Source organism: Rhea pennata, chromosome 4, assembly GCF_028389875.1.
Source record: "Rhea pennata isolate bPtePen1 chromosome 4, bPtePen1.pri, whole genome shotgun sequence".
Lineage (NCBI taxonomy): Eukaryota > Metazoa > Chordata > Aves > Rheiformes > Rheidae > Rhea > Rhea pennata.
In genome coordinates, this window is record NC_084666.1 from 62,279,318 (window position 1) to 62,423,496 (window position 144,179).

At 40.7% G+C, this 144,179-nt stretch overlaps 5 protein-coding genes across 12 annotated transcripts; 2 read left to right on the plus strand and 3 right to left on the minus strand.

Moving 5' to 3' along the window:
* Nucleotides 1-785: 785 nt before the first annotated feature.
* Nucleotides 786-51,738, minus strand: ALPK1 (alpha kinase 1). 3 transcript variants are annotated; one of them, XM_062574113.1, is made up of 14 exons: nt 51,622-51,738; nt 31,813-32,048; nt 26,613-26,767; nt 14,870-15,068; nt 12,841-12,900; nt 11,146-11,232; nt 10,336-10,412; nt 8,644-8,739; nt 7,963-8,067; nt 5,449-7,516; nt 4,516-4,669; nt 2,812-2,974; nt 1,827-2,013; nt 786-1,214 (listed from the first exon to the last, which is right to left on the minus strand). In XM_062574113.1, exons 2-14 carry the CDS (start codon nt 31,931-31,933, stop codon nt 1,018-1,020), a joined length of 3,669 nt encoding a protein of 1,222 aa, XP_062430097.1. In that variant the 5' UTR covers nt 31,934-32,048; nt 51,622-51,738; the 3' UTR covers nt 786-1,017. The 3 variants fall into 3 exon arrangements, with proteins under 3 accessions (XP_062430097.1, XP_062430096.1, XP_062430098.1); XM_062574112.1 differs by lacking the exon at nt 51,622-51,738 and adding an exon at nt 49,174-49,253; XM_062574114.1 differs by lacking the exon at nt 51,622-51,738 and adding an exon at nt 49,174-49,214 and having other exon boundaries at nt 31,813-32,045.
* TIFA (TRAF interacting protein with forkhead associated domain) lies at nt 51,495-76,934 on the plus strand. Of its 2 annotated transcripts, XR_009958206.1 has the most exons (3): nt 51,517-51,599; nt 55,563-56,493; nt 76,772-76,934. XR_009958206.1 is itself a non-coding variant. In XM_062574118.1 (2 exons), exon 2 carries the CDS (start codon nt 55,583-55,585, stop codon nt 56,144-56,146), a length of 564 nt encoding a protein of 187 aa, XP_062430102.1. In that variant the 5' UTR covers nt 51,495-51,599; nt 55,563-55,582; the 3' UTR covers nt 56,147-56,631. The 2 variants fall into 2 exon arrangements, 1 of the variants encoding a protein (XP_062430102.1); XM_062574118.1 differs by lacking the exon at nt 76,772-76,934 and having other exon boundaries at nt 51,495-51,599; nt 55,563-56,631.
* AP1AR (adaptor related protein complex 1 associated regulatory protein) lies at nt 61,802-80,121 on the minus strand. 2 transcript variants are annotated; one of them, XM_062574116.1, is made up of 10 exons: nt 79,981-80,121; nt 75,179-75,227; nt 74,704-74,730; nt 73,831-73,856; nt 72,838-72,934; nt 71,949-72,047; nt 68,757-68,815; nt 68,099-68,172; nt 67,036-67,164; nt 61,802-64,167 (listed from the first exon to the last, which is right to left on the minus strand). In XM_062574116.1, exons 1-10 carry the CDS (start codon nt 80,055-80,057, stop codon nt 63,902-63,904), a joined length of 903 nt encoding a protein of 300 aa, XP_062430100.1. In that variant the 5' UTR covers nt 80,058-80,121; the 3' UTR covers nt 61,802-63,901. The 2 variants fall into 2 exon arrangements, with proteins under 2 accessions (XP_062430100.1, XP_062430099.1); XM_062574115.1 differs by having other exon boundaries at nt 68,757-68,818; nt 79,981-80,120.
* A 168-nt stretch (nt 80,122-80,289) lies between these two features.
* Nucleotides 80,290-98,572, plus strand: LOC134139557 (uncharacterized). Of its 4 annotated transcripts, XR_009958204.1 has the most exons (3): nt 80,290-80,566; nt 90,101-90,276; nt 97,131-98,572. XR_009958204.1 is itself a non-coding variant. In XM_062574117.1 (2 exons), the coding sequence occupies exons 1-2, from the start codon at nt 80,319-80,321 to the stop codon at nt 97,258-97,260; spliced, it is 606 nt and encodes a 201-aa protein (XP_062430101.1). In that variant the 5' UTR covers nt 80,290-80,318; the 3' UTR covers nt 97,261-98,572. The 4 variants fall into 4 exon arrangements, 1 of the variants encoding a protein (XP_062430101.1); XR_009958203.1 differs by lacking the exons at nt 90,101-90,276; nt 97,131-98,572 and adding an exon at nt 83,168-85,488; XR_009958205.1 differs by lacking the exons at nt 90,101-90,276; nt 97,131-98,572 and adding an exon at nt 82,157-82,305.
* Nucleotides 98,573-100,115: 1,543 nt separating this feature from the next.
* Nucleotides 100,116-118,293, minus strand: FAM241A (family with sequence similarity 241 member A). The gene is made up of 2 exons (XM_062574952.1): nt 118,195-118,293; nt 100,116-103,860 (listed from the first exon to the last, which is right to left on the minus strand). Exons 1-2 carry the CDS (start codon nt 118,291-118,293, stop codon nt 103,615-103,617), a joined length of 345 nt encoding a protein of 114 aa, XP_062430936.1. The 3' UTR covers nt 100,116-103,614.
* Nucleotides 118,294-144,179: the final 25,886 nt, after the last annotated feature.

Here is a 144,179-nt window from a genome sequence, read left to right on the forward strand (position 1 = left end):
GAGCTGCATTACAAAGGCTCGAATTAAGTTGCTCTAGGTTAGACCAAAGGTGAATACTTTGCCCATCCGGTTGGAATTAAAAGCGGCACCAAGGCTCTGCTCCGTAACAGCTCTAACGTCCACTGGACACAGCCCTCTTCCACAAACTGCTCCTTTGTGCAAGTGGCTACATTTATTCCCCATCAGGTTAGCTGCAGGAATCAGAGTCACCAAATCTATTGCACTCACTTTCATTAGGGCAGAAGAGATATGCTGCCTGTAGTCTACTCCCAGAGAAGTCTTCAGAGAGTTTGTTAAACCCAGTGATTCTTGATCATCCTTGTAAAGCATCTCTTGGTTCAAGAACAGTACTTTTTTCTCTAAGGCAGTAGTTTTCTTGGCTGTTACAGTTAATACCATATTTCCTTCTGTTCAGACATTGCGTCGTTCACATATGTACCTATAAACACACACACACACACATCCCTCTGGAAGAAACTATGTTTTACTATTTTTTTTTGGTAAACCAGTACACTACCTTTTGTTCCATGAAGCACTTACACAAGTTGCTAAGAATTTTACAAGTACAGTTAAACCAAAATGGTTGAAATACAGCTCTCTGCTTCTGTCTCATTCCATTTCATATTCCATTTCCAAAGAGCAGATGGTGCCTACTGCCCTTACTGAATCTGCGATGGATTAGCAGCGTATATAATCCTGCAGTACACCCCTTACTAAGCTCTGAATTTTGGAGGCTGTGGTCTTACCCCTCTTACACTCTTTAATTCTTATAGATGGCTGTAACAACACACAGCTTGGATGGTACACAAGATGGTAACATGGCATGACAAGCCTGGATGCAAAGATCAGAACTTTTCCAAAACTTTTCCAAACTTTTTTGGGTAACAACTGACTGGACTCACATGGGTTTTGCCTCAGTGGCTCTGTTCCAACAGAGTCAATGCATTCCTGAATGCGTGCAGTATAAAATCCTGTCCATCTTATGGGTCATTTTCTGTCAGACCATCTTGCGTGAGTCTACACTGGTGGCTCTATTGAGGGCCTTGTTAAAGAAAGGCGACGACAGATTTCATTGCACTCCACGTGTTGATTATTGAAGAAGTAATAAATTCCCCTCTTCCCGAAGTTGGTGTGTGAAACATCTTTGCGATTAAGTGAATGAATCTGGGGGTCTGTGAGGTAAATGAGGCCTTTTCCATTACCTGTCACCCAACCTGCAGAAGAAAGGATACATGCTGATATCAAAAACAGCAGAGTCTTTGTATTATTGTACCCCATGCTCTGCTAATGCCAGTTCAGTGACTCCCAGGTTACAGCTATGTCTGCAAGAGCAGGATAAATCCCTAAAAGGTACATGATGAATATATAAGGTGTGTGTATCACATCGCAACAAAACCATGTGACAAAGGATGAATTTGTATGGTTATATCCTTGTTTCTTAACTAAAGAGAGCTCAGGTCTCCGCTAGCTGAATAGGGTACTTTGTTCAGGCCTGAACAATTTTAGGAAGGTGTGAGGGTGACAGAAACTGCTGTCTCTTTTAATGGGTCTCCTTTAGATGGCTATACAGGAAGCATCTTTGTAGACTGGCTTTGTTCTAAATGTGTGCAGATTACTCCACGGCATGAAGGCGTGATACCGTAGGGAGCACACGGCTCGTGCGCTACTGCTGTATTATAGTGGAGAGCAAGAGCACTGCACAAGCCGAGAGCATACCTGCACGCATCTCCTTCACTTTGTGTCATTTGGAGAGGATATTCCCTTTATATAGCATATTCTGGAATGTGAGAGGCTATGCAATACATGAAACTCCCTGTAATACAAACCTTGCAGATCGACAACAACTTCTGTCCCACTGGAGAATTCGTAGCAGAAATGGCCGTAGGCCAGCCCGTACTGTGTGGCTTTGTACTCGTTCTTTACTACCTTTGTGTTATTAGACAGCTTCACAAACTCCCCAAGGATGTAGGGCTCCACACTCACACATCCTTTTATAGTTCTGTCTTCCAGTATCTGAAAAGAGTTTTAATGCTAGTCATCCAGAGACGGGAAAACAAGGCTGCTAAATCCCAACTAACCGAATTTTTGTTTTTTCCTCCTAGAGCTTTCCTTCAAAAATGGATGGAAAAAGTGTACATATTCTACCGCCAACTCAAAAAACATGTTGGTTCTTCAGCAAACAGGAAACACATTTCAAGGAACTATGTCTAAAGACCAAGGTAGAAAGCTGAAAAGATTACCCTTGGGTAAACTTGCACCTGTTCCATCTTAAGTGTGCAAATAAACAGTAGTTGAAAGATCTGAGTACTGATGCCAAGCTCTCATTAGGTCTTCTTAGCCAGTAGCGTAAGTCAGATCTAGTGCCAGACTGCCCAGTAGATACAGTAATATGCACACCATGCTACTGTGTATACACCAATGTTGAAACAGTTAATTCTGCCCTGTACCATGTAGGGAGAGAGGAACTGCTTAGCTCTCTGTATTTGAAAAACATAAAAAATTAAATGTGAAATATAAGCTTAAAAGGTATATAATGAATATTTTAAGTAAGCTGTGTATGAGTATTGGATCCAATTTTTCCATGCTGGGAAGTGCATCCTGTCTACCTATGTCTGCTTTAGCTGGAGAAGACACAGCTCTGCATGCAGATGTCTTACATCCTGAAATGAGCCAATGCATTTACCCGGTAAGATCACGTGAATTATAATGTGCCAGCTAGAGGTGGCCTAAGTATTGGTATTTTAAATCAAATTTGATTTTACAACCCTTTTTACATCAATTCCTTTGTACTGTTCAGAAGAGAGCTCCTACCAGGAGTACTGCCGAAGGGATATAAAAGATTTGTGTGGGTATTTTTTGCTCATACAGCCTTTTGTTGAACTCCGTCACGTAGTACTGGGCAGTCATTTGTCGTTCCACGTCACTGAAATGATGAAGCAGCCCCTTTTCTTCCTTATATTCTTTGCCAACATACCTGAACAAACAGACAAATGTTTGGTGCAGCTAGATGTGCATCAGACTGCGATTGCGAAGCCCTGCTGGTGATGCAGAAACATCGCTATGAGGCACAGCTTGGTTGCTCATAGGCAAAGCCGGCTGTTGGCAGTGCCATTTAAAGTGTCAGTGATTAAAACTGTGTTTTTTTCTTTCGTATCTCTTATAGGCATAAAATGCTGTAAAGATTAACTAAATGCTAGGATGGGGTTTCATAACACTGGGAATGTTTAAAGATGACAACTCTTCCTGATTCTGAAGGGAGACTTGATTCAGAAGTGCTTAAAATACTGTTCTTAATCCATACTAATTCATAAGTTACCTCCTGTAACAATCCAAAATTTGTGATAAGCAAGAAGCAGGGCTTCCCTGGTGCAGGGGCCTAAATGAAACAAATAGATGATGGTCTTAAACCTGCTTGACAACAAATGCATCCATTTCATAAATCCACTGCTAAAAATTAAAGGAACGCACTTGAAGTGCCTATTCTTCATATAGGTAGCGTTGCTCCTTCGCTGTGTTATGAACAAGCTCGTTGCCAGTGGAGCAATCCTAGCGGGGAAGCCAGACACTTGGCACAGTTGTGCTCTCTGCTAGCTAGGGCGGTGTGCTTCTCACGATCCTCTTCCTAACTCAGACCACCAGGCTAACCTACTCTCAGACTGGAGCTGGTGTGGAGCTGCCATTGTGCGACTATGACCAGAGCTAACTGCGGTGTCTACACGGGAAGACAAAGGTAAGCAAGAAGTTTGTTCGGACTGTGAGATACCCTGTGCTTGTGCTCTCCTGAGTAAGGCATTTGCTAAATAGGGCTAACTGCTATATCTCCTATCTGTGAGTAGGATTAGAGGGGTTTGTTTTATGAAGAAGCCTACTCTGAAATCTCTGTCAGGTTAATTGCTGTTAATTTGGGCAATATTCTCTTAAAGAACAAGTTTAAAATAAACTAAGGATGCCTTGTTTGAATGTGTGGCAATATCAGAAACAGGAATTCTCTAATACAAAGCCAGAGGTCAAATAAACGGAGGTTTCACTTAAGCTCCCATGCAATTTTCCCAGCATGGATGAAAGTGAAGTCAGGCCTAAAAGATGTAATGAGAAAATGGACACTAACACAGCTGTCAGAAGAAAATAATGAAGTAGCTCGTTGTTCTGAAAAAAACAAAAGTAGAGAGATAAATAGGGTGATGGGAAGAACTAGCATAGTTAAGATCGACAAAACATCTGAGAGGTTTGGAAAAGCCATAAAACATTCTTGCTTCAGAATATCAGTCAAAATCTAACCTAGCGCAAGCTAAAGTAAAGGAAAAATCTTCTCCCAAGGTGACTGCATTTTCTGTAGCTCTCTTAGTACAAACTTGTACTATCTTCTGAAAGCACTTGACAAAGGCTACTGCGCAACAAGGCACTGGATTACCTAAACTGCAGCTACCAGTCAAATTTTACAGGTAGTTTTCGTTCATACTTGCACAGAATTAGCATGGATAAACATTTTGTATCAGAAACTGGTTTGAAAAATACCTTCCCAGGCTTTCCTCTTGATGCAGGAAGTGTATCCAAAACGCAGTCCTCTGTTTGCCTTCCTTTGCCACGTTCAGGTAGTCCCCGATAAATACAGCTGTTTCCTGCCCTGTCCAGAGGCCTGATTTCTTTGAATATTTCAAAAGAAGTGCAGCTACAACAAGAAAAATATCACAGGTAGAATGCACAAGGTCTTTTGCAGGACTGTTCTGTACCTGCGCAGAGGGATGAAACATGAGTGCCTAGGAGCTAAGATATCCAGGCTCCTCTGAAAGCAAAGTGCTGGGCTATAAAATACATACTAAGAGATACTGAGGTGCCGAATAGGATATTATATAATCAAGGGCAGAAAAAAATCTAAAACGGCTAAAACATGCAAGATGAGATGAAGTTCCAAGGGAGGTTATACTTAATGAACCCACTGAGGCATCCTATAGTGCTCCTGAATTGTGTATTTCTTAGCATATTGATCACGTCTGTATATTATTGAACATATGCCTGTATATGGCAAATAAGATGTTATTAATGATTAGCATAATAACCATTATCTCAGATGTATAACTTACAGTGGTGAAATGTGGACTCCATATGGGTGCAAAACTAGAGACTCAGATAAAAAGGCAGAGAAAGGCTTGATGGACTGGCACAGGGAAGCAAGCAGCCTGAGTTACCTATTACGGGGTGGGATGCTGCAGGAGGGCCCAAGGAGGCAGCGAGATGGCTCAAGGGAAGATGTGACTGACAGGTAAATGGGTAAGGAGTAGGAGAAAATGGCTGAGGGGAATGTTCTTCTATTATTGCTAAAATACTCGTGTAAAAACAACAAAAATATTTGAAGAGTCCTAATAAATGATGATTAAAAAATTACATTAAAAAGCATGAGTCAAGACTGTTCTGCTATGTGGAAATGCCTGTTGCTGCGCGAAAACTTACAGTACGCTTTGTGGAACTGTTTGGCCTTAAAAATTCCTGTAGGCAACAGTCTCTGGACAAGCCAGCTATGCTGTACGCCTGACAGAAGCCTTGAGTAATCATCATCCTTCAGAAATCGAGCATCAAGGACTTCTTCCTTGATTCTCCCAGGCACGAAGACAAATCCACTTCCCCTCGGGTTCAGAAATGGATGCACGCTTTCAGGGGAACTCTTGGACATCTGGGCTGCTTCATGACACGGACTTAGAGGTGAGCCAGACTGTTGCATCCTGCTCACCATATTCTGAGACTTTTCTTCATCTTCCTCAGTAGTGGCACAGTCAAAGTGGTCAGTTATGGACATGCTTCCCGCTGAGGGCAAAGCTGTTGGCGTGGTGGGAGCGAGCCGACGCTCTGGAACGGCTTCAGTAGGATAACGGTAGGTGAAGTTACCAGTAGTTACGAAATCAGAGTCAGTGTCATCTACTGTTTCTGCTTGGGGGTCAACCTCGAGCATTTTGAGAGACCCGCTCCCCACCCCTGGCGCACATCTTCTCAGCCGCTCTCGCACGGAGGAGTCCCGGGCGCCTGCCGCCGAGGCAGCCCATCGTGCGTGGCGCCGCGCTCCGGCTGGCGGCTCCTCGGCGCTCTCTGCCCCGGGGCCGGCCCAGGCGCCCCCCGGGCCCCCGGCGCCCCCCGGGCCCCCCGGCCTGGCCCAGGCGCCCCCACCGCGGCCGCTGTCCGCGGTGCTGCAGCCGGGCCCGGCCCGCCCCGGCCCGCCCCGCGGCTCCAGCTCCTCCCAGGAGGAGGAGGAGGAGGAGGCGGCGGCCGCCTCACTCCCCGGCCCGGCAGGCCTGGGGAGGGAAGGAGCCGCCTTACTCGCCAAGCCCTTATTGCCCACCTCCCTCGCGGTCCTCCCAGGGTGTCCCTCCAGCAGCTGCTCCCCGCCAGCTGCCGGCTTCTCCCCGAGCTTCCCGCCGAGGGGCGCGCCTGCCTCCAGGGAAGGCTGAGGAGACCCCGAACAGCTCTGCGGAGGCTCTCGAGGAGAAGGATGCAGAGCTCTGGGAAACGGTGGGCGCAAGCTACCGGCTGGAGCATTTTGCTCGGATTCGGTTGTGCCGCACTGCTCCCCGGCTGAGCCCTTTCCCTGCTGCTGCCCTTCCCTGGGTGGCTCTGTGCTGCTAGTGTAGTTTAGTTCCTCCCAGCTGGAAGAGGAACGTGATTTTGAAAGGTTGCACCAAGAGGTCTCCGAAGAAGTACTTGGACTCCTGTTTTCCCATCTGCTGAAAACACTGTTTTTGTCATTCATCACTCTTTCTAACGGTTTGATCTTCTCAAAGGAGCTTTTTGTCAGGTCAGAACTGATCTGTTTATTTCTTGTTTGGCCATTGAGTCTCTCTGAGCTACTTCTGGCCTCTGATGCAATACATCTTTTGGCAGTGTCTTTCCCCTTACAGGCCGTTTCTTCAGTGGTACACACAGTGTCTACGTTTTCTGTTTCTGTTTTTAAGGTTGTGACACAAGCTCCCATTTTGGTTTCTCCTAGTGTGGTTCTATGAATCCTGCAAGTATTTTCAAATACTTCACACACTGACTGATGATGCTGTGAATGCACTGCAAGGATTTTCTCAAAGTTTGCTTCTCCTTGAAGGACAGTTTTTTCCATTGCACCTTTATAACTCTCTGGAACGTAAGACCTGGCATCAGAATTAGGGAAGCTTTCCACTTGCAAGTCCTTCTTAATGGATGTGATCAGAGACATGATTTCTTTGGCAAGTGTTCCCTTGTCTTCATCTTCTATAACTGAAGTGCTGTAAGCATACAGTTTTCCCATGGCTTCTTTACACAGTTGACTCACCTCAGAGAGCTTCTCGCTCTCCCCATAGAGCCATCGATGCACTGTTGTGAGGCAGAAAGCAGCTTTAATAAAACTATGGAGCTCCTGCTTGCTAGTGACAGGACTGCTTTCATTTTTGGTGAGGAGGCCAATCTCAAAGGATTCCTTTGCTTCAGACAGGTAGAACCTTCTCCTCTCTGGGGGACAGTCCTTGGAGTGACTGTAGGACAGCAAACATGTTCCACGGATGTTCTGGCAGGGAGGAAAGACTTAAGATCAGGGAATGATAAACCTGGACCTCTGTTGCAAATAAAAAAAAAGAAGAAAAAAATCTATTTCTTTCCTTCATACAGTCTGAGGCAAATGGTGGCTTGGGCTGCCTGCTGCTGCATTTCCAGCAGGAAATAATCTTACTTGTTTTCCTGTTAAATGTATTTAGAGTTACAGTAGAAGTGGCACTACTTAGTGGGCTTGAAAGCTAGTCCTCACTCTGTAGACATATGCTGCTTTCTACCCATCTTTCTCTGTTTAGCTTCAGATTGGAGTTTACTATTTATGTGTAGCATGATATGCACAACACAGATAAGAACATTCTGAACAATGCAATGTCTGAAAGCTGGATCTAGATCCAAGTTTAATAACCTGGACTCTTCTCTTATGCAGATGACACTTTCAGAATGAGGAGGAATCAAACTTACCACCGCTGTGAGCACAAAGAGTGGGGTATATTGGCTGTAGGCTGCTGCTAGCTTGCAGGCCTCCGCAGCTGATAATAAGCGATGCCTGAACTCTCCAAGAAGGTGCTGGTAAAAATAAAAAAGAGCAAGAGGGGAAATCTCAGCTTAAAGGCTCTCTTTTCAAATTAGAGACTCTACCAGGTAAGCAACCCTATTAGACTGGAGGGAGACAGACCGGTATTTGGTCACCTGAGTCCGGTGGGATTTTAGGTTCTCTAAGCTCTCTGAGGCCTACAAATCTTTTGAGATGTCAAATCTTACACAACAACAACCAGGTCTGTGTGATTTTTCTGTTCTGCATGAATATTTTTACTCAGCTGCACTACACACGTGTCACATTTTGGCTCTATAAAAATGCTATAATTTTTCTATTAAATAATAAATATATTTGTATTACATTTTATGCTAATGCAAGCATGCACACACATGCACACATACTCTACAAATATTCTTAATATTTCTTTATTCTGAAGCAAAGTTTTTCCCATGTATTTGCTAACGAACTTTTCCCAATGGAGCAATGGACCTTTCTTCAGTCTCTCAGCACAGGAGAAGAGCTGGAGAACAGACCAAGTGTGCATAAAATTGGGACAACTACAGACAACTCAGCTGAAGAATCTTTGGACAAATGCCAAATCTTACAAGGTCTATCTCAGCGTTGGTTTTAAAACGGATATAATCTTTCTCATTCATGGAAGCAAAGATGTCTGCCAAAATACCCAAGGAAGTAGCAATTCCCTGAAAAAGAAAAGGAAGAGTAAGGTAGGACTTTTCCTCTGTATTTTGATTTTTAGTGCTCATAATATGTTAGATGATGTGTAGGACTCATCATAAATAAATAAATAAATAAAAGATTCAATGAAGAGAAGTACTGCTAAGAAATTCAGAGGGGTCATCTTGGTTGGCTTTTATTAATTTAGCTTGCAGAAAATAGCTTGGTGAAATATGTGAGACTTCATGAATGGCAGCTATCCAGACTAACAATACCTCTAGGTTTGAACAGAAACTTGAACAGCATGGCATTTTCCTTAGCTGTTTTTCCAATGTGTTGTTTGTGATGAAGTGCACTGTTGTGGGATTACTGAAAGTTGCATTAAGCCCTGGATAGTCACATTGGAAAACAGACTCGAATTTGTTTCTACTGTTTTGCAGAAAGGACTGTAGAAAGCCAAAAGTAGTGTTTAAAAACTCACTAATACGTCCCAATCTTTCTAAAAAGTCCAAGGTGAAGATGTGTAGACAAATAGTAAAAGTAATAAAGCTGATCACATGTAGCCTTGGAAAACAAGCCACTTTTGTTGACAAAACACCTTCCTAGCTTATTATTCTATTTCAAAACAAATAAACAAAATTTGGCAAAAGTTAAGAGTTCCCAATGTTAACAATTTAAAACTTTGATTTATAATTTTTTTTGTAATCTGTAATTGCAATTGATTTTACAGAATCAATTAAAAAATAAGACACGAATATGTAAGATGTAGATCCATGAACTAGCAAATTCTCTCTTTCCAGAGCATCTGATTTATACATGATAGCTAAGGGCTTGCCCTGCTGAACAGTTAAGCAAGCTAGGAAGTATCTGTATGCTCTCTATAAAATTCATTTCACATCTTTGCTCTCACAGAAGTATTCTGAGATTAAAGTCAAGTTTTAAAGTAGGGGAGAGCTGACAAGACTGTTTTTGTGGTATATCCTATACTAGGGTACAGTTACAAAACTTCCTAAAGCATGACCTTGGAGCTTGGCAGACATAGGTTCACTTTCCCACTTAGAGACACGCTGTGCGACTGTTGCTTCATCTGCAATGAGAAAATTAGTGAGACCTTGCCTCACGGGGGTGCTCAAGATAGAGGCATTAGACGTTGTAAGGTGTTCATGTACTACAGTGCTAGGGAATATCCATCACCCACCAAAGACAGCATAGTACAGCTTGTGGATACTCCAACAGTCAGAGGTGTGACTACCAGGAAAAAATTAGCCTTAGTCCTGAAAAATAACCATGGCTGCATTCTGGGACTAATTTGTTCTTGTCAGAGGGACCTTCGACGTCCCAGGTGACTGTTCACTTTGGTATGTTCTGCTTAATGAAAACTATCACTTTTGCTCCTCTGCTGGAAGGAAGGTACCCATAAGTGTCTGTATGCATGCAGAAATAGTGTATGATACAGAATTCAGCTGGAATATTCATCCTGAATGTTAACATTGTCTGAGAGGCTTAACAGTTGAAACAATATTTCTAAAAGATATGACTGAGGCAAAAAAAAGGTAATCTGGAATGATTTTTAGGCTAGCAAGGATACCTAGAATGAAAAGGACATCCTACCTGTCACCTACCTTTTTATCTGGTTGAGGAAGTTTGAAATATCCCACATCTGAAGCCCAGATCAATTCTGCTGCCTCATACCACATCCCTGAAATAAAGCAGAAAATAGTCACTAAACAGATAACTGCTACAGATAGCTTTCAGTAAGCTAAGTTTATTTTATACCTCCTTGAATTAGGAGCCCTCAGAACAGTATAAAACCATATCATGGCACTTTTTGCTTTAGTGAGAGAGAACATTTATTAGTTTACTTCAGCTTTTGGCTGTCCATAAACACACATTTTATGTTCATAAAAGACCTCAGCTCAACAGTCACTGAAAATGAAATGTTACGCTAAAAGAACAGCATAAAATTAAGGTTGCAGGTCACAAGTACCAAGCCCTGAATACATAAGTCCGGCATGCTCAAAGTTAGAGAATTTCTTGTATTGACAGAAGAAACAATTGCAGCGTACCTATGGTGAGCCCAAAGGCAAGTGCCTTTGGGAACAGAAATTTGGGAGAAGTATTAGCAAATACAGAATAGCACAGAAAAATATGGTATAACATTTGAAAACATTCTCTGACTGGTCTGATTGGTTAAAAAAAAAAAAAGAATTGATGATTTCTAAAATGTGGTTTCTTGGTAAATGGCACTAGGTCCTTGTTTCCTCAAACAGATGTGTACAACTCGTCTTCTGCAGCTGTGTTACGGACATCAGGCAGAAGTTTTACGTAAGCTAAAACTTTGACATGTGACATGCATATCATTTTCAGTGTTGACTACAAAGAAAGAAAAATAGCAAAAATCTTCAACAGTCCTTTGCAGAAAAGAGCCTTACCCAGCTTTTGAAGAATCTGTCCTCTGATTTGTAAACAGACTGACTGAACAAGAGTCCTATCACTTTCCTTAGCATATCGCCATGTACCTGAAAAGCACTAAAAATTTAGTGGAGTACGAGAAGTGTTTTGTCATCTGAGACCTCCAAGGGTCTAAACACCAATAAATCAGTAGGAATTTTTTCACTGAATTCAGCAGGTTTGACACAGGTGTTAGAGTCAGACAGATGACAACAGTAAGATTACATTAAGACAACATGACAATTACAGAAGCAAGCAGCTTGAATCACAGCTATACAAAACATAGAACAACACAAAAATAAAAGATGCCTCTCTTCTGTATGGTAACAAAAAGTCATTTCATATAAACATTATACAGAGATATATTAAAAATCAGTCAAAAGAATTAATGTGGGAATATCTTTGTTATCATCAGTAGACACTGAGAGCACAATAAAATAATTTTTAACCATTAGTACAATGTACTTTCTTTTCAGATATCAGCATATTATATATATTAAAATAAGAGTTTTCATTCTAACAGAAAATAATTAGTTATACAAATCAAGTCATATGGTGTCAAACCTGTACTTGAACATCTCAATGTAGTATGAAATAAAGCCACTAAGTTTTCCTAATACAAATATTTCACTGCAATTCTCAGTATGAAGCATCTGTTCAATAATGCATGTTCAATGTTAAATAAACAAGTGTTATCACTGAATATTATGCAAATAACCTTAAAAGAACAGTATAACCCCATGAGAAATGAAATGTAGCATTCCTCACAGCCAGTATTACTTTAACATTGATATCCGGTATTTTGTTTAAAGCCATCTTACATAAATGTAAGAGAATCTCACTTTCAAATTAAAAACAAATCAAGATAAACCAGAACAGTTTTCCTAAATCTCCTAATTGTCACGGCTGCAGAGAAACCTGAATGTACTGGCTAAATAATTCCTGAAGGCTAATAAAAGACACACAACAGAGATAAAAACCTAAAATATATATTGTCTGAAGGATCGTAATTAAATAATGATTTTGGATGTCTGACACAATTAATGAATTGATGAGGGAAAATGAAGGTGGATTAGTGAAGCAAAATATATAGTTTCTAAAAATATCATCAAGCAATCAGGAATGTTGCTCCTTGTGCAGTTTTGCATGTCTATCTAGCACTAGAAGAAAGTGCTGTAAGAGGCAGGACTCGCTCTCTTTTTTTCTTTACCTCTAAAAGATACTAAATAATTACATTGTAGTCTGTGTACAGGCTTAGAATAAAGTATCTGTTTAGCTCACAAGGACAGTGTGATTTTGGAGGATACGCATCACATTAACAGTGTTTGGGTTTTGGGTTTCTTTTTTGGTCTTTGTTTTCAATATTTGTCAACTTCTTGAAATTGGTTTACATTTTAAAACTCTTAAGGTAGAGAAATTGGTAGGGAGACCATTAATGCAAAATATGTTTCCACTCAAGCAAAGACATACAAGCATGAATTATGGAAGTCTTAAAACAGAAAGTTTCAGTTTCCACAATTTAGCAAAGAAAGGCGATGATAAAGAGAAGCATGATGTAATGGGTCATTACTGAGGTCTGACCAGCCCTATTTGAAATTTGTGTGACTGTTACAGTTAGCACAAAAAAAATCCCACCAAAATAAGAGTTATGAAATTGGAAAAGAAGAAATACATACCTGTTGCTCCATTGTCATTAATAAGGCTGCTTAAGATATATTCAGCTTTTAAAAGTTTACCTCATAAAAAAGTAAAGATAGAAATGAATGTAAAAATACATCATGCAGCATGAATTGAACAAAAACACTCATCTATAAAAGCCTCCTGCAAATTTTATTCATCTTCCCATCACTGTCACTGTGTTCACATTTAGTCTAAACTTTCCATTCAAATACGCACTGCTAGATTTTATCTCACGGTCAGGAATCTATTTGCTATTGGCAATTTTGAATATACAAAAAATATTGCATTAAAAACAGCTGAGGAGGTAGCTGTTTCTAGCTAGACACTTGCTTTAGAAAATCCCACAAAGAAGCCACATTTTTTAATTTACTACATCCTGAAATCACTTGCACATAGATTTGTTACTGTTGATAGCTGTATTTGTTCATCTGCTGTATTCTGTAACACACGGTTGCGCAGTAAAATAAAATTACGTATATATATATTTTTTTTTCCTTAACACACTATATATTCATGGAAGAGTGCTCAACCTTAAAAAGGGGGAAAGGCTTCCTCAAGTCAGGCTCTAGTATCTCTGTTGAATTGTGTATCTCTGTGCGTATTGTCCATATTCTACAGCAAGGCTTCGGTAAAGTGAATATAAGGAGAAACCAGAAGACACTTTTCCTCTATGAGAGAGGTAAAGGCTGTGCAATGATTTTGGAACAAATCCAGCTGCTCCTACAAGCTCGTTGCTGTCAGCACGTGACTCAAGGCACTCGCTTCTCACTCTGCTCACTCGCATTCAGTGGGCTGCTGCTGGATTCAGAGCACTGGGGGTAGCAACAAGCTTGGAGCAGGCACTGAGCTGTGGCTCTCCCCTTCGGCTGGGGATCCCTCACTTTTCTCTCTTGCAGAAGAAAGCAGTCCAGTCTGCTTCCTTTGGCAGCAGAGCTGCCTGTTTCTGTCCCAGGAAAACCTGGGACCATGGGAGATATGCTGCCTCCCCATCACTTGCTACCCAGCTTTTAAGAAACACCCTAAACACAGAATTTATAACCAAATAAACATCATAAAGAGAATGCAACAGAAGATGGGCATTCTGCATTTCAGCTGCTTGTCATATGGGTGTTGTGTTTTTGTTGTGTGTTTCAGTGGCCTGAGACATCCATAGCAGGCTTGATAACCTGCAGGAGATACCTAAGGAATAATTTGATCAGTTTTATTCATGTTCAACACTGCTTTTTATCATGATTGTCCAACTGAATTCCACAAGGCTGCTCCAGTCAGTGGAGAACTGTAAGTGCTGGCTGAACTCGCCCATAAATTGAATGTGTCAGTAGCTTAAAACCATGGTAATGGCACATTACAAGTCCATAGTCACAAATAAAAATGGTTATGAAGGGAACTTACAGTTCTCACTAATTTATGCAAATAAAATATTACTAAACTGCGTTTTTCAAGCCAACCTTGTTTGACTTTACTTTCTTCTCCCCCAAGGCAAAGGCAAAGGAGAAGATACACTAAAATTCCTTCAGGTGCTGTCCAAGTTGTAGGAATGACGGATATCATTTTTTATTTTTAATCAAATTCTATCAATTTGTAAGCTGCATTGTTTGTATAGTCAAGTGGGTCTACTGAAGAAAACAAAAAGCAGCTGGGACAGTACAGAGAAAATGCCACGATTCTAATTTACTTTTTAAAGGCTCTTGGTCAGAAGTATAGCAATTCAGATACCCCTGTTTGAAACCAGCAGGGAAGATTTGTTAAGGAACAAAAGCTCCAATTAGTATTTTCCACACCCTTTCACAATTTTCTCTACTGCTTTTGGCTGTGAAACCCTTTATACCATCCCCTTTGTGCTAGTGAGAGGAGCTGGGAGGGCTTGAGGGGGCTGGGAGTGGGCTGTATGTTTGAAAAGATGGCACCAAGACCATAAGCATGTCATCTCCAGAAAGGGACAAGGTATCTTCTTGAAAGTCAAGTAGTTCCTAATTGGGACTGAGCTGAGAAAATGGAGGGATGAGCGCAGGGGAGTTTTGTCACCTGCATTCACAGAGAGGCGAGCCTGGCGAATGACCACCTGAGGGCCGATCGGCGTTGCTGGCTGCAACTTGTGCAGACCTTTGGCAATCTGAAGAAGTTTGCTCGAGGCATCAATCCAATATAGGAAGCGGTCAATCAGAAACACAATAGCAGCTGCTGTTACACAGTCCTTGACCATGATGGAGGCTTTCAAATAAACCTGAAAAGAACACCAAATCATGAGTCAGCCTTGAAGAAACTCAACTAGTGAAGGCTCAGTTAGCTGTTTATGGAAAATATTCAGGTTTAAGAATTCTCTGCTCAACAGTGCTGCTTACATATCATTTAAAAAATATTTGCTGCAAGGCAACTCTACGGTTCTATAGCAAGCAAAGTACTGATCACTGTAAGATCCAAACATTCACCAGCACTTAAAAGGCTGCCTCAGCACTCCTCACTCAGCTTATAATTTTCACATTCCTATGCATATATGTATAGGAGAAAATTTTGGGGACAGCAATCAGATAGGATTTATTACTATCTGTAATTATGGTTAATTTCAGGCATATTTTAATTTTCAAGATAGGAAGGTTCTAGCTGTGTATTTGTTAGTGCTGTAGACTTTTTTTTTGTCCATTTGCTGTGTAGTATCTAGAACCACATAATTTGCTGCTCCGTTAATAAATTTGAATTATGCCCAATAGATTAATAGCAGTAACAGCAATTAGTTCAAAGGGGATAAGAATCTGGAAAGACTGGGAATGGTCACTATAGCATATGGTCCTAGATGAAGCTCAAGTCATCCATACGGAGATGGGAAACGACCACTCATTCTATTTGGCATACAAAGCATGCTGAGGCATAGATAGCTCAAAAAGCGTATTTTCAAACCATTTTTGAAAATGAAACTTCTTTGAATATGCATGAAAATGTAAATGTCTACAAGGTCTGATTTATCACTGCAGATGATCAGCTGGTGCTCCCACTAACTTCAATGAGAATACTACATTTTAGTTCCAGCTTTCCTTTCCCCCTTTCCTTAGAGGTCCCACAGGAAACAAGGGACTCCCAGGGGACCTGCCACTCCCTGTGGGACCAGGCTCTAAATACTCTAAATATAAACAACCAGCATTAATGCAGCATTAAGACGGGAGGATCAAACGCTCCTTTGTACACCACAAAGGAACAAACAGGGCAGGAGTCCAATGTTTTTCCTTTGCAGGTCATCTTTAATGATTTCTAAATGTGCATTAACTCTCTCGGTACTCCCACAGTGGCTGAGCCGTCAGAGCGACACGAGGCACCAGCCAGAGCTGCCGAGGCAGTGTGCTGTCTAAGGGAAGGGGAAGCCGGCAGGGCAGCTGCATGGAGGCACCCGGCCTCTGCGGGTATCCGGGAATCCCTGCGGACATCTGTTAGGATGGGGCACCATCCCAACACTGCGCTTTCCGTAGAGAGCTGGGGCAGTCCTCCCGCTCATGGAGCAAGGGAGTGCTCCACACGCTAACATCCAGATTTGCTTTTCAAACATTTGGCTGGGGGGAGAGCAGGGGGCAGAGTCAAATCATCATTTCACTGAAACATCTCTCTGATGCAGCTGTTTTCAGCTGGGCACAATGAATGACTAACAACAGTGACCAGAGTCCTCTCCTTTGTATCCTGCGTCAAAATCTCTCCATAGCACAGAAGACACGATGAACAAAGAATATGAAATGAAACTCTTAAATAGATTCTTTCTTACACAATTGCTGCAAAGTATGACGAAAAACAGTGTGTGGAGGCGAGAAGCAAACAGCTTTGGAAATAGAGTAATCAACTGTAACAGCAGACAAATCTCTAGCTAGGGAGTCTCACGGGTACCAGGTGCAGCCCTAATCTAACCGGTCTTGTTGGTCACCTGCCTTTCAACAGCCTCACGCGGTCAGCAGAGAGTCCGGCCTTCTGCTGCCCAGCTTTGCTCTAACACCTCGGAGATGGCAGTACTAAAGTAGTGTTTTCGAGTATGTAAATCACAAGAGAAAAAACAAACAAAAAAGAAAAAAAAACAAAAAAACACCTTGAACCATATCAAGTTTCTTCGTGAAAAAGATGTGTTTCTTATCTCATCAGCATCAGTGAATAACTCTAGTAATGACAAACTTAAACACAGGGGAGGGAGAATCAGGCCCCATTGCACCACCAAAGAGCAAGAGACTGGCAACAAAACTTTCTACAATTCCACACTAAAACATCGGGTTAGGCAGCTATCTCCCATTTTTGTCTGCAGCATGTTTCCTTCACTTGCCTTCCTTGTGAAGCGTCAGCGGCCTGAGAGCACCGAGGCAGACAGACACCTAACTTCTGCTAACTACTTCGGACACCACTGAAGTTACTTGGGCACGTTCCTTGGTCCCTTCCCCAGCCTAATTTCTATTCTTTTTGCCTTTAGATCAGAACCCCCTCACTGACAACAAGATTCATCTTGATTTTTGGCAGCATAACCACCATCCAATCTAGAGGAGGAATGTTAGCAGCCTGATCATACAACACTTACTTGCTTCAAAAGCAGAGCCCTCTGAGGTGCAGGAGAAAGCCTATTTCAGATGGTTTGGAGAAGAGCCTACAATGTATGGCATGAATGCCGGATTGCAGTACTGATCTGCAGCAAGTGCTTGCTAACTTGTTTGCACTTCAGCGAGGCCGATTTGTACAAATTTCCTTTTTTCCTGAGCCCAAGTTGAGTTTTTTAAGAGGATGGCACTTGAAAAGGATTCCTGGAGCTCTGCACGCACGGCTCTGCTTGTGCCTCTCACAATGGAGGAATCCCCCTCTCCACGCACCTGTAAACTGACACTGCAAACTATCCATTCGAAATGCTCATGAACAGGCCATATATTAAAGCACAGAGCATCGCCTAATCTATTTTTTTTCCTCCCCTTCTTCCTTTAATAGATTGGAGCACAAAAGCCTGAGAGAGGGTGACCTACCAAACAAAAGGGCCTTTGAGTTCCTAGGAAAAGTAGACTTGGAGGAGGATGGAAGGAATCCAAGTGGCCCTATTATTTCCACTTGCACTAATTAGACATTTTTCTGTCAGCTATTGAGCACTGCTGAGAGGCCAAACTCACTGAATTCATTTCTAAAGTGTTTACAGAAGTTTGCATCTGTTTGTGTCTCTTCAGGAGGAAAATAAGCACTTCAATAGCATTGTGGAAAATCTAAACGAAGCATCCTATTCTGAAGGGCTTGGCAGTCTTGCAGCTGCATAATTTAACTCTCTGCTCAATGCTGAAACCTCTTGTGTCCCTCTCCAAAACCAAATGGACACAAAACGTAGAAAAGTCAAGCCAGGGAGAGAAACTACGCTGTTTTTTTTTCTTTCTTTTTCTTTTTTTTTAAGGCAGGGCTGCATGCTGTGTGGCACATAGAAACATGTTCGATGTCAGTCTTTGCAATTATATTCCCGTGTTCCAAGTAGTACACCGAGAAATTCATACCCACTTCTTTCATTCACTGCCAAATGGTGTGACTGTAAAATTCCTTAGCACCTACAGATAATGCACTGTCGTGCTGGGCACATGCACAAAACATGCACAAAGATACTCCCCTGGCCACTTCTAAATGAAATGCGAGAGAGGCCCTAATACAGTGCTCTGTAACCCAGTGCAGACCCAGGGAAACTCTATTGACTTCAAAGATGTAACAGCCTGGCTGAACACAATCAGAAATTCAGCTCTGCTCGCCACATATGGGCACTTTGTTCTTCATAGCGGGCTAGCACAGTAAACAGATTTACTCACTTTCTTTATCATTTTAAAGCTTATGTATACGCATCTACACACACAGAGAGAGAGAGAGAGAAAGAGAGAGAGGTACGGGCACACTTTGTTTTAACATCTGTGTCCATGATGTGAAATGCATATGTCTAATTGAGTTTACGACACAAAGGGAACCTCACGGCTGGGAAGTGGAATCAGGTGGTGACAGAATTAAATTTGCACGAGATTTCTATACATGGACCATTGGGGAAAATGCAAAACAGCCTTTAGTGAAGGGTTTTTCCTTAATGGCGATGAGTGGGAGGGTGTGCTGTTTGCATGGTTTCCTGCATTAGTGTTTTAGCTCCTCCTCACATCGCGCCTGAAGTTTGGGTCCCAGCTTTGGGTTCAAAGCCATGATGCCTCCTTTGCATTGACAATGGGGGCTGTTCCCAAGAGAGGGGAGAAGCTCAAACTGGAGCCATCTGGCACTAGAACTGGCAGGAAAGCGTCAAAGGGAAATTATTGGTGCATAGTAAATGAGGCTGAGGAGGAGGGGAAGAAAATAGGGGAAATCTTTATGTGGCAGCTGATGTAAGAGGAATTACAAGCACAAATAAATGAAATATTGATTTAATCCACTCTCTCTGCCCTCTTCATAAAGTGAGGATCCCATAGGCAAACCTCACAGGCAGTGTGCAGACGGGGGAGGGTCTCCTTTGGAAAAACGCTTCTGCAAGCAGTAGGGTTAGAAAGCAGGGGCAGGAATCATTTAGTTTTCAGAGTACGTCCACAGCTTTACAAACAGTCTGGATTACTGTGTTTGCTTATATTCATTCACCTTAGAACCATTTCAGTCCTTATTTCATTTGTAACTGTGGCTAAGGTTTAAAAATCTTTTAAAAAAATCAAGAACCATCAACACAAATTCTAACTGTGCATAGGGCAGGAGTTTCAATGGCACATACTTCCAAGTGCCTTAGTTCTCTCTCTCAGGATCTCTCCCCCTAGTTACCACATCACTGAAATACATGAACCCTAACAAATTGCTCACTTCTTTTTCCTACATTCGTCCCCTGTCAGATTAAATGCACAGTCAAAACACCAATGGATTTAGCTGAAGTCTCACCCTTTTACCCCACGCACTGTTAGCAAAGCGTGCATTTCCAAGAGACCAAATCTGCTGTCACTGCACGGGACTTCTCTATCAATCGCCGCCTTTCAGCTGGCAATCACTGCACACTCCACAAATAACAATGAATTAAGCCTCCTACCATCTCCGTGATGGGCAGAAGAAAGCATGTCCGCAACGCACAGATGGATAAGCTTGAAATGCTAGGCAGTCAAGTCCTATAGTAAACAGTAGTGGACTCAGTGGATTCTGGACACTCACCTCTCTGCTCAGATCAGGAGAGGACATAGTTTAAGGGCTTGAGCTTCTGAAGCTGTCAATTAGCTCAAATTATTCATTCTCAAAGCAATAGAGGGTTGGGTGTTTATTCAGTGAAAACAACATTAGGTCCATTATTAGCAGCTCAAAATACCATAGAATAGGTCAGTTTTTACAACCAATCAAATTTTCTTTCACCAAGTGAGAAAGCACTACATCAGTAATAATCCCAGTTTTTAATCGATAACTCTTTCTTTTTCCAGTTTTGCTTGCCAGTGATTTAGTTTTATTACTTCCAGTATGTTCCATTTGCTGTTCTAAGCTTGCTCTCTCCAATTCAATGATTCTCCCTTTCCTATTTGCACAGAGCATCGCTGCAGCAGATTATTGTCTGCAGAGTGCAGCTGGCAGGAGCTGCTCCCGTGACATGGTCCAAGCCTTGGCAGAGAGAGCCTCCCACACCCCTGCAAGAGAAGGAAGGTACCATCCCTGACCAGGTTGCTATTTTCATGTAGATCTCAGTGCTGTTTGCCGGTAGAAGCAGCAAGGGGAGTACAGCTACCTGTGAGCGCAAGTGGAAAGCTCAGGAACTTGAGCAGTGTCAGGAGGGAGAAAAGCAGCAGGCAGCTCAGGCTGCTGAACAGCAGCATTTTGGGGTAAGACAGAAGCAGAACTGTTTGACACACTGGGGAAACTCCTCAAGCGGAAGTTCCTGTGGGCCTTGTATACTTACCAAGGCAGCAGGGATTTAGGGGACTGTCATCCCAAGGAGTCCCTCACTTTTACTTGTTACTCAGGATAGGTACAACAAGCAATTTTTGGATCTAAGACTTGCCCTGCTGTGCTCTAGATTTAGATTATGTCTAAACTTTTGAGGTAATTCTCTGTGGTATGTTAAAATATACATTAAAGGGGATATTTTAATACTTAAAAATAGCTAAATGCCAATGATAACTCTCTCTGACGGGGTAGGATCAAGCCCATTATACTCAGAGCTAAAGACCCAAAAGTCCTTTTTTCCTAAATCTGTGTGTCCTCAAAATACGAATTCATCAGAGAAGTAGTTAAACTTGCAAGAAAAAATACAGCATAGCAATCTCAGTAATACAATTCAAAGTACCTTCTAGGGAGGAAATACTCCAATAAGTAACATCTGAGAAAAGAAAATCCTCGCTATGAACAAGGTGAACCAACACCCCTCTAGCTACCCAATGTCAGACTTCACATTTTTCATTTGCTGCTCCTTATACAAACTTTGCTGTATTTTTTCCACATAGGTGAGCCACTGTGGAAGACAGTGTTTTTCAGCATTGCATGCTGGCAACATCAGGAAAGTCATCCTGTACCCAAGCAGTAAAGCTGCCCTTGGATCCAGTAGGACAAATAACTTCCAGCTTCACTTGGGCGCAGTGTCCAAAGCACTGTCCATCGTGACTCACAAAGGAGGCAGCTGCTGTTTTCCTGCACTTAGAGAATCTAGTCTCTGATATTTCTAATTTCAGAAGGCCTGAAGTGTCAGGGATCAGCCCAATATAAAGGATGCTGTGAGGCCATGGATTCCCTCTTGTGCTGAATTTGGCCCACAGCTACAGTTCTGTCATGTCACTCTCCACTTCACCAGGATCACCCAAGAAGAGCTCTTATGAGGCAGGTAGCAAAAGGTCAGCCTGAATGACTAAGATCCCAGGGCTAAGATTTAGGGCTTTAATTCTTCTATTACCACACCAACAGGTACAAGGCAGAGAAAACTAAATCCTCAGCCCCTTCTTTCTAACTTTTTCAAAGGCTCCCAGCTCTCAAGTGCCCCCCCCCCCCAACACTAGTTAGGGTACTTCCCTCAGAATGGTTTCCCTAATGATAATCCATAAGTACGTAATTAGCCAAAGTCCCTGCAGCCCTTGCTTGGGCCTGTTTTTTATTCTCTTCAACACTCCCATTAACTTCAATGGGATTCTGCACAAACAGGTCCAAAATATCCATGTTCCCCCTGCCTATGGCAGGAAGCTGGGGATCAGCTTGCATAGCTCCTATGGTGGGTGCAGAGGCACCTCAATGAGATCCGCTCTTGGGGAGCTGCTGAGGCGCAGGCCAGGGCCCATCCAGCAGCCCCTCCACCACTGCGAAGCTGAGGGCTCCCTGCGTCCCCCTGCATGCAAGACTTCACTGAGACACCTTCAATCCAGAGGCCAGTGTCGCCCACAGATTTAAAGTCATTTAACAAGTCCACTTAAACATGAATTGCAATTTGTTTTCCTCAGTGTCTTTGCATGGGCAAGGCCTTAGATGATGAAGTGAATTGAAAGTCTGACTTTGCTTCTGTATTTGCACTGTTCCTATCCCAGCACAGCCTGGTCTATGGCTGAATACCTGCGTCAGCCTCGGTAGATATTGATACCTAAGATAACAACAAAGCGAAGTCCGACATCATTAGGGTAGGTCTGAGCATGGGCTCTGATCTCGCAAAAAAAAAAAAAAAAAAAAAAAAAAAAAAAGGCCCAAACCCACATAGCATGAATAATCCCACAAGAGAGCTGCTTGCACGCACACAGCAGTCTTTGGGCGAAACCCCGCGACAGAGTTTGCCAGATCAAAGCCTATGTGTACATGGGCATGTTGCCCTCTGTTGGCTGCTCACAGAGCAGAAGGATATTTCTATCACTTCCGATACCGGAGATCGGCAGGAAGGGGAACCGCTAGAAGCCTCTGTTTTGGAAGTGCAGCTCCAGTCCTAACCCTGCAGAACACGTGGGTTTTAAAAGAGAGGAAAAGTAATCCCTTTATATTTACATTTGGCAGGAAGGTCCTGTGACAATTCTGATTTTGCTTTGACTTGTTAATAAAACAACAAAAATCATTGTGTTTCCAAGTTTTTGCTTTGGTAGCAAATACTAGTTATTATCCTTTGGACCTCAGTGCAAATTCCCACCACATGGGAGATGTGGCCGAGAAGGGGGCTGCATGAGGGGGCCATGTTTGCTAGCTGATAGTAGGTAACAGTGAGATTCTCTTAAAATCTGCTAGAAGAACAGGGAAAACATTATGCTGAGCTTGTTGAACTGTGTTGGGGTTTTTTTTTGGCTGGTGAATCCCCAGCAGGGAAAATAAATAATAAATAAAAGTCTTCCAAAGATGCAAAGATCTTGTAAAACCAGAAGTGCTGGTTTGCACTAAGTGCTACTACAAATCTACTGCCTTCAAATCCCTTGGGAGGTTCGGTAATTTCATATGTTGGAGAGATAAGGAAGAAAAAAAAATTGCTTATATTTTCAAACTGCACTGAGCTCTACTCTACGAGGCAGCGTGACTCCCATTGAACTCAGGCTGCAGCCAGAGTGCTGAGGAAGCTCTGGTTCAACTGTCCCCTCCCTTCACTTCTCTCCCTCCATTCCCCCAATCTGTTTTTGCCATGCTTTCCTCCTGCTTTAGCCAGCATGCAGAAGTAATGATCTCCCAGCAAAGGCAAAGAAGAGCACTTTAAAAGGGTGCAGGTGGCTTTGCCTTCCTGATGCATCAAACTAGCATGCAGCCGCCAGCAATGGGTATCCCACTTTCTAAAGTGCAACACTAAGGCAAACCCTTGAAGCCAAAGCCTAATCCGCTTACTCCCTGTGCTGGTCTCATGGAGCTTTTCAGCCTACTCACCGAGTAAAACATCCTCATCTTGAGCATGGGTAGCCAGATCTGGCCCCTCATAACAGCGCCAGTGTGTTATGGTAATGAAGTGCTTTTCATTCATGGATCTCAAAGCACTTTTTAAATGTAATGAATTACGGTTTATGAGCTTATTCTAAGCATGGCAAATTAAAATAAACAGATGAAAAATTTTAAAGGTTTTTCTGAACAATAAGTTGACAAAGACTTATTTTTCCTTTAGGGAATTAAATTATCCCTCTGTCCTTCATGCCAAAACAAAAAAGAAGAAAAAAGTTGTTCAGACTTTTATCTTTCCTCATCACACTGTAATCACTTCTCTTCAGCCTCATTTCCCCCCCAGCTTTTTATTCAAAGCACTGAAGCAGCCTTTGCTCTGCCTTGATATTTTATTAAAAAAAAGGGGGGGGGGAAATGGATGAAGGGGGAAAAAATCCCTTTTCCTGACTAATACTAATAATACAGGTCAAAATGTCAGTCTATCTACACTTAAATGGGGAAAAAAAAAAGGTTTTCCCTTTTTTCCCATGGTACAATAGCACTGGAATATAAATTACCAATGAAGATGAAATAATACTTCAAAGCACATGGGGAAAGGCAGCACAATGTTTACAAAGTATTTTCAGCCGCATGATGAAACACTGAAGACAACGGTAACCAATGGACTTCAGGGGGTGTTGGTGAATAGTCTAAAGCTAGCATGCGGTAGGATTTTAGGTCCCTATAGTCTATGACCCCATGATATGCTTTGTTTAACAAGGGCAGCTGCAGTTATCAACAGATGTTTCAGCAATAAATAATTGGTATCATCTCAGAAAAGATCCATCTACCTGGGGAGAGGGCATAATGCCGAAAACACTGCTCCACTATTACAGCCACATTAATCTCCCATCTATCCAGGTCTCTCAGGGAGTTTACTGCAGGTGTTTATCCTGGGAGAAAGCAGACAAACGCTCGAAAGTTAGAGCGCTGTGTGGGGATTGTAAAGGAGGTCAACCACTGCCATAAATTTCTGTCTAAGGCCACACACACCAAAGAGAAGAAAATAAATACCCAAGAAGAGTTTTTCTCCACCTCTCCCCACCCCCAATCACCGACTCCGGGATTGGGATGATGCTGGGAGGAGATGCTTGGGCTGAAATATCTGCTTTGCGGCAATCACAACCTTGTTGTTGGCTTTTTTTGGCCTTCTGACTGCTTCTGCGTTAGAAATAATCAGTGTCCTCAAAGAAAAAACTTGCTGATCTTATTTGGGCAGGGCTCTCACTGAAACGGGCAAAATCTCCTGCTCCTCCTTGTAGTTAATGGCAGTTTTGCAGCCTGATTTCCATGGGGCCAGCTCCCACCCAGGCGCTCAGCTTTTCAGGTCAGATTGCCCCTTCCCACGAGGAACATAACTGTTTTGGCTTGGCATGTGCACCACAGTAAGTGCAAGAAAATCAAACCCCTCATCTTTAGTTTATGTCTGTCCTGCTAAAGAGACACTGGTTAGGCTAGAGATCACATTTGCTACCAAACAGGGAGTCCTCTATCTGCTGCAAGGCATGTCTAACGTCTGAGAAAATTAGAAAAACAAAAAGCAATCCAACATTTCTTTCTGCTTTCTAATCTTAAACTCCTCAACTTTCATGATAGGATCCCCGAGCACAATTTGGATCCTGCAACTCCTTACTCAGACAATCATCCTTTACCCACATGAGAGGCTGCACAAGTAAATTCTTGGCTTCCCTGCCCTTGGCCAAGTTAGGTCCCCAAAGGGATCCTGCCAAGTCATTTTCTTGAAAAAGCAGTTGTCTAATTATGCAACCCCCCCTAAGACAAATAACCCTTCCTTCGTCATAGCAGTCTTGAATTAAAAACTGCATATAATTCTGTTCAAAAATCTTAACTTTCTGTAAACATTTCTCACCTTAGCTTTATTTCAACACCAGATTTCCAGGAAAGAGGTAAACGTTAATCTCTGGATGTTACTGGAAACAGAACTACACCGCGGACCCAGATGAACTGACAGGGCAAGTGCCCAGCCTACTGTCGGCAGTGCACATAGGGAGTAGAAACCGCATGAAAAAGTCATCACTGCGCGTTTCAGTGAGCAAAGCCCTGCTCCTGCAAAGTGCTCTGTGCATGAAGATCCCTGCACATCACTTTTGGACAAGGCAGAGCCTGTTCGTGAGCTCTTCTAAGGCTCTGCCGCCTTTCCCCCTCCACCAGAGGCATTTTTCACAGCCTCCCCTTCCCAGGGCAGCAGTCTGGTGCTAGTGTTTTTGACTTGGGGATTGCCATGTGCGCGAGAGGCTAAGCACTGGCCTTGCTAACAACGTACACATGTTCTTTTCCTTAACATCTAGGCACTTTTTTCTCAGCATAGTGGCAGTCAACTACCTGGATATAGGGAAAACTCTCCCCCCTCAATCCATTTTCTCTTCCCCGGCCGAGGAGAGCACACAAGACCGCAGCTACCAGCCGGACCCCAAACCCGAGCGCCGGCTGTCCTGTCTCGCGCGGTGCCGCGCTCACGCTCTCCCAGAGCCGAGGGGCCCAAAATCCAACCCCGAGGCAGAGCGCCGACTGGTTTTACGTGCTCGGCGTCAGGCAGCGGTTGGAAGCAGCGCTTTGCCTCCTCCTCCTGCCCCCGGAGCACGCCCGAGCGAGGCAGAGATGAGCTGCCTCACAGGGAGCAACTCACACACGTTGCTTCCTACCAACTTCAACAAAAAGCTCTGAAATGATTTGTAGCTCCTGGGTCCCTCTCTTGCCCAAGCACAAATGAAAGCCCCATCTCTCGCGTTGGCCCTTTGGCCCCCGGGAGCAGCCCCTTCCCAAAAGGGACGCGCTCGCCCCGGCTTGCCAATCAGCGTGTCACTGCTACGGCGGCAGCGCGGGAAAAGAAAGGGCCCTGAAATCCCGGGATTACCTACTAGGGCTTTGCGCCCTCTCACGCGCCGCAGCCCTAGGTGTTACAGAGCAGGTGTGGTGAGCTCCCTACCAGCAGCTCAGGGAGCCTCGCGCTGATCGCATCTTGCAGGTTCGTTTTGTCTTCCGGGCCGACGTCGTGTTTGTACTGCCACTTCTCCGGCACAAAGGGCCACTTCATCTCCTTGGCCTCCTCCAGGAGGGTCCTCAGCTCGTCGGGAAGCGAGGCTGCAAAGGCCAGAGCACAGGTAAAAGGCCTTGCGGTGCATTCAACCCTAAGCGTTAGGGTAAGGCACCCACCCCGCAAAAAGCACACCTGCCCTCCCCAGCCTTTTCACAGCTGCCACGAACTGTTCGCTCTTGCCACAGGCTCTATCGCGAGGGCAGGAAGGGCTGCCTGTCACCGGTTACCCTAGTCTGCTCTGCCCTCGGCTACACAGGAGCCATCAGGCACTGAAGCTGCCATTTTAGCAGAAGTAACGCAGCCCCCCGCTCTGCCCCCCACCCCCGGGCAGCTACGCGAGAGGAGCTGCTCTCAGACAGACGCGGGGATGTATTCTCCCCTCCTGAGAAGGGCTTTCCTGGCAGGACAAACGAAGGTAACAGCGCAGGAGTCCGACCCCCCTGCGTTAAGGGCTGTATTTAAGATTTTGCTCATAACAATCATGAAGCCCTGTTACAAGCTTTAAAGGCCGCATCCAAACTGGGAGGTAAACCTGGGCTGCACACAGCGATTAGACAAAGAGCTAACGGGGTACAACAAGTAATGACAGTACGTTCTTGGGAATAATTATCCGACTGACAATTTAGTCAAAAAGATGTGGTTGGGGTCTGAGTTACTCAATGTGCTCTGAAAAAAGCTCACTTCTATAGCAGGAAGAGATTGCTTAGGCCACGTGTCTGGGAATGGAGACCGACACTGCATTTTCTACAAACACGTGGCTGGCCCCACTTGAGGACTACATGGCCCCTGTGTGACATTCACACACCAGCTCCGCCACTGTGTGATACATCTTCTCTGAAGCCAAGGTAACTAAGTAATTTGCATTAGCTGAGGATGCAACCTGAGTTTCTGCGTTTTCCTTGCGGTTTGCAGGAGAAATAAAAAAGAAGCCACAAGGAGCACAGGGCAGCTTTGGCCTGAGCACGCTCCTGCTGCTGGGGCGCCTGACCGACAGCCAACGCAGAGCCAAGCTTCTGACAACCCCAGTCCTCATGCCTTCACCTGAGGGTTTCAAAACATTACATAAAGCATCACTTACCTTCCAACTGGGAAAGCAAAGCACAAAGTAGTTAAATGCTAGATTTTGCTAAGTGCAAAGTGCTCCCAGCTCCCATGCACTTCACATGGGATACCTGGTGGTCAATCCTCCAGAGAGGTGCTGGAGCTTACCACACAGAAGCAGTTTTGCATTTAGCTTACGCTGCTCTGTGGCTGCTGCCAAACCCCTTGTCTTGCTCACTCTCTGGGGCTGGTTCTTTGCTTCTGCCAGCACTAACCATCACCTGGCTCCAGCAGCAACCAAGTCCAGCTGGAAACTAACTTTACAAAACAAAATGATTAGCTTCAGCTGGATCTCCAAGCAGACCCAACTACAGATGCAATTGCTAGTAGGAACACACAGCTGGAGATCTGGGCCTGGACTGGTCCTTTCAGCTGTAGCTCACATTTCGTTTTCCTTAAAATAGCGGAGAAGCTGCAGACTTAGTGTGCTGTGCTAACCACTAGGCCAAGCAGACTCTCTGGCCAATAAAAGTGGATTAACAAGGATTATTGACCAGATGGGGTTAATGGCGATCATCAGCTGCAGATCTAGCCCCTTCTGGCCATTAATCCCTAGAAAACCCCTGCTCAGAGACCATTATTACTCTAACGAGGTAATGTAATAAATGTATTATTATGTATTTTGAATGAATCTTTTATGGACAATTGTAGAAAACATGCTACATACAAATTTTATGTGTTTTTTCCTAGGAAAAACTGGAAACTCTGACACCTAAAGTCAGATCTTCAAAAAGCTGCCTTAAAAACATTACATCACATTTTCAAACTTCAGTTTTCTCACTTGTTGCTGTAGTTCTGGACATGCTCCCTTTTATATATCACTACAGTTTCACCCACAACCATGTTTCCTGGCTTTCTGAAGTTGTGCCTGGAGAAGCTCCTCGCTGCACGGAGAGCAAGCATATGGGAAGGTGGCCAGGTGAAAGAGCTAGTGGGTGGACAGAAGGCTGAGACAAACTCCCAGCCTCACCATCGCAGCGATTCCTGCAGTACGGCAGCCTTGCAAAAATCAGCACAGGAGCAGGGATGCTCACCTGATTACAAGGAACACAAAATGATAGTAAAAAGCCCTATGTGGAGTGGTCATAAGGATGTTAATATTTGAAGACTGAGTTTCCCTAAATCTTTCGCAGTGAAAGATGAGAGATGCCTGGAGGCAATCACAGCAGGCACCTCTATAATATTTCCCCGTATGATCCCACAGGATTGACGTGTATGAGGTAATCCAGAGAAACAGAAATGGGATGTTTACGCAGAAAGCCTTTCTATCTCCTTTTCTGCCTTATTCTTTTGTCTTTCTCAACAAAACTTGTTTACTTCAATAAAACTAAAATAGGAAAAAGTGTCAATAAAACAAAGATCCATGGGATGATGTCAATATTTGTATTTTCTCTAGTGCATAAATATATTACTGCTATCCTCCTGTTCCTATTTTCTATGTTATATTTAATTAAACCGTAATCTTACCTGATGCACAAGAACAAAGAATATGGCCAAATTCTTTAATATTGAACTTTAATTTTTAGAGTCATCCTTAGTAGTCACTATTGCTGAGCTGCTTCGAAAAGGAATCTACAGTAATATTTCTGGAACAGTTTAGTGAGCTGGAAGCCTTCAGTCGTCTTTGGGACGAGACCTTTGTATGAACCTAGCAAACCGCAACTTCAAACCTTGCTGTGGTGTCTAGTTGTCACCACATGGAAATAAATGCAATTAGCATGTTAGTTATAATAATATGACACTGTAATATAAGGATGTCCACTAGACCCCCACAAAACAGCCAGCAAGATAGCTACTAAGGTTTTCAGCTAAAATCCAACTCCTAGAACAAGACATTATATCTGATAGCTGTTATCTGTGTAAGCAACATAAATTCACTAATTAATAGGGGGTTGAAAAGGAGATGAACCCACACAGGGGTTAGCCTGAAAGATTTGTTAAAAAAAAAAAAAAATCTATGCCAATCTAATACCCGTTCTGTCTCCTAAAATAAAGCAAGATGGAGATTCGCTCCTCCTCTCCCCTCTCACCCCTATTTATATGTATTTGCCTTTCAGTTCTTCCTGTGCTTGGTCTGAAGAAAGCCAAGCTAACAAAGACCATGTCTGGGGGAGGGGAGGAGGAGAAACCCCCTCCGCGTTTCTGTTCAGAGAATCCCCTTGGCTCAAACTGCTGCCAGAAGTGACCCTGCAATAATGCCGTTCTGCGGGAGGCACATGTGGGCCCGATGAAGCCGTTAGAGCGCAAGCCGCTTGTTACTGCTGCTTAAAAACCACCTGCCAGCGGCCAGGGGCTTGCAAAGCCGACAGCAGCCAACCTGCAAGTCTATGTCCTCCGCGCGTGCGTGCGCCCGCTCGCACGCAGAAACTGCGAGCAGGTATCGATATTGCTGGCGCTGCCCTACTGCAAAGTATTTTTCTTTCTGCTTTCAGCCAGTCAGAAAAGCCTGCACCCCGCTTCACACGCTGATCACCCATTTCCTGAAGCAGTTTACCTGAAGGACCATGTCTAATTCAGTGATTATAAGGGCACTGATTTACCTTATCTGGAACTAAACTGATTATTTCTCATACTTTGTGGTAGTTAATAGGAGAAAAGGAAAAAGGAGGATGAAGGAAAAACGTGCTACCTGATTAGGAGTTCAAGAACCTATTCCAAAGGGTGATAATAAAGCTTGAAAGAATTTGTGGTGAGAAAACAAAGTATCTTTTGTTGGAAAAAAAAAGAGAGAGATAAAAATCATCCAGTATCCATAACAGAAACCTGTATGCCACCCTCTATCACAAACACACTCAGAAACAGACTTGGGTGCTTCAGAAAGCAACAGCTGACCTCCCAGCAAGAACAAGGATGCTCACAAAAACAAGGATGCTCGCAAAACCATATTCTAAACTGCTCTCCTCTCCAGGACAAAGGGTTTCAAAAACCAAATTAACGTTATGGCCAAATCATTCAAGCCAAGCAAACCCCAAAATTACTAACACCAAACTGGAAAAAAGACAGTATTGCAAATGCATAGTACTAAGCAAAACTAGCATGCAGAACTGAGTATTTGCAGATTTTTTTCTAATGCTTTTTCCCCCCCCCTCAGAAATTTCATCATCATCCCTTACTGTACCTCCTATACCTACTTAAGTTTTTTCTATTCTTCTGTGTTGCAGAATAGAGTTCATAACTTCCCCAGCTTGTATAGCAAAAGTGTAATCCAAGCAAGTTCAGCAATGCAAGCATGCCTTTTATTTTACCAGTAAAAAAACAGTGACGTCAGCTGTGTAGCCCTCTGAAAATCTGATTCTAGAGAAAACTGAACTGAGTGTTTTACACTTTTCACAATTAATGTGAATTGGAATTCACATTAATTTTTTGCATTTAATGCTAGCATTAAAATAATGAAGAATTCTTTTATTATAGCCCTCAATAAGTACTGCATCCTTTCCTGTATATTTATTCCGGCCATTAGCTGGCACGGATTTTCTTTTCAAGAAGGATTTTGCAAGTTTTTTCTCTGGACACCACTTACAGAGGTCACGCACATTTTACAAGATAAAGATTCAGGCAATGAGCTCTTTAATATATCAGGAGAAGCTGACAAACAGAAAACACCCTCCCCCCAGTTCCTATGAAAGGAGAGGAAATATGTGCCCTTATTCAGAAGTTGCATCCTTTTTTTTTTCCTTCTTTTTTTTTTAATAACTGAAATTTATGTGCATCAGCAAACTTTCGGGCATTGTTCTTCCCAAACTGAACTGTTCCTTATAGCCTCATGTTTACTGAAGCCTAAAATTAGAACTGACAGCAATTCACTGCAACAAAGTGGGCTTCTTTCCCTGCCTGCCTGTAGCCCACATCCCATTCATGGCCTACAAATCCAGCCATCTCTTGACACTCATCTGCCAGAAGAAGAAAAATAGGGCAGGACTGAGGACCGGTCACTGCAGCACACAGGAACCTGCTGGCTTGCTCCTGGTGCCTCTCCTTGGGACCTCACCTTCGCACCGCTGGTATTCTCGCTTGTCTTCCTCACGTGTGTCGGACTCTGCTGACAGGAGCACGTCCAGAGCTCGCTTGCACTCCTGCAGCAGCGTGGCCACAACATTTTGACTATTCATGAAGCTTGATCCTGCTCCACTGTGAATTGGGTGTCCCTGGGTGCACAGTGATCAATTACTTAGGAGAAGACACGGATGCAAAATGAAAAGGATCCCTTCAAGGCTGAGGTACCTGCTGAACAAAAGAGGGAGAAAATGATTAACTAAAGTATCATCAATTATCTGAAAGACTCAAGCAGGGAGAAATAATAGAAGAAATACATGAAAATACATGACAGCCTCAGAAGACTGTATTGGAGGAGTGTGTGAAATTACTGTGGGGTCTCTGTGATAAACTGTGTGAGGCACACATCTCTGAGGTGCCACAGAGAAAGGATTTGCTTTTCAGTGGAGCTGTGAAACCACAAGCAGTGAAGCGACTTGCTGGGGTGTGCTGGACCACTTTGCATTTTGGAGGCTTGTGCTGTCAAGTACTTTTAGTGTGGACCGAGTCACAGACCTTTACGTACTCCACACTTGCTGAGGATGCCGTGTAAGCTTATGAGGCTCTGGAGGAAACAAGGACACTACCTCTTACCTCAGGGCAGGGGAGCATGTCACTCTCTCCTCTTACCTCTGCTCATGCTATCCCCAGTCTTTCTACACAACACAAAGTACCACCAACGTTTGTTTGATGCAGCAAAGCAGAAATAGCCTTAATTTTAAAGAAGTCTGCCTGAATTAAGAGTCTTCTTGCTGCTGATGCTGCAAGAGTGAAGAGCTAAACTAGTACAAAGTCAAAAGCACACAGGACAAACACTAGAGTTTATTACAGCTTCACCAACTTTGTGACAGACAGAGACGACTGGGGCTTTTGTCTATCAAAAGCACAAGGTTTGCCTTTGACAAAGCTAGGCCTCCTCCATTGATGCAAGCTGCTGCTTCTCTTGCAGTAGCCTTTCCAAATCTGATCTTCAGCCCTGCTGCCTCCTTACCCTTTCTGTCACATGTTCTGTCCCCCAAACCGAGCCCTCAACACTTGCCAACCGCTCCTTTCCACCACCCATGCTGATCCCATACCTCTGCTTCCACGTCTCCACACCTTCCAACCTTGCACTTTCATCTGCAGGAAGCGCTCCCAGTGCTGGCACGGTGTTGCGTGCTGCTGAGCAGGTTTCGGTAGCACCCTCCAGGATCAATGGATATGGGGAGAGGAAATCAGCTGATAGCACCCATGCACAGGGTCCAGATACACCGCAGCTGCCATGGGGCAGCTTGTACATGATGGGCAGGAACTAGCTCCAAACCATACCCAGTTACTACAGTACCTTTTGGGGGATGTCCCTAGAAGCAGAGGTCCAGCAGCATCTACTTGGACTGCCTGTAGCAGAGGGCAAGCTCTCCATGCACACACACCATTACTAGGCTTGCCATAACTCCTCCACTGTAAGAAGCAGCAGCTGCTTCAGGGCTTATGACGTTGCCAATGGCAGTTCAGAAAAAGCGATTTCCATCTCAGGTATCTCTCAGTATCTGATAGAACAATTCAGCAGCTTTCAAAAATGAAGCATGGAGGAAATACTTGTGTTTTTTTCCCCATAGTAAAACAAATTTGATGACCTTTTCCCTCAGAAAAGCACTACTCCCATATTTTGAAGCAATATGTAACCTATGAAAACATGACTAAAATTGGCACAATTATAGGCCTCTGAAGGAGGAAGGGAAGGGCAGGAAAGTACACATAAAAACACTGTTTGCTCTGCTGACTAGAAAAAACTTTCTTAGCAGCTATATTTCTGGACAGTTTTTTCTCTTTTGCTGCAGCTCCAGGATCTCTGGATCATGGATTTGGTGGCAGAGAGCCTGTGTTCTCAATGGCACCAAGCAAGAGCAAGCTGCCAGATTGAAAAGCAGAGGGCAAAAGAGATGCACTCATGCGAAAAGAGAGAGGAACAGAGAGCCTGCCAGGGAAGGGCAGGTGGAACAGGGCAAAAGATGGGATTGATCAGCAAAGAGCCTGGAGGCAGGAGTCAGTCAACGGTACTGTGTACTGTAACTGCCTGGGCAAAATGAGCTAGGAACCCCCACAAGGGAGAAAAAAAGCCTCCTGACTCTTCAAATGAATGTCAGAGAAAGAAGAAACAGACAGAAGCCATAAAAGGGAGACTGAGGGCAGGAATACAGCCATGTAAGAGCAATTAGACAGCAGGATGGACAAGCAAGAGATCAGCTAGATACAGAGCTGGTTTAAAAACTCAGACAAAGCTAAGACTGCTGGTATGTTTAATTTCAACATTTCCTAGGCTCTACAGCTTGGCTTTGCGATCACATAGTGCTTTGTTGGTGCCGACTCTCTCTGTGCCACACATACAGCTGCAGGGCTTCATTCTACAGCAGCTCCACTCTGGAGCACAACACAAAAAGGTCCTGACACGCTATTCAACGAACTGTGAAAGTAGACTGTAGTCTTAATGTTTTGGAGAGTACAAAGCATCCACTAGGAAGAATTCAGGAGTTTCAAGGGTATACTATCAGACAGAGATACAGAGCAGCTAGGTTCAGTTCTTAGGTCTACTGTTGGCATTCTAGTGTTGTCAAGTCACATCCTCTGTGTCTCATTTCTCCCCTCTAGTATCACAGAAACAAAGAGGAACAGAGATCCCACTTGAGATCAGGCCCGTTTGCTGACTCTCTGAACAGACAGCCAGGTGCTGTGAAGTCAAACTTGCTCACATATGTGAGATGCCAACTGTATGAACAAACGCACACACTTTGAGGTCTTATCACTGTTTGTGACTGATCCAATGAAGCTTGTGCTTTGAAAGCTGTTAAAACAATGAACCCATCAGGAAAAACAACTGAATAAAATATACAGTTCAGGCCCCTCCACAAGGGGAGGGAGTTGAGCTGGGAGCTGACAGTGACCCCCATGCACAGCACAGCCCCACAGGGTCTGAGCAGGGCAGGCAGAGTCGGGTGCTGGTAATGGGGTGGGCCACAGCCCCCCACATGGTGAGGTCAGGGACCAGGACCAGGGTCTTGCATCAGTATATGGGTCAGGAGACAAGGCTGGAGACATGGCTGCAATGTGGGTCCAAAGTCCATCCAGGAGACAAGGCTGGAGACAGGTATCTCTGTGAGGTAGCTCAAGCCAGGACTGAAGGCTGAGCTCAAACAAGGTCCCTGGGCAAGGGTGTACCAGAGAGGCTGGTCAGGGCAACTAAGACCTCCAAGAGCCCTGACCCCTATGCTCTTCCACAGAGTCTAAGCAACAGTACCTTGTTTGGGTTGGTACAATGCAGAGAGAAATACGACAGAGAAGAGGTCCTCAGGCAGGATATTCATGTTGACCACAGAATAAGTAGCATTTTGCACTGTATGAGTTAGAGACTACTTTTTCCAGTGACAGCTTGCAAAAATAAGCAAATACTCCTAGGGTTGAACTATCTGTTACATCAAAGATCACTTAAAAAAACCAAACTCATGGGATTTGATCACAGCATGATGTTCTAATCCACATCCTAGTTCACAAAGCTTCCCTCTTCCTAAACAACTCTGGGACAGCAAAGACAGACATCTGAGCCTGGTGGCAACACCAAAAAAAGCACATCCTTGGGACAACCAGAGCCCTCTCCTCCCTACCCTGCCAGTTCTAGAAAAGCTGATCCAGTTGCTGTTTCTCCATCAAGAAAAGTAGCCTGCTCTACTATAATCACAGTAACACACCTATTCCAGTGTTGCTTGTTCTGTTAACTGCACTGACATCTGCTAATTGATTTATCTGATTAAACAACCCTGTGTGGATGAGTGTGTGGCTTTCCCATGAGTACCTCTCAGGTTGGGATGAAGCATCCCTGCCATCTGGCCCTGACTCCATTCCTTTGTATAATTGATTTCTCAAAAATCTTATTTTCTAGGAAGTCCTCTCTAGTAACAGACATGTACATGGACATATCAGCCCCATTACAAAATGTGAGACAGAGAGGATAAGACAGTTACACAAGCACACTGAAGTGTGTTGAAGAAAACCTGTGTTCAGCTGTCACCCTCTCATTCCTAGTAGACACATGTTCCTAAACAAAATTTTCTACGAAGATGCACTAAAGCAAACAACTGCTGGGACACCTACCTTTACAAAAAATAGCATAGTATCAAGTGACTCAAAAGGGAGCTTACAAACATGCCCCAACTTCTCTGTGTGTGCTGCCACCAGAGCCCAGAACTAGTCTAAAGCATAGCTCGTGGACAGGATGGAGGGCTGCAGGGCTGCAGCCTAGCACACCATGTTGGTCTCCACAGTAAGAACGAGGGCCTTGTGGCTTCATGAGCCACGATGACTGTGAGCCTCACAAAGAACTGATAGTGCTTAGCAGGGAAGCTTAAATTAATATAAAAGTACAGCACTTGGCTTCCCAGGATTGTAAGGATTTACCTCACTGGGAAACTGCCATACCAATGATGAGGATGTATAAATTTCAGCAAGTGATAAATTTTTCTTAAGGTATATTCTTCCAAAGAACTAAATAAACAGTGAGAACACTTAGAGTAATAAATAGTGATTTACAACAGCAATGACAACAAAGCAATGAAACCACATAGACCAGCGCAATAAACGGTACATTAGTACTTGGAGTGAAGATATCCTTTTGAGACCCATCACTAAGGGCAATGATTTGCATCATAAAATCAATTTAAAATGCACCAAAGAGCTTTAAACTATAGCAGCATCCTTTTCACAGATGCCATTTTAACTGTGTGTTTTGTAACAGCTGTAGAATTGAATGACAGCTAGGACATGAAAATAACCAAGCACACAGCTTATAATTTGTGGCAAATGCAGTACCTAAGAGTAAAGCCAAATGGCAGTACTTGCACAAACTTCTGGAAGCATTTGGGACTCTTCCAAGTAGCTTTCTTAAAGTACTATTAAATCTGAACAAAAGGTATTTAAAGGTGACTTGAGTTTTTGTGAAAACAACCTAAAAGAGGTTCAAAAATTGCTTGATATACTGCAAGACTATAGACAAAAATGCTTTCTAAGGACGCATCAGCAAATAATTTAGCTATTACTTTCAAAACACAGATCAAAACTCTAAGAAAACAATTTTACATCAGATTGAGTATTCAAGCATTTTCTGGAGACAGGAGAGCCGCTTGACTACAACCATGGGCACAGAGTATTCTTAAAAGACTGACAAAAGTGTGACACTTCAAAACACAAATGACGAAAAAAAGCTGTGCCATTTCTGGTTGGAGCCTGGAATAAAAAACATTCTTGCATCAAATATCATGAAAAAAAATTCAAAAAGGCCTCAGGGGGAGAGATAGTGTATTTCTATAGCTGCTGTCTAATCAGAGGTGGGATTGAGAACAGAGGGAGGGAGGAAGGAAGGAATTGGGTGGGCTATAGTGAGATGATCTCTTTAATAAGAAATAGGCCATACTGTGACATTTCAGAGCCCTTGGGCTAGAAGACCAAAAGATCTGTCGAGAGAAAGGAATTCTAAGTTATACTGTGAAGAGAAGGAAGCCTGGAAGTCAATCTAGTTAGCTTAAGACTACAATTAGCTTTGGAAGCTTTAAAAAGAATTAGAGGTAATTGACATATTCAAACTTCAAATACAGCAAGCATAACAAGCATTTGCTTCTCAGACAACATCATTTGAGAAACGCTCCACAGCATTATGATCCTGAAATACAAATTAGAGATTGCCAGACCTCTTCTCTCGGAAAATATATTATCCTAATTTTCATCTTATTCAGGCTACCCTTCAATTCCAGGGAGACTAATGAAGAGGAAGCAAAGACCTGATGAGTTCCATGTGGAGACTACATTTATGGATTAATCCCAACAGGGAGCAAATAAACCTTATTCCCAGAGCTCTCAGTTGGGACTCGGCACAATCAATTGAGGAATGGATAGTTATTTATGACTGTGGCTGTTTTGACTTTCAAATAAAAATTTTAATTATTTTAAGTGCTACATTGGAAGTTAGAATTTGAGCCCTGTTTTAATGCCAGCTATGCCTTGCTCTCCTCCCTCCTAACCCCAAACCACTCTGGTCATTATGATCCAGTTTAAACGATACTGATCTTCATGCCTATCACATTTGAAAGCACTTGCCCAAACAAAATCCACTGGCCAGACAATATAAGGAGAAGACTTGCTGTTTATCTGCAGCAAGGAGGTTTGGACCAGAGTTTCTGTATGCTTGTGTGCGGAAAGGTTAACTCCATTTAGGAAGAAGATTCCCCAAAGTGGAACCAATCTAAACGAAAAGAGCACCCTCAAACTACGCTGGGTCTAAAGAAGTGGAGTGCCCATCTCAGAAACTTCTTTACACACCCTGATCCATCTTTACCTGATGTGTTTCTTTGCCTGTTTTTACAACCAATTTTAATATCAAAGTACTTATTTTTAACAATTATTTTTCAGTTTAAGTGTCTGTACCACCTATACTTCTACCATTCCAGTGTACTGAACTAAACTGGTGGCAAAAGATTCTTCCCTTACCATACATTTTAGCTATGCCAACCCCACATGGCAGTATAGTATTTTCAAGAGGAACTGAGATAGGAACACTTGCCCATCCCTGTCTGTAAAAAACAGTTTTCTTATTCTATCCAAGTAATGCAGTGCTCAACAAGAAGACTGTATATAGCAGCTCTTGCTGTAATGTGGTACATCTGCAGGTAGCTTCCCTCAGGCCAATGAAGCTATACAAACTTTTGAGCAAGATTTTTAAGCTGGCATAGTGTCTTGATTAAATAAGAGGGACAGTGGTGAAATTGCATGAGAGGGACAGTGCTGATCTATTTTTGCTGCAGACCCCTCTCCCCTGAACTGACAGAATTATGGTCTCACCTTCACTCCAGAAGTGTGCATGATGATGTTTTGATTCATCTTGCTTTATATAGGTGAAGTACATGAAGAACATGTAAAAGATTGCCACTAGAAGAGCAATTGGACATTCAGGCCTATACTTTTCCTTCAGCAGGGATCAAGTGAGATGGCACTCAGTTGCTCCCTCTCATATGAATGTGAGTGTGGGCCCTTCAGAAACATTGCCATTACTTGTGCTAAAAAAACAGGCACAACTTTACTAGCAGATTTATCAACCATGGGGGGAAAAAGAGCAAAAAAACAGAACACATGCTAGAATTAGTTATTACCACAAGCAAGTACCACATTTCAAGCTGATGAGTCAAGAGCATCCTTTACAGAAAGTAAGTTCAGTTTCCTAACTATTTCAACAAACACGTGCTTGTGTTTTACTGCAGCATTTATCTTTCTTTCTAGTACCTGGAGGCTTTGCTATACAAAAGAGACAAGATGGTTAAGAAAAAAAAATCGATTTGCTGGGGGCTTTATTTATTTATTTTCCTTCTCTGGCTTAAAGATTAGATGTTTTCTCTTGGTAAAGCTGGATATACCAACTGGCATTGGCTGTATTAAAATAAGGAAGAACCTCAATCAAAAAGCCTCTCCTAAGGCAAGCTTTCTTGTTAATATGCACCAACATGAAAGGCTTTCTTTTCATCCTATACAACTACAGTGTGTGTAAATTGCAGGGGGCTCATTGGCATAAATCTTGGCTGTGACCTCTGAGGTAAACTGGATTTACATTACTTTCTGACAAGAATTAAATGAAGGCCTTGTGGATATATGAACAGCCTTCTAGACTGCAACAGATGGGCATGAATGTGCTCCCTAGGCAAACTATCAGTGACATCTGTGTCCTCCAAATTCTGGTGGTCTCAGCCAATTAGCAGGCAAAAGGGAATGGGAAAAAAAAAAAAAAAAAAAAAAAAAAAAAAAAAAAAAAAGCCAGCCTCTGCACAGCTACCCAAGCCAGAGCTGAAGCAGAAATGCTTCTGTTTAGAAATGGGATCAGAAACAGCCCCCAGCAGCAAGGAGATGGTTATCTGGCTGGGTAGACTACAGAAGCAGCATTACAGAAAAAGCTGAAGTAATTGGATGGAACTGATATTAATATTAATACAGAACAAATTCCAATCACAGGTAAGCCTGTGTAAGACTAGAGTAACATCACTACCATGATAGTCACACTGATGTAATGGAGAACAAAGTTTTGCCCAGTGTTAAAAAGCAGAAAAGGGTCCAAAGTGAAATGCAGTGCCTAACTTAGTTAGCCCAAACATTGCAGAAGCCTAGTTCTAGCTCCGTATTCAGACTAATGCCGCATTCTGCTTTCCTTCTGGAAGACTGAGCTAAGCGTCCAAATGTAAAGTCTACCACTACAAACCTGTGCTTAAAAACATTTCTCCTTTGGTGGGTAACGTCCAGGCAAATTCTACATTCACCAGTGCCTGTACCTGCCTGGTCCAAAGCTGAGCTTAGTGCCCTGTGAAAGAGCATCTAGAAGTTGCAAGCAGAACAGGAAAAGCATTTTCATATTTTTGTTTGTTAGAACGATGGTTGGGATTTTTTAGTGCAGCAAAAACCAAAACATTCGTTACAGTTATTTAAAAATAATGAATTCCAGAGCTTTATTTCAAAGCTAGCCTTAACCCAGGAATGTTGCTTGCATGAACTTTAAACACCAGCAAGGTTTTAAGTATGGGAATGGGAGACGAGGGGGTGATCATCCATGGAAAACTTTAAAACAAGAACACAGGGCTACACTGGCCACCTCATGGAGCTCATTAAATGAAACATTTGGGAGTCAAACTGATAATTGAACTAGGCCATTCGATCTCTTCATGAGCCAGCCCTCATGAAATACATTTTACAAGATATTTCTGTCTTCCCCAAAATTTTTAGCTAATACACCTAATTAAATATCCCTCCCATTATAAGAGCAGGCAGCATCTCTGGCAATAACCAGATCCATGATGGAGGCAGTGCTTAGTACTGAACAAAAGCACCTGTTGTTTTGCCCTAGTAATGACTTTTCAGAGTGGCAATTTGCACTCTTCTCCCTCATCATTGCTAGCTCATGCCCCACTAGGGAAGGCAGAAAAGGGAATAATTGAGGGGCAGATCAATAAATTAAAAAGTTAAAAAAAAAAAAGAAAGAAAAAAGGAAGACATAATGAATTTGGTACAGCACATATTTTTAGATCAAAGATGCCTTTGAAGTGACAAACTCTTAATCCATAAACTACTGAAGCACTTCCTTTCTCTCCAAAACTACTTGTTGTCAAATAAAATGGAAGTTAAGGAAATTATCTTTATCTGAAAATGGCGAAAAGAAGCCATCACCTAATGACAGCCTTGTCAAAATGACAATTGGGGAAATTGTTAGGAAGGCAAGGCCTAAGGACTGGAGGAATAAGCTTGCTGTTTGCTCTAATCTGGTCAGGCAGGCCCCACACAATTCCAGTCAGCTTGCTGTGTGAAACAGCTAAGTCTTTGTCAATGATAATAGGGGCTGGAAAGACTTCTCTTTCATGAATATGTATCACTCCCCCCCCCCCCCCATGTCTACAGAGAAAAACCCTTCAAAACTGCAAAATAAAAACCAACCCACCAACAAAAAAAATCCCCAAACAACAAAATCCTAAGCTCTGGGGCTGTGCAGAGCAAAAAACTACTAAGTAATGAAAGCTCACGTTTGGAAAATGGCGCCAGAAGGATCTTCTTCCCAAAGTCTTTCCTGGGACTTTTATTTCCCAGCACACTGGGATGAGGCACTTCAAGTCTTCACTTGTAAGTATGAAAAAGCAAAATGACCCATTGGGTGTATTATGTCCATCACTGTATTTTACATCAAGTATTTGTCTGAATGTGGCGCTTAGGTGTCAAAACCCTGGTCACACATGCACATCATTGGGCTGATATAACAGAGCCTCACATGAATGCCTGATGACTTGTGGGAGAAGATCATTTTTGGCAGGTCTAAATGTTTCCACGTGCAAAGGTTTTAAGCACAGGCACTGGATTGGTTTCATATCAGGATAACAATTTCCCTGTGAAGTTTACAAATAAGTGGCATTAAACATTATACCTGGAATCATCTTTATTAATTACATACATACGCTAATGCAATAAGAATGGGTTCCTTTACATGTAACAACACACTCAAGGCTTTAAGAAGGGGCCAGTGATTTCCCAGTGCTCATGTTAAAACAATTTTCTGAGAGGTGTTTATGACCTTCTGCAAATAAAATCTTTCACAGCTTCACAAGTCAAACTGTTTGAATCACTGATCCCTTCGAAGTTTTAGGGATATACACACATATATATACACGTGTGTGTGTGTGTGTGCGCACACACACATGCGCACACACAGTATTAATTCTCAAGAATTCAAAAGACTGGAATAAAACTGGAAAAGGAAAGCTAAATCCTGCCAACTGAGGCTGATATATAGACAGAAGATGCTTTAAAAGGTTGAAACGGCTCAAAAACGCATGTCAAATATTGTCTCTGCAGGACTGATCCAGAATCTCCTGTAAGCCCAAACCTGCCCTTTAAGTCAACGGAAGGACAGACAAGGAAACAATGAGGAATCGAACCAAGTCTATGCCCGTTATGGAAGACTTGAACATATTTTAAGGTATAGTGGATTTTTTATTTTAAGGTATAGTGGAAAGTTGTGATATTATTAAAGCATTTGATAGTGTTTAAAAATTTACCTTCAAATGTTTATTATCTTTTTAGCTTTGCTTGTAACACTGCAAAGTATATCTTAACTTACTAAGAGAAACTGTGGTAATATTACAAACTTCACTTTTTCTCCAAATAGCAAATAGAAAATAAAGTTTGACTTCCAGCAGAGATATTGAGATACAAAGCTCAATTTTGAGGGTTTTCAATATTATGCAATGTTTGCTGTAGACATTTCCATTTCATTAGCATATTCTACTTTACATGAAACCCAGCAATGAATGCTGTCCCTGATCTAAGGCTAATCCTCTTTAAAGAGCTACAGGCTATATTACATGTGGCCATAGCCACGGTTATGCCACGGCTGAATCACTTTGAAGCCTATTGAACAGTGTTCCCTTGTGAGACTGCATACAAACCCACAGACCAACGCTCCCTGCGTTGTGAAATCCTACTGTTTTTGTCACCAAGAATTTTAACGGATATAACCTCCTAGCCCCCTTATTTGGGGCTAGGAGGGAAGAAATACGGGGCTGCCCTCACTACCTTTCAGTGAGGATTTACAACTAAAGCATACACACCTAACATAGTACAAACACCTCACTGCTACACATTAGAGAGCAACTGCTCAAAGGGAGAGTAACTGGAACAAGAGAAGGTAAAGATGAACCAGGCATCAGCTTCCTTGGGTAAAAGCTCTGTCTCCAGTACAACTTTTTCAAGGCTTCTGAAATACAGCAGGTTACAATGGTTCAGTTTTAAAGGATGGCAGACACTATATCCCCAAATGGGAAAGAAACAGAAGATGCCAAAGCAGGAGTATTTGTTCCCTCCTTCCCCCCCCCCCCCCCATTCCACCTTAAAGCCTTTTTTGTAGAAAGGCTCACATTTATTTCTGCCATCTTTGGTTCAGGCCTATTTTTTGTTCATTTCGTTTTAGGATGCTGGCTAGAAAGTAAGAGTTGTACTATGATGATTCATGAGAAACTAAATTCACCAGAATTTAAAGCACACACCTGAGGAAAACTGACAGTATTGTATTGTGCCAGGTAGCTCCACAACATAATAGACATCACAGGTAAAGCTATTCTGGACAGCATCATATATATCTTTAAATAAAAACTGGGTTAGCTACCTTCAAGGCAGAGTGCATTTGTTGCATGCATGTACCATTTAACCCCTTAAGGGATGAAATAATGGAATTTGGTATTTATTGTCACACAGCACAGAATGTAGAATCCTTAATACCTATACAAATTCAAATGAAAAAAAAAAGAAGAAGAAGAAGAAAAACTCCCTTCACTGATGTATTGTTCCTGCTATATATCAGCAGAGGACAGTTTCTCCGTTTTAGGGCATATCTTTAACTCTTGAAAATAGCCCTCTTTGTTCAATCACTGCTTTTGAAGAGAGCTGTAAAGGTTGATTCTGTTCAGTCTGCACTTTTACACAGGAAGTTATCTCCATTTAAACAGTATAGAATCAGAGAGAGTGAGTAAACTCAGTCCCTATGGTAAAATCTCATCCCCTGTGAAGGCAATGTTTAAGTTGCTTGTTTTTTTAAAAAAGCACTGCATCCTAAATGTTGAATATCCTACAAAATTTAGAACTGCTACTATATACCTGAAAGACAAAACCATATCACTCCTCAGGTGGTACATGAAAGGACAAAATATTTTCTCTTTCTAATTTGCAAGAAGTCTCACAAAATAACAAGGGTAAGTCTCTATACTTCTAGCCAGCATATACTTCTCCCTAAAACTAAACAACCAAATCTTCCACTAGTAAATCACCTCCATATACAGCTGAAGAGAGAAGACTATCAAATAACTGAAAACTGGGCTCCCAGTTATTGGTAAACACAGACAACTCCAGTAGGACTAACCACCAAATAAATCCCTGCTTTTTAACTATTTTTTTAAATAGAGTTCCTTTGTTCTACAACTGTGAGGAATGAGCACAGTTGCAGTTAGCAACTGTGTACAGAATACTCATCCCCAGTGTGTTCCTCTAAGTTGCATGAATGATTTCTCATTTTCAGCTCCACTGAAATTCATTAGGACACTTCTCTGAGAAACATGCTCTGCACCAAAATGCTTAGACTTCAGTCTTCATTCCAAATTCAAGAACAGGGAAGAGCTGACGATTCTTATGGATCAGGGTTTAAAGATGATTTGTGTATAATTTTAAGCAAGGAGCAATTCCTGAGTACCTGTTCGATGGCAGTGGACCTCCCTTACTCCTCTTCCACTTCTTGTTCCCACTGCTCATGAAAGCTGGGATCATGCATAGCCTGTCTCCCACAGAACGAGCCTTCCTCCAAAATCACAACCATCGGGAAGAGGGGGCTCCATCTCACAAGGAATGTCTTCACTTCTTTCCACACTGTCCCTGCTGTCCTTTTTTCTTTCTTGCCCTGGCTCCCTACCAGTTATTTAAAGGAAGGACTGCCATCCCTCAGTCAGATTAAGGAAGAAGATGCTGAAGATTCCCTGTTGGGTCAGTTCAAGGTTCTTGCTGTGCAATGCTAACAGGCCAAAGGGGATCAGTCTGTTCCACCTCACAGCCTCTTGCTGGTATTTACCTTATTCCTTGACATCCCCTCACAGCGTGGTTTCACTGTCCTGTAGGTCATTCTACAGGCCTCAGTGACAAAGCAAACACAGGGAGGAGAGAATGACTGGGGGGGGGGCGGTTAGGAAACACAGCCAGGAGGATGGTGAGAAGAAAGAACACCAAACCAGAGGGGCAGGAAGATGGAGGAGAAATTGAGATAGTACAGAAAAGATAGAAACAGGGAAGAAGATAGAGGGAAAAGACAAAGACAAGTTAGAGTGGAAAACCAGAGGCAAACCATGATGTTGAAACAGAAAGAAAACACAAGAGTACCAGGAGAAAACATGAGAGTACTAGGAGAATGGCATAGACAGGGTTCACCTTGTAAGATACAGTTCTCCTCACCAGTCAAGAGATGTGGTATCATCAGGAGTTGATTCAGATCAGACGAGATTGAAAACAGAAGCACTCCTTTTCCTGAGTAAAGGAGAAGGATGGAAGCAGTAAAAAAAACATGGAGGGAATTGCATGCCCTTTTTCCTTTGGAATACCTCCTAACTGCTTCATGATGTAGAGCTATTTTTGGAAGCAGGATTCAAAATTTCAGTGAATGCAACTCCTTCTTGTACATATCTCCTCCCTCTCACACCGAGATCCAGCTGACTATCTTGCTATATATTTAGAGTGTATGTGCCCATAGTGGTTCTGTACAGATACACTACAGGTTGCTAAACACCATCTTTATGTGACTATCCTGGCATATTTCTTCTCTGTGTAAACGTGAGGCACTTCAGCAAGGTTAACAGCAATTAACTGCAGAACCTAGCCGCAGACAGTTGCTTCCTCTTTTATGTCTTTCCTAAACGAACTCATGGAAGCTACTATTGTCACTATTGCCATTTATTTAAATACCACAACAAGCTCATGCAATATCAGAATGATAACTCCCACTTAAAAACAAACTCCCAAATCTCTCTCTCTCTCTCTCTCACACACACACACACACGTCAGAGCCCTCCCACCTGCGGCAGAGGAGGTCGGTTCAGAGCAGCGCAGCGCCCGGGGCTGCCTCGGGACCCCCGGAGGAGGCTGCGCTCCCGCTGCCTGAGCGAAGGCTGCCACCGCGCGGCGAGGACCCGCAGGCGGGGAAGCGCGACCTGCGCCCGCTCCCACCATTTCCTGCACCCCAGACTGGGCCAGCTTGAACTGGACCAAGAAACGGGCAGCGACATAGCCTGAGAGGAAGAGCAGCCAGAGGCTGTAACTGCGGCATTTCAATCCAACACGCGTGATAGTTGCAGCTTTTGGCCCAGCACAGTCTATGCACAAGCAAACACACCTGCCGGCCCTGCACTTTACAGCTCTAAAGCACTAACGGGCTCTCAGGAACCACTCCTCCTCGGCTGTGTGTGTCCCTGAGGCACGGAGGACCACTTCCAGCCACCTCAGCGCTGCCCAGAGAGCCCGGCGGGAGCCCTGGGACAGCTCCGGTACAAGCTCAGCAAGCATCCTGCCACAGAGCACGCCTGGGCCCGTGCGACACGTGCCCACCGCTGCATGGCAAAGGCATGGCGTGTAATGCGGGGGAGAGCGAGCGGACAAGCTGCAAGGCTACTTGGAGGTGTGCCAGAGGGGCTGAACAAACGAGGGGGATAAGGACTGGGCTGGGGTGGTAACAGATTAACATTTTTCATAGCCTTTCCACTAAACCCACTACATAAGCTGCACTTGAGACGTTTAACCTACGTGGTAGACAACGCGTGAATGTTTTGCTTATGTCCCCTGCTGGTGAGAATTCAGCCTTGCAGAGTAACAGTATCTCTACGCACCTGCTTTCAAAACAAACAAACAATGCATTCAAATCCACCATGGGTATTTTCTAATGCAAAGTTTGACACAGAAGTCACAACTAGATCACAGCTTCTGCTTCTGTGTTCACGTGACGACACCATTAACAAATCCACTGTACTAGTGAGCGAGAAGCCCAGTAACCCCTGGAAAAGGGTTACCAGAAAAATACTAATTTTACCTACAGCTTCCATAAACACAGTTCCCCCTGTTACACCTAAAACCCTTGTGTCACACGGCTGGCAAACCTGTGGGCTACATCTGTGGTTTTGATAAGCACCTGTAAACGTTTGGCCCTGGGAATGAAGGAAAGAACCGCAGCGAGATCTCAACATCACTGAAATCAGGCCAGACTTGCTGTTCATCTAACAGGATGCAGAGTCTTTCATAATACTCGTTTAAATAGCTGAGAAAAGTAGAAAGTGTCAAACTACCTATTAACTAGCCTCATATCTTGTCTCCAAACACAGATCTGCAGAATGGCTTTTCACAGCAAAAGAAACCGAACTACCAAAGAACATGTTTCTTAAATACTCGAAAAACATTTTTCTATCTATCACAGAATTCCTAACTTGTAATAAACCAGGTGGATCATTAAAAGCCTTGCCAACAGCTCAACATGTTAGAACGTGCAGAAAACCATTATAGGGATGTTCTGTTAAAGCTTCATCTATTTTCTTGTCGACTTCAGTAAAGTCACTGGCCACTCCTGGAAAACACAACTTAGCAATCCACTAATCATCTGTAGCAAATAAAGGAAACGGGCTATACCTGCTGCTCCTCCTTTAGTTGCTCATCTTTACATGGGAAGTTTTATCACAGAAGGAGTAGGTTGGAATAGCTGAAATTCAATGCTGCAGCACAAACTGCCAGTCAAGTAACTACTAAATATTTTTTTATTGTTTTATATACATGTTAAAACAAATGTGCCTCCCAATCACCATAAAATGGGTATGCTTTTCATCAAAAGCAAATTTGTCAAATAATAACATTCTCCTGCATGCTTTAATATCTAAAGCCTGTAGATTTTACTGTAGTATTCACTAACAGAGCTTTGACCTATGATCATCACTGAAATCAAAAAGTAATAGTTCAATTTAATAACAAGATAAACACTCTTAAAAAGCACACATGCCTTAGAAGCAAACCTCATGCACAGTCTAGGCAAAGCAACAGGAATGACAAACAATCTCTGAAAGGAATCAAAACTCACTCAATTTCTTCCACAACAGGTAAAGGACGGCTACAGGGGAAGCCAGGGGTTGGAGAAGAGAAGTTTTGTGCTCAGCTAGCCCAAAAGAATTAGCTGTCTTGCAAATAAATAAATAAATGTTATTTACATATAGATACACAAAACCCCTATCCTTTCACTCACTAACCCAGAATACACTCCCTTATTATTTATTAATTTTTTAATAATCTTATTACCCAAGATGAACTTTCTGAAAAGAGAAAGAAATATATCTGTCTTCAACCACTCTCAGACTTTCAAAGCTGATCATGACTGAAAGTAGTTTAAGAGTTCCCAGATTTTTCCACTTTATAAATGTACATATTTGGGATGCGGAATTATCCAAAACCATAAGAAACTGGATCAAAGGTTTTGGCCTTAAGAATCAGTCCAAACTTGTTAAAACGCACTACCACAACAAAAGCACCCCCACCTCTATCCCTTAGCTTACCATAACCACCAATTACAAATATTTAATCAGCCCAAACAGCTAGCATCTCTAATGCAGCACTAGTATCTACAAAGAGAGGCCGTACTGGACATGATAAATAAGCACCACAGCACATTGGTATCAGAAGGAACACCCATTTAAAGTAACGGGCATTACTTTTCTTTCTTTCTTTTTTTTTTTTAATAGTACTTCCTCCTCTCTTACAATTTTTATTTTAGTACTTCCTCCTCTCTTACAATTGGTAAGGCAATGAATATACAAGACATTCAAGACAGCTTGAATGGAAAGCACGGCTCTGCTCCATCTTCATTTACTCACCCAACACTCCTTGTAATCGAAGGGAAAACTGTGTTGCTGGCTGTGCAATGTGGCTTGTACACGTTTCTATTCCCAAAGTGACTGAGATTTCAGATGTACCTCAATTATCAATTTCATAACTCCAGGGTTGCTAAAGTACAGGGAGGTGCTAGTAGAACTTCCAGGGAGTAAAGTGCTTTTTCTTCCCAGCACGTACAGTGGCTAAAACCAAACAGGTTTTGTAAAAAGGTGCAAGGGAGGAGCCAGTTCCTGCCTCTGACACCTTCCAGCCTCTGCACACTACACAAAACAGGACAGCAGCAAGAGCTGCTCCAGTAACTAGGTAAACGTTGACATCAGCTCACCTGGCTTGAGTCCCAGCGTCTTGTGCACAACACAATGCTGCCCAGCTCTACCAGCTCTGGGCATCTGTTTGCAGTTTCCCTTTTTGTCTAAAGGAACAACAATAATAATTAAAAAAATACAACACAGGAATGAACTCTAGTAAACTAAGTAACTATTACTGCAGGAAATCCTTAAGACTACACTCAAAAGTATGAATGCAAAGAGCCAAAGTCTTTTCTCATGCAACAGGAAACTTTGAGTCATTTTCCTGATGCTGGTGGCATTCCAACCAGTGTTAAACTTGCAGAAGAAAGCACTAAATCCATTTCCTGTCATCTCCTGTATGAAGTCATGCAGAGTATTTAATTCAAAAGATAGCAAGAAGTATGTAAGTTAATTTAAGGCTACATAATCCTAGAAAAAAAAAAAGAGTACTCACACAGCTCAATAGCTACTAGTATCAAAATAATTTGATCAAAAAAGAAAGATCTAGCTCTCACACAGCACGGAAGTCTTGTAAATATGCTCTGCTTCCGGAAATGAAAGGCGAGGACGAATTACAGCAATCAGCATGTGCAGTAAATGTAATGATTGCACAATTGTGGGTTTTCCAGAAGAAGGCAAAGCATTTTTGTGTGAACATATGTGCCCAGCCCAGATTGCTGCAAAAAAAAAAGGGGGGCTTTCCAGTAAGTCAATAACTTTAAAGAAATGTTTTCATTATCTGTTTTTCAAAATGATTTCTCTCCAAACAAAATTTAACCTCATTTTTCAGATGAAAAGGGAGAAAGATAGAAGAGAGCTTTTATCTGCACCCAGACTATATTGTATAAAACCAATTGCAGAAGAAAGAAATCAACAAAGAAAGAAATCAGCAAACTAGAACTAATTTCCTTGTCCATTGACCAAATAAAAGGAATCTGCAAAAGAAGTTCATTTTAACTGACATAAACATTTTATAACCTATGTCAAAGCAGTCAGATTTTCTGTACTTTATTAAGACACAACACCTTTGTCAGGGCCAACACTACACAAATACACACGCGGGGCACAGAGTAGTCTAGGATTAAGGTTGAGGTCAAGACTTGTATTCTACACCCTGCCTCTTGCATGGGAATCAACGTACTTATTAAGAAAAACTAAGCAGCCAAATGAGAGGTAACGGTACATTTTTCCTACTAGACATTATTTCCTATGCAGTAATGGTGCCCCAGGACTGCCAGTTTTCAGCTCAGCTTAGATAAACAGCCAAGAAGAGATTAGGTTTTTACCAAAGGCAGTTCAATGAAACTGAACCACTGTTGCTTCAAGCAGAACAAAATAACTGAATAGTTTATTTGTGATTATAAAACACTATGAAATAACTCTTATATTTAAAACGCTACTACTTCTATGTACTAACATTGGTTTCCGAAAGGGTTAAAGTTTTGGAGTTGGCAATTGAAATTATTTTGTCTGAGATCAGAATCTGTGAACTGGGCTCACACTCTTTGTGACAGCAGTGTGACTACTCATATAGTAAAATGCTCAGGAGCACAAGATTTTTACACATCTATATAAATTCCAGATAGAGCTGAGACTATTTTTTCCACTTACGCATAGTAAAGAACTCTGCATTTTCAGAGAAGTCGCATAAAAATTCCCTAGCACCTGCCGAGCAGAGATCGATTTTTTATTTTTTCTCTCAAATGCGAAACTGGGCTGAATACCCCATGCAGTTTTAAGAAGTGTGAGGAAGCACGCTCTAAGGAATACAGCAGGTGGGAATCAGGCATTGAAAATCCATGCCAGGGACATACACTGCTCCCCTGGACACCTCACATGCCAACACTCGCCTCAGGGCGAGACCCCGGCGCCTTTAGCGGGGCTCACTCCCGCACGCCCAGCAACGGGCGCTCCCCGCGGGGCGACGCCGTCACCCGGGGGCCACACGCCGTGCTCCCGGCCCTCCGACCCCTGCCCTGCTCCTGCCGCACGGAGCCTCCTCCACGCGCTCTGGCCCCTGCGCCCGCCGCTCCTAACGTAGGTGGTAAGAAAACAACCCACCCGCCGCCTCGCTTTGCCCTCCCCCGGCTCGCCCGAGCGGCTCGCGGCGCTGCCCGCTGCCGTTGAAATCCGCACGTGGCTACGCCGCCTGCGCAGCTCTGGGCTCGGCGCGCGCGCGGCTACGCCACCTGCGCAGCCCTCGGCCCGGCGCGCGGCCGCCCGCCCCAACCGCCGCGCGCGGCCGTTGAGGGCCGTCAGCGACCGTTGGCCGCGCCGCGCCGCCCCCGCCCGCCCCCTGCCGCGAGTCGCGCCGCGCCCGCGGGGCTCTGACGGGCCGTTTCGCAGCGGTAGCGCCAGGCAGAGAGGGCAGGGAGCACGAAGGACGCCGGGCGCACACTCTCCGCGCACGGCGGAAGGCGGCCGGAGGCGCCGCGGCGGACCCCGCACCCCCAGCGGACAGGTGAGAGCCCGGGGACAGTCACCGTGGGCGCAGGCCGAGCCCGTGAGGCGGGGAGCGCGGCGGCCGTGAAGGGATCCCCCGCCCTCGCGCTCAGCCGCGCCTCCTCGGGAGCGGGCGTGGGCTTGTCGCGACTGCGCGTCTCCTTGTCGGCTGTGGCGTCGCGACTGTGCCAGTTTGTCACTGTCAGTTCTCAGCGATCGGCTTCCAGCGCTGGGGAAGGATGTCCCGGTGGTCACTGCTCAGTTCTGGAAGATTTGAAGGCGTTCACAACTGTTTGCGCTCTGCACTTGTAACATCTTGTGGATGGCACTGGCTTTGAGGTCAGCTGGGACTTTTCAGAAATTACTGATTTAGGTCATGGTTTTGGCATCTGAGCTCTTGTGGAAGTTTCCATTGTAATCGGCAGCATGAGAAACTGATTTTTTGCAGCTGAAATACCTCAGAGTGGCATAAAGTCATGTTCAGGAAGTCTGATTTGTGCACACAGGGGACTGGGAATGAATGACACTTTAAGCATATATTCATGCAAAAATGGTACAATTACAACAAAGATTATTCTTTAAACAACACTAAGTTCACAGAATGCAAGCACTACAAAGTTAGGCAATGTCAGAAGTAGTTTGCCTAGAAAACACTTGTTTTCCACGTACAGCTGTGTAATGTACAGTGTATATTTAGGTGCGCATGCCTTACTGTCTGCATTAAACACCTGACTCAGTGCACAGGACGAACCTGCTTGGGGATGAACTGAGGCTTTAAAAAGAGGCTGTTGTCTGCTGGCCTCATACGTAATATCTTACAGGCAGCAGAAGATACTCTAGTGACTGCAGCATAGAATTTCAGGAAGACAAAAAGCATAGCTATGTGCTTTAAAGCAATTATGTAACATCCTTGAAAATCCACCCATGTTCATGGTCATTTAAAATTAAAAGTGGCCACAGAACAGATTTTCTTGGTATTCAGGTTGAAACCCCATGTTCTAATTTATGGAAACAGACAGAGCAGTCTGAACTGTAACTCGCATGTAGAAAGTTAAAATGCTTGAATAAATTGTTTGTTAGACACTTAAACAGGTTGGAGCCCTAAGGGTGTCAAGTTAGGTATCCTCATTCTTGTTTCTCCATGTCATTCATCTGTATCTAAAAAAGGGGGACAATGGTAATCCCATTCTGAACACTAATGCTTTGAAGAACTTAGATCCTCATAGTGAAAAGCACCATAGAGTGTGAGCAAAATTAGTAATTTCCATCTCTAGAGAGTATTCCAAGAACAACCAGTTAATAAAGCTTGCACAACAAATCCAGCTGATAGAATAAGGTTGAAGTCCGCTCACTAAAACAAACTAATCTCTTTTGCACACTGCAAGAGAGGATGTTGAGAGAAGACGAGGAGGTGAGGTCATGATCATTTGACTCAAGTGAAGATACAGGCAGTATGAGGACAATGGGCTGCAGGAGGAATGTTGATTTTTTTTTTCTTTTAACTCAAGGAAAGCTTCCTTCTCGAGATAGAATTCTTGAAGTCTTTCTCCTGTCCAGTACAATCCTTTTGTTCTCCCATACAATCTGGCAAATAGAAACTTCTTCAGGATTTAGGTGAAAGTCTGTTCAGTCCTACTTCTATAAACTTTTAAATCAGGCCTCAGCAACTGGGCTCGGAGTGCCTGAGACGGCATACGAGTAGATCTTGAATCAGTGGTCTAGGAGCTGCTGAGATTCAAGTTCAATGAGTGTTGCTGTATTTTGGAAGCAGTCTGTGAATCTTTGCCTCTCAGAAAGGCAGCATTTCCCACTGAACATGTCCTGATGTACCATTTTTGGAAAGGTTCCTACCCCTGCTCTAATTGATACATATTACCATTTGTAAAATTTAGAAAAAAATTGAAGGAAGACAGTATTTTACATTGATGTTATTATATACAGTTGTGCACTCTGCAAATTCCTCAGAATATATTTCTTTTATTCTTGTCTGTTTTTTGCCCAGCACTGATGCACTTCAGAAATAGATAAAGAAACTAGTGGGAGAAGAACATGTTTTTAAATCAGTATCAAATTCAGCCCAGGTCTTGAGACTGAAAACTCTTTCTGCAGACTGTTTTTGAAGTGAAATGAGCTGGTTTTCCCCTCTGAGAAAAGTTGATCTCATGTAACACATCTCAATTCCTGTAACTGGTGCAAAACAGGAAAGTGGAGAAGTAAACACAGGGTCAGGCTAAAGAGTCAATCTCTAGCTCATAAAGGTGCTACCAACTAATTGGAGTTGAGGAATGCTAGCAGAATGAGTAATGGAGACTTGTGCCACGGCAGCTTGTCTTGTAGATGATGGTTGTTCCTGAATAACCTGCAAGCAGGGAGTCTATTCATACTTTTGTCAAAAGCATAAAATTATATTTTCTAGTTTGGTTTAAAGTCAGCTCTTTAAAGTGAGAACCTGAAATTTGATGTTTCTCTAATCATCTAAGCTTGGTATAAGCCCTGTTGTAGGCTACTTAAGAAAGTAAACTAAGCTTTAGCCAAACTTGTGTCAGAAGTGTTGTTGTTAGTGTATTACAAGTCTAGAAGGAGGAGAATTCTAGGTTTCACCTAGGAAGAGGTGCACTGATACACCATTCACTGTTTACAAACACTGATACAATTTAGCCTTTAAAAGCAAGAAGTTACAAGTTACTTATTGCAGTGATGATTCACCTAGCCATAAAACAGAACAGATTGAATTATAAATTACTTCTTATAATGATTCACTGAACAGAGCTGGTGAGGAAGTTCAGAATCAGTGTGATGAACTCATGGAGAAGAACTCATGGGAACTCATGGAGATCTGAAAGAAAAACATTGCGAACATCTGCACTACAGGATTCTATTTAAATGGCTACTTGTTAATAATGCAGTTTAATAAGCTTTTTCTCTGGTGAGCAACTGACAACTCGTTCTTGGGTTCCTACTGTAATTACCCTGTCTTTTCTTTCTTTAGACTGTCAGTCCATTACCTTTAAATATTCAGCGTTCATGTACAGAGCACCAGACTGCAATGCTTTCTAGTGTGTCTAATATTTTACTGGGATGCACTGAAGTAAGTCAGACTTTGGAATAGAATTCAGTTCATAAGCAAGTACCTCCATGCTGCATTTGAGCAGCTCTTTAAAAGAAAACAATAATAACATTTTTTAGTCCTACTGCATTTCTGCACTAGATTGCTGGGGCTCAGATTTTCAGATAGGCAGTGAGCCAAAAGTGAAAAAACGAGAATTGGTGACAATTCCTGCTCTAAGTCCCTCTGAAATTAGAGCTTTTGGGTTCATTTTACACACTGTCACATCAGTTATTTCTAGACATTGTATTTTTTATTATACAAGAGGTAAAATCTGATTAAAGATCCAACATGTTGCTTTTTACAATGTTGAAATATTACTGCCTACAGTCAGACTGCACTTGTAAAAGTTACTTGTCTGATACCTTCTAGTCAAAGGAATACCCTATAAAACAGTGTGCACACTGTCACAGATACTACTACTTAATGGTCTATTACAGGTCCATAGAACATTCCTGCTAAGTGACATATTTCTTCCAAAGATAAATCTACTTGTGAGATCCTTATGAAGAACTAGGTGGTAGCAATTTGCAGTCATGTATTTTTTTCAGAGTTCTCAAGTGCTAAGTAATGATCACAATCCATACGAGATGGCTATCAACCTCACTTTATATAGCTGGCAAGAGTCACTGCCATTTAGCGGTAGTCACCATTGTGGAATCCTTGGCAAAGCGGTCGGAAAAGATGATGGTCATGGACTGGGTTTGTTCTACTTCCACATCTTTGTTCCAGTAGTTTCATTGTTTACTATCATTTCTTGTAAGTACACAGGCACTAAACAATAGCATGTAAAGTACTTTAGTGCCAGTCTGAAGTAGTACCATTTTTTTGGCATTACATTGATTCTGTGCTCTGAATTTTGCTGCTTTCCCGTAGTTCTGAGGACTTATGTCATCATGACCTCTTGTGAAGAAGCTGATACTGAAGAAACAGTAACATGTCTCCACATGACTTTTTACCATCCTTGCCAAGATGACAAGAGGATGTTTCGTTGCCTGAATTTCTATAAGCGAGAACAGCTCCGGGCAGATGAAATGGCTGTGTTCGGCCGCGATCCTAATATCTGCCGATATAACTTAATGGATTCTCGTGTTTCTCGGATTCAGTTTTCTTTGCAGTTTTACAGAAAACTGAACAGCTCAGAATTTTGTTTTGAGATAAAGAACATGAGCAAGAAAACAAAGCTGACTGTGGGCCACACCGAACTGGGTTACTTGAACAAAACTGACTTGCCATGGAAGTGCATCATTTGTTTTGGGGACTACCAGATCTTAACAGAGATACAAGAAGGAGAGTCTATGGATTATTTTGAAACTCACTTACATTTGGCTCAAATGCCACTCTTACAAGAAAAATGCCTGCCATCACTGCAACCCATACCTGAGACTGGCACTTTCCCTTCTTTGTTTCTTTCCCAAGACAAAAGCCCAACAGAGACTGATGAAAATGAGTCATACTAGTCAGGAAAAGGAGGCTGGATCAGATTTTAAACATTTGAAACCTGCATGACTTCTGGATCTGAAATCATGTAGTCCTTACTGCTGTTATGTCAATCCTCTTAGCCTTTGTGCTCAGGATGAGTGCACCAGAATTTCATTGCTTCAACAGAAGCAGGCTCCTGCCCCTGTCCTTTTTTGGGCATGTGTGCTGTCTGATCACCACTGTTTGCCACATCAGCATGTGGGAGACCCCAGTTTACACAGACACTTAAGTCCACAGAAGCAGATTCAATTCAAGAACCAGGCCTACATGCTCCAACTGAGCATGCCAAATGGTGTTTTAGCCCCAACATTGAGTAGCTGAGTAGGTATGTGGTATCTTGTTACATTTGTTATATTTTGTGCTATGCTTTTGACATTAAGTTCTGATCACTATTTTTAAATCTAGATCGTAACTTTCCAGGTTTTACATCTTAGAAACACTTTGTCAGCATCATCCTTTTTACTTACCGTTTGCATTAACTTTGCAGAATTTTCTTCTATTTTTTCAATGGATTAAAAATATTTTTGCAATTTAACTGCTTTTTTTTTTGTTAATGTAAATAACCATACAATGTCAGTGTTCGTCTTATGTGTATATCCAGCTGAACTTTTTAGTAAATGCATTTAGTTACTCAGTAAGGATTTGTCTTCCTCTACAAATGTAACTGGGAAGTACTTATGTAAGTAAAATAACTCCTAGGACAATTCAGATAAAAAATTTTTACTGGCAATATCCTGGGCTTTCTAAAAGCGGCACTGCTCCAAGATAAGAGTTAACTGAAACACTTTCAGCAAGTGTAAGCAAGTGTAAGCACCTTGCTTACAATTTTGTTTCCAGTTAACATTTTTGGTTAAATACCCAGTAGTACTCAAAAATTGTTTCAGTTATGTATGTCTTTGAGTGCCTAACATTTCACTAGAGCTTCCCTCCAATTTGGCAAGTTATTTTATGTTGTTTCAAAGACATACAGGAAAGAATAAGAACATACCTGTGAGTTACCCATCTTATCATCAAGTATTAGATCTGCTCAATAGCTTAATTATCCTAAACATGCAGTAGATCACTCTCCTTCCCTGTACACTAACTACTTCCATCTGCACAAATACACAGCATTGAGGAGGTGACAGAAGTTTACATCAACCATGCATCTCTAACGATCTAAAACCTACCTGTCAGGGGAATCCTGAGATAGAGTTTACATTTTAGGTGCCCTAAACATTTTATCCACCTAAATATTAGGAATGCATTTCAACAATAATCTTTACAAGTGCAAGAAAGCCAGAAGTATAACTGAAAGGAAAATTACATAGCATTATCTGAGATTAAGGCGAGCAACTACAAGAGAAAGCAAGTCACTAGAGAGACAATGAGAACTAAACATCGGCTTATATAGGATTTTGTTGTTCTGTTGGTTGCGCCCTTACCAAAAATGCCTTGTTTCCCAAATTTTCTACTCTTTGAGACAGCCTGGTTGGCTTTTAAACGCTTTTGACCCGAGTCTTTCTGCTCTTTAATTAGAGATGCAAGTAATGACAAATACAAGCTCTGTCTAGAAAAAGAAAGCAAGATGAAAGCACAATCTTACACAAGCTCATACATGTATCATCTTCTGTCTGCAATCAACCCCTCATAAAATGTGTAGTGTCCAAGAGAGGAGGGAATGTTTGTTTTGCACTGTTCCTATTAGTGCTATTAAGTTATTAGCGATGACATGCAAGTTCCTGTTTTGTAATGCTTTGGCTTTCAAAAACAGATTGCTAAAACTACCACTAAGTAGTAGTAGTAGTAAGCAATTTCTATTCACTGGCCCTGTCCCACACAAAATTAGTCTATGCCACTAGTCATATAAATTGCTTCCATATTTGGTGCTATTATCTGCAGAAAAAATGACATCAAGCTCGAGTTTTCAAGTGTGTTATAAAACCAAGTCTCTAAAAACAGTAGTTGCTTACCCGAGAAAACCTTCGTCGGCTCTGCAGAGTACACAGTGCTGCATCTTGTTGTACATTCTGCATTCACTCTGTCTAGAGGGACTCTGGACATCAACAGAACTGCGGTGGAACATTGAATAGACACATCTCCAGGAACTGGGGAAAAATATTTATCTTGGGAATAGAAAAAAAAAAACCAAAACCCAATGTTTTCCAAACCCTAATCATTTCTAAAACTATATGTAGCTGGGTGAGAATCAACCATAAAATACATACCAAAAAATGATTAATCTCTTAGGAGAATCCTATCACTCTGTTGACTTAAATAGCAGATGTATTAGTTTGACTCAAAGAGGAAAACAGTAACAGTATCAACTGACTTGAAAAGTGTTTAATTTAGAAGCTTACTCCTAGAAGATGTCCTGGCTAAAGAAGTCACTGAAGAGCATGGCAATACACTAAGGAGAAATGCAGCGTAAAGAGAAAATCCAGTTACTTTTGCCTGTGAAAATACAAGAGGTAAATACATTAAAATGCAGGTAAGGGCACATTACACAGATGTGTAACTGTTAGCTTATTAGCCATCTTTGTGCTGTCTCCTAAGCATTTGGCTACATTTCACTGGGAGCAGCTGATGGCCATGAGTGCACAGCCAGACATGCAGGTTGAGGTATAAACCTGAAGAAAGTTGCACTGCATAGAATTTTAGATAAATGAGAAGCTGGCACTGGTGGTATGAAAATTTTTGCAGAATCACAGAATGGTTGAGGTTAGAAGGGACTCTGGAGATCATGTAGTCCAACACTTCTGCTCAAGCAGGGTCACCTAGAGCATGTTGCACAGGATCACGTCCAGGTGGGTTTTGAATATCTCCAGAGAAGGAGACTCCACAACCTCTCTGGGCAACCTGTGCCAGTGTTTGCTCAACCCCCCCCCCCCCCCAAGCCTGTCCAGGTCTCTCCGAATGGCAGCACAGCCTTCTAGTGGATCAGCCACTCCTCCCAGTTTGGTATTGTCAGCAAACTTGCTGAGGAGGCACTCTGTCCCTTCATCCAGGTCACTGATGAATAAGTTGAACAGTTATTTTGAAGCAGTTCATCCAGGAGTCATTTTGATACATAGGACAAAACTAAATTGCTCCTAAGGGTTCCACTGTCTGCTTGCAGCTTTTAAAATTGTGAGTACTTGCTGTTTGGGAAGTCAGGGATCATATAACTACAGGACAGCATCAGATGCATTACTATGTACTAATTTTGTAGCACTTACTTTCCTATAGCTTGGTTGTCTCATGATAAGCTATGCTGCCTTCCTCACTTTGTCACTGCTAAAAGCACTCTGAGCCTGACTTAAAAGCTTGCTGAAAACATTCCCACAGATTTCAAAGGCTTTAGACTAGGCATCTAATGGAAATTGTGAAAATTTAAACAGTTGGCTTTAAGGTCCTCTCGTGTATGTCTTGAGGTGCCTTCACTGAGTTATTCTTAATTTATATCATCGAAAACAGCCTTGAGTCTAGTACTTACGTAACTGCAAAAATTGGAGACATTGTCATCAAAAAAAAATACACATTCTTGCTTGATTTAGCCTATTCATACAGGTGCCTTGAGCTACACCAAAAACCAGCACAGTCTCTCACAGCATTGATGATCATAAAAAAATAATAAAAAGACTTACTTTATTATGATTCCTTCCAAAGTCCTAAGAATGCTATCATTTTCTGCAAAACAAATATAAAAAAACCACCACAGTTGAGAAATTGTAGTCACCAGTTCTATAACATGTCAGTCCAGAAAACACTGGAAGGAAAACACACACCTGATGATTACCTCTAACAGTCATTAATTGCTAATGATTGCCTGCTAACATAAGAAAATATCAGTGACTCATTCTTAGTAAATCTGGGCAATCTTCATGAAATTTCAAGACGTTAAAGATACTGTTACATAGAGCTGTTCTTAAATGTATTTTAATATCTAGAACTAAAATCATTTATATCAAAGCAACTCCAAAACCAGGCAGCCATGATGAGAACAATTTTGATAGAACAGAATGAAAATATTTTTTTCATCACAAAGTACTTTTCTATCACAATATGTATTATAGAAGAGAATATTGGCACACTGTTTCTATGAACTTTCAAACTTTGTCATTAAATGTAGGGAAATGATTTCAAATTTACAAGTTTTGAAATTTACTCAACAGTTCATAGAAACAGGTCTTACCCCACAAAAAGGGAAGCAGGGAGAAATCAAGTTTACAAAGATTTTAATTCAATGTAGGCAGCCTCATGTTATACTTTATTATTTTTAGGTGGTTATTTTTAGTATTGTTCCAAGTTTAGACACATAGGAAATACAAGAAAATTAGGCACCTGGGAATACGATGCCAAGCCAGGAAAGTTAATAGGAAGCTATATAAGGTTGTCAGTTGAAATCACTTGAAAGTGCAATGCAACTGAAACCTTCTGTTTTCCAGAATTTAGCTTAGCTCCTGAAGGTACACATTTTGTATCTACCAGATGATCAGTGTGAATTCTCTTCTCTACCTCCTTGATCTTTTTCCTGGAGACTGCCATTAGTCATGTACTACAGACTTAATTCTAAGAAATATTACATGCAATAGGTAACACTTTTTATAATTTTTCACTTGGGTCAGGCTACCTATGGAATTTTACAATTTGTATTTACAATTATGGAATATTAAAACACAACACTGAAACATCAATTTTGCACTTAAGTAACTCTTAATAGACTGCCCTAATAATTGTGTCGAACGATTTTCTGTTCAACGATGGTATAGCCTCAATGATAATGAACTTTTGCTCAAAACTTCTTAGCGTAAAAAAAAAATTTAGCATAGAAGCCTTCTATATGTATAAGCAGCACATGAATAATTCAATAAAACTCTTTCCACAGAAGTAAGATAATTTCCTGTAAAAGCCACTATCTCCTACACACAGGTACAATCAGGTACGTCCACTAAAATGGTACACTAGCTAATGCAGTCATGAGGACCGGAAGCTGCTTCGTAACACAAAGGGCAGATAAACCTACTCTTGTAATGAGAGTACAGCTTCTTGTTTTTGGCAAGAGCAGGGTTCCGTACTCAAAGTTCCTTAAGTCCTCTATTACTGCATCTTGTTGGAGCTTCCTTGCCAAAGCAACATCTCTCAAGTTCAGTAATGATACAGCTAATCATTTATTAAAAGTTTCCTTAGCAATTCTCATGCACAGGTAATTCTGGATTACATTTTTAATAATTCATCTTCATATGCAGCTTTCACTGTATATGAAATGAGAGTCCCAAAAGAGATAAAATGCCAAAATTTAAGATTGACATGAGAGAAGATATTAAAACCCAAAACACTACTGACACTTAGTCATCCTCCTAACAGCAATTACAAGCTGTAATAGTGCCTTAGCTAGAAACTCCCCAAAATACTGTCCCTGCTGACAAAGCTGAAATACTGTACCTAGTTTTTCCAAGCTAAGTGGAATTTACTTTTGCAAAAGGCAAATTAAAGCTATAAAATTAAAGCCTTTCTCAAATGAAAGGGGTATCTCTTTTTAGAACAGCTGAAGTGTTTCTATTGATTATCAATTGTCTTCAGATTAGAAAAAATGATGGGGGAATGGAAGATGAGTACAATACAGATCCTGAATTAAACATTTTTTTCAAAATTACTTTAATTATAGCATTTTAAGTTTGTACAGATATATATAATTTACAGTACTGTTGCACTATTTTACAGAAGCAGTTTATATCATCCTTCAACTTTTAAACTGTTTTAGCAAATACTGACGAAAATTTCATAAATTCAGTGATTCACTGAATTCTGAGAAGTCGAATGCTATTAACTATGGCTTCAACACACATACATTACAGTAGAAACCTTCAGTTGAAGTTAAAACTTCCTTTTTGCTAAATGCTGTGCTCATTTTTCAAAGCAAGATTGTCAGCTAAGGTTACTTCCCCTCAAGCATGGTCAGGACAAGTTAACCTGAAGTTCACTGGCAAGGAAAAGTAGTGACCACTGCAAAATAAGTTACAGTTTCATCAAGTAAAAAAGTGTTTATTTACATGTTGAGAAAGCTGTCTTACTTTCAATAGGTTATCATATGAATACATGTTAGGAAAAGTTAGACAGGAATAGCTAATGCCAAACCAAAAATATACATTGGATGTGTACAATTTTTTTAAAAAGCGTATTACAAGCAATGCAAATGTAGATAACTACACTGAATATTTCCAATGACATAGCTACAGTTTAAATTAAAAAAAAGAATGTTATCAACAAAAGGATGTTTGTTAATGTCAATATATGTACATATTTAATCCAAATATCCAGTATTTTTATTTAAGCTAAAATAACATGAAGAGGACTGCATTATAGTGACCCTGACATTATATGGACTCAGATAATCTAAAACAGTTATGCAACTGTTACCAGCACATTCAATGCAGCTTTAAATAGTTAACTGTGCTGCTTTTATTCCACAATGGAGACATTATACCCCAAACCCTTTATTTAGGGAGAAGCAAGAGCGCAACACAAAATAGCAGTAGAATAGAATGGCTTTACTAAAACTTTGGGTAAAGCTTGAGATTTACAATTGTTTTGCACTTCTCTTCAGTTAGGATCTAGAACAAATTTTTAAAGCTTGAATTAAAATAAGGGGAAGGTCACACAATAAATTATACAAGATTTGCAGTAACTAAACATCCATTGAATTTCAGCCCATATTAGGAAAATTAACCATGCAATTAAGAGGCACAAGAAAGCTAGAGCACTTAAATATACTGTTTTGTAACCTGAAAAAAAGACATTCTTCCTTCTTCGTCTTATGCAGATACAGGAATCCCGTTTTTAGGTTCTTGTTGTTTCCAACCTAGTAGCAGAGCAGCTGTCCTTCTCTACAGTTTGCTTAGAGAACAACACTTTTCAGTAACTATCAACCTAAATTACAAGTCTTCCACAACTTAAGAATTTTAACTGCTATGTGATAACATCTTTAGGTCTGTTTCAGGCTTTGGAGGAAGTGGAGGGAAGTCAAAACTTTGGTCTTCCTAGTTCTCCATTAAATAATGCTGAAATGTTTCAGTTTTAAGCATAAAGAATGTGTATAGTTGTTTTCTGTTTAGCACACTCTCACTATGTCTGGCATATTATACAAGACAATTTCTTACCTAACCTGATGATTTATACTATGTTTATACGTTAATTGTGCTTAGTGTAAAACAAATATAAAGAGGAAAACAGAAGGTTAGGAAGAATATAAGTTAGAGAGGGAAAATAACCAATTGCAAAACAAATTTCACACATGGTAAATTGCCAGTTTCGCCCCCTAAATAGCTAAGAACAAATCACATAGCACGTATTGATAAAAAAAAATAAAAAAGTCCATATTCAAGTATTAGATAAATTATCTAAGACTACTTCCGAGATAAACATTAGGCCAATGATGAATTTTAAAAACAAATCAGTAGAAATAATCCAGAAGAAAAAAGCCTAGTTAAAATAGACATGTCAAGCAGCAAAGCTTAAATTAGTGCGAATAATTTAACATTAAACCAGACATCCAGAAATATACAGAATAGATTCATCCTAGTTTTCACAAAAATTTAGAAGGTAGATGATAAAATTGCACTTAATTCTGAATTAATTCAGATAGCAAGTCATTCACATTCCTTGCTGATTGATTTAAAACATTGTTCCCTTCTTTTTCTTATGTAAGAGCAGTATCTTTTGTGTGCTCTTTCGCTTTTAAGCATTTGGTCATAAACAGGAGCCACAAAGTTTCACTATCTGTCTTGTTGATCAGAGTCAGATATCCTTACATCTGATGCAGAGAAGTCTAAAACAGGATTTACAAATCCAGCATACTCTGAATTGCCATTATCATCCATTTCAGCACTAACAAAGTCATTCTCCCACTCCAAACCATTAGAATCATCAGAGGCTGAAGCTGGATTACTTCCAGTCTTCTTGTTGCTAAATTTTAGTGCTGCCCGGAGAATATCTTCTTCTGTTTTAGAGCGTTCTCTCATTGGAATCATTCTGTTCATGCCTACAATTTAAGACATAGTTGTGAGCAAAAAAAATTGAAGGAAGCGTCTTTGCATTTGCATCAGAACATTAGAAGAAACAACAACAATCCTTTAGATATCCAGATTCTATTAATTTCACTCTTCAGTATCACTTAATTTGAATAATACTAGAAAAAGTAAAGTCAGTAGTTTGCAGCCATATTTGGCCTGAAGAAATGTAATAGCTAGTAATGTTATTTTCAGACCTCTGAGGAAGACGCAGAATACTGTGAAACAACTCAGTTTCAGTATTTATTTCTCCTATGTATTCAACCTGCTGGGCTCCAACAGGAACATGCAAATATTAGATTTTCAGCATTGTACCATTTCTAGAAAAGCTAGGGTCTGGGGAATCCAGTAATACTCCTCTAACTCACAGAAAAATAGCTTAAACATCAAGTGAAACATTTTAAACAGCAGCTAAAATTTAGACAGTGGTGCATTTGTATAGGAAAGGTCTTCTATTTCTATGAAACGTATGTTTAAATTCATGCAAAATGCTGTTCAGGAAAATACACAAAGGCATTAGAGATACTATGTATGTTGTTAGACTTTCTTGTGCTGTATCGAACACCACCTCTACCACTGAAATAGAAAAATATGAACATGCTTTCTTTCTTAATTATTTTTCTCAACCCTCCTTGTACCTTCCTAAGTAAATTCCCCTTTTAAGTTTGGACTAACTTAGTGAAGTGATTAATTATAATTGAACTTACATATTGCATTTGAAACATTTATGTAAGTAAAACATTTATATAAGTAACTTCTGGTGGGAACCTTGGGGAAAAAAAAGTATCCAAGAGGTACCTTCTTCCCTTCCCCAGACTAAAGTGGTGGATTTTATGTTAATGTTTCATGAGTTTTCTGAAACACAGCAGCTTTTCAACTTGATTATTCCTTTAGTACCGATAGCTCACTGAAGCCGTTGTTCGTTTCTCTTGCTGACACCATATGAACTACACTGCCAAATATGTCAGTACAACATTAGTACTACAAATTCCCTGTATGCTATCGCTATGTGACACCAAAGAATGAAAAACAGAATTACTGTACCAAAACTCCATATTCAAGTCAGAACAGTTACTGTTTCTATTTTATCCACACTCCTTTCCAGTCTCTACAGTAGCTTTTTGACAGCAATCAATGCAGTAACTAAACCTCTTAACCCTAAGAGGCAGTCAACCCCTTCAGGGAGATGGTTGGGCCAGACCTACCAAGGATGTGTTAAAGGCTACTCTAAGTCCTTACAATAGGGATTGGTACTTGCTTCAAATGACCATACTGATTTCTTTGCAGCCATCAAAACAATTATGAGACTATATTCTCAAATATAAGCAGTCTTTCATGAATCCTCTCACTTGTCAAACTTTGAAGCTATTAGGGAAGAGAAATGTGCCACTGTCACACGACATGAACTATTAAATATTTATTTCCCCCTTACACAGCAAGGAGTAGTAGGAATCAGAAAGAAAACTCTGCAACAGTTTTGTTTTCTGTGTGTAGACGTTTTTGGGTGCTTCTCATTACTCACTATTCAAAACCTGATCTAAGCTTATGACTGAGCCATTACCTGATCAACATGGAAGTTATACAGTCAAGCAGAAAACAATGAATAGCAAACTCCAATGATTATTATTCTATACACAGAATTAAGTCTCCCATTGGCAAGGGTAATAAAAGCCCATGCTCAACAAAATCCTCAACCCATCAAACAAACATGATAATCTTGCATGCAGGTATGGCTAGTAAAGACTGAATATCATTCTTGTCTACTTTTCTGTAGTTACATAGAAAGATACTGCATTACACTAACACTTAGGAGTGGGAGGACAACTCAATCTGTAAAAAACAAAGAATGCAACTTGCCCATTTCTCAAGCATAGAGTACAATAAAGTGTTCCCAGAATGCTGTTTCTGCACTGGTGCTAATTCCTACCAAAGTAAAATCCAGTGTACTTCAGTATATATGGTATTGCTTGAATTTCAGTTCTTCTAGAATGCTAATAGCTCTTGCACACACTACCTAAAAAATAGGACTAGTATTTCTAGGAAAATCTGGCAAAAGATTGTATGTCAAAACTGGGTTTGTGAACTAGACATTTTACTTTTCTTGACAGTGCTAGATTTTTGAAATATACACAAGCTGTGAAAAAAACAAATTCTCTTAAGTAGAAATAATTTCTTTTACATATAGGTTAAAGAAAAAATCTTAGTTTATTTTTGGCAGCCTTGAAGGCATCAGTTTCAAAATTTCGGATGCACTTTGAAATACAGACAAGTTTTTAGTATACCTGCAAAGAGCACAGAAAACATCTGTAACAAAACAGCAGCAGCAGTTAGAATAGTTAGAGTACTCATCTGTAGGGTACTCATCTGGAATGCAGACTTTAGAAAAGTTTCCAGTGGAAGTTACAATAAAAGTAATTAGGGTTTAAAAGAATCAATGCTTCCTGAAACTTGTCAGTCAGAGACTCTTGACTGTACATAGTAAAACAAAGAACAAGCTGTTCCTGTTGCTTTTGACTCTTAAGAGGGCAGCACTTCTTTACAATTAGTTTTGTCATGGATTTACTACAAGTCATGGTGCCACAATGTGCAGGAAAACAGATTTACTGAAGAGTCCAAATAAATGAATTGATTTATTAGATAGAAAACTGTTTATTTTGATCTAACTAAAAATCATTTATGACTATTCAGTCAGTACATACTTGAAAAAAACGCCATGAATAGAAAGAAAGCATTAAGCCACCTTCACTTATAGAAGTGACAAATTTACAACCATCCTAGTTAAAACTGTCAGCATTTTTGATCTGTAAGTTCATAATGAAATTGAATGAGATAATAAATACCTTCTTCATCTTCCCACTCTAAATCTAGTGAAGTGCTGTCATCATTTCCACTTGTTGATTTTGTTTTAGTCATTAAGTCACAACTGCTCTCTGTATTTGGTGTCAGTACTGTAGCATCAGATGAAAGTCCTACATCAAAAATATTTTTTTTAATTGCAAGTATACTAGATTTGAGATTCAACATGTAAAACTACACTTTTGAAAAAGGTTTGTTGTGCTCTGTGACTTTAAACCTCAAGCATATCTGAAAAAAAACTTTGTCATTTCAAAGAGTACACAGTAGCTTTTTAATGGCATACATTATTAAAAGATTATAGGAGACACTTAACAACACTGAGTCTAATTAGAACTACAGAGGAATTTAGTATGATGGACTCGTACAAGGATTTGCAACAACAACAACAAAAAAAACTACAGGCAGTGTTTCCCCAAAACTACCATCAGCCCTCAACGTTTTGCTGACTAACAAGAACTCCCATCAAGCTTAGAGATAATTTACAAAATTGTTTTCCTGTAAGTTGTTATAGGAACCATAGTACTATGGAATTTTTAAATATAGGCAGCTAAATCCTCTTTTACTCTTCACTAGAAAAAAAGAATTAACAATTAGTGTATTTTGCTAAGAAATGGTTAAAAATAACTATATACATACACATTCACATCTTCAAAAACACCTAGGTTTTACAAGAAAAAAAAAAATCACTGCAGGTTATTGTCTCTACACAGATGGCTGGAAAGTCTTAGTAACATGAAATCCGTGCAAAGGACTTGTTTGCTTACAGAATTTGCCTTTGAAAACTGGAATAGCTGTGAGAAGTTGTATATGCTGTGCTTTTTGAGCCATGAGGCATCAGGAATTCAAGAGGGAAATGAATTCCTGCCTGATTTTATTATTACTTTTTCTAAAAAAACCCCACAGGGATAGGAACGTAAGAATGATTATTCTTATGGAAAAAAACAAGAAAAAAAAAACCCAAAAAACAAAACAAACAAACCAAAAAACACACTGTGCTCCTCAGAGTCACTTTACATTTAAAAACATATATAAAAAAGAAAGACTTACTACTACTTCGAAAAGCTTCATACTGGAATTTTGTATTTCTCAGGAAGGAATCAAGATCTTCCTCTGCAACAGAACTGTAAAAACAATGCACTTAAATCTATTGCTTTTAGCTTTATAAATTTCTAAGGACACTATTAAAAATCTTATCCAGGTATCCTACTGTTCAAAATTTTAAAGAAACTGTTCATAGCCTCTTCTAAGCTACAAAGTACATACAGCTTTAACTTCAATCTTTATTAAATAATCCACAGAATTCCTTTCCATTCCTACTTATCAATCCTCTTCCAATCTGAATATCTACTCAATTTTTAGGAGTAACTCCATTTAGAAATTAATTATCTTAACTTCTATCACAAAGCAACTCTTCCTGTGGCAGTAGCATCAATTTTGCATGCATCATTCTAATAACTCTCGTGAACACCAGAATGAATACAATCTACCTCAACATTTGCAGATTAATAGCATCAAGTATGCATAAGTAACTACTTGGTTCAAAGGAGAAAACTAAGCAGAACAAAAACAAAATTGTCTTAGAAATGCTGCATTTTTAAGTGTCCAAAAAAAAAAAAAAAAAAGTTTTTTTTGGGGTGGGGGATGAGGAACAGAAGTAAAGAAAGTTTTGGTTCTTGATTATCGTTATTAACATTTTGTATCTTACCTTTGATATTCTCCATTATTAACAGCATGCGTTCTCTGTGTTATCCTTTGCAGTCTATGCTGCTACCAAAAGAAATAAACTGTTGAAAACTGCTGATGACAATCACTTGGAAATATACTCAATAGCCTGAGCATTCTCTTAACTGTGATATCAGAAGGAACATTATTCTTCCTCAACTTGGAACAAAGTATAGCTTACGGAAAGACTGACTTTCACTCTAATAAAGATCAAATTTAGTAAGACTGAAGTGACTGTTACATACAAGTAGCATTGTTCTCAATCTTCGAAACTGCATCATAATCTTTATCTAAAAGAAGGTATTGTGAATAGAGTGTGCCTCTATTAACCTATTTTGTGCACAATCGAGAATCATCATTTTGTCTAGAAACATATGAACACCACTTATTTCTCATAACTTGCAAATATTTTCATCAAAGTTAATCCTTCAGTTTTGTTGGATTTGTTCTGTTCTATGCACAAGAACAAGTCAGTAACTCAATCTAGCATTAAAAAAAAAAAAAAAAAAAATCTTACAGGTCCCTCTACTGCTGCTCAAAGGAATATTGTCATCCCTTCTGGTTGCCTGCATCAGCACAAAGTGATTCATTTATAATAATAAAAGCTTTATAGCTTTGCTGGGACAAAACTAGGCAGAAACAGAGTGAAAAACGCAAGACAAACCAATATAAGCATTCATTTTGCACTCGTAAGAGGAACAACTGATGTCAAAGAAGTAGGGTGGTTCTATTTCTTGAAGTTTTTGGGTTTGAATTTGACTCAAGTTTCTTTTCCTTGTCTTGAAAAAAATAAGAATATAAGAACTGGGCACATTTGCCATGCAATGAAAAGTAAATTAGTTATGATACAGTAATTTTTCACTCTGATTATGGCAAAATTTAACATAAAAAATGAACAAGCTAGTTTCATAGGAAAATCTGACATATCTAGCTACCATGTTTTCTGAAAATCTACTCTCAGCATTAATGGATCTGTCCCTGAAAGAGAAAAAAAGGGACAAACAAACCAGACTCTTCAATTTCAAACCTTAGCTAAGAACTGCTCTTAGCTAGGTAAACAGTCTTGTTAAAAAAAATGCATTTGCATTTTATCAACTACTATTTTCAATCCCAAGATGACGATAGCTTCATTTCTTGGCAAAATTCCATTTTAAGTATTTAAACAAGCATCAGAACAAATAGATTAAATCTGGTGGGGAGTTGAGAAGTTGTAGAAAAAGTAGAAATATCACCTAATAGTAGTTACAGGCAAGAAGAGTTAAGTAAGCAGGGAGAAAGAGCCAGGAATTTGACACCAACATATAGTTAAACAAGCCAGGAAAATCAGTTTCTGATATATGCAGCAATTTCTTTTTTAAATTCACATACCTGCATCATACTGGATTTTAAGTTATCTACTCATTTTGTTAGGTCACATACAAATATCCAGCACTAGAAATTCCAGGATACACCTGTGTTAATATTCTCCACTGTTAAATTCCCTGACAACTATCTGAGCAACATAAGCAAGTCAAATTTGTTTTAAGAAGATGCCATCTTTCCAATGAAAAGGTTGTTTTCATTTGATGGATGTCTGCCCATAAACAGCAAATATATGTTTTTAAAAATGGCTTCTAGTTTATGTAGCATATCCATACAAAAATGCTTTCTTAGAAATCCTTATGGTTGTTTGGGGGAGATTATTTGTAAAGAACATAAATGGTACTAGTCCTATAAGGGGAGGAAATTAAAATCTCGTATTATAGTCTATATTAGGTCCTGACTAGAAAACAGGAAGACAGGGAAAAACAGCACTTGTCTCACAGGATTTCCACAAAACACCTAAAGACTTGAATATAAAACTAATTATTTTTGCTGATTTCAAATAGATGAAAAACTACTTTAAAAAACAGAAGCAAGCAAAAAGAAAAAGAATCAACCCCTCCACCCTAAATGCCAAGAAGATAGAAATCTGAAATAAGACATGAGCTATATTTAACAATATAATTATTAGATGAACACTGAGTCATGACCATTGGTCTGAAAGTAACAGTTTTCAATTCATTCACTTTTCAATACAGACAATACGGTAGGGTTAAAGATATTCCCCTATAGCTACTGCAGATTCCAGAAATCTTTTCTTTCAAGGACTGTAAATCTGAACTTAAAAAATTACTTGCAATCATATGTATACCACATGTCCCATAGACTGTTTCCTTGAACATGCTACAAATGTAGCCATATACATTATATATTACCAGACAGTGACAATTCTGAAAGTGTTCTTTTTAATTTGCATGTTTCTGGCAACCTGAAATTTGTGCAAGACTCTGTATTTTTCCATCTTATTAGTATAGTGTATGTATTGAATGCACTGATAACCAGAGGTTAAAAATAGGTAATTCTTTAAGCTTCAACAGAAAAAAAAAATCAGTCATAAGTACTTCCAGGAGACAGAGCAGCATGTTTTTGAATAAGCAGGAAAACATAACTTGGCTTTTGTTTTGCTTGACCAAGTTCCACAGACACTGGGCATCTAAAAGTAGGCACAGAGACATTCAAAACAAAACAAAAAAAAAATCCCCCCAAAACAACACACTGCTACTGTTAAGTACTTATTACTGGACTTTGGCTACTATGAATAAAATCACAGAATCACAGAACAATTCAGGTTGGAAGGGACCTTAGGAGGTCATCTAGTCCAACCTCTGGCCCATGAATACAGATGATTCAGAAACGCTTTCTCTTCATGTTAACACAAGTAATACAGAATGGGAAAAATTAAGCACATATAAATATATGAAGTGTATTCTATAAATGTGAGGATATCATCATGTGCACTTAATTTCAAGGTTTTCCATTAGAAGACAATCACAGAACACTTTATATGAAGAGCAGTTAATTTTATATGTCATAAGTCTGTTAAGCTAATTCTGTTTGTTTTTTTAGATCTCTCATTCAAGATCCGTACTCAGTGTCACAAGTTGTTTCAAACAATTTTGTTCATTTTTCAGTTATCCCAGTCAGTTGTACTTTTAAATCAGATATTTCTCTTTCTTTCTCCACTGGAATTTACAAGCCAAATCAAAGCAATTTCCTCATTACGTTTTCTTGGATGTAAAGGACATTAGGAAAGTCTGTATACACAAGAACAGAACAGAAGCTCTGATATATATTGGGGTCTTTTTCCCCTCACCTCCAAGAGCTTTTTCTGCTTTGCTGCCCTGGCTGCTTCACGTTGTGCAGCATATAAAGCCTCCTCTTCTATTCTTAACTTCTCCTCTTGTAAGGCTAACTGTATATGAACAAAATAGTAAGGGTTAACAAAAGTAGAACCTATCTAATCTTCCTATGAATAAAACTGTAACTCCAATAAATTAAAAAAAGAGCTACTAGAAAATAAAAATAAAATAAAATAGACTATAGCTAAACCATTTTTCTTCATTAAACAGAATTTGATAGCTCCCCCCACCAAAAATCCCACAAAATGTAGATAACTAAACATTATCCTATTAAACAAACATTATTACTAGGAGAATAGTGAATTGCTGTAAATGCATGGTCGCATTATATTATGAACTGCACAGTGAAAGGCTTAACACTTTTCAAACACATATTTCATTAGTACTTCATTCAAAATCATTCTTAATTTCTATATTGTATTCCACTTCATAGTCCACTAATTGCTGCAACATTGAAAAAGATGACAAATTAGGTTCCCTGCTTAAGAAAAAGCTCTAAACAAACTAAGCATAGGAAAAGCTGAATCAAGTATCCTGCCTGTTTTGCCTTTTATATGAAAAGAATTATGGTTTAACCATTATGAACAAATAACTAGCCTATTTATTCAATTTGTTGTCTGAGAGATTGATGGAAAAAATCTCTGATGCAAACTTAATTTCACAGCAGTCAATCTCCTTGGGTATCTTGTAGACTATAAAAACCCCAAGAGAGGAACCCAAACACATTGTTTTGTTCATGTGAATAAGATCTCACTGCATTCACGGTTAAGATTAAATACTTTAAAAGAAAAAAAACAAAACAAAACTACCCCCCACACCACACTAGTCATCATAACTGTTTACCTCTGACTGAAGTTTCATATCAACAGCTCTCTGCTTTTCAGCAATGGAGTCATACTGTCTGTCTTTCAAGTCAGCAATTTCTTCCTCAGTCAGAGGCCTAAAAGTGTGGCATGAACACAAAAAGACTGCAACTATTATTTGTTCACAGCAACTCTAACTTGCAAAAGTAATTTAAGTATATTCATATAGCCTTTCTTGACTGGTCCTTTAATCTAAATTCAACAAGCTGTGCATTTGTCTTACCTCTCCTAAGCCCAGAGTTCCAAAGTTCTAGTTTACTCAAGACCAGTCACTATCTCTCCTTCCCTCTGTAGAGCATTATCTCTATCTTTAAAGAAAGCATATTCCCAAAACATGTTTTGTTAAAAGGACTATGAGAGTAGAATAGTTAAACTGTCATTGTTATGCAAGTCTCACTATTTTCTTATTTGTTCTGGTCACCCAGATTTAATTGTTCCTCTTTCATCTGTTCTCTACTTTATGTATACTTAACAAACAAAATTACCAAAGTGATATAGTAATTACGAGGTCTGCTATATCCAACAGCTTTTCCAGAAGTGCTGGCTAGAGATCAACATTTTGGGAACTATTAAGCTGAAGTAATACAAAATATCTAGAATTAGGCAACCAAAGTGCACGCTTCAGTGTTCACATATGTTACCTATCTCAGTAACTATTGCTTACAGAAATATTAATATGCTTACAAAAAAAATCCACTGAATCTTCAGTCCTAACACCTGTGTAACTTTAAATACTGATACTGGGAACAATAAAAACTTTCTTTACAACATTCTATTTTGACCGTCATGTACAGTTTTTGCAAGATGCATTAAAATCTAAAATGCAAAACATTAAAGTTAGTAAGACATATATTCTTTCCACACAGCCGATAACTGAAAAGACAGAGAGGGCTTTTACGGGAAATCTCATGAATTTAACAATCACAATGGGAGAGCAGAGAGAAAAGAGAGGTCCTGAATCTCAAAGTCTTACCTGGGACTGCTTCCTGGGCTTTCCCCCTGTTAAAAACACACAAACAAACAAAAAGTCTAAGTTTTTAAGAATCCTGTTAATCAATCGATTTTAAGACAGGGAAAAAATTATATATTTTCCCCCATATACTGCTTTTACAATCGGAGGGAATATCTCCCCTTATTTATCATCTTTATTTGGAATTCCAAAGAATCTTGTTACATAACCAACTGAATTGGATGACTCTATAAGTAAAACAAATAAAGGGGCTTCCAAATGAAAATAAGCATTCTGTTGCTGTACTTGAGGAACCAAACTATTAGTCTTCATGTTTTTAAAATACACGACAGAATACTGAAAACACTTTTTGCCATTATCAAGCTAATGAAAGAAGTTAATGGTTTATTAAATTAGCAGTGAAGGTCTACTCTTCTTTTTTTCCTGAAACTCCGCTTCAGAGAGTTTACCCATAATTTTCAGGAGAGAGTGCTCCCAGCATTTTCCTTAGCAAAACAACTCATGTTCCTTTTGGCTCAGATACAAAGCATTTGATGAATCTTATACAAGAGTTATACCAAGAGCAAATTCTCTTTCAGGTCCCTGTTTTTCTGTTTATCTTTGATTTTTGTCTTCTAAAAGTCCTTTGGGGGAAGACAGCACTATAGACAATGTCCTGAGGCTGCCCTGCATTGGATTTCTCTTCTCTCAGGTCTTCCTCTCTTCCAAAGTGTTAAATTATTTATTTGTAGGGCAAGCAAAACTCAAAAGTAAATCCTCCTAGCAACTTAAGTCTAAGCAGGTTAACATACCATGAAGTAAGAGGAAGACTTTGGAATCATTTTTAAAGTGAATATACTGTCCTAGCAGATTTCACGTTATGATCCTAGTACCCACCTCATCACTTTCCACTAGGTTCTCAAACTGCAGAAAAAAAAAAGTAAACAATCTTTACAATTCAGTACAACACATCACGAAACATTCCTTTTCCTGAAATCCAAAACAGTGATTACTATTATTATTGCTATCCTCAGTAAAGGGATGTATCTGAAAGGTCTTGGACTTTTAGATCATAAGATATATCAGAGAAAGTAAATCAGGTTATTCTGAGAACCTCAGATTATACAAATTAACTTTACAGCAACCTTGGCAAAAAGATACTCAGTGGCCGAGAAAGGACACGTGTACCAAACAAAATGGATAACTATAAAGAAACTTCAGCTGACTAGCTTTTTGTAGATCAGATTCATGCAGTCAGGAACTAAATATCCTACACTTAAATTGCCAGGAAAAAGAAAAATAGACACCCCCCTCCCCCCACAGCAAACACATTGCAATATGCTTGCAATGTGCTATAAATGTGAGCACTCACCTCTATAGTAAAGTGTTCTCCCGTTGAACACGTTCTAAAATACTTTGATCTGGGAAAATAAGTCCTCAGTTACACTACAGAATGATATTCTTCATTTCAGATTCACAGAAGAAAAACGAGCCTGATACTTAATGTATTTCAAAAACTATTTAAAAAAATAATAAAACAAACATAAATTTTTCAGCACTTGTTAACCTGTGCTCTGCATTGCTGCCAGAACACAAACAGGCAATAACTTATAAACACGAGGTACAAGACTGGAGAAAAGACAAGCACTTCACATGAGGGAGACCACTTAGCAGGATGCTGGACTCTACCTCTGTGGCCATTTGGAATCAGTTCTGTGGCACCTTGAACACCATTTTCTTGAAAGAGACTACTCCAGGCAATTTCTGAAAATCCTACTGCTCGTCATGACATTTAACTCTTCATTAGCATAAAATCTTGTACAACATCAATTTCAAATTATAATACAGTCTACTTTGACAGCTTGACACATCTAGAAGATTGACCTTCCATTTCTCCCATACACCTAGAAACACTACTGATTACTAAAAAACAACTAAGCACCTCAAAGGAAAATACCTACAAAGAGGGCAAGGCTACACTTTCTGATGAGACAGTTATTCACAGACTGTATTTTTATATCAAGAATCAGTCTTCTCCTCAATTCTGTAATTATGTTAAGGTTGTTCTCCCCCCCCCCCCAAAAAAAAAATCAGTGCTGTACAGTACTAAATTATCTGAAAGTATTTAACCTAGTGAAAGAATTTTGTCTATCATCCCCAAGTAAAATCAAATGTATTCAAAAAACCATCCGTTTCATACAGCTTTTTAAAACCAGAGAGTCTTCAGTTGCAAGTGCTCACTCATAGCAGGAAGAAATCCAGGGCCTCAACGTTTCTATGCGTGATTGTTCAGAATTTGCAATCAGCATCTACTTCTACTGTACTGAAAGCAACATACCAGCCAAAGCCTGAATCATTTTAATCACATCATATTTCATCCCCATATTTTTCCCTAGAAGACAGCTGGAGCATGTCTCCCCGGCAACCTGCTGTGGGGCCCAATTCACTGCAGATTACTGATCAACCTTTCCTTGTATACACCACTTTACCTTGTAATGTACAGCTGGTAGCACAGAAGAACTGCTTATAATTGATCTTCGGCTACAAAACCAGAGATGAAAGGCCAGTTCAATTCATGCACTATATCTTACATATAATTGGGAAGTGTGGCACAGCTACTTAGAATATATTCACTGCACCCCTGTATAGTATTTCAGTGTGCAGGAGCCAATACCATTAAGAATCTAATTCATTAGTCCCCAAACAATTTTGTTTCAAAAAAGGAAAGAAACTTGAGGTATGCTTTTACTGAAAGTATAGTTCTAGTTTACAGCATTGGGAGCTAATCAAAATACACTGAACTTAAAGTTAGATAAGCTGCAGTCAGATTACTTGTAAGAATTGAACAGTAAACCATCAAAAATTAGACAGTACAATATAAGCTTACTAAATGTAATTACATGCGTCAACACTGATATGATATTTAAAGGAAGACCTTCTACATTTTCTGCTACTTCCTGAACAGGGACTACATAATACAAGAGCTGATTCTGTGCAATAGCTGAAGCCCTGAAATCCCACAGCAGCTATGGAAGACTGAAGTCATGAAGGTCAGAAAGGGGAAATACTATCAACTCCATCCCTGTCTTGTCATCTGTACCAACTTTAACACACTTAAATGAGAATAATAAAAGCAGTAAATATTTTAACTGTACTGTTTCATTATTTTCTAAAATAGACTTGAGAAGCATACAGGTTTGATATGTACTAGAGAAAACAGTTCAGCTCATACACAGAAATTATAGAGACTGTCAAATCAATTTTAAAAGTTCTAAAGTTATTAAGGAAACTGGCTCTTCATCACTCAGAATACCTCTATATATATATATATGTGTGTATATATATATATGTACACACACACACACACATTTGTACTTTATTTGCTTTTTATGCATAGTCATGTTACTAACCTTTTTTAAAAAAATCTTATTCAGAATATATGTGCCATTAAAAATGCTACTAAAAATCTTTGGCAGATTTAATCTATTAAAACAAGAGTATGAATAAAAGCTAATTACTTTTTCCACATTAATGACAAAAGAGGTTTCACATTTTGGTTTCTACACAATAGAAAAAAAAAAAAGCTGGAGTCAAATTACATTTTTTTTTTAAACTCCTTTAGGAGTAAAGAGGAATTCTTAGGATTGAAGGTAGTGACAAACCAGATATGACCTACTTTCTAATTATGGCTGCAGCTTGTAGTACTCCAAGCAAAACTCTTGATCTATTTCAGCTGAAGAATAAGGACACTCCTTAAAAAAAAAATAGTTAAAGAAAAAGTTTGTATTTTTACAGAAAAGTGAACTTCTACTATACTGACGGTTTCGGTGATTCATTTCTCTTTACTCATGCACAGCATGAACATCATAACAATTCATACATACATCTCCAGATTTTTAAGAATTACAAGCAAACAGAGTTTAGAATCTCAGAGGACTCTGAAGCACTTTTATAAACTCTAGATTAAATGACTAAGTATACAATTTTTTTCTTACAGTTAAATCTTGGCACCTCTAAGAATGCTGAAGTAGTAGGTTTGGGGGGAAAAAGGAATCTGAGTTTGACTAACATAACTACAATTAAGTCAATGAACTACATTATGCTGTTCCAGAAGTAGTGAGATTTGCACAATTTTGTAACAATCTAACTTTCAAACTTTTGTAAGATGTGTCTTAGAAATTTCATTTTCCTTTTAACTTAGTTCTCTATCCCTTCCCATTGTACAATTAAGGAAAATACCTACATTGCTCAACACTTCAATTCTGTAAATTACCAGCTTACCCAGAAAATGAAGATCCACTGAGACATATACCAGCTATCTATAAGAAGTAGCACTGATAATCTTTTTCTCATAATCTCAAATGATCCCTGTATATGATATTCCAGGTTCAAGGTTCAAAAGGGAATCCAAATAGACTTTCCTAATTGAAAGAACTATGCCTATTTCCTGTACTATCATTTCAAGATACCTTAGAGCTTCCACTACAGGCTACGCAATCAAACACCTGGACAAATGTATATAATATTTTTAAGACCACAACAGTAAACAATAAGATTTATTTCACTGATAAAGACAGTTGGATGTTGGACTAACAGGAAGACTATATGCTCATGGGAGTAGCTAAGCTATAATGGCAAACATGAACTACTTCTTTGAGGTTATGCTCCTAAAACTTTCTTCCTGAATCTGGAACAGACTTACAGAATTCCCCACCATTTAAAAGAATGGCATTTTTTTCACAATTCTGTGTATTAGCATCCATATTTGCCACTCTATGAATTAAGCAAGTAGTAAATCAACAGTTACACAAAAGGCACTGAAACACATAATAAACTCTGGCAAGAAAGCCCTCAGACTTCAGTAACAGCTTGCTGAAAATATGAGAAGGTAGAGCATGGCAGAAAAGCTGCTGAATGATGTTTCAGGAGTCAAACATGAACCAAAAACAAATACTAGAACAGATGACGCTGCAAACACTGATAAGCAAAAAAAAAAGGGGGGGGGGCAACAACAGAGTGTGGCAAACAAAGAATGAAAATGAGAGACAAACAAAAAGATATATAGGTAATAGTCACTCAAAAGCTGAGGGAGAGATAAAAGGTAACAGCCTATCTAGAAATTGCTGTGATAACAAAAAGGTACAAGGTTGTCTTGGTTATCTCCCCCTATTAAAGACTCATAGGTAAATAAAAGATAAAAAAAAAAAAATCCTCTAAATATCTCCCCAAACTTAAAGTAGTAGTTGACAGGGTAAGAAGTACACTTTGCAGAAATCTTACTATCGCTGCCCTTGACTGTTAAAAAAGGGTATTATCCTGTAGAGTGTTAAGACAAGACTCAGCAAAAAACACATGGTAAAGCAAGTATCTTTCATATATTATGTTTTTCTTCATATCACAGTACAAGAAACCGATACTTCGACAGCTGTCCAGCTATTTCAGCTGTTTGCATGCTCACTGTCTATACCTATGTATCAAATACTGGTAACTATATGGAAAAAAGTCAAGGTCTAGGGAATGTATCCCTTTCTCTCCTCATATGCTGCTTTTTCATGACTGTAACCTACTGTTTATTGCAAATCGAGAAAAAAAAATGTAGGTTATGTGCATTTACAAGAAATACTGACAGAAAGGTCATCCCAACTATTTCTGCCCTTTTGTAATGCAATCAGCCTTTACTGCAACAGTGTCTCTGCCTCTAATACACAAGACCATACTCCTGAAAACGTGGCGTTTTTCCATCCTTTTACAAACACAGCACCCTGCACAGATTTCCGGAAGTGGTCTGAAAATCTTCGTAAGCTTTTTCTTTTCTTTTTTTTTTTTTTTTTTGGGGGGGGGGGGGGGGGAAGAAAGGGCCCAAGGAGTCAAAATTCCCCCAGTGAAAGAACCCAAGCCGCCCTTGGAAGCGTATTACGACCCGGTGAGCAAAGCAACCGTTTAACGGTGTTTCGTCAGCTCGGGCAGCCGGCGCAGCCGCGCACACGCCCGTCTCCTCCCTCTCCCCTGCCCGCAGCCGCGCCGCCGCCGGGCTGCAGCCCGCCCGCCGGGCCGGGCCCGCTCTGTCCGCTCCACCGCCGCTACCGGCCTCCCGCGGCGGAGGGAGGAGCCGGGCGGGCCCAGCACCTCTCCGCCCCGGGGAGGGGAAAAGGGGGAGCCGCGCTCTCTGCTCACCCGCCGCCTCGCTGCAGCCGTCCCGCTTCCCTCCGCAAGAAGAGCCCGCAGCACCCCTGCGCCCAGCAGTTCCCCATCGCATCCTGGGCGGCGGCGGCGGGGCGCAGCGCAGCTCCTCCCTCCTTCCCGCCCGCCCCGCGCGGCGGCCGTTGGCGCCGCGCGCGCGCCCGCAGCTCGGATTCGAACGGGCCCGGCGCCGCGCGAGCCGCCCAACGGCCGCGGCATCAACGGCCGCGAAGAGCCGTTGGAAGTGGGGGGCCGGGGAAGAAGAGAAGGGAAGGGAAGAGAGGCGGCCGCTGCCGGAGAGACGCCGAGGCCCCCGCCAGGCGCAACGCCGCATGCCCGGCGCTGGCGCCGCCCCGGCCCGCCCCTTCCCGGGCGCTGAGGGGGCGGTGGCCAAGCCCGGGCCGAGGGGGAGGTGTCCGGCCCGCCTACCTCCCCGGGCGCCCGGCCTGGGCTTGGCTGCTCCCTCTGCGAAAGAAGGAGCAATTTTTTATCGCGTTTGGCTGCAGCTGCACGACCGAGGGGGAAGGGGCTTTCCTCACCCGGCAATGGCTCCCCGCCCGGCTTCCCCTCGTTCACTCAGGTACTGTTTGCTCGGCCGCAGAGCCGTTCACGAAAGCTCCCTTAAGCAGTAGAGACCTGGGAATGAACAAAGGTGTTAGGGCTTGGTCTAACGCAGCTCGATTCCCTCTGGGTTTGTAACGTTTCCTGTGTTCTGCAGTAACCTCCGATCCTGCTTCCGCAGGCACTGGTGGGGCATACATGCATCCTAAAATTATCATGCCATATCACGGGACTCACTCTTGCTCCTGTTTAAGCCACCAGCTACTTACGAGACTGCACTGCTCTTGGCAGCTTGTTGGCATGTGGGCCGTTGCAGACTTGTTGGCTGACTTGTCTCTTGGCTGACCAAAGCAAGCAGATAAAGAATTGAACTAACACTACAATTCATCTCTCAGAACTGCAGTTACTGTAGGTGTTTTTCTGCCAGATGTTGTTTTTCAAGAAACTTGGAAGAACTTCCTGAAAACAGACTCTTTCAAATGTTAAAATTGCTCAGGGGTGCAAAAAAAAGAAAAAAGTCTGGCAAACTTACAAAAGGATCTTCTCGTTAAAAACTGTAAGCATGTCACTAAGGTATTTATTTCCTTCCAGGTTTAGGATAAAATGAAAAACATAGCTTTGGACAAGGTGAGGGAGACATGATTGCATTGTATTGTGCAAATGTAAACTAACAGTAGAAAAACCCTGCAAAAAACAAAGGTGAAATCTTTCAAAATGGAGAAGCAAATGTTGGTTAGGTTCTATCTGTGAAAACAGAATGGAAAAAAGTCTACTCACTGCAAAATGATACCCTTTGCCTTGGGCAGAAGGCAGAAACATCTCATGATCAGCTATCCCCACCACCACACACCACCAGGTGTGATTTTTTTCTCTTCTTTTTTGTGATGAAGAGAAGTATGATATATTGTAAAATTGTGGATCCTGGCATATAACTGTATGTTAACAAAAATTCCTTGCTAAAAAAGAAAAAAAAAAAAGGAAAACAAAAAAACCCAAGAGCTTTGTAATTCCAAAGAATGGAAAGATCATTCAGGACACCAAACTATTTCATTCCCAGCTCCTCTAAGTCATTGGATACTTCATTGCCAAGGATATTAAATGACTAGTGTGAGTAATCTAAAAAGTAAGATCTAAAGGACAGGTGCTATCCTTACCTTGCTTGAGGATTCATTTTAAAAATTATGATGGATGATTCTGTCTGATGCTATGATATCTGAAATTTTTGGCAAACAAAGTAGAAAAGCAAGATCAGAACTGTTACTGTGTTGACATTCTCTAAATGAACAGTTCTGAGAACTACTCTAAGACAAACAAGATGTGGAGGGTGCACAACACATGCACACTTTACTTAGTATAACAGGGTATATGATATATAAAATAAATGCAATTGCCCCAAATCCAAAGGATCCAAAATCTGCATTGACAGAAATCACATTAGTCTGATTCTGCTCAAAGTACTGAAAATGTCTAACTTACATTGTAGATACTTAGAAAATGAAACCTATCCAGTTAATATTTATTGATTTAGATACATGTTTTTTGTTACCACAAGACTACTGATTTAATTCACAGAAAAGCTCTTCTGACTAGTGACTTTAAAACTCCTCAGGTGTCCTCGGGGATACCTCATAGATGTCCCTTACTTTCACCATGGAAGATAGAAGAGTTCACAGTTAGCTGCATTTAAAAGAAGAAAAAGATGCCTGGTTCCAAAGGCCAATATCAAAATCAATTGCCAGTAATCACTCTTTGGGGAGAGGAATCCAACTCAAGGCTCTTGTTGGCCACAAGCGTCACATTATAAAGGAGAAAAAGGTTTCTGTCGATGTATCAAGATTGACCTCAGTAAATGTCATTCAGATACTAACAGACTGTCAGATACATCTGGAGCACTGGTACTATGTGATTTAGCAAGATGTCTCACTCACTCTTCACCACCTTCAGTATCTGTGCTTTAGCACCACACAGAAACACATCATCATAAATTAACAGTGAAGATACACACATGTACACATACAGATCACTGAAAAAACCCCACTATAATCAAAAGAAATTCTTGCCATTTTTTAGTTAGGGGCTGACAGTAAAAAAAAAAAAAACCACCACCACCACCACCAACAACAAAAACCCACTGTATTACTTCTGTGTACGCTCAAACAGCAGCAAAGAGGCTGGAATCATGGATAAATGAAGATACCACTGACAATGGACACTGCCCACAAGTGAGAAAGGCTAAGTCACCAGCAATCTGGTCTACAAGATCAGTCCACAACCATCAGCCTCAGCTCAGATAGGAAATGGACTAGATGATCTCCAGAGGTCCCTTCTAACCTTACCCATTCTGTGATTCTGTGAAAGGATCTTGATAAGTCAGCTAGACAAGACAGGCATATACTGGGGACACAGAAAAGTAGTGCTATGCCCTATGTCATCTCATTTATCTTCCATAAATTTAAATTTAACAGATTGGTGCCAGAGCACTCCATTCTTGGAAATTCTGTAATCACTCTTCAGCCAATTACGCTTACCCCTCTCCTATGTCTCCCTTGGTCTCTAGTTAGGCCACTCAAGTGCTGTTATGTCATCTCTTTTATAAGCTTCTTTCATCTTATTATTACAGCTGAAGGCACAAAGAAAAGAGAGAGATGTTCTTCCTGCAACATTTCCTGGTTATTGTACCTATCTTCTTCATAACAAGCAAAGGATATTTAATGTACAGTCACAACAAACAAACATGGCCTATGTGACTATGGAATGGCTGTGACTCTTCATGAGGAAAGACATACATTGTCAGAAGGTACCATATAGATGCTACCAACAAGGAGCATCCTTTTATAATAGGCAACAACTGTATGGAAGTTCTCCAGGTAGAATTACAGCTACAGATGAAGCTGTTGGGCAGACAGGTCAAGCAGAGGAAGCAGAATTATTTGCTGATATTTAAAAGAGAAAAACTGAAAAACTATCTGCACTGACAAAATGCCTTTTTGAGGTCTGCTGTGTGTTTAAAGTTGTGGTTAGCACCTTTCATTTAATGTGAGAGGTACTAGAAGTGGTATCTCAGCAGTGAAAAAGTTAATTGGTTGCCACGTTAGGTAGCTATTAGCAGTGGTGAACGGATGCTGGGACCTAGAGAAGGCAACTCCTACAATAATGATGAGCAGTAGAGGGTAGGAGGAATATAATAAAATAATGCTAAGTGATCTCTGATTTTTCTTCCTGGAAATATGAGGTCAGTTTTGAAAGGAGCATTACAGTGACAGCATACAGGAAGTGAGAACAAGTGTGAAGAAAAAAATAAAAACAATCAGACACGAATTATGGAAGATGATGCAGATCAACATGACTCAAGAGAAATATGATACAGGTTTCAGAAAGGATTATTGGAATATATGATGTTCATGATGCTATTTTCTGTGGAATTAACGCTTTGGTGAAATATATACAGCTCCTCTCCAAAGACAAATGTTGGAGTAGTCAAGCCTGACAGGCATTCATAAATTTCTTCAGAGCAATTGGAGACCTTTTCTTCCACACTACTCTAGACTGTGAAATATAGGCCACAGTTCACAGTACAATTCAAACTTATGTCTTGTACCATATCATTTATACTCTGCCAGCTGCATAGCTATTATACTGATACTGGACTGTGTAGAATTTGACAGAAACACCAGGATTATAACTAAACAAGCACAATTCCTGACTAGGTCCATTGTTTTTAGAACCTCTAGTTAAAAAGAAAAATGTTAAGGAAAACAGTAATAATAACCAAATCTTAGTTACTAACTATTTTGAACCAAAAGAGCTGTAGAAAGCCCCATGACAGTTAACTTGTCCGTCCATCCACCCAACACAGCAGCAACAAAAAGAACAGTCAGTTCATCAAAACAAAGTCAGTCTTCAGTGGTATGAAAGCCACAGAGGAGATAAGTTCTAACAAGATGAGGCCAAGGAAAAGTTCAAACAACCATGAAAAAAATCAATTATCTTCAAAAAAGAGAGGGTAACTTAAAGAAAGGTTCAAAAGCAACTTATAACCTTTGTGAAGTGCACACTGTAATACCTTGTCTTAACCTTAACTCTGAGAAAGGATGACTGTAGATTTTAACAAAATATTACTTACATAAAGACAGAGCAAGTGAAAAATCACCCTATCCAAACATGGTTCCTGAAATTAAAATGTCAAAGGTTTGCAGAATTTGTAGAATTCTAGATCTGTCAGTTATTCCAATGACAATGGAAAGCAAGGACTTTCACCACACATCGTTAGAAAACTTTTTATGAAAAATAATGGCAGTCCTGCATAAATTAGCCAGTTATGAGCAATGCCCTTGGGTCTTTCCCTCCTTTCAGAGTAGTAACATAGAACAGCTCCATTACCTTTCCTGAAAATGTTTGCTGAGGCTCTCACGACTGATGAAAGAGATGTCTAAGAATTGCTTGGAAAAACAGAAAAGTAGGGTGGCTAAGCCCTTGCATGATGACAGTGGGGTATGACATTTTCCCACTGAGTAAAGGGGTAGGAGTTACACAGCTTCACAGTCCTTTGAACAGGCATTCCTAGTCTGTAACTAAACTTTCGTTCATGTTGCTTTTCTCTCTTTTTCCCACAACTCATTTTAAACAGAATACCATTGTTTCTGGAATACCCTGATTAGAATAGCCACACAAATTTCTTTCTTCCCGTAGTTACAGTTTTTGAGTTTTATTAGATTGCTTTCTTTCACATGAACCTTGCTGTGCCACTCACATCCACAGCAAGATAAAATGTGCGTAAAGCAAAAAATCTCAGTTGCTCACCTTCATGGGTTGCTACATCAGTTGCCATCTCTTTCAGTGGTCCTACATCAGATGTAGGCCTCATTCTGTAAACAGATGTACATGTTTAAACTTTGCCATAAGTAGCCTTTATTGAAATAAATGGGTTACACACATGCCTAATGCTAACTTCTGTGCAATATATGCAGAAAGTTAAATACAATTAATTACTTAAATACTTAAAATACAATGCACAGCATAGGCACTAATACATACATCCATTTTAAAGCAAATTATTCCACCTTTAGCATTGCCACAGTCTTAGCAACACAAGCTGCCTCGCAACAGCACACAGCTGCTCAGATACAGAACATTCATTAAATGAATTCACTTTTTTTTTTTAATCTTGGCACTCTGCCCACTGCATATTTTCTTGCCAAAATAAGATTTCTTAGTGATTTGTTCTTTCTATGACTTAATGGCTTTAAGAAACCACAGCTTTAGAGAATCTTGAAAGAAAATGTCTTATAAGGCATTTTTACTCATTATAGCCAAAGTACAATTCCAACACGTCTTGGGTATTCTCATATGCAGGCTTTGTTAGAAAGGAAGCAGGCATCTCTTACACCATCAGCTCACAATTTATATTGTCGCTATCCCTGTCTTCCTGATACCTTGGCAACTATTCTAGAAAGCAAATGGGGAACAAAGGAAGTTTTAGGGACCAGAAAGAAAGAAAGACAAAAAAAGGTGGAGATCACATTCAATCAGCATTTTGGGTACAAAACTGAAGTAGGTCTGTTAATTTTTAGGGAACAGCTTTAAGCAGAATTTGGGCCTGTTTTTAAAAATACCCATTTCAAATTTCTCTTGCACATTTGCATCCCCAGTACAGGCTGTTTTTTTCTTGCAGATCAGAAGCCTTCTCACAAGTATTTTTCTTAACTATTTTTTTAATGATATAAAAGGTGAGCTCACTAGTTCTGAGATCTCTGGAATTTTCTCAAGACATTCAAAAATAGCCCTATCATCATCTTGAAAGCCAATCAGGGATATCATGAGGGTATAGCCAGTTAAACTATTCTAGCTGCCATAGGTCTGGGTTAAATTGTTATCATCTCCAGCAGTTCATTAATCTGGATCCTTTCACAGAATCAGCACAAAAAAAGTCACATGAACAGTTTAACAAGCAAAATTGAAGAAGCAAGAGAGAGGCATGGACAAGCAACTGAACCAACTTACCTGCAGTTTACTTTGGTCAGAACACGTTGTTTTATTGTGCCCTAATTGCAAACTACTTTTTCTCAAGGCACTGATACTCACTTTGGTTTTGTCTATAGGAAGTTATACTGAAGCCTTTTTGCTAATAGTATGAACTTGAAAGACCCTGGACACAGTGTTCTTGATTAAAATAGGAACATTTTTCCAGCTCTCACTTACAGGCAGTTAGAAACTGGCACTAAATGTTTTTAAGAGAATTAATTTTAAGGGTGGAGAGCAGCCTCGATGGAATGGAATTTCCCAGTATTTAAACTGTGCTGACAACAGCAAATGTAGGAGTTTTATATGTGGCATCTGGAAGACAAAGAGCAGAGCAAGAATGTGGAAAAGAACACAATTCTCAGTTCAGGTTACATAGATAGTGGGGAGCCCAGCAATTTAAATTTACTGTGGAATGTAAAACTGGATCTCTGCGTAGTGACTGGTTTGATGCTGGAATGGCACTCCTATTACGTATGGCCTGGGAAGAAGCATTTAATATAAAATGAATGTAAAATGTAATGCTTATTGCGTATTACATTTTTGACAATCATTTCTAGGATTCGTGCATTAGACCTTAGGATACTTCCTCATGCAGTCAAATTCCCCAAGGTAAAAATGGCAAGTGTAGTGTCACTTATAATTCATCACCTCCCTAATATAGAGCATGACAACATCCTCTGAGCTAACCTAAAGCAGTAATGATGCCTTTCTGAACCTGCTGTTGGAGCTGGATTGTGTAAAAATGGATGCTGCAATTTCCTTTTCACTGTGAGACAATGATCCCAGGATAGCTTTTTAAATAATGCTATTAATGACAACTCCTTTGAAGGTCATCGGGTCACACAACACACTGGCAACTGCTCCACATCTCCCTCAGTGTTGGCAGTGGGGTCTTATAGCAGCCAAGCTTTCAAAATTATAAGTTCACACTAACAATGTCACAACTTCCATAAAACAAGCAACCACTGTGAAGATCTCTAGTCTTTCAGGAGTGCCATTTGTTAGATAATAAGATAGGCTCTTCAAAGGCACCCAGTGGGTAGATTGAAGAAACCTGTACTGGACTAGAACACCTAGTTGTTTATTGCCACCGGCACTTTTGTAGTCTTCTACGTGATATTTTATAGCACATGAAGCAAAACAAAAACTACGTCTGAGGTCAGTCCTGTATTTTTATATCTGGACAGTGCAATAGGATCCTAGTCCAGTAGAGGGGCTCCTAGACACTTAAAAGTAATGAAAGAGAGATAAGTATGACAGATCAAATAGTTTGTGTGCTTTTTGGTATGTTCATTTTAAAACACCATTTTCGAGATAATAAATATATATGCATGTGCATATAGTACATATTTTAAATTGTAAACTTACATATATACTTACTATTTTAAATTGCAGGTTTGCTATTAGGGCACATTCAGATTTTTTCTCCCACAAGTAGGTAGCTGGGGACAGGCAAGACACACTTAAAAGATGTGATAAAAGTGTTTTTTGTGTTTTTCTCCTTTGTCTTACAACAGTTACCTGAGGGCTTTTGGTGGGCTTGATGATACCCCAGCATTTCTCTAGCAGTCATGGGCATGAATTGGTTCTCTTCTTACTCTTGAATATATTGTTTAAAGTAAGTCCTATGAAAGGAGGCAATATGCAGCTTCTGCTGATGTGTTTGCACTGCGCACCTGGCACCTTTATGGACCTTCTACAGAAAGTGAGCAACACACAAGATCCAATGGAAAAAGTAATGTTCTCCAAATATTTAAATATAAGTATGCTCCAGACTTGCATCATTTATATCATAGCAACAAAAGAGCTGAGAATTTTCACTGTCCAGTGGCAGTGAAAATGGCTTATTTTCTTTTTTACTGAGCAGCATAACTGTTCAGTAAAACTTGTGTCTGAGACAACTGGCACACACTGATTGGAATCAGTGAGGCAAACAGAGTGGAATGACTAATCATCAAAGAGCACCTCGTCTTGTTCTTTTTGCATGTTTTAGTCTGTTTTATTTTGACAAGGATATTAATTTATTGTTATTTTCAGTGCCACAGTCAGGCTGTATAGAGCACATGCACAAATATTTAATTTATGTGCATCTGATAATGTGTTATGCATGTCTTACACAATCATGGGGGCAAAAAAGACAGGACATAGTGTTTTACTGATAGCCCAAGAGTATCCAAGAGGATTATTAAACTGTTAATGAGAGCCACTGTCAGACGAGGGGATTAGCTGGACAACTTACTGAATGTGGTAATTCTGGGATTCTCTTGCACCGCTAGGGATCCTTTTCAATGTTCAGTGTTGGGTCCATTATGTATATGTATATGTCTGTGTCAGACAGATGTGGTCATCGGGCTCTGTGTTTTCTTTTGCTCCTTCACTTGCCTGTTGGATCAGAATTATAAATATTGGTTGTTTAGCACAAACACTAGCTGGTCACTGAGTTAAGTGCTCTATCACTGAAATTCTGTAACTTTAAACAATAGATCATCTCCTTCCCAGAACTGATTTATCAGGGGACAGATCACCTAGCAACAGAGTCCCTCTGGAAAAGAGTCTATGTTTAGTGTATTTCAAGAAAAAAAATCTCTTACAATAATCATCTTAGGACAAATACCTTGTTCTTTATGTCTAGGATTTTTATGAGTAACTTTTAAACAGTTAAAGATTTTCCAGTGGCACGAGAATTACTTTTTAGTAACATCCTTTCCAGTTAGTAAATGGGAAACAATAAAGAAAACAGGTGTTCTGTTAGAAATGGCGTGGCAACATGGCATTTTTCAGAGTGAAGAAAGTGTTATCAGTACGTATGTAGCAACCTACATAGAAACACCAAGCTTTCAGAATCTCATGTCAAAAAAAACACAGTAATGAAAATTAGAGAGCATGTTTGATTCTCCCATATCTGATTGATTTTGAAGACAAAAAAATTCTTCCAGCCATATATTCAGTATGTTCTATATCACTCATTTAGAGTCAGCGATGACTGCAGATATGGTTAGATTCACAAAGATGGTATAAATTAATTAAATAGATTCACAAAGATGGTATAAATTCATTAAATATTTATTTGATAATACAATCAGATTAGATGGGGACCTCAAGCTCTTGGGAAGTTATCTATGCCATTATGTATGCCATATCTGTGCCATCATACTCTCTGGACTCTCCTGAAAAAGATAATGCAGAACAACTCACTGACTGTGCCACAACCACGGTTGTGATGACTTTTCAGTGAAGCACTAAGCTGTGGAAAGCAAGCCCCTGTCGTATTCATCAGTTAGGAAAGGGTACCTATTTCTTCAGTTAGTTATGTCAGATTTCTTTTACTTTATACCATATCACAACCTCTGGCACCATTTCTTCATTTATTTGGGTCAAATCCCACTGGCTGATACTTTGAGGGGGTACAACTTTACCTAATACCAGATCTTGGGATTCAAGCCTGTTTATTGAGTAAGAACTGCATCTTTGAGTAAGACTCCCATGCACAAGATAATGATTTTTTCATTAGTGCATTAAAACTTGTTTCTAGGTATTTCCACTGGAAGATCTGAAACAGCCATCTGTACAGGACTAAGACTTCTCTTGGATGCTAGTGTGCTCCTTTCTGCAGTGGGCCCAGCATCCTTCCATGACTGACCAAGCAGGCAAAGTCCAGGCTGTACATGTCCAGCAAATTCAGCAGCTGAGCAAGTGTCTTCTAACCAGGTAATCCTGGAATATTCATGCTGTGCCAGTAGGAATATTTATTCCTCTTATTGGAACTGAGCCCAATAATTTGTTAATGGGCTGAGTTCAGAGTCACTGCAGACTCTTTGCAAATTCTGGTATTAACTCCTGAAGTTTGAGCCTCCCGAGGAATCCCAAGAGTGGGAAACCAGTACTACAAAGGATCATGGATCATTGAGCTGAGGTACTAAACCAGATCTCTGGAGATTGATGCTCAGTTCTCAGCTCTCCACAGACTCCTTTTCCATGATCACAGGTCAAACCTCCTTAAGAAGAACACTTTTTTTCTACCCTTTGACTTTTTTTCATTTCTTTAGAGATAAGCCTTTAGAAATAGATACTACTTTTTATAACACGGTTTTCAGCATCAAATACATAGAGATTTGTAGGTACTAATGGAAACTAAATAACAACATATCCTGCCATCATGAATAGGTCTCTGTGGTAGTGGACTTAGGGCCATATGGGAGCTTACTGATCATCCTGCATAATACTGCCTATGTTGACATAGTAGCACACTTCTAGTACATTATCTGGAACTAAATTTCTTAAATTATATCTTTTCAGTTTATTGTCTTTATCTATGAAAACAGGGATGTACATATTTTTAAAGTGAGCATACATACATGTTTTTAACCACACCTGACAACAAGCTTGGTGTACAGTTCTGCCTTTCTTTTTTATGTTTTCCAGAGAGATATGTGCTCTGAAAAGTACACCAGTGAGAAGGGGAAACTATTTGCAGGTAGAAGTAGTATAAGCTTGTTGGTCTTGGAATGTGATCCCACTTAGCTTTGAGATTCCCTTACTTAATCTATTTTATATAAACCTGTCTTCCTTCCCCCTTTACTGAAGGGGAAGTAGAGCCAAGCTTTCCTCCATCAGCAAAGGTAAAGAGGAGTTACTATCAGAGGTATTTGATACATATGTCTAAAAGTAAAGAATCTTTGGACTCTCTCTCCTTTTAAACGAGAACTCAGTAGCCGTGTTTTTCTAAAGCTTTTTTTTCTTGTGTGTGTGGGGGGAGGGGTGCTCATTAGATGATGAAGTACATCAAATAATGCCACCTGTGACAGCTGTTTTTTGAATTACACATTTACTGACTAGTAACTGTGTTTAGGTTATTTAGTCCAATTGCAGAAGCCTACAATAAGCCCTGAGGTAACAGCTGTGGTTTTCCTGGTGACTGAGGTTAGATTTGAACGGGTAAACAAGAGCTGAAAAGATCTTCATTACACCGTTACTTTCATGAAAGGCTGCTTCTACCCAGGCATCTATGGGTTGCTGAACTGTACATGAAAGGGGAGGAAAGTTCTGTAACTGTTAAGCAATTTCTGTTAAACTGAAAAGGGAAGTGTTATTCGCATCATTGGCCAAGAGATTATCAGCTTTTATGGTCACAAGTAATTGAATGCTCAACCCAGGATGCTGGGGACACATTGCTATAGTGTGCAGTTTATTGAGCAAACAAAAAGCTAGCAAGCAGAATTTAGCAATAACTGGACTTGAAGAGCCTCATGTTTTCAATGCCTTTTTTCCTTCTACTTCAATGATTCTGATACAGATCATATCAGTTTGTTTTTTCAATAGGAAGTAATACTTAATTTCCTTGGCTCCAAGCTGGAGAAATCAGATATTTGGAAACAGACAACAGTATTAAGCAAATTATAAACTGCGTTATCTTAAGAATGAATCTTTCAGTTAAACCAACCAAAGTCAGCACAAAGAATGAGGTTAGATAATCTCTTCACATGATATACAGTACTGCAGTGTGTTGACAACCAGAACAAGGGAAACAAGCAAAAAGGCAAACCTCTCTAGACTGCCACCCTAGATGCTGCCACCCTGCACTGCCCTCTCTGGAAGAGCACAAGATAAACGCAGACCAGTTTTCAGTTGTACGTGTAGCAGAGAACTGGAAGAAATTTGCTTGAGTCAAAGTCCAGGCTTCCCCTACTGCCGTCAGCCATCTCATGTAAACTCTTTTGGAAACAATCAAGCTTTATCCTATTTAGGATACAATCTTTAGGAAACAATCCACCTTTATCCTAAAGTTATTTACATTTCTTCTTGTAATCTTGTAATTCTTGATCCTGCTGCTTCAGTATCTTACTTAAATGAAGGTTTGAAATCTTTTACTAATACCCAGACGAAAGTTACTAATAGCCAGTTTTTACCTAATTAATCTTTAGTCAACATCACTCTTTCACTTAGTGTTTCTTTCCCCATGTGCTTTGTTCTCTGACTTCTTTTTACTGTGGTAAACAAGCCAGCTTCCATAACATTTTCATTTCCATTAACTTTCCCCTGTATCAGATCCAGTTTAAGCTGTTATTTTTCTTAAAAAATAAACAAAATGAACAAAATTCAGTGCAATGACATAATCTATTGTAAAAATATATCTTCCAGTACATCGTAGGATATTCTCTGAAAGCTTGTCTTGGTTCCTATTTATTCTGTATTCAGCTAAAACTACAGATGTCCTTCTTCCTATGTCATTTTTTCAGCAGCTGAGTTGTCAGAGTGCCTTCTTATGAACTCAGGAGTGTATGATCTTCAACATCATACAATGATATTCAATCTCCCCCCCCCCTTTTTTTTTAAACTCTAGCTTTAACTCCATGGTATTCTTGCATAACCTTCTGATACTCCCTCCTGTTGATTCGGTAACTTTATGAGATTCCTAACTCTTGTATCACTATCACTATTGAAACTATAAACAAGATAGGTATACAGACCAAGTTTGAGGAATTCTATAAAATTTCTTCCAGTCTGATAGTTTTCCTTTGTTTCTCTCATCTCCATTTGACTTATCACCATCTTATTCCCGTATTGTATAAATACCATACTAATTTACAGGTAGACTAGATCTGCTACATTTCTTCTGCCTAAAAAATCAGTTATTGAAAATACATTGGTTCTAACAAATAAATTCACATTGTATTTTTATCAAGTTTTATGAATAAGGATAGGTTTTCTATTACAGAAGTAATACATAAAGCAGATGTGTGGGAAGTCTGAAGTAAGCAATTTTAGAAAAGCACAACAGCCTTTTGCTAACTCTGAGGAGTCTAGTCTTCAAGTGATCAGTTCAACAGTTTCACTGTTCAAAAGGCAAAGTAGAAAACACAAGCAATAGATAAAAATGTGCTAGGTTTCCTAGAAAAGCCAAATACAGGAAAAAGTTTTAAGCTATTTTTGTTTCATTTTTTAAAGGAGACTCACACATATGAAAAGCCCCATTTTGATTAGCATCAGGCTCAAATAAGCTGTGCTTGCTGAAGATATGCTGAAAAGTGAGCCATGAGGCACATAAATAATTTAAACTGCTTTCATGATGCTCTCCACACTTAGCACAAGCTAACCCTATTGCAGAGCTTGGTTCCCACTCTGTACTCACAACAAACAAATAGGGAGCCCCTCTGAGGAATAGAGATGGCTTTTCTGAGACCACAGGAACATATTAAAAATCCCATAGTATTCACAAATGCTCTGAAGTTGTTCATTTTTGGAGAAAACAGTGATTAAGCTGAGGTAGAAAGGCACTAAAAGAGTTCTCTAGGTACTAGAAAAATTTTGCAGTTTGGCTTATACATGTCAAATCTGCATGTGTTGGTGCACTGATGAGAAGATCTAGAATGGGAGCCAGGAAAGTGCCATGCACAGTTCAGGGACTTTCCTATATGCACCTTCCAGGAGCGTATGACGGAGGATGTATGTTACAACTCACAGCCTATGTGAACTTTCTAAGGGATTGCAGTTAGTATCCTCTTTTAAACCCTCTGTGAAGGCATTTCAGACTACAGTGCCAACCTTCTAAATAATACAGTAGCTTCCATTTATCTGTATATTACTACTAGCAGAATAGGAAGAAGAGACTCCTAAAAGCAGTAACACCAAAGTTTACCAAAGTTTTTGTGTGTGTGACAGCTCACTGTCCAGACAGGAAAGTAACAGATTATACATCGGTGAACTGCAATGCTAGAATGGTTTTGCAAGTTTTTGCTATAATAAAATCACTGAAACAGGAAGACATGAACAAAGATAATAATCACAATGTATGGCATTGTTGACTGTTTAATTTTTCAGTGGAGTGCTCCAGTGCTTTTTATAGTAACAATGGCATGGGCTCTTTTGCCTGCATACACCTCCTCGAGATGAAATGCTTCTCAGAACTCGGCAATGAAACAGCTTTGATTCAGAAACGCACAAGAGACACTCCCACGCACCCAACTGTCATCATGTGTTAGCTTCTGAAACACCGCCACCGCTATGAACAGGAGCTAGCCCCTAACTACTCAACTTTCACAGCTCTTCAGGCAAATGTAAAATATATGGAACCCCAGCATTTCATGAGAGGTAGAATGAACAGCATTATTTAAGGATTCATTGCATTCTCCTTTTACAGGAGGCTAGTTCAAATGCTACTTCTTTTTCTGAAAGAGAAACTATTCTAAACACTCATTTAAAAAGTCTGAAAGGAGAAGGGTAGAAGCCTACGCTACTTTTGTTTTTAGTTGAAGTTCAGAGTCTGTTCTATTTTAATCCATGCAACTATGCACTTGGCAAAGGATTCCTCATAAACCATCAGTCAGAAATCTAGGCAAAGGCTTTAAAGTCCTGTAAGGAGCCAAAATTATCCTTGCCTAGGCACCAGCAGAAGGATAGAGGAGAGGCAGCATGCGACTCCCCTGTTTAAGGTCACTGGGGACTCAGGTGACTTCTGTCACAAAACATGTTAACTGTCCAAACAGCTCCCTGCAGGAAACAGACAGTCCAGATGGGCTTTTTCCTAGAGTGCAGAAAAGCTAGGATGCAACTTTGCTTCAGACTCACCCCTGTGTAAGCACTGCCTTGAAATGCAGCCATGGAGCCCGTGGTGACACCAGGATGTTTATTTGGGGCAGGATGATGCCACTGCCCTCTATCCCCCATCTACACCAGGATCTAAAGAGCTTTCAGCAGGAGTTACAATAGGGTTGCAGTAAGTCCTGATTTGAATACAAAATTTTCCAAGGTGGAAAATATCATAGCTCTACATTATCCAGAGACAAAAATTAACTGCTATATTTATCGGATACAAACTCCAAGCATATAGCAAATAAATTACTACTAAAATCAATGTTATATGGGAAACTCTGAAAAACTGTTTCTTCAGTGGGTTCTTAGCAGATCCTATGACAGTTAAACACGCTAATTCTGGCACACTTCCTGACTACTTGGTGTAACAGGGAAGGTTATGATAGGTTGAAAAAAACCCTTTGCTCTTAGCTGTAATTTTACCGTGGGGGAAGTCCTCAAGAGATCCTTAATGGAGAATAAAGAGGACAAAAATGGTTAGAGACAGACCAACAGCTGTGCCAGTGGATGGAAATGCTGCTTCCAACAAGATTTGAGTTTGGCCCTGGGGACTTTGTCTAAAAGCAGCGAGATGTGGCAGCAGGGACAGAGTTTTCCCTTAGGGAATTCCACAGGCTTCAGTGGCGTTATTTAGGAGGCAGCAGTAGGACAAAATAAGCTGTCAGAAATCTGCTTTTACACAGTAGTAATAATAATAAAAAGGTAAAAAGAAACAGAATATATAATGATAGAGAAGCAGAGCTGATTCTGAGTTAAATGCTTTCTGATTTTCCCCGGGAGAGACCTTAAGCACTTAGAAAGGAGAAAACAGCTTGCACTAGCACTATGGTGGAAGCAACGATCTTCAGTTTAAGAATGGCTACGCTTTTTTTTTTTTTTTTTTTTTTTTCCCTTTCATAGTCAGCATTTCGCAGGGATTGCAGAGGGAGGGGCAAAAAGGCAGCGATCAGGAAGCTTTCAGAAAAAGAGGGGAGAACTGTAGCATCAAAGGGGACTTGTGTTACCAATTTGGAAATCTAAGGACTTTGGAATAAATTTGGAAATTAATTTAAAAATATATTAAATTAACTTTTTTAGTAACAAAAGAAGAACAGAGTATTCATGGCAGAACACAGCTACCTGTGAAGGCCTGAATTTCTGTGTCAGTGCTTTTTAGCTTACTTGCTAGTTTGTGCAACACACTGCTTAGTCTCCCGGGAAACTGCAGATAGCCACCACTGCACAAATAAATACTATTACTCTCAGGTCTTAGCTATACTCTAAAATCTACTCGCTTATAAGCACAGAAGTCTCCCCCTTTCCCCCCTCAGCCAGTAAAGCCCAGGTAAACCCCAAACATTTTAAGATGGAAAAAATAGCCCAGCTGACATGGTAGGCCAGTCTCAAGAATGATGAAATCTCATGCTGAGTGCAGGTTCAAAACCCCTAAATTGTGTAACAGTCTGTTCTCCACTGAATTATACACATAACAAAAAAAAAAAAAAAAAAAAAAAAAAAAAAAAAAAAAGATCTCCCAAAACAAATGTTAAAAGAGAAAGCTATACCCAAAGACAATGGCTAATGATTTAGAATGAGAAAATATGGGGACTTTGAAGTCAAAGTTAAAATTAAATTTGTTAACAGAAATTTGTACTTACTTGTCAAATACTTTGGGGTAATAATTTGTGAAGTGGGAAGAGACAAGGAAGGCTTCATTGCTAATACAACCTAGTCAAATATTTTCATCTTTTTCTCTCTAATTGCAGATGGAATCAAGAAAGTAGAACCCAAAATTTAGAAAGATTTTTGAACATTTGCAGGCATTTGGCTCTCTTTTCTGATGAAACATCAAAATGGGTAAAAGACTCAAGTCTGTTAATCATTCTTCCTCTCCGCAACAGGATTCACAGAAGATGTGTACTGAGGAAAGTTGAGAGGCATAAAAGTTTGCTCTTACGAAAATTGTATCATCATGCTTTTCCTAATCTTATTAGGATCAGGACAAGAATGCAGTATGTTGGAGCGTATTTCCACTCTTTAACAACACGGAAAGGACCGTTACGTGGTGCTCAGCTGCCTGGAGACAGGCAGAGTCTGTTCAGCAGCAGAGAGAGAAAGCTCTGAGCTTGGAGGACTGAAATGCCTGAGGAAATCAGGTACGTGGCTGCTGTCAGCTCTAGCCAAGCATCTTCTAAGAGGCAGGAATATAGAACGTGACAGTAAAGGAGACACTGGAAAACTGCTTTCAGAGTTTGCGACACAGGCCAGATAGCGTTAGAGGCATGCCAGTCCCTGCTGTGACCTGGCATTCGGTGTGTGCAGGCTGCATTCACCCACACCAGCAAGCGTTGTTAGGAGAGAAGCGGCTCTCCAAATTTTTGAACTGATAGTAAGAGCTTTTAAAAACATGAATGAAAGAATGGTTTCAGTGGATAGCTCGGTAAAATCTTTGAAACAATTAATTTACAGATCAAAGCTCAACTTTCAAAAGCATGTTGGGCACTTAAGAGCTCAAATCTCATTTAAATGCAGAAGAGTCCTCAATGCCTGTCACTATAGAACAGAATTTGGGTTCCCAAAGGATTTTTTTTTTTACCTAATAATTCATCTCCTTGCTATAGACTTAATGTATCTGGGAAGTATGTTCCAGACACCTAGAGGAAGACCACTATATTAGAAAATAAATAATTTATTTGTAAGAGATTTATTGTGAATTAAGGTAGAAAAATTATTGCTTCCCTTTACTGTTCTAGGTAGCATGTAAACTCATGTCTCTTGTACGTTTATCACCCACATAGCAAAGGCAGCTACCAGGAAGCATCAGCAGTTTCTCAGACACTAATTTGGCTCCTTTCTCATATGTATTAAATTCTCATTCAAATGAGGACTGAGAGATGAGCCCCTTTTCCCCATCAGGCTTTAGAATGCATTCTACAGTAAAAAGTACATGTAAAATATGTCTAGAGAGATTCAGACATATTCCAGAAGCATTTGTTATAAGCAGTGTTCACTCTGAACACAAGCTGATGCATCATGCAAAGCCACAAAACAACTGAACTTAATTTACAATTAGTGAACATAAAACTTAGACACTACACTTAGCTCTGTAACAGTGCTGTCCCAGATATCTCCCGACCAAATCCCTTGGTCTGTGGTGTAACAGCCCTTCCCCTCCGCGCCAGCTGACCTCTTGCCATTTCATTGCTGCCTGTGGGCCGGTGAGAGCTTCCCCGCACTTGGACAGTTGGCTGCACTCTGGCAAGGAGACAGTTCGTCTGGGGCTGCCCCAAGAGCAGCTCCGTCACCAGGAGATTATCTCTTGCACCCCTCTGTGCCATTGCTGGGGAGGGAGTGTTTCAATACATTCTGTGGGAAAAAGGATTTATTAATTCAGATGCTTCACTTCTGCATTTATTGAGAAAAAAAAATGTCTGGAACTGATGCAAAGACTTTTGACAAGAAACAGCATCAAACTGCATGAAAGATACCAAGAACACGATCTGGATAGTTGAAGACCAAAGTTCAGGAAGAGAGCAAGTTTACACCACAGGTAAAACCACTACTGTAAGTCCAGTTCTCCTTTTCCATCCCTGTTTAGTTCATTTGTATAAAACAGAGTTGATGAAAGCTCAGTTTCTTCAGAGCGAGTAAGGAAGCAACATTGGTAACTGCATACACAAGTGCAGACATTACCCTGAAGAAAGTGAACTGCAGCTGAGAGTTAAAGGAAGTTGGCATCCACCTGGCCTGTGTAAACATGCAACAACCGTACCTGCAGGCTGCTTGACCCCTCTGCTCTCAAAATTCAGGTGTCAACCTACCATTAGCCCTTTGCAACTCTCTGGACGCTTGTAGATTGCAAACCACAGTTTGACACACAGGCACAGTGAAAAGTGATTACCCCAACATATTTTTAAAAATCCTCTCTCCAATTTCTTTCTCTCTGCTGTTAAGCAGGTACAAAGTCAAGGAAACCCAAAACATTCATCTGAAAACAAAATTTGTGCCTAGGTAACAACGTTTTCAGGAGACTGAATAATAAAAAAGCAGCAGCACCTGGAACACAGCAGGAGGCTGTTCTAGCCTAGAGACAGCTGTGGGACAGAGAAGGGGATGAAGCCATCAGTTGTGGCAGTGCTAGAGGCCAAAATCTACACTAAAGCCCAGGATGAAAACTATCACATGAAGGTTTCTGCCATTACTACAGAATTTAGGCAGACAGAAGGTTCTGCAGCTAGATTCAAAACTTGAAATTCTTGAACTTGCGTACATACAACACAAGTCTAACTTATTTTGGTGCAAGACTACCAGTATGAGTTTGAAGAACCAAAATTCAACTTTGCTACAGAGGAATTATTGGCTGCTTTTAGAAAACCTGTACTATTTAACTATTTGTGTGTATTGAACAGCATAAACACATTTAAGTTTCTGCTGGAGCTCGCTCTCTCTCAAAAAAAAAAAAACCAAACAAAAAAAAACCCACCACCCATCTGAATTGTGGTGAAGGAAAAAAAACCCAACTAGTTTGAATTGGGATTGTATTGGACCACGTGTTGCTCTGCAAGGATTTTAAAAAAAAAAAAAAAGCTCCCAAAGCTTTTGGGGACATAACAATTGTCACTTTAAAGTATTTTGCACAGCCCTGACCACTTTTGGTTCCTCCAAAAGCTGCTCTGGATGCAAAATAGATATGTTACATGATAAAGGCTACTTTACACTGTAATGTGGCCATTATTTAACATTGTCTAGTTCTACTTTTAAAATTCAGTGCAACTTGCTGCATACACAACCACAGAGATCTGAAATAGTTAATTTAGCCACTGTAGGGACAAACACAAATGTTGGTTTTGGCTCCTGCGATTTCTCCAGCATCAGTTCAGTTGATTTCAGTGGATATTTGAAAGCTGCCGTATTTCATCTGAGTCTGCCATGAGAGTTTAAAAGGAGTCAAATAACCTTAAAGAAAGCACCACAAAGAATTCAGTTCTCACTGATGACAACATTTTTTATTAGAAAGAATAACAAAGTGCTTTCTATACAATTAATACAGAGATTTTTAGGAAACATGATTTTTTTAAAGGGATAATTTCAATGTGATGATTTTTCAGTGCAAACAGGGCTTTCTAAAATTCTCTTGTGTGTAGAGTTTCTTATCTGTTCAAACATCTATGCATTTGACAGGTGTGAAACAGTACTGAAAAGTCCATCCTTTAAAAACAGAGGTAATATAAAAAGCTTTTAACATGTTGTATTGATTGACAGGAGTTACACTGTTTATTTTAGGGGATATAATTCCTTCATACAGTCCTATTCACAAATGCATAAAGGTGCTTTCAGTATTGCAGTAATAATCACATACACCAATATAAACAACATTATCAAATTTAATTATATGGACACATGGGAAATTGTCAAATTGTCTTTTTTTTTTTCCTTCCTTCAAATTAACCTGATTTTGAGCTAAGGACATTCTTTGAATGCTTGGTGCTTTCTCTGCCTTGGAACTAAGTTTAGATTGAAGGAAGAAAACAGTGCAAGGACTGTTCACTCATTATTCCTTATTTATGATGCACATTTACAATCTGATTTCTTTTGATACATATATGCACCATTTCATTGCATTCCATTCTCAATTCCTTGGGTCTAACTCTACCCCCGTCCCCTTCTTCCCTTAACTCCTCTTTCCTCTCCTGTAAAGGAGAAAGAAATATAAGTATAGCCATAGCACAGAAATTAGGACAGATGATTCTATGCAAATTCCTATATATAATGGAATGCATGAAACAAAACAGATGTATACTTGAACTTGAGGGGATCTTCCATGCAATAGATTTTTTTTTCTTTTTCAGTCAAGCTTAACTCCATTAAAAGGGCTATTTTGTCAGGTTTTTAAAAATGATATAGTTACCTTTAAGAGAAACCATTAGAACTTAATTATACACAATGCTAGTCCAAAAGCTAGATCCATAGCTCATGTGTTTACAAACACGAGTGTGAAAAGAATACCCAAAATGACTGTTCAGGAGTGAAATAATCACAGCTCTGCCCATAACAGCAGACCTGCACACAGTGTCCTTGTCTCGCCAGCCACATCCTTGCCTCATTGTTCCCCAGTTCCTTGCGTACAGAGCAAAAGCACCACCTCAACACTACGTGCCTTGTCACAACACCGTGTCTCTACACAACAGCGTTACTGCAGCAGTGCCTCACACAGACACTTTTTTCCTACAAGACAAAAGGAATTGGATGAGATCCTCTGAACCGTAACTTGGTTGTGGGAAGAAAGGAAGTTTTTTTTCTAAATGACAAAACATTTTTGCAGTACTGTCCTTATACAGGAGAAGGAAACACATAAACCCACCATTGTAACTATACGAATATGCGAAGGTGTAACAGCGATTCTATTTTTCAAGGGATCTGAAATAAAAACAGTTTACCCTTAGGCACTTGTGAATACAGATTTCCTGCCCCCAAGTTCGGTGTGTATGTGGTCTTTGCTTTTGCACTTCCAGCTGTGAGTAACAGCAGCTCGTGCCTAGGCACACTTCCTCTTGTCAAGCGTCTCCACGTTTTCTGCAGAACTGTTTTAACTAGGTGACAGTCAACACAGGTCGCAGCCCAAAGGCACACCTCGGCCTCAGCTCCAATCCAGGCTGTCCTGCTGACGCAGCAGCGCGTCTCCGCTGCACGGACAACGTCACGGAAAACATCCGAGGATTTGGACAAGAGACCTGGCTCCTCAGAAGGTAACTATGCATCCACCTACCATTCGTTACAAAAGCTGAAAAAACTTTCTATAGATCACATTTAGGCACATAAGGACTTCAAAAGGAGCTTGGCCTTCGTGTTCGCTGCCCTGAATAGCAGTTATTTCAGTGATAGGAAAGGTTGTGAAGACTGGGGCCAAAGGTCCTCAGAACAGAGCCCAGCAATCAACAAGATCCGCGTTGCCATAAAATCTGCCTTAAGAATTGAGTTGCAGGACAATACAAACGCTTCCCTTGATTTCAAAGGTCTTTGGATAAGACGCAGCATTTTCAAATAAAAACTTTTGAGTTGTTCAGCACTGCTGGTACAAAAAAGTTAAAAATATCACTGCAGAAATCAAGTAATTTTACGTAAATTTCACATATTGCATCTCTTTACTGAGGAATTAAATTATACATTTGTTTAAAGTCAAGTTTGTAATGAAGTATTACTAAAAGTAATGTACAGCAAATTTAAATTGCCCTATTTTGTACAGATGCTGTCTCATTATACTGTTTTCTTCTAATTGAACGCTTTCAGCTCATTCTGAAATATACAGCACTTCCCTGGAGTGGCTTCTAGGCAGCCACAGTGTATTTTGTACCTGCTCCTGAATATCCTATTCTCCAACCTATTTTGCTCATAAGATGCATCTACAGATACACATTTTTGATGCCTAGTCTGGAAACAAATCAAGCAATACTACTAAAATAACCACTTGATTTCAACTATATTCTTGTCTTACAACAGGATATATGCCCGATTTGCTTATATAAACACAAAGCTTCTACGTAGTCTGAGCTCCATACTGCAGTGAGTCAGGAGACCAGTAACAGATCTGGCCTGGTACCTACCTAGCTGTTGAGACACTTCACGCTTGTGCACAAGACCGCAGAGGAAGTAGGCGATACTCTAGCAAATACACTGCAGCTGTATCCATCTACAAAGTCCATGAATTACCAGATATTTATCTTCAGAAGAAGGCGGGGAGTGACAGCAAGAAAAAATAAATAGCAGTAGGAGTCATACGCATTCACAAACAAGGCAAACCTGCACTTGACCATTTGGCCAACACAGGCTGGGGCTGATTCCTCCCTAGCCCTAAACCACCACAGAAGCCTTGTGTGAAGTCGTTAATACCAGTACAAAAGCATTTTTTCTGGCATAGCTTGTTCCCTGGGGCGAAGCTTGCTATAAACTACGCTAACCAAAGGTGCTTTCAAGTTGGGAAGCTGCATCCGCCTTACGAGGCGTTTGTCACTGTAGTTTCGTTAGCAAGCCTCCGTACTGTAGACGTGGCTTTTCAGCAATGAACTAGCAATCTATGCAGATTTGGATTACAAACAGCATACAAGAAGCCCCAGCAGTAAGCAAAGATTCTTCCATCAAGTGTCCACTTTAAACCAGACAGTTTGCACTGTACAAAATGAGAACATTTGGAGAGGGGGAAAAAAAATAGACAATCCTTGGACTATGCCCCCAAGGGTGCAGGAAACAGCACGTTACTTTGGACAATGTTGTATTACAAACATTTTTTTTCACCCTTCAAAGATGTAGTAGGCCTGCTGACTTTGCCTAAAATATATAATTTTAGTCCCTCTCACTCCAAATCTTGAAAGTTCAGCAAGATACAATTTGAAGCATTCAAAGCACCCATTTAAGTAAAACATACAAATCCACTCAAATGGTGACAGCATTGTAATACCTACTCCAACAGGCATCTATAAAATGTTACTGTTGCACATAAATAATGACAAGGCACAGCACAGCAACTAGTCCAAGAGCTTGTAAGCCAAGAAACCAGAGCATAAGCCAGAAGAACATAATTATTACAGGTTCTACTATCCGTTCTCCAAAATACATCCTTGTGAAGCCTATTCTGAGGAGGCTTTTGTTTAATTCGCCAAAGAGAGTCCCCATCTTTTTATAATCATCTATTACAGGTTCTGCGGTGTGGTTTCTTTGTTCATGCTGGACCTGCAAAGAGAAGACAAAATTAGGAAATATGTTGGACAATCAGTTCTTATTGACATGATTCATGTGAAGAAGTTTCAGCTGTTTCTACTTCAATGCATAAAATAAAATATACATGCAATGAAGCCATTCATTAAATCAAGCAATTGACTCTGTTACACACCTGGTGACTTACAAGTGACACTAGGTGAAGCTCACTGGTCTAGACTTGGGATATCTGGAATGACATTAAATATGCACAATATTTTGTCTCCCTGCCTGACGTCCCTGTAGAAGGGTAAAACTCTCCCACAGGTCCTATTTCGTACCTGCCAGCCCAGCGTAGGCACCAGTGGCGCCCTAGGGCAACTACAATGAAATTAGACGTCTGTGTTTTCAGGCAGAGGATTTGACTGAAGCAGATTTGTTATAAACTGTTTCCCAAGTATCTTGAGAACCATAAGAATTGTAAAGAACAATTAAGCATAAACTATTAGGGATTTTCTACCAAAACACAGGAAACCAGAAGGGATACCATCACCACTGGAAGGGGAGCACTGAATTAGACTGGGGAAGAGGGGAAACACCCACCCTGACTTGGGATAGAACGCAATGGAAGTAACGCAAGGGAAACGGCGCGAGGACCACCCAGGGGCCGAGCGGTGCTACGGAGAAACGAGGCGGAGGGGAAGCGACTCCCCAGCAATCCCAAAAGGGGGCAAGTGTGGGGCAAGGCCGAAGCAGATATTTAGGTGCAGATCCCATGTTCGAACATCACTGCAAATACACATAATCCATCACTGGATTATTAATAGGACAAGTTGGAGTTACTATTTCGACACACAAACTGTAACCAGATTAGACCTTAAAATTACAGCTCGCTCTCCTCAGCATCCAGAGATTCTTTGCACCAAACCTTATCACCTTGTGCTTGGCTATGGCAAGGCAAGCGCACTTTCAGGGTGATGATTTTAGGTTCACTAGTCCTTCCATCAGGTAGCAATGAAGGCACAGGCGGCAGCTACTCATCAATATTCTAGTCAGCTGATGAACAGGTCCACCAAATTGTCTGTAAACCCTGCTTGCAATTAGTCTATGTCTGGATTCAAAGCAAAGGTGCATCTTCAGTTACATGTTCAAGGGAGAAAGTCATTCTACTTCCTGTGGTTACGCAGCAGTGTCTCTAAGGCATCCAAGGTCCATCCGGCAGAGCATGGGCTTTAGAGAGCCGGTAGCAAAAGTGAATTCTCATTCCAGCTGAAAAGCATCCAGCAAGGACTACCAGAGGAAGGGAACGTTTCCTGAACCAGACTTGGAGGTCACGATGCAGAACCTTCTGAACTGAATGAAGCTTAGCTAAAGCGCCACGGCTGCTACGGGTTAAAAACAACAACAACAACGGCTACTGTTGTGTGCCTGGGAAAGTATTTCTGTTATTTGCTTATTCATACAAATTTTGTTTTAAAATAGGTGAATAGTAGTGAATCCCAGAAAGGGAGGAGTGCAGGAAGCCTACATAATTGTATCTAATTATTATGCATTTCTAAAGATGAGAGTCTAAATTTTGCAAACATTTATATTTCATTTAGTGTATTAACAGCAACTCTCCTTTTCTCTCTTCAGCTTGTTTCTCATGCACAGGTCTTTCTGCCCTTTACGAATACGAAAACCCGTAAGAAAAAAGCATTTTAGCTTTAATTCTGCTCATAATTCAAATTGCTATTAATTTTTCTTTAATTTCAGTGTTTCAGGATTAGGCTCTTCAAGAAAGGCAGAGCCTCCCTTGTGAGTCACAGAGGACTCCAAATAGCAGGGTGTTTGCCAATGGGAATAAAATGTTATTGCAGGAACTCTCATTCCTCTGTTATCTAAGAGCAGGGAGACAAACAGAAGTGCTGTACTATTAGCCTAAGTGGCCTATCGATCCCACCAGTTAGGGAAAAGAGAAAGGACATTCTGGGAAGAAGAACGGAATTCATTTGCTTCCTACACTCGGAGGCCACAGGGAGCACACGCCAACGAGACTGCAGAGAAGGTCGCGGCCCAGCGTTCACCAAGTGGCTGCAGACAGAGCACTTAGAGAGAAGCAGTCAGTGGATGCAGGCGCCATCGCTGCGCTTGCTAGAGAAGCGGCGTCAGCCTTGCACTGGTGGCCAGTGCAGCTGCGAGTGGGGACAGGAGGAAAAAAAAGGGGGGGGGGGAAACCCTGGAAAACCCCTGCTTCTTTGCCTCTGGATTACTAATGGTACTCAGCAACCTGCTGAAAGCCTCCGTGTGGGGCGGGAACTGTGGAGCACTGGGAAGGAGGACAGCAGGAGGCGTACGAGCACGAGCCCCACTTCAGCAGGCCAATAAGCACCAAGACACGTTCGCGCCCGCATTCGGAACATTGCTCACTCGGGGTCAGCTGTGGGGCTCAGCATTTCCTTAGTCTTCTCATTTTACTTTGACAAGCTAACAGCAAGAAACTTGTCTGTATTCTGTTCAGCAGGATACTGGGTAAATTCCACTTTTAAAGTAAGACTTTTCCTCACCCACCCCTTCTCAAACAAGGTTGGATTCATGAATCTCTAAATTAACAACACAGAGCATGGCATCTAGACAAAGAGGCTCAAAAGCGTGTGTTTAATGACAAAACAAGTGTCAGTTGTTTTTCCAAATATTTTACAGAGCTTACAAAAACTTAGAATGGCCATGGAAATTCTCAAGATTTCAAAGGCTACTTCAATTAATTCAGGCTGAGTAGGCCTTGCTTCAGGCAATTCAGCAAAAAACAAGTGAAACTGAAAACAGATGATCAACTGTAAAACATGGATGGCATCTTTTTCTCTACTACTGCATAATCATTTCACATGCTGGACAAATCCTTTTGAGGTAGAACTAAAATAGAACCATTAGGGCAAACACCAATAATGTTTCAATACTCCAAATCACTAAACAATATTAAATAAATCTTAACATTGCAGCTAGAAGTTCCCTCATTAATTTTCAGGGAGATAGTAAAATAGCATCAAGTCACACAGATACGCCAGTGTCTATGGAATCATATCCTTAGAACAGATTTCCTTTTTTCCAAACAAACTTTTCTAAATGTTTTTATAAACTGTCCGTCTCCAGTGAGCACACAGTTCCCAGTTGATTCTTAACTTCCATACAACTATTTTCATGCTAAATCTTGCCAAATCATACTGAAGCTATAAAGACACAGCCATAACAGAAAAACATAATAATAATAAAAAGGTCATGATCAGGTCCAATCTGACCAGACCCCTCTCTCCAATGAAACAAAACAAAGCTTCCCCACTTAGAAACAAAAGAAGTTTTGTTTCAATGTTGCTACTTGTTTTAAAATCAACAACCCAGCCTCGGTTTCATAACTTATTTTACATAACAGTTTTTGCATAAGGAAAGAGTGGAAGGAATTTCTTTATCTGCACTAGCACCTGCTTTCAAGGCCTTCCCTGCAGCTCGCTGGTCTCCTGGTAGCTGCCAAGCGCTGTGAGGTGGGCACGGCCGGCTTCCCTTTGCCCAGAGGCATGACGGGATGTAGCAGAGGTTTATTTTATCCTCAGTAACTTGTTTGTCTTTCCTCACTGTCTGAGAGGCAGAAGCGATGAAGAAATTCAGAGGGGCAGGGAGGAACAGAAGTGCAGTTGGAGATGCACTTGGATGCATGTCCAACAGGTCTGGAAAGACAACAGCGGTACTGACTTCCCAGCTCCTCTGCCCTCCTTCTCCCCACTGTCAGAGACCCTCACTGAATACATACGGGATTATTCCTGAAGGAGAAAAGCCTTCCTGTTTGAATGAAAATGAACGATGTATTAGAAACGTAGATTGCATTTGTTTTATAAGTTAATGTTATCCAATTGAATTACTCTTTGCTGTAGTTTAATTTTAGACTTAAGTGATTTTAGTTATTTTAGACATACTGGTATCATCTACCCCCTTAAAGCAAATTACAGCAGCGTGTTTTTTTATTCAGTATTATTTGAAATGCACAACCATTATATATGACTCCATTGTCTCAATTCTCCTTTCATTTTATATTCCTTAAATGCTTCCAAACTGATAGTGTAATAGTTCTCTTTCTCCTTTTAGTATTTCATATTTGGTTTCTCTTTTGACTTAAATACAACTAAAGTTAAAAATATAATTACCATACGGAAAAAAGGAAATATCTGTGATCTTTTATGTAATTCAGTGTGCATGCACAAATGATACTCTTCACAAGCCTACTGTAACACCTAGAGGTTGCTGTGCAGCAGCCTCCAGGTTGCTCCAGAACCAAGCTCTTCTGTTGTCTTTTAAATATTTGTTGTTATAAAATGACATGTTTTCCATCAGTAAAGCTGTCATCTCTCACTATGTATTGACAGAGTCAGAACCTGAAGATCCGAACATTAAAAACTTGTCTATACAAACTTTATAATCAAAATTTTCCTAGTTAAAGGCCAAGTGGCTTAGGGGCTTACATGCTTTAGGGAGAGAATTATTGCCATGCCCCTCATGAAAACAGAACAACACAAAAGGAATGTGTATTTTTTTCCCCTAAAACCGAGGAAGTGTCTGAGGAGCACACAGAGGAGATACTGAGCATGAGTTCTAGCAACTTTGAATCTGTTTTATGCTCTTACATCCTTAAAGTACTTTTGAAAAAAAATCTCCCTTGTAATTAAATGTTTTTCTGGTACAGCTTCTGGAAAAGATAGTCAACTCAACCTACTGAATCCAATGAGCATCTGGCTGTGGTGTTAACAGTTAAGTTTGTCATCAACATAATACAGAAAATTGTATGTATTCTGACCACTACCTTTGCTTATGGCAAGCTTCCATCACTTTCATTCAAATTCGCTACTATCTATTTTTAGAAAAGCACATGATAACCTCGTGGCTTCCATGCAACGAGCAGATGCCATCCCACCTCAGCCTGAGAGCAGTAACTTTTTCTAGCTTGTCCTTTTACATCAGCAGTGTTTCAGCCATACAGAGAAATGTGAGTTCCCGCGAGAACATAATCCCTCCTGCAAGAAACCATCTTTAAAATGATTTTGTTTTCACTAGCTGAGGTGGATAGCACTGAACTTTCCTCAATGGTGTAAGGCTGACACCTGCCCACATCGCCTAAGCACAACGTATCCATGCGAAGGCCTTTCTCTCCGAGGGCTCCCAGACAATTTGCAGGTCACACCAAACAGCCTCTGGAGGGTGCAGGACACAACGGGGCCAGCAAGCAACACGTACCTACCCAAAACGCTGAGAAAGTTCAGTTTCCCTGCTGCTGGCCACAGGGAGTGTTGAAGCACAGCTTTAGCATTCCTCCTATTTCCTGCTTTCAGCAAGCCTGCTTTGCTGAAGGACATCTTCATGTAAGGACTGGACATCCTTCCACAGCAACACCAACAAGCGCCGCCTGGTGAGGCCCTCCACCTCCGACGGGCACAGAAAGGCGCTGCTGCAGCAGGCTCCTCGGCACGCTGCTGAGCCTGCACCCGCGTTCAGCACTCTTGTCTCACCCACGCGCAGGTCTGACGCTCGCTGGAAGCGATGGGCTAACTGACCACGCACAGACCGCCTCAGAAAGAACTACACAGCGTTTGCACGCAGGCAGATCTCAGTGCACCCAGAACCACTTGGGCCGCACGCTGGGTACGAGAAGTGGTTTGACCAGAGCGGTGAGCTGCTCCAGCAGCCGCAGCGGCTGCTCCCTCCCGCCAGCCGCTCCGAGGAAGAGCAGGCTTGCTCATCCCCCGCCTCCCGCTGTGCATCTCCCGTGCCAAGCACGATGCTGCGGGGCCACCCAGAAAGTTGATAAGAGCTAGACAAATTGTCCAGAAGGACTATAAATTGGATGGGTCTACAGTGACTGTGACACTTCTCCATCCTGTAAGTTTACTACAGCCCTAGTTGTAATTACAGCAACAGTTTTAATTACAATCTTGGTTTCTAAGCGTTCAATCTGCTGAAGTAGCAGCTTGGTACAAAGTTTTCCACACTTAGCATATGGATCTTGGGATGGTTCATTTTGTTTTCATAGTTTTTTCCACACACCAAAAGGAAAATAAAAAAAATAACGCGAGTGAAGCAATTAGATGAAATTCCATAGCCTATAATCTGTAGGATGAGAGCAGATGAACATAAGGAATCTGTTCTGCCTAAGAACTGAGGCTGTTTCTTAAAAAAAAAAATCAAATATTCAAAGATGAGATCATTCAGAACAAATCGAATACATCCCTCTTCCTCCTTTCTCATGAATAATGAACTAAGAAATCTGACAGTCCTTTCTGTTGCTCAGATACCTTAAAAAATTCCCACTCTATACTTGACAACAGAAACAGTAAAATTTAGCACAATCCTATCAGATTCTCTCTTCTTGCATCAACTGTCTGAAAGAGCATTACAAAAATGTGACTTCCAACCACAGAAGTGAAAGAAATCTGACTGACTGGGAAAATACAAAACTGCTCTGATGTGGTACCAACTTAAAAGCTTGTAATTTCACATTTAAGAAAGAATGCTAATGGGCTAGCAGGGGAAGAAGGAAAAAAAAAGGAGGTAGGAAAACAGTACCCACGAAGAAAGTTCTCAAACACAGGAAAGCAGCAGTGTCTCAACTCTTTCTGACGTGCCTCATATCAGACTTGGCTACATTTACAGCAATTAAAAAAAAAAAGAGAAAGCATTTTAGAGAATTATTTCCAAATTAGATAGAAAAGCAGCCCCTTTTGAGTTTAATAACAAATGTGTGTTTAAAGATACCTAAATGAGGCATTAAGAAATTTGTTGTCAAGAAATGCTAGCTTATCACATACACACACCCTCACACATTTCTCTCTTTTAAGTAGAAGTTTCCTCTGAAGAATTTAGTCCTCATAATCGATTTTACTCCACTCATGATTGTTTTTATACCATGGAACAGGTGGTGTATCTGATAGCCTGAAGGCATATATACATGTCAAAAAAGCCCCTAAGATGTGACATCAACATCATGTTTACTTACTGAAAAAATACTCAAATATTTTTGAAAGCTAGAATATTAATGTTGAAAAAGCGACAGCTTGACAAAGTCAATTCTGTTTAAAGAATGCAAGGTAAAACTCAAAATAGGTAAGCTCAAATTTAACTGAAAAATATGAGAAGACAGCAAGTGACAGAGGCAACCACAAGTCCCCTCCCCTCCAAAATAAGAGACCAATTTCTATCAAGTTCAGCCATGAAGGCAGGGACACCTATCAGCAAACACACAACCACACGTGTTTGATGCTGTTACGCTGCCAGCAACAGGAGATCTGGGGGCAGTGGACAACCCAACCTTGCCTGCATTCACACACCTGGCTGATTGTAACCAAATGTTGTATCGCCACAGACAGACGTTGGAGATTCGCAGCCAACTGCAGGTTCACTAGTGGCCACCTCCCTTTCTATGGATAAAAGACTCGCCTCGTTACAGGGCAGCAAAACCACACATAGCCACAGGAACATGACCAGGTTTTCCCTCCATTTTCATTCTCCATTCATTTTCCATTTCTTCATATTTAAGAACATTTCTTACATTGAAAAAAGCCCTACCTCCTAAAAAAAAAAAAAAAAAGCCTACCCCCAAAACACGCCTGCCCCCAGAAAGCCCCGCAGAAGTCACAGAATCAGTAAGGTTGGAAGGGACCTCTGGAGATCATCTAGTCCAACCTCCCTGCTCAGCAGGGTCACCTACAGCATGTTAGACAGGGTTGCATCCAGGCGGGCCTTGAAGATCTCCAGAGAAGGAGACTCCACAAACTCTCTGGGCAACCTGGTCCAGGGCTCCGTCACTCTCACAGTGAAGAAATTCCCCCTCCCGGTCAGGCGGAACTTCCTGTGCTTCAATTTCTGCCCATTGCCTCTTGTCCTGTCACACGGGACAACTGAAAAGAGTTTGTCCCCGTCCCCTTGACACCCTCCCTTCAGGTACTTGTACACATGGATAAGATCAAGCCTGGGGAAGAGAAGACCGAGGGGGAAGAGGCCCAGCTCTCGCAGCCGTTCCTCACAGGGCAGATGCTCCAGCCCTCTGATCATCTTCATAGCCCTACGCTGGACTCTCTCCAGTAGCTCTTCCCTCTCTTGTACCAGGGAAAATAGTCCCCCAAAAGAGGCCAAAAAAGACCCCCCCCCAAAAAAAAAAAAAAAAAAAAAAAAGCCAAAAGAAGAGAAAAGGAGGCCAAAAGAAGAGAAAAGGAGGCCAAAAGAAGAGAAAAGGAGGCCAGCAAAACTTGCTCTAAAAGAACAACAAGTTTCCTGGAATTTTTGTCATTTTCTTCCTCTTCTATCAGGAAGAGAGTGGTATCTCTTTGCATCATTTGCTAGCATGAAACCAATGATTTGTATTTGACCTTGTTACTGTAAGTGATAAAAAAAATATCTTGATACTCTGCCAAAAGAATATTAAGATAACAAGCTTCATGTAAACTGCCTGCTGAAAACCACCTGGGTTCATTTCCCTAGACTAAGTTTAATCTGATATTTAAATATTAGAAGATTTATAGACTAGAATATGGGGGAAAATTGTAGATGATTTCTGGAAAAAAACAGACCGTGAAAAAAAAACAGGTTTAACTTGTTTCTCTGGAATAAAAGCACATGGAAAAAAAAACAGAAAAAATGTTAATATCATGACTACTTTCAAATACTAGTAAAAGTCACATTCTTTAAGTTAAATGGGAAATTTTGATGAAAACTTGCAAAATAAAGACTAAGTTAATATTCACAGCAAGAACTAGCTACTGCTTACAAAATAGAAAACAGATGTTTCTATAGAAACTAGCAACAAAATAAGAAGAGCAACTGCTATGTATTAGCTATATTCTGCTTTTACGACAACTAAAGTTTCGGACCAACAGTTGCTGCAACAAACTTTGAAATGCCAGGAGCAGTTTTGTGTTAGTGGAAAAACTCAGGAAGTGGATGAAAAAGCTCTTCCAGATACTGAACTTCTGTACATGCAGAGTGGACCAAACTGAGGGTAGCACAGTCCTTAGTTGATAACCCGTATTTCAGTCCTAGTATAGAAAGAAATGGGAATCTTAAACTTAGCCTACATCAGAACACAGGGAACGAAGATGAGTAAATTCCCCCACTAGCACTGCCTCCAGCGTTAGAGAGTCACGGAGGGAAAGGCTCCCTGGGGGCCCCGCGAGGCAGAGCGCAGGAAACCCAGCTGGCCGCCCGCTGGAAGAGCTGCAGTCTCTCTCTGCCACCCTGCACCGCTCTCTGCGCTCTTCCTTCACCTACTTCCACTGCTACCCTTGCAAGGTTATACCATCCATGCTGTGAGTTTACAGACTTGATCGAGTCATTTCTGATCCATCTTTGCCTTAAATGTGACAAAGTACACTTCAACACCTTATTTCCCTACAATTTTCCTTTAGCAAAGTTCCTCTATTAAAAGTTGTCAGCTTGACCCAGCAGCACTTTCAGTCATGAAAAAAATTACAATGCACCATACAGTCTGCGGTGTTAGCCCTCTAGCTTGCTGAAAATCAACTATGGTTATTTTCTTTCTCAAGAAGGAGAAATTTCTATTCACTTCTGTCTCCAGAATACTTCTTTTTCCTTTAAAAAGGGATCTTCATATTATTAAAACAAAGCACGCTGTACTATTCTATTGTAGCTGCTACAGATATTTCTGAAGGTTTTTCTTTCCCCCCCTTAAAACATCAGAAATCCCAGCGATGCTTTTTAGAAAAAGTTTAGGTCACGTGTCATTATACAGCTATCAACCTCCGTAGTACGGACTTAAATCATTTGCAGATCTAGAACAAATTTAGTACTAAGCCCTCCCAGTCAGATGCTACTATTTTCGGTCAGGAAACAAATCTCATCTACTGCAAGCAGGAGAAACCTACCACTTTCAGATTATCTCAGTGTGGAACAAATTCAAAATAGCTTTCTAGTCTTAGGCATAAAAGTGTCTGGGCACAAAGTTTACTTTAAAGCATTCTTGGCCTCTACTGTCTTACGACTGAAATTACATAGTTCCAGGCAATACAGTATACATCAATCCTACAGCCCTGTGAAGAACGAAACAGTTACAGGAGGGATACCACAAATTAGTTGTAATCAGAGGATAATTTTGTCTCTGTTCAGTCTTTCCATGCTGGAGAAATACTACTAATAAAATACATTGGGAACGTATTCAAGAAGTTTAGAACTTCAAACCCTTTATGTAAGGCATCCGTACCTCTTAAAAACATCTCAACTGAAAACACAAGAAATATTTATGATAGCTCTTCTGAATCCATCTATGAGAAGATAAAATACTCCACCTATCAAGATAAAATACTGTTCAAAACAATAACAAAAAAAGGATCCTGAGGAATTACAAACTCAGGTTAATAAGGTGATTGCCTGAGCTATTTATTTACTTGTAAATATATGTATCACATATTAAATCTCCATTTAGGCATTTTCTGGGAGGAAACCATGCCTTTAGCTTAGCTGCCTGACAGCACTTTGGCTTCCACTTATCCTAAATGAAACTGAGGTGAAAATCTTGGCTTCACTGAAGCAACCTGGAATTTTGCCATTGCCTTCAAGCTAGGCAGAATTTTAACCCTGATTGTAAGAGTGAAACTCACTGAAGCCTATACAGACAATAACTTTCAGTACAGAATTATCTGTAAGAAAAAATATTTTCATGGAAGTACACTTTCTCCTGCAAAGTACTTTGAGGATGCAAGAATAAACACAATTTTATAAAGTCGGGTGTGAGCAGGGCAGGTCACTCCTCCCCTTCCTTCCCCTCAAGTATCCTCTTGGATACTTTTAGCAACACCAGACACTGTTGTATACTGTTATGCACAGACAGAGAACAAAAAGTAGCAATGCTAGCTAGCCTCATTCACTGTTTTAAAAATACAGAATATAATTCCTGTGTGCTGCCTCTACTGAACGTTTTCTCGTCCAACACATAGAATCAGTGACCAAGGAGCTGACTTGCAGTATTATCAATAAATCACAACAGCTTCTCTGAAACTCCTCTTAGGGTCATTTACCCATCTAGAAACAAAGTAATACTCCGATCCTAGGCACTGTAATTTGGGGGTTAACGTTGAGAAAGTACACCGTATTATGTTTTCCACGATTCAGCAATCTCACAGTGAATGCCCAGCTGGACAGTTTCTCCTCTGGCACCTCAAATTTCACCAGATGTTCTGCAAACTCCACAGCAGAGCAACAGCTTGGGACTCCTCTGCAGGGCAGAGCAGCACGTGACCTGCGGCTGGTACCTCAATACCCAGGAGGTTTCTGTTTGCAGTGCAGTGCTCAGCGCTGCAAACATGAAGGTGGGCTGCAGTGTCTTGGAGATGGGAACACACAGGGTGTTCCTGCTGCATTTTTATGGCTACAAACTAAGATTTTTTTTTTTTTTTTTTTTTTTTTTTTAATGAGAGCTCACTGACAGAACAGCGCATCCATCCCTGAAGAAACTCGATATACCACCATGGACATTACTAAGCATTTAAAAAGGGGGTGGAAACAGCTGCAATGTCAGGACTTTCAGGAACTAAGCTCTGCTTGCTGCAGCAGAACTTGGTTTCAAAGTCTCTACGAATGTCTCCAGTGTTCAAAATTCTACAGTCCATTACAACAATCAGCTATGTATCACATTCAGCAACATATTCTTTCATTCTTCTAAAAACGTACCTGATACTAATTTAATTAAGCAGGTTCTTGCTGACCTTGCTTTAATAAGCTTAAATAGAATACTAAAGCTAGAGGGGTCAACATTTCTTAAACATATTTGTTTCTCAGTGAGTACCCTAATTTAAAGAAATATTATTGTTTAGGTTTTGCTAGTCAAGAAGGGTATTATTTTAGCATTACACCACAAGGTATGATCTTACACAAACTAAGTTAATTCGGGAGAAAATGGAACAAAAAATCACCTCCAGGTTTGCTTCATATCTTCACCTAAAAAGCTCTCAAAAAGTCAAAGGGATTAGCCTTTTACGCAGGCTTCTTTACTTTAACCAGCCTAGAGTAATAACGATTTACACCACTGTCAGAGCAGAATTTGACTCATTTCTTTTGCATCATACACAGCACTGTGAACTGGCACACATGATAACACTTCACAACAGAAATATGAAACAGGAAACACAGCTCGCCGTCCAGCTGTTAACAGTCCAAACACCATCAGCAAACAACACTAAGCTGCTACAACCAGTTCTGGTTAAGCATCTAGTCTGGAAATTTGATTACTCCAATTTGGAAGGCTAAGACTCTGTGGCAGCATTCTGCGAGGCTGAGGCACTGACCAGTCCAAGTGAAATCTGAACACATTTATGAAAGCAAAAAAGGGACCGCACACGAGTAGATCTGATGATCCAATAGCAACCTCCCCTCCCTCCTCCCAAACTAGATTCCTGTATCTTGGACTTCTTACCAAAATTTGCATCAGATATCTCTACACTAACTCTGCAGCTAGCTTCAGTTCTCCCCCCCCCCCACCCTCAACCTCCTTTTAAAGGGGACTGATGTTTCTAATTTCCAGATCTGGTCTATCATTTATCCAGACATTGGCACCTCAATACATGGGGAAAAAAATAGTACACTTAATAATAATATTAAAATATTTCTAGTAAATACATAGTAGCCTTTTTTCCTCCTTGCCTATTGAAAAACTCCACCTGTCTACCCTAATAGTATGCCTCAACTCATCAGAAAGGGCCATGATCACTACCTTTTCCTGAGAAGAGCTGGGAGAGAGAGCTTCTCAGCCAAGCATGCTTGTGTACTCAAGTGGTACCTTTCCAAGTTTGTTTTAAAACGTATTTAGGCAACATCCCTAGGCAGTTCTTTAGCCTGGACCATCCCCTAGCAGTGTTGCTCCTGAGACGACATTAACACGCTCGGTCACTCCGACAGAAGCCCAGGTAACCTCTGGAGAGTTCCTTCCTCAGCAAGCAGTCACAACCGGTTTGAGGTTCAGATTTTCTGAGGCAACATCTGACTTCTTGTTTCAGGGGAAGGAAGGCAGCAGCCAGAATTAGGGAGTATTTCCAACTCTTCTCCCATGGTATCTTGCACAAGGGTTTCCATAAGCATTAAGGGAAGAAGGAAACACAGAACAGAACCGCTTTTCCTCTTACAGTAGCAAAGCATTCTGCCTTGCTACACATTCGGGCACGTACGCATGCACATGCCACTCACCTACTCTATCCCATTTCTTCAAAGAAAGGGATGCGAAAGCCACATTGCCTTATGTAAATGGTCAGCGAGTGAATTCTCTAACGCCAGTTTCCTTCAGAAGAGGCCTATTTCTACCATCTTTAAAGTCAGGTAGGTACTCTGAGATATTTTCAAGTAATAAGCTATTTCTAGCTGTGAAAAGACTCATTTATGTACAATCGTGTACAAGTTTCCAACAGAAAAAAATTAACAAATAAAGCAAACTGAAAGTTAGAGATGTACTTCAGCAGCTCTCTCTGCCCCTGTTTGCTTAAGCGTTCTCAGACATTCATAATGGATTGTTACATTTTAGTACTGAGCATGAAAAAGATTTTTAACAAAACATCAGTAAAGGCGCATTAAGGACCCTGCCTTTGTCTGAACATACAGACAGCCGCGTCTGCCAAGCAAACGCTGAGGGGGAGGCCCGCGGAAGCCTGGGTTACAACTGACATCAGGGAAATCTACAGGGCTCCTCTCATTTCCTAAGTGAACGGCCCACTTCCACAGCGCAGTAAGGAGGCACACGCTGAGCGATCAGGGAAACTTAGAAACGAAGAAATGGTTTCAACTGTAACGCAGTAAGTTGTCGTAAGTAACGAAGAACACAGAGGTTTGCGTTTCCGATCGAACAGGACTGCCGCTTTGCCCTAGAGACCTGAACTTCGGGGAAGGGTCAGCGGAGGAGGCGGCGGCAGCGCAGGGGCGGCCCTCGCGCGATTGCTGCGAGGGCATCCACGGCACGCGAGGGCCTCACAAAGTCTCCCGGGGAGGCAGCCGCCGCCGGGCGGGTCACCCCGCAAGACGGGGCAGCGCCTCCACCGCCGCTCGGGGCGGGCCAGGGCCCGCGCGCGGTGAGCAAACGCGGCACAAGCCGAGCGGCGAGACAACCGCTACGCAGCGGCCCGCTCCCCGCGCGGCCCCCAGCCCGCCCCGCGCCGGGGGAGGCACGGGCAGGGCAGCCGGAGCTCCGCAGAGCCGCTCTCCGCGGCCCGCGCAGCGTAGCAGCTGCTTCTTCAAGGCTCTGGCCCCCGCGCCCGGCCGGCAGCTCGCCGCGCCGCCCAGCCCAGCGCCGCCGGCGCGCAGGGCGAGAGGGGAGGGAGGGAGGAGGGAGCCCGTCTGCCCGCCTCTGCCCCCGCCGACACCGACCTGCTCCTCCGGGCGCCGCCGGAGCCGGGCGGCCGCCGCCCCCGCGTCCCGCTCGCACTCCCCGGGCGGCGGCGGCGGCAGCTCCGCCGCGGAGCCCATGGTCCTCGGCGCGGCGGCAGGCGCGGCGCGGCGCGGCGCCGCCGGGAGCCCCGAGCAGGAGGGGCGGCGACGGCGGCAGGAGGGGGGGGGGCGGGATGGCGCTCACGCTCCGCCGCGCCCCGCGGCGCCGCTCGCGCCCCCGCAGCGGAGGCGGCTCCTCCCGCGCCGCCTCGCGGGGCGGGGCGGGGCGGGGCGGTCCCGAGGCCGGCGCGGAGCGGCCGCGGGGGGCTGCGCGCCGCGGGGCCGCTCGCTGCCGGCCACAACCCCCGCCCCCCGTTAGCGACGGGCCCGCGCTAGCAGAGCGCTGGTTTTAGGACGCTCCTTGTTCTGCTGGCTCTGGGAGGACTCCCCGACGGGCAGCCCCTCGGCGGTACTGAGTGCAGCAGGAGCTGCGCTTCTCCGGGGAAAACCGAAAACGCTCGTTTAGCTCTTCTGAGCTGTTGGAATCTGGCCCTGTCTTCTTGAAAACACGCTAACGCAAGCATACAAAGATGAAGAAAATGCAGCAGCAGGACCCGAAGAGGAGACTAGGCTGCTCCGGCGGGGCGCGGCGGGGGAGGTCTGCAATGCTTCTGGTGCACACGAGTCCCCTGGAGACCCAGCACCAGCTTTCACGTGGCCTGAGCTGACTGCGCAGCCGACTCGCTCGCACTAGCCCTGTGCGCAGCACGGGTACGGTTCCCCTAGTACAGCGGCAGGGGGAACCGGCCTGAAGCGCAGCTCGATTTCGGCGCGTGGTGCCGCCAAGGTGTGCTGGGCCGCTGGTGCCATCCGCGCGTGGCCTTCCGCCTCGCCCAAGGGCCACGCTGGGTACCAGCTGTCACAGGCACTACTGTCTGGTCTGCAAGGCCGGGCGCAGCTCTGCTTCCAGGCCGATGACAGCGGGTGCCGAGGGTGCTGACAAGCCGTACCCAGGATTCTGCGGAAATTGGACGTTTCTAGGAAAAGGCCCTGCTTTTGGCCTGGCTGTTGGGCGCAGGTGCTGCGGTCTCTGGGGTGAAGCGCCCTGCTGCGGCTCCTGAAGCCAGGGCTGCCGCATCTTAGTAAGCATGAACATGACCTGAAGGCAAAAAGATGTTATCTGCAATATTATTTGGATGCTAATGTAACAAATACTCACAGCATTATGGTCTCGTGTGCTCTGTAAAAGCTCTCTGAAGCTGAAGATGTAGTTTCACAAAGACTAAAAAAACAAGCTCTTCAATTCTTATAAACAGAAAGCATCCCAATAAGCAATACAGACACTGACATAAAGGAAATTGGGAATTTATGGATGACATATGTGCTGACATATGCCACATCTGGCAGTGCGCAATCAGAAGTTGCCTGTGTATTCAAACTGTTATTTTGCTAATTGCTGACTTGCAGCAAGGGCTTTATTTCCTAACTTGCAATGGTGACAAGGCAGATAATTTGCTCAGCAAATTTTCTTCTAATTCATTTTATTGATCACAGAGGATAAAGTAATACTGAATTATCTGTCAGTGTAGGTGTGATTTTCTAGTCTACTCTGTTAATTTGGCAAAAATGGACAACAGCTCAGTGTATTGAATAGGTGGCTTAGTTTTTGTGCTTAAATAAAATCTCTTTGCTTTTCCTTTCATTCCCATTGGGCAATGAACAGCAGTAGCTATAGTAAACCTAAAACTATTACAAAGAAATAGCCTGTTATGCTATAGTAAAACCCCAAGGTAAGCAAGTATTTTTGCAAAAATAGTGCAAATGCTGAAGCTCTCCTGCCCAAGCCCAGCCTGAGCTACCTTGCAGCTGCGTTGCAGCCCTGTCTGCACCTGGTCTTGGATCGCCCTGACTCCTGGCCCACTGATGTGACCTCCCAGCCTGGCACCGCAGCTCGGGACTCTTGGCTGAACCTAGTGACTGTCCTAGTGACCAGAGCTGCCCTGCTTGCCATGCTCGGGCGGTGGGACGGTGTCCCTGGTCAGAGAGGCTGCTGCTTCTGCCCGCTCTGGGCTCCCCATCCCTGCTGGAGCAGCTGGCCCTTCCTGCTCCCCCAGGTGGAGGGAACTTGCTGCTTTGCAAGCCAGCTGAGAGTGGTTTGCCCTTGCAACGAAGCTAATTGCTTGTCTAGAGTGCCTGGTACATGACCCATTTACAAGCAGTATTCTCAGGAATGGGGACAGGTGTGGAAAAATATCAAGCCGTGTGAGTATCATTTAAGTAGTGCCCATCAACCATTGCCTTACAGCTGGCACACTGAAATACTGAGCATGGAAAGATAAAAATTATATTGACTTTATGACTGAGGTCTTTGGTGATACATCTCTGCAGACAATATGACTGCTCCACAGAAGCTCTGTAAAACATCCCTGACTCTTTCTACACCTCAGGTTATTTGTGAATAAATGAACTGTCACTGGTAATACTGATATTCAGTAACTTTCTTCTAGAAAAAAGGTCTTAAATAAAGCATTGATCAGTGAGTACCCCTTTCAGTGAACTTTTCATTACACTCAAATCCATAAACTTTTGCTGGTTTGCAGAACAAACACAAAAATGTGTAACAGATCTACTGACTTCAGTATGAGATTCAGCCAGATTGCTGGCTGCTCGGTTTGATCTTGAATCTTTCCAAACTCCACAAGTCATCTAAATATTAAAAGGCTTGGAAAAGAAAGAGGTTCTTTAAACTTCCTAATGGAAGTAATGGAAACTTTTGTCATAACTAGGAAGAGGTCAATGTGTTTTTCTACAGTATAATGGCTTTACTGATGAGTGAACATTTCAAATGCTCTGATGGGATTCATCTACTTTATATTCCAGATATTAATATAAGTAAATTCTCTAAATTCTCAAACAATTTGTCCAATATGACCATGCAATTTATGGTGGTCATTGTAGCTCTTATATGGATTTTTGAAGTATGTTGTTAAATTCTATAATTTCCATAAATCCTTGAAGGATATTCAGAACTACAAGAAACGGCTTTTCCAATACTGGCTACAAAATGAACTAGGAGAAATTGGAAATCAAAACATGAAAATACATTAAAAGTATATGCAATAAACTGAAATGCAACAAATAATTCTGCTCCTTTTTCTTCCATGTATAATGACTAAAGGACATTGAAGATCAGCCCCCATTAGCAACTCCTATTCCCCAACAGTTGATATTTATCATACAATCTCATTTGAGGGCCAAAGCAAAATATATATATGGGCTCAGAAAGACAGAATCAAAAAAGCGACAGAGAAGATCTGTTTCAAAAGGTCACCCTGGAGCATTTTCTGGCATTGGAGGGTGGTTTTCTGCAGTACCTCTTCTAATGCATTTGCCAGTCTAATATTTTTTTCTGTCTCAAGTGAATTCTGCCATTTCTCTTGGAGATTATTTCACAGTCTAAAAAAGTCTGACTATCAAAAAACTCCCCCTTTGGTATCAAATCACAAGTTTCCCTTTTCTGTTTCATTCTGTTATTAAGTTCAGCTTCATTTACGCTCATAGATGAAAGCCTGATCTTTACTCAGCTTGCTTGTGTGAATAATATTTATCTCCAATGACTCTATTAAGGTTAGTGGGTTTGCAAAACAGAAGTTTAATTTTGCTCACTTAAATCACCCTGATCTTTCTTAGTTTATGCCCTTTCTGCTTGGCTAGCTCTTGAAAAGAGGGGCTTGATCTTTTTGTTGCCATAAGCTTCATATAATCATTTGCTCCAAAATAAGCACAAAGCAGGCCAAAGGATGCTTTGAAAATGTACAGACAGCCCAAATTTGCAGCAGCGTATTTATTTATTTATTTATTTGTTGCCATAGAAAACTGAAAGCTGGGGTCCAATTTGCTGCTCGCTGTCACTCCCAAAGCTCTTGTGCTCCCCACAGTTCTCCCCAGTCACAGCCTTTTCTTTTTGCATTCTTTTTGCTGTGTTCAATAGCAGTAAAATTGTTCTCCCTGTACAGCAGTAAGTTGAAATATGTCTGACAGGACACTAATACAATGCTTCATCTTTATAGCACACTCATTTGTGTGCCATACCCATTTTGAAAGCCCCTCCCTGCCTCTCCCTTCCCTGTCCAGCTGTGGTGGCCCATTGCCCTCCCACAGTTTCTCCAACAAACTGCACAGGGGCCTGTGGTGTGGAGGAGACACTCAGCTGGGCAGAAAAATATTGGTCAGGCATTATAAAAGGGCTCATGGTTCTTCCCAGCATGGTCCCAGTTTTGTTGAAACTAAACCAGGATGGTGCTTTGAATCGTGATGCTTTGAGTCATGGGAACAGAAACAAGTGGCTTGAGAGTGCAGCACGAGAAACAGAAGGCAGAGGGAAACTCCTTCTTCATACAGCATCGGTGCTGAGCACTTCACATCAGGGAGCTATGACTTCAAGCACACTTCTGATTTTGCTTCCTCCCCTCCACCAAGAATCTCTGTGTGTTTATTTGAAACAAAACATTTTTTCTCATTTTAGCTTGATGGCAAGAACACTTAGGTTAGGATCACTTTAACAAAGATGAGCTTGTAATGCAAAATTTGTTAGACTAAACCAAAGAGCCAAACCTTCCTCAATGTTGCACCTTGAGTTGTCATTAGTGTGAGCTGTCCTACAGCAAGTAAGGACAGGCTGGAACTGTAGTCTGCTGCACAGGGCAGAGAGGTTGAGGGGAGATTAAATTTCATATGGACAAATGAATTAAGTTTTTAAGTGAATCTGAGTTTATAAAATTTAGCTACAAAAGGAGCAAAAGGGATGCTGGCATGCAGCACAGTGTGGAAGGAAAGGTCTTTCTTCTAAAACTGTGGAAGATTATGTTAACTCCTGAAGAAAATTCCTAGCATCCTTGCAAGCAAAAGGGATTGAGGTAAACCAGATATTCTCAAAGGCATAGCAATGAATTTACAGAAGATCTCAGTAGACAGGATAAAAATGAAAAGGAATGGCCTGACTCAAAGTACTTAATTGAAACAGCTTCCTAGCACCCCAGAGTGGACAGAACAACAGATACCAGTGACTAGAAAAACACACAATTCATGTTTTGTTTTTAACCTGATTAGGCCTTTCTTGGCCTGCAGTAAAGACAGTATTTTATTTTCTGACATAGCAGCCTGTGAGAAAGCTCTGTGTGTGTGTGTGTGCATGTGTGTAAGCCTCACATTATGCTTGATGAATCAGGGCTGTGCTTGGTGATGGCTCCAGTTTACATGGCCCCAGTTCCATTTTCTGTAACTAATTTAACATAACTACAAATTAGATAAGGGTTGTCCAAGTGAATTGTTAAAGACTCAGAAAGGCCTAGCTGATGTACTTTTTAAAACTAAGATAGTTTTCTTTTTAAAAAAGCCTAGCTTTTTGAAGCTGTCATATATTCTAATGCTTCAGGGGGAGAAAGTAATATATTAGGATCCTTGTACTAATTTAATGTTTCTAGTAAAATTATGTGAAAAATTCACAATGGATAATTTATTTGATGAATGTTACCCCTCTCTTTGCTTGTTGTCCCCAAGCAGAGCAAGTCTTCCTCACAGATGTTAGTTTTAAAAAATTATTTGTTAAATTGCTCATTTAAACAAAGTCCTGGGTCTGCAGCTCATTCATGCATAAATCCCATGGAGTATCTGACAGTTGTCTGGTGAGAACGGAGCTTAGAGTAGCATACCTTTCCCTGACTGAAGTCTTCTGTTTTCTGACTGCCTGAATCCTCAGATGGGGCCATACTTGGAGTGGTCTAGGGACTCTAGACCACAGGCTTGTGCGCCTGCAGCTCCTCCCAGAGCAATCAGATGCCGAGAGGAGAAAAGGTAATGCAATACGCACCTAGAAATCATCCTGCCAGCCTGAAGTGCGGGTGTGCCTGCAAAGGGACCTGTGTCCCAAAGCATAAAAGTTGCCACTGACTATTGGAATAAGATTTCTATTACGAAAGGTAACGACTGTGAATTCAATGGCTGTTTCTAGTGTATGTGTCAAAATAGCTGCCTAACTTTTGCCTTGCTTAACGCTGCATTAACTTTGGAAAGGGAATGAAAGAATCAAGAACACAGTCAGAGTGTTTGGACATCTAAGGATGCAGATAATGCCATGCTGGGATTTTTAAAAGTGTCCTGACACGTTCGTAAAAATCCCAGGAAACATCTATTTATATCTTTGGGCAGCTAAATAACCTTTGAATCTGGTTAAAAGTGGTACGAACAATCATCCTTTGATTTTTTCTTGCTGCTTCTCCAAGCCCTAACTATATATTTCAATATAGTGAACCAGACCCTTCCTAAGAGCCAAATTATAATGCTTGGTTCTTGGACAACATGAAATGACTAAAGAGCAAATCTTTAATAATTTAAACTTCACAGAAAGCTAAACATCACAGAATTCTCTTCTGGACTGGAAAACCAATACAATGCAATGCAGCAGAGACCTGTTGTGATGACAGGCTATATATTAACTAAATGGCAAGACTTAATTAACACTGCCCCAGCCTGGGTTCAGAGTAAACTAAAGCTTACTGTATGATTAACTGCTCTGTGCTTTAGTGAGGTGAGGGAAAGGGAGATTGCAAATGCAAATTGCAAAAAAGTATAGGCTCTTTCCAGAATTTAATTAAAGAAATGCAGAGAAGTTACCATTGCTACTACAGTTTCTCCTTTGGGTAAAAAAAGACAAACATAGTAAGTGAGAAAGAAGAAATTCAGAAATATGATGGAAGAAAACCTCCCAAACAAATCCCAAATAATTGAGCTGTTTGTGGCTGTCAAATTTTCTGCTCCTCATCTACTGAGAAAACTGGCTTAGATAACATCTATTAAAATGCTGAGACTATTGCATGAATTTTGTTTTGAAATGCCTTCTAGTTTTTTACTTTGTTTTTTCTTCCACATCAGTTCTGGAGATCTAGTATAAAAGATTATTATAGACCCACATTAGAAAAACAGCTATTAAGTTTTTAGGAGCCACTCAGGGATCATGATTTGGCTTCAGTACATGTTGTACTTGGACGCAATGAAAAGACTTACTGTACCCAGATAACTTATCTTCTAATTATGGACGGTTCATGTAGTTCATAAAAAACTAAAGGAATCCTTTAAGCTTGTAAAATACCCTAGATATCCCAGAATTGGCTGTCTTTTTAGATTTTTTATTATTTTTTTTTACTTCCTATTCATGAGAGACATCCAGCCAGAATGTAACAAATTTATGGAAATAAAAGATTATATATCTGCTCCAGCACTACATGTCTGTTTTGCTTATTTTTTAAAATAAAGAAAGAGGAAAGCAAGATGAAAGACAAGAATAATTCTAAGGGGAAACAATGGAAAATGGAAGTTAATAACAACCTTTTCTAAAAGGTAAGCTTCATATTCTTCTCCAAGGCCTCATCCCTCCCTTTTTAATTATTACTACTACGTAGGCCTTTAATTCTAAAAAATACCAAAATGTAATAGTACTTGAGTAAAGCTACTCTATTTATTTTTAATAGGGTGCCCACTCTGGACATCCTAGAAAAATTGATAGTCCAATGGCTTATTCCAGCCAACTTCTCTTTTGAAGACAAGCCCTTCAGACTAGCTTTGCTGGTCTAACGGGTACTGAAATATATATTCAAATTGGACAAACTCGGACAGTCATTTTAAAAAAATGGAAGTGCCTTAAAACAAGATACGTGCCCAAGGAAGAGGCAAGCTCGCAAAGCCATGACCTGGGTATTAATCAAGGTTTTGTTTAAACTGTATGAAGACCTTGGATGCATTTGGCAATCTGTAGCCTTTCCTTCTGACCACAGTTCCCATTAGACCTACAAGCCTGCTGCCAGAAAGAAAAGTGCTGCTAAGGTTCACCATAGCCAAAGGAGTAGGAATTGGAGGAGTATTAGGCAACAGTACTACGTTTTGAAGCTTAAAGGAAATGTTTGGTGTGGCATTGTTAAATAGGAGAATCGGCACTGAAAGCTAGAGATGTGACCTAAGTCTAATGTGTCTTTTACACTGCAACTGATTATTCAAAAAATGTTACATTACCTGCAATACTGCCTATGGAACCTGACCTCCCTGACTATAGAAATTCTCAGTCAGCTTCACCACTGTCATAACTGTTGAGGTTATGAACAAGCAACAGAATTAGAAGAACTTGTGTTGCTGCTGGACAGAAAGCAGCCAAGACTGATACTCTCTAAAGCAAAAAATGCTTTATTTTGCAACTATTCTTAAAGGGAGAAAATGTCAGAAATTTTAAGAAAGAGTTACACGGAAATGTTCCTAAACATTACCTAATAAAGTTTCTGATCTTTACATTTTGAAAGGCAAGTGCTGTGAAATTAAACTAAACCCTATTTAAATTCAAATTACTTGCTCAAATCAATTTCTTCACTGCTTCTTTTCTTCACTGCTTCTTCTTGAATTTGCTATCCAGTTATACGATCCTTGGTTTTTCAACTAGACTTCACAGTCCTTACGATCTGACTGTCTTTTTTTCTTGATGTCAGCTGAGAACTTTTGTAACTTGATGATTAACTTTAGGAATAGAGAGGCACTTCTGCACACCATAGTATAAAACTATGAGGCTGCATACTAAAAACTGCCCTGAACTTTTATTCTGGTTTTCATTGTTTTGTGCAATTGTTTAGTTATGACTGTGTGTGTATATGTATATGTATGATTTTATGAAACATCACTGAATCCTTGAAAACAGCAATCAAATAGTGCATATCATAGAAGAAACCTTTTCCCGATTAAAGTAATGAAACATGAATCATGGCCCAAAAGTATAGGTGGTATGAGACTTACTAGAGTATCAAGTTCCCAATCCATATGTACTGACTTGCCTATGGTCTTGCAAAAATGTGTGTAGGCATAAGCCTTCTGCTTATATTCCTTGCGCTGGGATGTAGGATGTGAACACAGACATTATCACTCACCTCTGTAACTCCAGGAGTGAAGGTGGAACCAAGTGTTTACTGCTCTTATTTCTCTGAGGTGGAGCCTGGAGGGGAATAAAAGGAATATTAGTCTATGACTCCTTAGTACTGGTGTTCCTCTGAGATACTGGCTTGGGAGTGTGGCACCGGGCAGCATTAGCAGCTGTCCCAAAATACTATGAGGGCCACCTGCTTCTGCATCAATTTAAAATGTTTCTGCATGCCTCTGTCTTAGCCTTGTCCTTTTACTCCTCACCCTTTCTCAGTGAGAGCATCTTCTTATCCCTGCCCTTTTTTTTCCCTCTTTTCTCCTTGGGGGTGCAGTCATAAAGCCCTGAAAGATTTCTTTTGTTTGCCATGACTCACAGATTTGTTTGGTGGTCTGCAGCTAATCGTACCCCTGTCCAGAGTCCAAGTGCTTTGACATATCAGAAGTAGATGCTAAGGGAACTAAAAAAAAAATGAAAAAATAGTTACTGTCCTAGTTTCAGTCTCCATGGCAACAATGGTAAGACGTAGCTTCAGGCTCAGTTTTAGAGTACCGTTCTGCAGTCCCCAGTCACTAGCTGAGACAGCATGAGAGACTTGTCCTAGCACCAAGGCCTTGGCAGATCTGCTCTGTGACCTCAGTGTGTCTTCTGGGAAAGGCACTACTGTCAGAGAGCTGCTACCAGGAGAGGGAAGGATAGAAAGGATCTGAGAGTAGGTAAGTCCTGAGGACATCTATCTGGGAATGTACTGGCTGGGGGACACGGCGATTCTCCCACTGCTGCTAAGTCAGATGCCTCCCAATGGGGAAAAAGAGTTTCAACTTCCATCAATATATTGCATGTCAACTACACCTTACATTCCTAAATTCATTTAAATACACTCACTTATAATTATGCAAGATGCACAGAACAAAACATTTTTGAACAAGATTAAACCATAGTTTTTCCATAGGTGACTTACTTAAAATCACAGTTTCCTAACTAAAATTAGGTTGCCCCTACCAGAAATCCCTTTTACTGCCGCATTTAGCCAAGCTTTACACCATGCTGATGTCTGTAACCTAACACACTTGGTATGGTGGAAAAGAAACATCAGAGACTGTGTGTGCTGTACCAAAACTGCATCAAAATAGAGATTTACGAGTTTTACACTAAGAAGCTTCCCATAAATGCAGGAAGCTCTTGAAGAATGAAATGCATTAGCTTTTGGGCTTATTCTCACCCACAATTCTGAGTTTGTACCACTTGGTCACTGTCCACTTCTCCATTTCCCTTTTCTGTTGCAAATCACACACCATCACTCATATAGATCTTCTAAGAAATCAATGAAAGAGAAGTAGTTTGTCCTACCCACTGCAATTAGATTTTGTTTCCCTAAAGCATTCATGTAATTGAGGCCAAGATCAAAAGATCAAAATATTCCCCAAAAGAGAACTGTTGAAATTACATCTCCAGAACTAGACAGATCCTTGCTCAATAATAGTTTATGCCTCACATAATGATAATCAAAAATAAGTGCATTTTGTCCTCCATGTTCTTTTAAACATAAAAGCTCAATGGCAAAGTGCCATCTGGTGGACAAAATTGTACTGTTTTTTCTATTCCATACCTCATGTCACATATCATAGTTTCTTCCTTACTTCTAGAACAGTTATTGTTAAACAGAATTTTAGCTTGCATTTTTTTCACTGGCAAAGTCTCTTACTCCCTACTCCAGCAAGATCTGAGCTACAGAAGTCTCTAAAGAGGACACTTAAATCAGTTATTTTTTAAATTTTGTTCATCTATATCTACCTATCTAGATATTTTTAAATTTTATTTTTAGAAGTAGTCCAGCCCCACACCTGTAATCTCTTTGCTAGCATTGCTCCTACAGTGATAAAGAATACTGACAGTTGCAGCAGGAGCAACTTACGTGGTAACCGTGAAAGCACCAGGAGTTAGAAGTCCTGCAGCATGACAATCCGGGAACTCATCTTTCTGAGGAGGAAGCCTTGCCTCCAGGGAGCTGTTGTCACTGTTGGCTACAGAAGTAGTTTATACTTCTGCTGTTTTCCTCTAAGGTTTCTGCAAGAGCCTAATTTTTTGCTAAATTGTGTATTGCTGCTATCTGTGTCATGGGATTTGGAGAAAATGGGGGTACCACCAGTTCAGGGGAACCTGAGTGATTTATGCTTGTTCAAGCAGAGAACACACACGGGCCTTGATTTTGTGATCTTAGCAAGATACAGGAACTACATCAGTGCAAAGTAGATGTCTGAGGCTTTACCGGATCTAGATCGTCTGTGCTAAATGGGATAAACTCTATGCACCACTATCCCTATGAATCTTTGTACCACAAAAGGTTTGGAGGAAGCTGCAAGAAACTCCTCAGTGAACATTTATAGCACCTTCTACCCAAGGATGTTTCTTTCTAACCATGAGAACTGATCTATGTCTCAAACATGATGGCTGAAGTACTTCTCCATGTCTAATTTTACAAATAATTCTACCTCAAACAATAACCATGTTAAAATGAAGATCCTGTTGACATTAAGACTGCAGTTGCCCACTATCAGAGCTCAATTAGCTATGAATTTTAGTGCCTTTCAACATTAAAATTTCTGTGGTCTTCTTTATATTTGACAATACTGTTACTGTGTGGACATATAATATACATGATATTATTTCTAGAAATGAATGTATGAAATAATATTGTAACATAAGTAACTACTAAATGTCTATACCCATATGCAAGTATAGTAAAGTAGTACAGCAACTCATTCAGATTTTAGCCACTAGGCGGTAGTATAAGATTAAGTCATGTAAAAATAATTGGTATTCACGTTATAGCAAGCTTCAAACACGTACTGGTTCTCTAAGAAATTCTATAAAACATTTTCATGCGTATTTATCACATCACATTCCACATCAGTGGAATAAAAATCCTTCTCACAAGGTTCCACAAAGGGTTTAATGCATTTTTTGAAGTTCCTCTTTTCATTGATGTTTTCCAAGACCGGTAATAAGGCTAATCATAAATTCTTAAAATGGGGATTGTCTCTATCTTCTGGACATTTTTCTCTGGTCCAGGACTGACATTACTACACTCATTTTGCAGCAGCTAACAGGAATTTTCAATCACATAGAATTATGCTAAACGTAGTAACTGTCTACATGTACCACTATCAGCCTTCCGCCTCATCCTGAGTGAAAGATATAATGTGATCTTTGCAGCTAATTGACCTTTGCTCCTTAAAATGAAAAAAACTCCTCAACATTGCAAAACATGTTCACATGACAGCAGATTGTTTGAGAGCAAAAAGCACCAACTGCAACATAAATAAAACGTCAGAGTCTCTCAATCCTTTCTTGCTAGCATTTCAGATGAACATAGGCGTTTCAGTTTGGGTCTAACACGGCAAATTAATTTTATGGGGTTAGAAGCATGAAAGAAAAGAAGACACAAGACCACAGGAGGTTTTAATAGAAGAATATAGTACTGAGTTAATTTTGGAAGCTCTCAGCTGTAATGGTCAGCTTGCTTCACTTCCTCTGCTGTGTTCGACTTCCACATGCTCATGTGATAATGTGGTTGATTGCTTCTACAGACGGCTAAAAAGGTTGTGCCAAGGTGATTCGGATAAACAATGAAAAGGCCACGTATGCAGCATTTCGTCTCTTTTTCCCATAAATAAAAATACCATCTCTTTCTGCAACACTGCTGGCCTGGCCCAAAACAATTTCAAACGTGCAATTACTAATAAGTTGTTAACATGCAGCTGTGATTTCTGTGCTATTTTACCAGCAGATCCTCAGCTGAGCTTGAATGTGGGCCACAATCAGTGAAAAATCTAGCTAATGGAAAAAGAATATGACAGGCAAAGCCCCAAGTATGCTGTTTTGCTCCATTTTTCTTTTTTTTATGGAGTTATAGATCCTTCTATTTGAATCATTCCTTGTTACTACTCTTGACAGCCTATGACAGCACTGTAAATATTAGTGTCAGAGGAACAGAAAACTTTCCAACTAATTTACATTAAAATGACAACAGATAAATATACACTTTAATCTTCCCTGTATAGACCATTGTATATAACAGGAGGCTGCTTTATGCCGAGGAATGTGTAAATATACCTTAACAAAGGTGCTGCAAAAGCCTGAGGACAAGGAATAAATTCTACCAATCAAATGATCTGAATTCATGCTTTTCTGAGATCCTCAGCTAAAGTTGTTTGTATTCTATCAGGCATGTAAAGAGTTTCTTCTAAAATACATGTGGCTATTGTTTATTATAGCACTAAACTGCAGTATTCCTTTGCATTTATTTTCTACCGATGGAGGAATGCAGGGAGATGACCATGAAGAAAAACTTGCTCAGATTTTCATCATTTTAAAGTATCTTCTCTGGTGGGAAGAAGAGGGGAATACATTATCAGGAAAATTAAAAAGTTTTCCTCAATTTATACATACTTTGCTAAGAAAAGATTACAACTCTCATTTGCAATACATTTTACTATATATATATATATATATATATATGTATATATATATATATTTGCTGGTTGCCAACATCCTTATCAATGTGCATTTTGTAGCGTGCCTTATGGATTTAGAGTACTGTGAAATGAATTTTAAACTGGGACTGGACATAAACCACAAAGTCCAAAGCCAAACGGCAAGGTGTTTTTATCTTGGTGTTTGGTTCAGCTTGTAACAGAGAGGGAAGCCAAATGCTACATGTGTTGGGTCACCCTTTTTGAAGAACAAATTCTATAAATACTCTGATTTGACTTGAGTTCTGCTCTTTAAATACAAACAAATCCATGAAAGTTCATGCTCTTTAGTTCTGAAGCCTATATATTGGTATGCTCAACCAAGCAAGTATGAAAAGCATAATTATATTCCAGCTAAAATTGCCTCAGTCTTGCAGAACCTTTCCCACAGATGCTCATTTTTACTAACTTATTTTCTGCCTAAATTGGAACCATTCTTGATGAATGTTTGCAAAACCAACCAGAGTTCTGCCCAGTTTTATTTTAGTGCCATTTTTTTGAATTGGACCTGATCCCTCAAGGAAACTGGAAAGACTCCCAGCACATCTAATAATGCTGGATCTGGCCGTACAGACCTAATATGGAAAAGACTTTTTCTCCTTCTCCTTTCACCCATTTTAAGCCTAAAGTCAGTCATGAATCCTCTAGACCCAATTTCCCTTTTCTTTTCTATTATTTTTGGAGGAACTTCATACCATCTATTCCTCTCCGTTGAACTGTAACATGAAGATAGATATTGCAGTAAGTACTGGGGGAGGAGGGAATTCTCAAAAAATATGCTGTAGTATGATTTTCTGGTTTTCTCATGAAGAATGTCAATTAGCATAGGTCATAATGTGGACAACAAATATGTGATGATGCAGTTCACTTTGCCACATGATAATATAACTGTTTCCTGCTTTTGCAGGTACTGATATATTACATAAAAACTCTCAATGTTTTTTCCATAAAATAATAACATTAAATGCTTGCATCTTAATATATTACTTTGAAAACTCAAAGAGTCAATAGTTATTTTAGGAGGCTATCCAAAGGTTAACCAGATAAATCTAAAATTACGGTCATAAATAATCTAAACAATGACCAGCCGTAGAAACAGATGGTGCTTCTGGAAAGGCCCAAAATACTTCCACTGTTAATTCAATGTAAACCTCCTGTCTGGAGCTCTGCAGTTTTGGTCTTCGTGCCTCCCTTTAAATGTATGGTTTCTTTAAAGGTGAGATTTGTGACATTGTATCTGAAGCTTCTTTAAGCAGAAACAATACCAAGCCCCTGTCAACAATCTTAACAGAAGAATTCCCATAGTTCTCCTGAAATCAAAGAGACCGTTTCTGTAACTACAGTTACACAAAGTGCAACTGAAAACAAGATGCCCAGTCAGCCTTAACTCCTACTGTTGCTTTGTTACCATCCGTAGCACCTAACAATATCTGTTAATGACATTTAATTGTCGTAGTTAACTTATTACTACAGATGACTCCTTGTCTGAAAACAAACACATTTTGATATCCACTTCTGATCTTTCATGAGTTCTGTTCTAGTACAGCTTCACTTACTTGAGTTACCAGATTTGTTAGAACCAGACGTTTGGTGCTTGAAAGATTCCAAATTACTCAAAGGAACAAGAGGAACATAGAGGAATGAAGTAGTCACCAGAGTCAAATAACTTAAATAGCACAACTCGACAGGGGTTGATTTCTTAGACAGTATACATTTTATCTGAATGAGGATGAACCCAAAGAAGTAGTATGTAGACAAGACAGTGGAGTTTGCCCTCTAGCAGACCTGCTCCCAGGTATAGGGTTCCTTATCCAATTCCTGTCAAAAAAAAAAAAAAAAAAAAAAAAAAAAAGTGTGGTTGTAGGCTTAATGCTAGGATGTGTTCACTGGGCAAGTTCTTGCCAAAAGCCCTCTTTATGGAAAAAAAAAAATCATTACATCATAATAATTTTAAAGAATTATGTGAAATAAGAGCAGGATATCCTTACTCCATGTAATTTATTAGTTCCTGTGCTTCATCAATCTTTCAGTCTCTTCTGCAACAGGCTATTTTTTACTTCCAAGTACTGAGGTCTGCCATTCCAAAAGGAGGTAATGCAATCCAAAGTGGGAAAAAATGTCTGGGAATTTATGAACTAGATATATGCAGACATAAAAAATTATGAAAAAATAAATCTAGAGAAGTGGTGCAATAATTACAATTTTGAGGCAGTATGAGGTAGGAAATAAAAGCATTTCCTCCTCTTTTAAAAATACATTGGGAAAAAAAAAAAAAGTAGAGGTTGCTTGCTTCAAACTGACTCTTGCTCCAAAGTGGTTGATTATGGTTGTCTTTGCTCTCATTCAAGAGCCAAGAATCAGTTACATTCACTTATTTAACTGGGGTATACCTGTTCAAGTTATTTATAGCCACCGATGAAATATATGTCAGCGGATGGAGATATTTCTTACATAAAAATGCCTAATGAGGCACTGAGAAAGGAAGGGAAGAACTTTTTAGAAACCTCTTACTACTAAAGTCAAGGTAACATAGCAAGACTTGCAGCTCTAAAGACTAGATAATGTTTAGTTCATGTAGCTATGGAGTTTCTGGACCATCTCTTGAAGAAGTTGAAAGTAAATACCTTTCAGGGCAAAGGAGTAAATATGCTTTACAGGACATCAGCTGGGGGAGGAGCAGAGAGAGAGAGGGAAGGAAAGCATATGTGGAGGGAATAAATCTGTCTAGACCCCAGTGTAATCCAAAGAAGGTAAGTTTTAAAAGCCTGGGTAACAGTAGCTTCCAAACAGTTGGGTAAAAAGCCTCTGTCACTAAGACATCTGAGCATCAGAACAATATTAATAAATATTCTCTCACAGTATCTTAAAGAGGGGGGACTGAACGACAGGGACACTAGAGGTCTGATCTCCCTTTCCCTTCGAGTACGTTTATACCATCACAGAACCATGGATTTGAGAGAAAGTTCATCACACTCGCAGCAGGACACGTGGGAGACATGGGGAGCCCCCAGCCTGCGTCTGGCCCTAGTGCTTACAGGGAGCAGAGGAGAAAGCCAGAAATGGGACCTAGTGTCGTGTACCTGGAAAACAGTTTGTCTCTCCAAGGCTGAGCTGCTGAGCAGAGTTCCTCTGCCACCCCATACTTATCAGCCTGCCGTGGCCAAGTATTGTGCACCACTGTTGTAGCTCTTGTCACTAACGTTTCTGCTCATTGTTATCTCTTCATGAGTTAGTGAAGTAGAATTACATTCCAGCATATAACATGAAAAAATTGTCCCTTTGAGGCTGCCTGGATGCAACCCTGTCTAACATGCTCTAGGTGACCCTGCTTGAGCAGGGACGTTGGACTAGATGATCTCCAGAGGTCCCTTCCAACCTTACTGATTCTATGATTCTATGAACATCTCCAGATGAAAACAGGTCAGATACGGAAGCGGTGCGGAAAACGAATTCCTGTGAGAACTGAATGAGGTGCATTTTCTCTACAAGAATTACTAATGGCCAGAGTCCGAACACCTCTGGGCAAAATGTGATTCCGTGTCTTACTGTTCTTTACAGACATTTGGTGTTTGGAGGACGAGTAGTTTCTGTGCTAGGAGTGACATTGCTGAGTGCTCTCTGAACTGACGTGAGCTCTGCCAGGCTCAGGTATGCCATCACAGACACCCACTTCAGAGCCTCGCACAGTAGTGCCCTATCTTGACTTGCGCACTACTGCACTACAACTATTTCAGAATGATATAATGGCAAGTCGTAACAATTCACAATATTGGTGGTGTTCTGAGGCAGGGCAGCTATTTCAGGATTTTCTCTGTCTTTATTGTTTGAGCTGGGTTTGGGTGAGAAAAGGGCCTGGTTTGCTCGTGTTGCCTTCTAGCAGTCAGTTACCTCCCCTCTGCTTTGGGTGTCTCTTCTTCCTGATGGTCTCTAGCGTAGAGCTGAATCAAAGCGAATTTTGGTTCCTGGTGCTTGCTTCCTTTTGAAAGGTCAGTTAAATATATAGAATTGTTTATAGAGAAACACATTAATAAATATATTCATATAAATATATGTATTCATATAAATATATAAAAAGGTATTTCTCCAATGGCAAAAGGAAAAGGAGAGGTCATAGGAAGCAGAAAGAAAGAAAGAAGCACAAATACGTCAGAAAACGATGAAAGATCAGTTTCTGGTTTACAGAAGTTCAAATTTATCTTGATGACAATAAAGGCTTTGCAGTAGCCTTTATTGTCATCAAATATTGTCATCAAAAAAATGTTTGGTGTTTTTTTGAATGAATGATTATAGATCAAAGATTTTAAACAGCATGTTTTCCTAGATATTCTTCCAACACTAAAGTATGTCTGACAAATCAGGCCAGTAAGAAAAGTATTAGAATTTTTATGCAGGAAGAGAAGTGTGTGTTACTTTCAGCATCATCTTTCCACTGCCCATCCAAGCAGAAGCCTAGAGAGTTTTCAATATCAGCTCGTCACTCTGAGTCTCCCTAGCTGTTGGCATTAGTAAAAATACTTAATTGTTACTGCTCTATCCACATGAAACTCCAATACAACTAACTGGATTTTCATTAAGACAGAAAATTTGAAAAAAGAACAAGCATGGACAGTTTCTTCCAAGAAAGATAGCTTGAAGTGTTTTAAGTAAACTTGTCTGCAAACATTTGTTCCAGCTTTAATCATGAACCTAGCTTCAGTGATGTTTTCTACTAACAGTTCTGTGAGCACTCTCATAAACAATCTCCTGTATCAGTTTTGTCTTCTGGCAAATGATGAACATGGGCTATCTCAAAGTTGTTTTTGATTTCTCCTGCTTATAATATTTCTATTAGCAAAACAAGAAGTAAAAAATATGGTGCAGGTGCCCAGTTAGCAAGAGCCTGTACAGACGTAATCACTATAGTTATCTTGCAAATAGTATCTTTAGTTAAATCAAATCACAAAAATAAAAGAAGCACCCAATACATTAAAAAATCATTTTCTTCTACTGTAACTTCATTGATTCAGTAGAGTTTCATTTAAATTAATAAATTTATCCCACTCAGCACACTGCATGAACAAAAGTCATACTTCCTACACCCCTCTTTTCATGTTCTGTGCCTGCCAGTATCAGAGCACTGTAGCTGAAACAACTGCTGCATGAGATGATTTTTAACTTCTGAGAAAGCTATGCTTACTGATTCAGTGCTACATTTTAAGTTTACAAATCCAGTGTCAGAAATCAATGGCATAATGTTCTTATGGTAATCTAGGGAAAAGCCTTTTCTAAACCTAAAGTACATTGTATTTATTCCTAAAATCTCATCAGCTAATCCCTTAGAAATAAACTCTTGTGTTAAAAATGTCATGTATTTTCCTGTCTGTGTGTTTAATTCAAATGAATGCTTCCTTTTCTGAACTTCTCTCACAGAGCACCTTTTACCTCTCTAGAGCAAAAGAAAAAGCATTAATCTTCCAGAAAGATGGAACACAGCTAAAATATATCCATGCAGAGTTCATAATGAAATGGATGTATCCACGTATTACATGTTTTCAGCTGTCTATACATGTTGGTCAAGACCTTCAGGTCATGTAAATTATATTCTACAGAATTATGCTGGGCGGCTGGTCTGCTACAGAGTCCAATTGCGTATGATGTTCACAAGCAACTCTAAACTATGCAAAATTTATCTGGCATGGATTCTGTTTGTATAGTTCAGTGGGGTTTGGATTTGTTTATACAAGATTCAAATGAAAACCACAATTAAGAATAGATATTTCTTATTTATTGCTTTGTTTCTGAGAAGAGAATGCGTAGGCATTAACTTAGTTATCATTTTAACCCAAACCACTAACATTATTTTTCATGTATGTGCATAAGCTTTCTATTGCAAATACTTGCCAATTATTTCTGTGCTGAAGACCTCTACAAACTGCTACTACAAGGAACTATTTTTTTCCCTTGTGTAACTTTGTCTCGGTCTTCAGTTTATTTCACAGATCAGTCTGGGACAATTAAAACTGCTTTGCTCAGACAAGGGACATGATTACAGACGGCAACATGTCCACAGAAATTATCTGAAGGTATTTTAAAAAACATATATGCTTGCCATACATACAATCATGCATAGCTTTTCATTCTGGACTCTGCAAGGAAAGTCGCAGGAATCCCCCCAAATGACCCCGTTTGCACCCCTTGCCTCTCACTGCCCAAGCATTAGCTTGCTCTCCAGCTGGCCTGCAGCTTTCTTGTGGTGCAGCCATTCACCTTAGTTGTTAAATTAACACAGCTGCCAGGAAGGCAGGACTGGCCACTACATATGAGATCATTTTTCCATCAGAGCTGGCATTTTTCAGCAGTAAGCAGCCAATGTATAGTGCCCCACAGAAAAGTAGGAAATCGTACTAATACATCATATCAATATGGTGTAGAAATAGAAGAAAATACTGGGTCAATGCCTGAGATGCGATTACCTTGCTCAGAATGCTAAATTCTGTGATTACAGGCAATTGGACTGGTCACTTCTTTTTTATATCTAAAAGCTCTTGAACAGCTAAGCCAATAGACCCCCTGTGAGAACAATCTCACTAACTTTTCCTCATAAATGGCAAGGACAGTAGAAGAGGCCTCACTGAGCTTTGTGCTTCCATCCCATAGTAAAAATATTAGAGATAAGCACGAGAACACAGCCTGGACTTTGGACACTTCAAATACAAAGGAGTTTGCATTCAGGTCTTTGGTTTCACATATTATGAAGACTGGGCCTTGACAATGTATTTGCTGTTTTTTAGGAGGAGTGGGCTGGACAGGCTGTGGCAGGAGTCCTTCCTGCCTCCCTGCTGTTCAGGCGTAGGCTATTCAGTGATGGGGATCTGCAGTTCCCTTTCCCCCTCTCAACTGCAAAAAACAAATTCAGATTCAGATGCCAAAACTTCTTTCCTTGATTCGTGGGCATTCAAATCCAGAGGTTTGGTTTGGGCACATCTCTAAACAGAAAGCTTAATCAAACAGCTTGTACCTTTTGGAAGAGTCACCAGTGCAGTAACTGTTGATTAATGCTGCTTCACACAGCTGCTTCAGTATCCATCATCAACTGAGAGAGCCCACCTTTACAAATGACTCTGCATCACCGATATAAGCCCCTTACAAGAACCAAAAGGAACTAAAAATTCAGTGCAAGAAATTTTATTCTTCATTGTTTGACAGTAAAAGGGAAGTTGGCTCTAATAATTTTCCTAATGGCTTAACCTGCATTAGTTAAGCATTGCAAAACTAAACTAACCAGACAGCAATTGGCAAAATTAACAAACTATGAGAACTTCCACTTTTTAAGAGTGAATTGATACTCTACTTGCAGTAAAAGTTCTGGTAATTAAAATGTACATGCCAGAAAGGACACTAAAATTAGCCTCAATTATTTGAGCTAGCTTAGAAACCTATCTTTTACAGTAAGTGAGGTATCCATTGGAGGAGTCGGTTCTGAACCTCGTTCCATTTTAAAATTCCTTTCTATCAGACAGCTCAGAAACCTGAATGCTCTCATTTCAGATTTTGCCAAAAATAATGAAAATACAACAGATAAAATAAAGCTTAGTCGTGTATTTGAGTACAGGATGGCCACATATACATATGAAGTCAGCTTGGCTTATGTTATACTAGAGCATAAATGAACATGCTGAACTTTTTTAGTTGTTCTTTTTGCATGCTGTACTTTATTTAGTATGAGAGCCATTTATGATATATATTGTCATTTCAGGTATTCTTGCCAAGCAGTTTCTTAGTCTTTTCGTAAATTTAAGGAGCAATATAACAGTTCAGCACATTTAATAAACATACTTTATATGGAAATTTTTTTGGATAGTAGCAAGCTACAGTTTATCTTAAAAAGTTCTGCTTTAGTTTTGCAAAAGCAAGCTAACCATAATCTGATTTAAGACCTTATGCTAATGATAACTTAAATGCAAATGCAAACATAAATTATCCGCATTGGTAGTCCTTTACAGCATTTTAAAGACTGAGGATAAATCTGGAATGAGCTCAGAGAAAATGTTTTAGTGAGAACTGGGAAATATGAAAAAATATTTAAGTCTGTAACAGTGATGGGCTAAAAGCGCATTATGCTGCCAGGGGACATAACGTAAAATGTTTTAGATACAGAAGTGAAATACGGCAGAGTGTTACACCAAAGGAAAAAGAATTAAGTACACTTGCTTCAATTCCTAGCTTGCAACCAATCTCTTGTTCATTCTTTGGATCAGAACTGCAAAGATATTTGAGTGTCTATTTGAAACAGAATTTCATGGAAATGGAGGGCTTAGTGATTTAGGGACATATTGTCAAACGCATCTGGTAGTTTTGATTTCTCCACTGTGGCGCTTATTTGAAAGTGTACAAATGCACATCCAGAAGGTGCTAATGAAGAAATCAGTAAGACTCAATCACACTGTTAAAGGTAAGCACTGTGTCTAAGAGTCTTTCTAAACCAAAATCTATGTGCAAGCATGGGCCGTACAAAAAGTGGGGTTTGATTTTCAGAGCTGGTGAATAGCCATAAACCAGGTGAAGGCAGTGGGAGCTCTGGACATTCTTCAGATCTTTTGGAAAACTTTTTAGGTTAAGCAGGCAAAATGAACCTTGCCTTTGTATACCTTAACAGTTATCTTTTTATTTCTATGTATAGGGACCCTTCCTCTCGGCTTAACGTAACTTGAATAACGTTTCTCAACACTATTCCATTCAGTCATCACAATGTACAAGGGAAAATCCTTCTGATGGAGAGGCATATTATGAATATGGGAATTAAAAAAGGCAACAGCAACAACCCATGTATTAGCCTGAAAATATCCTTTTTATACTTAATCGATTATACTGAATCTTTTCATATCTTTAATCTATCTAGGCTATGCATTTGTACAATTCCCTTTCAAACATCCAGGTAATGTCAATCTAGACAGCTGTTGGTTTGATGAAGCTGGCTCTGCTACCAGATGCATAAAGGATCCTTGCCATATTGTGAATCAATGCTAGCAAGTCTTCATTACGTTATGATGGTAAGATTATGCTTTTCAATATTATTGGGATCCATGGCTATCTTCTGATGCTGAACTGTTTTCCAGACTTCTTTTTAAATGGTTGCACCACCTGTTTATTCTCAGATGCCTGGCATCATCCATATTCCCAAGGACCGTCCTCTGAGCCCCTGTAAACTCTCGGCTCCTCCCTTTGCCCCTTTGTGCAAAACCCCTCCAACAGTGGGACTGCTGCTGGGTTGTGCCGTGAACCCTCTCAGGCCATTATCGCTTGCTCTGATGTGATTCTAATTTTCCTCACAAGTTTTTATTTCTCCCGCTAAAAAAATACATGCTTGTGGCCTGAGTCTAAGCCAAGGAAAAAAAAAAAAAAAAAAAAAGAGAGGGACATCAAGAATTTGTGAGATGAAAAAACAAAAGAAATTGTTGAATTTTCTTCTCCTTGTGAAGTAAATGACCTCTTCCTCTCTTTTAAGTATTACTCGGGACTTTTGTCTTAACTAACATCAACTTCCCTGGAGAGAGGGTAATGTGAGAGCTTCCCTTCTGTGCAGTTCCCTGGAGCTGCTGAGGGTCTATGACAGAAGCGGCACTAGGCTGCTGGGGGGTGTGAAGGGCCTTGCCACCGCTGGCGGCTCTGCTTGCCGCTGCTGTGCCCACCTCCTCCACAGCCCTTCCCAGCGGTGGTGCCAGGAGCACTGAGGTAGCTGGGGACCTGTGGGCTCCTGGCTCCCCACTAGGGGAGAGGAAGAGGGTCAGAAGCACATGGGCAGTTTGTGGGGATGAGAAGGCACAGCTGCAATGCAAGAAGGCATGATGGAGAGAGCAGCCAAGGCACACTCTCACATCATGATAGCTATCTTCTCTTCTCGGCCCAGTGCGGCTGTGCATGCAGAAGCAATGGTCTCCCAGTACTTCTGCTTTCCCAGCGAGACTGAAGCTCTCATGCTGTGACTTTTAGCACCTGAGGGCTGCCTCCTTGCTTTCCAGAGCAGATTGTTTGCAAGGTGAGAGAGCGAACATGAAATGCAGCTGATCGATTGTACCCTAGGTGTGCCACATTCTTATGTTGTCTTCTTGTGATCTGCTGCAGTTTCATTTTAAAGAGTCATGCTTAAGTACTGCCGTATGTTTTGCCTCCTGCCTCATTACATTTCCAAAGCTTGATGAAGCGGATACAGTTCTTCAGAAGATGCTCACTCAAGGCTGTCACAACTTCTTGCTTACTTATGTACTCATGCAGTGCTTGCAGATTTCCAATATTTATCTTCTATTCCCCCCAAAAAAGTATTAAGCGCTCCTTCTGGCTCTATCTTCCTCTCAGTTCTTGTCCTTGAGACCTTTTGTGAAAACCTCTTTACAAGAAGGTACTGGGCATTCATCCAGGCTCAGCTATACTTCTTTGAGAACTTGATAAATGGGAAACTAGGGTTTTAAAGCATGCACCACTGCAAAATGTTCTGCTGTGTAAGTTTGATATGCCTTACTTAATCAACACCCTAGGTTAGAATTAAGCAAAATCTAATGGATATTCAGAATGTATGACTTTCACAGGGAGTTGTATCTTACTGCTTCAAGCAGAAAGGCTCTTGTTGAATTTTTGTAAAGACCACCAGATGTCCTCCTTGTCCCTTCAAAATGATGACAAAAGACTATTTAACTGGCAATTTAAACTCCTCTGCAGTAGTTCAGTGCTTCATAACTATATATCCTGTAAAATAGTTGCTATTCTTGCACTTTGACATAAATAGCTGGTTTTATGCATAACGTAGCAATAGCCTCAGCCCCAAAGGAAGAGTTTGTGATCTGAGCACACTTTACATTCAGAGAGTCTGAGCCAAGCAGAGCAGATGTCTCCTTGCCTGTCTCACAGTGCAAGGTGAAATGCTGGAACACCTCAGGTGCCTGATTTCCAGCACTGACGACTGATTTTAGTTACACATTGTTAGGGGAATGAAAAGAGAAATGTACATATAAGTTTTTGGGCCTACTTATTTGGAAGTTTGGATTTCTGCACAGAAAGGCAGACAGAAAAGCAGCCAAGAAGTGGACTGAGCTCATACATATACACATACTTTTAAAAAGCTAAACAAGAAATAAGAAATGAATTCTCAGTGGCAGAATTAGCATCTTTGATACTTCACGGGAACACTACATGGAATATTTATTTTGATTCACCATTATCATTCATTATGATGCCAATTAAACACAGGGTATGTTTAAACATTTACTATAACACTGAATATGACAAATGAGGTGCTGTTCCCACTCGATCTCTTTGCTAACATAGAAATGGGCTTCCTACTCTTATGAAAAATGCTTTCTGAATATTAAGGGAGCAATGCAGAAATGAGAGACTATAGACTGTGGACAGAAAGGTGTAAAGTTAGAGATAACAAAGCCAAAAATATTCTAGAGAATTCTTCAAGAAGTGATAAATGTGCAACTGAAACGATTTGTTTCGTAAGTGGGTATTGCCATGGGGGGAAAATTTGTGAAGTGACTTGTACCTGCATGCTCATCTGTGCATGTGTCACTATCCACGGTGGTGCACAAATGAGCCTGAAAAATGTTGGTTGCATTTCTCAGCCATATTTAATTTCATCCAGGGCTGCAGCAATTGGAATCAAACTCTTTCAGATATAGCCATCTTTCCTTTTCTGCATACACCTGTTTCCACTCATTCTGACAGTTTAGTACTTAATGTGGAAAGGGCAGCAGGGCCTGACCACAAGATCATGCTTACATTCCACAGAGTCCGAGATGAACAGGAGAAATTAGTCCCTGACACCTATTTCATAACCCACACGGAATAATGGGATATTTCAGGTGCTTGACTTCTAGACATTGACAATTAAATGTGATCTCTCAGAAAAAGAAGTGTGCTTATTTGATATCTTGCCAACTAAATTGTGAGGCAAGATGCAGTGGATTTATCTTTCTGGCACTGCTTGTTACAATGTGAGCCAAAATCAGAACCTTAGTATCACCTGGGGTAATTTGGTTTAAGAGAGTTTAGAGCCCATAATGAACTTAGCCAGTTTTCAGACATGGCTGGGAATGGAATGATATGTGCAAGCTACAGATGGTGGATTAACTAATTTTCCCCATTTTCCTGTAACCTGGAACCTCTGTTTCATACGGGAACAGCACTGTAAATACCAAAACCAAAAAATCCTCTGAAACTGGGAGCAATAAGACAGTGAAATATTTTTATTTTATCTGTATCCCAACTGTCTACATGTATAGCAGGATTAAGAATACTTCCTTCATCTCGTTTTTGTCAGATGAGTCTATTGGGATGGTTGGTTGTCAGGGGCAGAGACGGTCTTTTACTCTGTGTTTGTACATCCTGTAACACAGAGGAGGTCTCCATTTGATAAGCACATTGAATGAGGCAAGTAATAGTAATAACAAACAGTGGGGAGAGCTTGACTGACATGATCTATTTACAGGCTAAAGGTGTAAGGAGCAATCTTGCAGAATGTTTAT

Coding starts and splice junctions, on each gene's coding strand:
- ALPK1 (XM_062574113.1), bottom strand. CDS start 31,933: ATGAATAGTCAAAATGTTGTGGCCACGCTGCTGCAGGAGTGCAAGCGA. Junction 26,768..31,812: donor AGAATACCAGCGGTGCGAAG/GTGAGGTCCCAA, acceptor TGGCCTTTGCAG/CCTCGCTTCCCGACGAGCTG. Junction 10,413..11,145: donor ACAGATTCTTCAAAAGCTGG/GTAAGGCTCTTT, acceptor GCTTTATTTCAG/GGATGTGGTATGAGGCAGCA.
- TIFA (XM_062574118.1), top strand. CDS start 55,583: ATGACCTCTTGTGAAGAAGCTGATACTGAAGAAACAGTAACATGTCTC.
- AP1AR (XM_062574115.1), bottom strand. CDS start 80,057: ATGGGGAACTGCTGGGCGCAGGGGTGCTGCGGGCTCTTCTTGCGGAGG. Junction 75,228..79,980: donor CGGCTGCAGCGAGGCGGCGG/GTGAGCAGAGAG, acceptor TTATTTTCCCAG/ATCAAAGTATTTTAGAACGT. Junction 64,168..67,035: donor AGAGTGGGAAGATGAAGAAG/GTATTTATTATC, acceptor CTTAAATTGTAG/GCATGAACAGAATGATTCCA.
- LOC134139557 (XM_062574117.1), top strand. CDS start 80,319: ATGCCCGGCGCTGGCGCCGCCCCGGCCCGCCCCTTCCCGGGCGCTGAG. Junction 80,567..96,902: donor GCTTCCCCTCGTTCACTCAG/GTACTGTTTGCT, acceptor CTCTAATTGCAG/ATGGAATCAAGAAAGTAGAA.
- FAM241A (XM_062574952.1), bottom strand. CDS start 118,293: ATGGGCTCCGCGGCGGAGCTGCCGCCGCCGCCGCCCGGGGAGTGCGAG. Junction 103,861..118,194: donor GGCGGCGCCCGGAGGAGCAG/GTCGGTGTCGGC, acceptor TTCTCTTTGCAG/GTCCAGCATGAACAAAGAAA.